General features: G+C 38.6%; 2 protein-coding genes across 3 annotated transcripts; one reads left to right on the top strand and one right to left on the bottom strand.

Moving 5' to 3' along the window:
- Positions 1-24,009: 24,009 nt before the first annotated feature.
- Positions 24,010-24,570, top strand: LOC121856607 (casein kinase 1-like protein 4). Its single transcript, XM_042352242.1, has one exon. The coding sequence runs from the start codon at positions 24,010-24,012 to the stop codon at positions 24,568-24,570; it is 561 nt and encodes a 186-aa protein (XP_042208176.1).
- A 7,863-nt stretch (positions 24,571-32,433) lies between these two features.
- Positions 32,434-107,226, bottom strand: LOC121856387. Of its 2 annotated transcripts, XM_042351948.1 has the most exons (4): positions 107,100-107,226; positions 43,132-43,212; positions 37,088-37,256; positions 32,434-36,786 (listed from the first exon to the last, which is right to left on the bottom strand). In XM_042351948.1, the coding sequence occupies exons 3-4, from the start codon at positions 37,228-37,230 to the stop codon at positions 32,748-32,750; spliced, it is 4,182 nt and encodes a 1,393-aa protein (XP_042207882.1). In that variant the 5' UTR covers positions 37,231-37,256; positions 43,132-43,212; positions 107,100-107,226; the 3' UTR covers positions 32,434-32,747. The 2 variants fall into 2 exon arrangements, with proteins under 2 accessions (XP_042207882.1, XP_042207873.1); XM_042351939.1 differs by lacking the exon at positions 43,132-43,212.
- Positions 107,227-124,016: the final 16,790 nt, after the last annotated feature.

Raw genomic sequence — 124,016 nt, 5'->3', positions numbered from 1 at the left:
AATAAACCCACTGCTGTCTAAATTATTTTTCCTATGGAAAGCGGAAATATTTAATGCTTGATCCAGCTGGCTTTTTTCTTGTGTTATTGCATCCATATACTGAGCAATTGCTCGGCATATCTGCAGCATTGAGGCCAGTTCAATGAAAATGTACCACGTCACAAAATATTATATTGATTGCCTCAGACAGTGGTGAGTACAATGGCCCGGGTCAGACTGGGGTCAACTTGTCATGGACAAAGAGATGCAGGCAAGGTGGATCAGCTGACGTCATCACTACCGCCCGCCTCGTACTTCACCTGCGCGCCTTCCGACCTCTCTACATTGACCTTGACCCTACCGGTCCCATATTGGCCTCTCGAGCTACCACAGAGCTCGCCAACGAACGTAAAATCATTAATAACTTACATCTTTCTGTCATGGCTGGATGATCGTCATACTCGATTCCGAGTGACAGTAAAGTAGTAGTAGTTGTAGTAGTAGTAAATTAGTGAAACACCCTCACTTAACCCAGCAGAAAGATCACTCCTTGCACTACCACCGAGACTGGGAGGAATGGGATTGACCAATCCAGAGGAGATTGCTGCCACCGAACATCAAAACTCAGTTAAGCTCACGGCAGCCCTCATGGACCACATAATAGCTCAGAACGCAACAGGGGAGGTGGATACCAGTGAAGTAAACAAGATTCGAAGATCCATTACGACAGAACGGCCAAAGTGATAAGTTGCAGCAACTGTTGCTGCAAGTACCAGAGAATTTGAAGAAAAAAGTAGCTATAGCGCAGGAGGTGGGTGTCTCGAACTGGTTAACTACGTTACCGATAAGGGCAAATGGGTTCAGTCTCAATAAACAAGAATTTACAGATGCCAATGCTCTAAGGTACGGTAGGCCAGTAGAAGGTTTGCCCTCCCAATGCGTCTGTGGCTCTTCCTATGACGTCGATCACGCCAAAGTGTGCAAGAAAGGGAGCTTCATGTGCATCAGGCATGATGAAGTAAGGGATCTCACAGCAAATATGTTGAAGGAAATCTGACGTGATGTCAGGGTAGAACCGACCCTCCTTCCATTAGACGGTGAGATTTTCCAACATAGGACTTCAAACACATCCAACAAAGACCGTGTTGACGTTAGTGCTCGAGGATTCTGGACGCGGGGACAGCGAACCTTCTTTGACATCAGGATTTTTCGATCCCATGGCCGCATGTCACCGTAAAACCTAACTCTCGACGCTGCACACAGGAGGAACGAGAATGACAAGAACAGGGTATATGGTATATGGGGAGAGAATTCTGAATGTTGATCAGGGAAACTTCACTCCTCTGGTGTTCACAACCTCTGGTGGGATGGGACCAAGTGATGTCGACTGTCCTTCTCTCTGCTTAGGTCCGCATTGATCTGCCTCAGGGGAACGGGATCGTCGGCCCCAAAGCCGACAACGGTCGCAGATATTGACTATGAGGCAACAGACACCGAATGCCGCATAGATATGCGGCTCAACTAACTCAACACAGCTAGGGTAACTACTTTTGTATTAGGATATTTAATTTTAAGGTAATAAAATGGCGGCGAAGGTGTGGCTATTGGGGAAGGCTGGAGGCCACGTAAAAAAAAAGTAGTAGTAGTATGTGTGGGGGTGCTTATGTGTTTGTGTACGAGTATGTATGTATGTATGTATGTATGTATGTATGTATGTATATATGTATGAATGTATATATATATATATGTATGTATGTATGTATGTATGTATGTATGTATGTATGTATGTATCCTGATACGTAAAGCGTGCATGTGAGAATGAATGGCCCTTACATGCCTCTGTGTGTGTTTGTGTATGTATGTTGTTGCTTTTACATGAACATACCAATAAAAGCATGAAGTTAGGATAGATTCTCAAGAAAAATAAGTGAGCCGCTTACACAAACTGCCTCCTCCAATGACTAAGTTAAACCTCCGTGCGGTCCCTAACCCACGTCTAGGTATGAAAAGGTCTGGGAAGTGTCCATTTACCACCGTCTAGCCTTTTGCTTATAGTTCGATTCCATTTATATAAACGATTAACATTTACCAAGAATTAGACTGACCGAGGAATTCTACCCGGCTTAAAGTCACTCGCTTAGTGTTTACATTAGTCGAGTTATTCTGGTTATTTGGACCGTGTAACAATGAATGCTGTGTTACACTCCTTCCACGGACATTAATTCAGCAAAATTATAAATTAGGCAAGTAGTTGATATAAAGAAGTTTTTAGCGCGTGAGGATGGTGACTTTATGGCAACGAGCCACTATAAGATGATGGTTAGAAAGGGGGGAGCGAGTCATGCTCTGGTGGTGAGGGGTAGGAGGAGGAGGAAGGAGGGGTGGTGACTCGATCAGGAATAAGTAAGGAGGGACGACGAGAAAACGAAGAAAATGAGAAAGAGGGGCGGAAAAAGTAAAGAGGAGAATAAGGGGAATGGGGAGAAATGAGTTGTGAGAGAGAGGAGGACTGACATAGAGAGAGGGAGGAATGAGCTGAAGGATAGGCAGCAGTAGGAGGAATAGAGTGTGGAAATAGAGAAAGGAGGGGGGCGGGGGAGGGGATGTGGAAGAGGAAGAGAAGGGTAAAGTGGAGCAAGGGGTTGGGGGAGACGGACCAGAGGGAGGGGAAGAGGATGATGAGGGGGAAGAGAAGAGGAGGAAGGCGTGAAAGGAGGGTAGGAGGAGGGTGAGGAGAAGAGGAGGAAGGTGTGGAAGGAGGGTAGGAGGAGGGTGAGGAGAAGAGGAGGGCGTGGAAGGAGGGTAGAAGGAGGAGGGAGTGGAGGGTTGGGTAGGAGGAGAGGGGAGTGGAGGGACAGATAGGAGAAGAGGAGTGGAGGGACAGATAGGAGAAGAGGAGTGGAGGGAGGGGGAGACAGGTGATATCCCGTGGTGGAAGCTTCACGCCTAACGCGCACAGCCACACACACACACACACACACACACACACACACACACTGAGATCATCAAAATATATAAATAGTTCATACACAAGAATGTTTCCATGATCAAGCGTTGAGCATCGTTTATCTGTCTTTACATGTATATACGTACAGTCGTACAGTCGGGGTAAAAATTTCGCTCCCTCCCAGAATGAAGCAGCATTAACCCCAAATGAGATAAAACAGCACACCCGCACCAAACGACAGTCTACGACTGTACAAACTGACATACAGTATATTATGTATATACGTACTACATACACATGCTCCTATGAGTTCAGAGACGAACGTATACTGTACACACACGCGCACGAGCGAGGGAACAGTCGTAGTTGTATGGATTGCTTCCGTAGCTGTTTGAATGTTTGTTCACGTGATAACAAAATGACCCAATATTAACGACGAGTAATAAATAAATAACAATCGCACCAGCCACCTCTTACGGAAGAAGGGGCCAGATGTCAGGAAGTCAGACGACATGATTAAGTATGAGTTAAGAAAATAAAAGTCCGGGTATATGGGGCTAGTTAATCACCCTTGAAATAATTTCATCCAAAAACGTTTCGCTTATTACTTGATTAATTGATTTGTGTATGTTTTAGATATACTGTATACAAATATTTATGCTCGCTTGGTTTCATTAAAATCGAGCTTTGGAGTCATTTATACCCCTTACATTTCAATGTGAAGAGAAAAAGGCTTTAAGCGAAAGAAACGCCTGACCCTGCCTTTTGATCGATCTTTTATTTTATTTATAGTTTGTTCAAAATTTCACTGTAGGTACTCTAGGTCTTGGACAGGGAATAAGCAATCTGTTGCAGGTTCCGTGTTCAGTGACCGTGACTATAAGTAACTTCATTATCTCATCAGTTTTAAACATGTCATGGTGCTAAGAAAAAGTATTTAAGAAGACTAACACGCCACTAACCCTGTAAAGGACCTATCACACGGGCAAAATTTCCACATATCTCCGGAAAACTCGATCAGATTTTTCGCCGAAAACATAGATCTGAGGAAAACGGAACATATGGGAGGTCATGGACAAGTATTAACTCCATTTCGAGTCCAATTGAGGTTTTGTAATATTTATAATTGAAAAGCATTTATTTTAATTAAACTAAATTATCAGGAAAAAATTAAGTGATCTTAATGCAAACAAATAATCATTAAAATATTTGTATACATATAAATGAAAATTTCAGATATTTCATTTGATTTTTGTTTACATCTACCTAGAAGAAAGCCAACATGAATTCTTAGGCCTCACGAATTATATCGACAAGAGACTGAACTGCCCTTGTTGATAAGGTGTGGGAATGTCTCTCCTTGGTCTGTCTGAAATATAAGGAAAGTTTGAATTATCATCCTTACAGATATGGCGCAAAACTCTTGGACGACCCATCATGAGCGTGTGATCCGAAAAGTCGTTTTTCTGACCGAGTGCCGAGAAATAAGAACCGAGAACGGCGGAAATTTTGCTTAATGTGACACACCCTTAAGGAACAGCAACTGAATAAAATATACCTCATGGTCTAATTTTGTTCTTGATTTCTAATATTTTTCCCTTTTATTTGTTAATGGTTTTGTTTCATAAAGGTCATCTTCACTTACGCCTTTTACTCTCTTGCAGAAGCCCTGCACACTGTTTTCAGTTATATCTGCACACAAGTCTTTAAAAACGTGTGTGCAAACACACAAGAATCAACAATAGCGACACCAGATTTTTTGAAAAAGGCATTACTCAAGACATGGTGAATCTAGGTTGAAGGTCATCGTTTTATACCTAATGATATTCGTCAAGCGGCTGGCAGTGTATTTACTGTCAGTAAGGGTGAGGGGTGCTGCTATCGTTTAAAAGAGTGTCGCATACAACTTCGGGTGAAAGACATGCGTGTGAGGGTGTCTCTCTCATTATTTCCTTAACCCTATTTTGAAACCAAATAGTCAATATCTTCAGAATATGATTTACATCATAATTAACATTTCTCTTTGCCATCACTAAACATCTGTTAAATCTACTCTTTTGTTCGGTTTCATTATACTGTACACACATCAAGACATACAGAAAAAACGGATAACCCGAAGATTACAAGCCTAAGCTCACTTCACCATAAGATTGACCACCCTAACGCTAACTAACCTCTTCAGGTTGCGTTATGGTGTTAAAAGTGAAATAAGCTGGAGTATCTGATCTTCAGGTGATCAAAACAATATTAATAATAAAAACTATAGAAATTTCTCTTGTGTTTATGGGGGAACGAGATGACTCTGATGCTGACAATATAAGATGCGGCAAATATCGTGTCGACGTTTGGGTCATGTGTTATATGCTATAGACCTAGTTATCATGTATGAGTCGACGAGATATCAGCGGTGAGGTTTGTAGAGACACGATAACTGTCAACACGTCGCCACCAGCCTATGGGACCATATCTATTTCTATCTTTTTTCTTTCTTAACTATAAAAATCATCACCATAGAGTAAATGCATAAAGAGATTAACAGTAGATTGTGTGTGAGTGAATGTGCATGTGTTCAGGAGAGAGAAAGAGAGAAAGAGAGAGAGAGAGATAATTGATAGATAATCGTCATTAGCTCCCTGCAACGCAGCATTCCCGCGTGTGTGTGTGTGTGTGTGTGTGTGTGTGTGTCGCACCTACTAAGCTGCAAGTTACTCAGCTAACATAACTATAACCTTATCTCCACTTCAGGTAACCAGGAGGAGCCAGTGGAGGGGGAACCGCATGTGGCAGTCAGCGAGCATCTGCAGACGAATGTGGTAAATAGGATGATCTTCGACAACCCTGACAGTCTGACTCGGGGAGATCCACGATACTTCTCAGGCTTCTCCAAGTCTTGTGTCACAGGGCGGGAAGAGGGGGTGGAGGTGTAGGAGGAGTGGGTGTGGTAACGGTAGTTGGGGGGATGTAGTAATGGGGTGTAGTGAAAAGAAGAGAGAGAGGGTGTGGGCGTGATAAGAGGGTAAAGATGAGGGAGAGGATGTAGGAAAGTGTTGAGGCAGGTGAGATGGAGGAGCACACTGCCAACACCTCGTCAAGTCGCTGGTGCCTGGGAGTGTTGCAGCCTGAGTGGTGGAGTATAGTGTTTTGTTGTATCGAATTACAATATTCCACTTTTAATATCCCACCCGCACAGTTGAATGCAGCATGTACTGTATATCCATTGTGAATGCATTCGTGTGTGTGTGTGTGTGTGCTACTTTATCACGTTATTGTTGGCACCCAAGAGACAATGTCACCAGTAATATACGCATGCATAGGCAAGCACTATCTTCCTCCGGGAGTTTCAAAGGGTTTGGGCGTTTACGTCTTCCCGATTACTGAGTAGTATTATTGTATCTTCGAGACTGATAATCAAAAGACAATCTATTCATAATATTCTATAGTTTCCATAAGTTCTTGTTTTAAACACACACACATTATATATATATATATATATATATATATATATATATATATATATATATATATATATATATATATATATATATATATATATATATATATATATATATATATACAATTTGCCTAGTCTGAACCCGTCAACGTACCGGCCCAATGAATCACATCCGGGACATAAGTCTTTGTATATCATCCGTCTGCCACTTAAAATAATTTATAATGCCGTCAAGAATTTAATTTAAAAAGTGCAGATATCCACATTATATGGCAGTCTATATAACTCCAGGTAGTAAAGGTCTTCAACAAAATGATTCATAAAACATCGTCAAATTAGTGGCTGCCAAAAGCTTTCATTGTTTACATGACGTCATCAGCTGCAGGAGGGCTGACATGACGCAACGCTCTCAAAAGTGACACATGCCCTCAACGAATCCCATATTGTAAATAGCTGCTCAAGTCCCAACAAACAAAATTTACACTATAATGTCGTTAAACAGACTACCTCTTTGTTATGAATATACGAAAAAGACATATTGGAACATTGATCTACCGAGAAATGTTTACATTACTGTAGATACGAAAAATTATTTACCAACCGCACTGAGGACTGAGGATTGCCGGGGCTTCTTTTGTACGTTTTAAAAGGGATACAGAAAACGTGTTACGTTACGAATGGTCGAGTTCGTGCAAGAATGTATTATTATGAATATGTATGTTGTGTTTTATGGATATTTCCACGTGCCTTTGCGTTTTCAATATACAGTACGTGTGCATACATGTGTGTTTATGGATGTGTATGCATGTGTTTTCAATATGTGTACATGCATGTGTGTCGATGGGTGTGTATACATGTGTGGGAGTCAAAAAACAAGCAGGTCCTGGGGAGTAAAATTGGTTACTCAGGACAAGGGGTAAAACAGGACCAGGGAAGGGTAGGTTTAAATGTATACTATACAAACAGTAGGAGCATTGGAAATAAAATAGACTTGCTGAGAGTGGTTGTATGTACCGAGAATGTAGACGTCATAGCAATCACCGAAACTTGGATGAATCTGGCGAGCAAGAACTTTTTATCAGAGTACCATAAAGGAGGGTACAACCTTTTTCACAAGGACAGGGAAGGTAGGAAGGGGGGAGGGGTCGCACTCTTCGTCAGGGATACATTAAAATGTTGTATTAATAATTCAACAAAGGATGAAATAGGAATCGAGTCTGTATGGGTAGAAATTGCTGAAGGAAGAGAAAAAAATAATTATGGGAGTGATTTACGGGCCCCCAAGTCTTGGGAAAGAAGCAGCTCGCCCAAATGGCAGGAAATGAGTAGGGCAGCAAAATACAACAACCTGTGCATTATGGGGGATTTCAACTTCAGAAATATTGACTGGGACAACATTGTCGGTGATTATGAATCTGAAGACTTCCTAGATGCAGTACAGGAAAAATTTTTAAAACAACTAATTACAGAACCTACTAGAGGTGACAATAGACCTAGTATTAATAAGTAAAGCAAATATTATCAGAGATATCACAGTAGGGGAAGAACTAGGGAACAGTGATCACAGAGAAGTCAGGTTCACCCTAAATTGGGACACGAAAAACAATGACAATATGGTCAGTCCCAGACTTTCGATGGGCGGATTATGAGGGGTTAAGAAGGTACCTTGGTGAGGGCGCCTGGGAACAGTCAGGTCAGTCCCCGGTAGGAACGGGTGAGGTCACCGGCGACACAACAAATGATCATGACTTTAATATATTCACTAGTATACTGTATACTACATAAAGCACAAGAACAAAATATACCATACAGAAAAATTAGGTCAAATTAGAATGAGCCAAGGTGGATGACCAAAAACTTAAACATGACATAGGAATATAGAAGGAATTTATAAAAAAAATAAAGGGAAGGGAGGAGCATCACAGAAATAGGTATAATGAACTATCTAGGAATGTTAAGAAAAATGTAAGGAAGGCAAAGAGGGACTACGAAATCATGATAGCAAGAGAATCCAAGGCGAATTCCAAGGGATTTTTCCAGGAATATAGGACAAAGGTCAAGGACAAAGTGGGACCTTTAAAGTCAGAGAGAGGGGAAATGATCGATGATAGTGAAAAAATAAGTAAAGCATTAAACAGCTACTTCTTATCAGTTCTCACAGAAGAAATTCACGAGGAAATGCCAGAGGTGGAACTGATGTTTAGGAGAAATAAAGAAGAGAAATTAAAGAATATCATTCTCAGAAAAGAGGATGTTCTTAAGAAGATAAATAAATCAAAGAAGACAAAATCCCCAGGGCTGGATGAAATTTTCCCTCGAGTTTTGAAAGAGTGTAGGGAACAGATTAGCGGACCCCTCGTAAATTTATTTACAAAATCATAAGACACGGGAGTTCTGCCAGACTTGTGGAAACAGGCAAATGTAGTACCCATATTCAAAAAGGGAGACAGAGCATCAGCGTCAAATTACCGGCCGATTAGTTTGATATCAGTAGTGGGGAAATTTCTTGAATCAATTATAGCAAATAACATCCGATTGCATTTAGAGAAAAACGAAATAATCTGCGACACTCAACATGGGTTTACAAAAGGAAAATCTTGTTTAGCAAATCTACTGACGTTTTTTAGGAAAGTCTTCGAGGTACCGGTAGTAGATAATGACGAAAATTACGATGTTATTTACTTAGACTTTAGCAAAGCGTTTGACAGAGTACTGCATCAGAGGCTTCTGAGAAAAGTTAAGACTCATGGTATCGAGGGGAAAGTTTTAAATTGGATAAAATCATGGCTCACCGATAGAACACAGAGGGTCAGCGTAGATGGTGTTAAATCTGAGTGGGGCTGTGTAACCAGTGGGGTTCCCCAGGGGTCAGTACTAGGCCCACTCTTGTTCTTAATCTACATAAACGATATAGATACTGGAATCAGCAGTGACATAAGCAAGTTTGCGGATGACACCAAAATAGGGCGGCAGATTAATTCAGGGCAGGATGCAAATGTACTATATGAAGATTTAAATAAACTGCAGGAGTGGTCAGAAAAATGGCAAATGAAATTCAATACCAGCAAGTGCAGCGTTCTTAATATGGAAGAACAAATACTGTCAATGTATACAGCCTTAACAACATCAACCTAGAGAAGTCTACTTATGAAAGAGACTTAGAGGTACGTGTAAGCCCTGACCTACGGCCTAGAAAACAGTGCGTTAAAGTTCGAAATAAGGCAAAAAGAGTATTAGGTTTTATATCTAGAAGTGTAAGTAATAAGAGTGCGGAGGTCATATTGCAACTATATCTTGCGCTTGCCAGGCCGCACCTCGATTATGCTGTTCAGTTCTGGTGCCCTTATTATAGAATGGATATCAATTCACTGGAGTCGGTGCAGCGAAGAATGACGAAAATTATTCCCGGACTTAGAAACCTTCCATATCAAGATAGATTAAAGAAACTAAATTTGCATTCCCTAGGAAGACAAAGAGTGCGGGGAGATACGATAGAAGTATTTAAGTGGGTGAAAGGAATCAATAAAGGCGATATAGATAAAGTTCTTATAATATCCGAGCAGGATAGGACTCGTAGCAACGGATTCAAGTTGGATAAGTTTATGTTTAAGAGGGAGATAGGAACGAACTGGTTCACAAATAGGGTGGTGGACGAGTGGAACAAGCTTAGCAACTTTGTAGTAAGTACTGGAACTCTGGAAAGTTTTAAAATGAGGCTAGATAGATTCATGGATGATAGAGAGTGGTTGTAACTCTCGACAGGAGCTGCCATGCACAGGCCAACCGGCCTATTGCAGATTCCTTATTTTCTTATGTTCTAATGTTCTTATGTTTCAATATGTATTCATGCATGTTTATATGGATGTGTATCCATGTTCGTAATTTGCATGTTTGCAAGATGTATGGTATGTGTGCCTGCTCGTTTCTTTACATATATAGTGCCCATGATTGTATCTGAACTTGCATGTGTGCGAAGGACCTTGAACTAACATCTGGGTCAGAGTGAGTTATGACATGAAACTATATGCCAGGTTGCTAAGTGTGAGAGCGATGACTAAATCTTGCTGCAAAGGTTCTTGTTCACGTTTATTTTTTTTTAGTTTAACAAATTTATTGACAAAGCTTGTAGTACAGTTTGCCTATTCTGAGTAATTCAGTCAGGTCTTGACACTGAGGGTGGTATCACTTCTCACTGCTTCGCAGGGCAGAGGTTCATACACAAAGGAATAGATCTTATACATTAACAGTATATATAGGTCAGTCATGTGGGTGATGTCACTGTTCACTGCCATACAGGACAGTGGTTCATATATATTGGACGTCATATTCTAAATGAAGACTAATTAGTGTGGGCTAGCAAATTTTGGATAAACAGCAAGAATGTCCTCAAGTACCCCTGATACAATGTAATAATTACAAAGTTCATGATACAATAAGCCAGGTGGCCTGAATTCTTTGACAGTGTCACATTCAATAATATAGTGCTCAGGTGTATGCATTAAAGGTTTATCACAAAGTTTACATACTGAGTGTTCCTGTATGGGTACAGCGTTACTGATTTGACAGATGTGTCTGTATCCTTGCCTAATTCTGGCCACGACTACATCACATTGTTTAGTTCTGTCCTTATGCTGGCCATACCGGTACCTCTTGTCACAAAATCTGTCATATTTACTAATGATACAACTGCCAGGTCTCTTTGCATTTTTCAGTTCTTCGAGATCAGAGTTCATGATTCTGACTTGAATGTTTTTAAGAAATACTTGATGCATTCCAATATGGGTGACGCAACGCGGGATCTGTTAGTAATTCTCTTGAGGTAAAATCCTATCAACTTTTTTTTTTTGCAAAGTTGCAACACAATTCACAGTAGGTCTTTGAGCCTGACTAAAATACTTGAACCATTGTTTTTGATGTGAGAGGTAGGCGTGGATCTCTGAGGTTCAAAATAACTCCAGTACAATATACTGAAGTCTCTCTAAAGAGCATTGAGTTAATAACATGTGGCTCGTCATGTAACTAACCCCTTCATAACTCTCGTTTCTTTATCCATTTACCCATTCTGGATTTTTATTGTTTCTATTCCTTTGTTTTATTTTATTATATTCAGGTTTATATATTCATATATTTATCAATTTGAAAATAAACACTTCCACTAGTATACTCGACCGTAAGCTTAAAAAAGTGTTAAATGTTGACTGGCTTCTTGACGTAACTGGTTTTGAGCAGGAGGAGGATGAGGAAAAGGAGGAGGAGGTAAATGGGTAGGTAGGTAGGTAGATAAGTAGATAGGTAGGCAGGTCAAAAGGAGAAGGCAGGTAGGTAGGCCAGGGGAAGGAGGAGCGGGGTAAAGTGGGCGAGACAGTTGGTACTGTACTGGGGCAGTAGATATTCTGGACTTTAAAAACTCAGGACAATAAATATTCTGAGGAAGAGGCATGCGGGGCAGCTGGTGAGGGAAACATAAACAGTCAGTTAGAGATTTAATTATCAGTAAAACCCTACTGACAAACCTTGAAAGGGCCTTCACCTTACACACCACTATACACAGATAAAAGACTCCCGCCTTATCTGCCCTTTCACCTTTATGGGGGAATGATATAATGTAGGGATATTGTGTAACACTGTTCACTGATTCTAGCACTCAACAGTTTGTTTTAACCGCGTCATAACTGCAGCCTGTTTACGATTTCTGGATCGTCTAATGATTAAACACCCAAGCATATTTCACCTTACCATTAACCACTCTAACGATAATCTAACTTATCTCATCTAACCTCCAGGTAATGTTAGGGTGTTTAATCATGAGCTGGAATAAGCAGGGGAACAATTTTCTTGTGATCATAATTTTCCTTTAACCTGTTTCACGTCCTCAAGTTATTCAACTGTATTGTATATGTGTATTAATTTTAAGTTACACAATTAAAAAGCTGGGTCTAGAGATACACAAAACCTGGGAGGATTGGTAAAGACGTCTGAGTAAAGGGCCGTGGTCGCCGACCTTCAGACCGAAGTACATGCGAAAATGCAATGTTTGTTCTTAAGTAAACTACGCGACAAAATTAGCAATGAAAGTAACACAACATCATTATTTTCACAGAAGAAACTATTGTAGTAAGTATACCACAGGGGTAAGTAACAAATTCTTATTACGATATATTTCGCTCTAGGTTAGAAAACCAATAATCTGATTAGCAGTTGTGTGCAGAGGATGATGGAGCAGGTGTGTGTGTGTGTGTGTGTGGAAGGGGTGAGGGTGAGAATGCAGGTTGTCGCGGTGATATTGAACCACTGACACAGGCGACAGGAGCGTCGTCAGTCATGTCCATTGTTGGTATTTCGCCTCTCAAATTGCATAAAAAACATTCTGATCTACGTTTGTTGATGTACTAAACACTGTTCTCTCCACGATGAAAAAATATTTGCAGTGACTTATGTTTGAGGTTCAACACATGTTAAATAATCTAATGTCAATCAGATAAATAAATGAAGGGAGAGTGAGCCTGGAATGCTCTGATTGATCCAGTATTTGACGTCGACGAAACTCACGCTCTGATTGGCTGATTATTTTTTTACGTAGGTAACGGGGAGTTTCTCAATAGAAGTGACGTACGGCAGTTTCTGTGTCTAGAAAATTGTACAACAATAAACGGCATTACCGTATCTACTGTCAAAAATATCACTGTATGTACCAATATGAATGAAACTAACCCAGTGCACGTATTTGTGTTTGTTGCGTTGTGTTTGTGGGTTGTGTTTGTGTTGTGAGCGGTATGGCGTGACTGAGTGAAAACTGTTAAATGGTACTGACGGGTCACCTGATCACCTGGTAAATCGCATAATGCCTAATAATTCTCAGGATAATGGCACGTCTTTCTGTAACATAAGGCATTATTTACACAAAATATTAGGTTCCTAACTAATATAGATTTTAGTGTATGAGAATTATTTAGGGTTTTCGAATAAAAAATCACAAGCTGAATTAATTACATAACCCCAGAAAGTTTGGTTTCCAATAATTAAACCTGTTTCTGAACCTCTAGTGCTGGGTAAAATTAATTGTGAAGTTCATTAGCACGTCTAATTATCAAATTCAAATTTTAAAAGCCGGAGTCTTTATCACGTGGTCGAGGAGTCCCTTTTCTGTAGCCTATATATTGAGATTTTGAAAGAAGTCGATTTCTTGGAAGGGAATGAAGAGTTATCGAAGCTATAGTCTAAACTTTCTGGCCCTTGACACTCGATATTTTATTTAAACTTAGATATACGTACTTTTCAAAATACTGATTAATCCCATCTTAGTAAATAGACATATACCAGAGTCAAGAATTAGTTACTCACCACAATAATGAAACACAGAGTAAATATTAATTATGATAACACTGGCTAACATAATATCGTATTACAAAAATCAGTATCCTCTGGAAGGGTCAGACATTCTCGTAATAAGGACGTAATTTTTTTAATTCACGAGGAAATGTGAACGCCCCTCGACATCTACCTAGGCAATTTTCCCATATCGCACTTTAAAATTTATTCTGGCTAGCGCCAGACAATTTCATTCAGCTTAGGGGAAACACTCGAGGAGCCAAACTGATATTATTCCCACTCTTCTCCCTCTAGAAAATAACAATAACTGAACGTCACGCAGTCCGTAAAGCAAAATTTGGCAAAAATCGCCTGGGTTCTCTAATTAGTTTTTGAATGTGCATCATGGATTGCAGGAGCATAACTAAACGGCAATTCACCAGTGTTGGTGAATGGCCATGCCTGATCTTCTAACCCAGTGTTTCTTAAACTTTTTTGAATGCGACCCAATGGACGAGTTGACGGTTCTGGGTAAACCCAAGAAATACACTCTGTCACGTTCGTAGAGTGATACGGCATATATAATTTTTAATAAAAGTTTAAAGCCCTGCTATAATAGTCCAGATAAGTTTATTTCTCTAGAAACAGGGCCGCCATTTGCAATGACGTCACTAGTTTCAAACTCATCGCTGCAGTCGGAGGTAATAGAAAGGTGGCCTCTTCAGACCCCAAATGCCGCGTTCAGGTAAGTTTTAAGGTTGTTTTTTTTTATGCTCTAAGTCATGGACATTTCGTAAGTGAAGAAATGTGGCGTGAAGAGTAGAAGAGTAGCTTCAAACATAGGTTGGATGGATATATGAGCGATAGAGGTTGGGTGTAAATGGGACTGCCCAGTATGGGTAAGTTTTAAGTGTGTTTTTTTCTGGTCTAAGTCATGGACATTTCGTTAATGAAGAAATGTGCCGTAAAGAGCAGCTTCAAACATAGGCTGGATGGAAATATGAGCGATAGGGGTTGGGTGTAAATGGGACAGCCCAGGATGGGCCAATAGACCCGCTGCAGTTTCCTTCTTTCTTATGTTCTTTTGGATATAAAAAAACTCCCATGTTCACACCAGCTCAGCTGTCACGTATTCTTACCTGATAAACCTTTTTTTTAGTGCAGTTACAGAGTATATCAGTACTAGATGGAGATACGAGTAAATTTAGAAGTAATGACATTGTCTGGACTTTGTTTTGAGAATGCCTGATACTTGGTAAACATGAAAACATAGTGCTGTTATTGTTTTGATAATTCATTAATGAACCACTGGGATATATCATCATTTATATTAATTAATGGGCAAAATTTTACTATAACTACCATAAGTATTTTAATGTTTAGATTCGAGATAGGCTATATTGGGTATATTTTAAGTTTAGGTCATCCCTGTACTTAGACATGCAGACTATGTTTTTTATTACTTTACTTTTATCCTCTTCACCACTGATCGGCTCGTTAGCCGCTTGGGCGATCGGTCACGTCTCTGTTACGCACTGCTGGCAAGTACTGGGCATGCACCGGCTCCTGAATGTACCTGAACCTGCTCCAGTGTTGGTCAAGTTTGGTCTTGAAAGAGCTCACACTCGGTGCCGTCACAACACTTTCTGGTAGATTGTTCCAAGAGTTCACAACTCTCACTCCGAAAAAGTTTGCCCTCACAGTTTTCTGGACTTGCGACTTCTTCAATCTTGAGCTGTGACCCCTTGTGGGGCGAGCGTCCGCCAGCTCCAAGTAAGGATACTCGACTGAGTAGTATGATGGTTTGCTGATCTGACTTTCTGCCTCATTTACACACAATTGCAGGGTATCGATTGTTTCTCTTACCATTGACAACACAACATAAATATATTGTTTCTCACTTTTGTTCTTTTTTAATTATTATTATTATTATTATTAGTAGTAGTAGTAGTAGTTGTTATATGTGAATTGTATTCAACAGGTTTTGACCGAATTATACTTATCGCGTCAACGACAAGGGTCTTATTGTCCTGCAGAAACCAAAATCGCTCCTATGAGCGATTAGTGTTATTATTATTATTATTATTATTATTATTATTATTATTATTATTATTATTACATTTTTATCCCCCAGGCCCTGATGTGGGTCGGTGACTTGTGCCCGGGTGGGCTAATCCCCGTAAAGAAAAAAGAAAAAGCGGAAACAATACGTTTCGTGTGCACGGACCCTGGGAAAGACGACAACTCGTGGAAAGAACGACAGAAAACGGAGAGTTGACGCAAAAAGTGCTAGTGACACCGCCTTAACGAAATGGGCGAGTTTGAAAGTTGTAGCACAGAGCTACTGAAAGATATAACACGAACAAAAATGAAAACAGAAAGACAAGATGATAGGTCATAAAATTCTCCGATTAATATGAAAATAAAAAAGAATTTGCCCGTGTTTGTAGATGAAAAATTTCCCCGCACTGGGACACTTTCTCTTACGACGTTATCTACGGAGCGCGATGCAGAGCTCCCAGGGTGCCGGGGTTTGTTGCTGAATGACTGTCGCTTTGGCGCCTCCGCCTGGCCCACTGTCAAGGACTTGACTGGCCAATTGTCAAGGGCGAATATTGTTTCAGTCCCCCTTCCCACCTACCTGACCTACGGTATTATGACCTACGTTCTAAACCCCTGGCGGAGCAAAAATGTCAGGTTGAATAGCGTTGTTATAATTTAACTGCTTCACAATACAACATCGAAGTAGGGAATGTTATCTATACCCAATGACCATCTATTAATCCTTCCTCGTATCCTTGAAAAGTGAGAGAGGGTTACCCCTATACACATGCTCTACTTTTTTTTACGGGATTAGCCCACCAGGGCACATTAATCCTATTTGCACCATGAATGGCAGAAAGATAGTATCTATACATCCCCGTTGTCACTCCACATTACCTCATATTCTCCGTGATGCATTACGTACTAAGGGTCCTTATTAGTGTACTTATTTGCAACCTTATGCTAAAGGATTGTGTAACACGACAGTATTTGCGGCCTCAACTGAGGTAAACTTTGGTTCAATAACACTGCATCCCTACCACAACACTTGCTGCGTTATCTCGGCCTCCCGATAAAAATTTACTCTTAACCGAAAACTACGACAGAAAGATGAAACAAATCGAACTGATGCTTTAATCTCTTATCATCGTTTGGAGTAATAATCGAAATAAGGTTCTTTGATAAACAAGAACACAAATATTTCGGGTGCAACTTTTTTCGTAAATTTATATTATTACAGAAATGATAATCTTGAGATTTCTTAACAAAAGCTGACACAATGATTACGTCAGAGCAAAATACGCGAAACCTACGGCTAGTTTACCTGCAATCCTTAAACATCGAAATGATTAAACATGAAGGTAACTGTAAGTTTATAAGTATTAACAACAGCAGAAATAACGGATTCGTTCTGAAACCATCGCGTACACAGCGAAACTTTATGCTTAGTAACACCAATATCTGTCATTACCATATCTTGTACAAAACAAGCCAAGTGATTTATTGATCTGGATTTCACTAACTATTTCTGTATCAAGGTTTATTACAAAGTTAAGAACATGAAACTATACTATTTACGGGGCTCCCGTAACTTGCACTACCCAGTTGGCATGTCTCAGCGACTTATATCAAGCCAGTGGTGCCAAATCTAATATTATATAAGGTGAACAGATTTCTCACTTTCTACTGGTACTGCTGTATGACTACTACTACTTATAATAAACGTACTGGCTCTAGTAGTAGTAATAGTAAAAATTATAGCGCGAGGAAAGAGAAAATGTTGATACATTATATATTAGTGTACGGTTATATTTGTGGTGTTGTCAATAGTAAGAGAGACAGTTGAGACCCTGCAATTGTGTGTAAATGAGGCAGAAAGATAGATCAGCAACCTGGGACTTGGTCACAATTTTCGTAATGCCATATGGCAGCAGGGTCTACTATTAGACAATACATTATGCTTCCAATATCTTCTCATGCGGTAGCACCTCCCTGTTTGGTAGCTGCCTACTACCTACTACCATGAACAGACAGGAAATTATTACTCTGATAGTTGTTGTCTTGTATATAGATCTATTTAGAATACGTAATCAAAGACCTTAAATTTGGTTGAGACACTTAAACATCATTAGGAACAAAATAAATGAGTCAGTATCAATTGCACGGGAAGGTCACTTAGACTAGCTACTATCCCACGTTCATTCTTCTTACAGGATATTTAGCAAAGTTATTCAACTTCGTGGATACCTTTCTTGAATGACTAACTGAAAATGGATTCCATCCGTCCCTAGTCCAAGTTTTTCAAAGGTCCGTTCGTTGAAGTTTCTTGTCATTAAAGTTGTAAGAGCGCATCTATATGGGTGAGTTAAGCCACAAAACAGAAATAACCTCACATGAAATAAAAATTACACCGAGATTTCACCTCAACTAGATACATCCACTAAGGGTAAAAAAAAAAGAAAAATAAAGAAGAAGCAAGTCTTCAAGAACTAGCCCATGCCTTCCATACTGTCAGCTTCCGTCGTTCCCCTTGCCACTGGCTTTTCACCATCGTGTTTAATGGCCTAATGACCTATGCCTATTTAAGTTTTTATTACGATATTTGTGAAAAAGAATAGAAAATTGTGCTTTGAAATATTACCAGTCGTTTGCTCCAAAGCTGCCCTACATTATAACACACCTGAGCTTGAAATTTATATTCATCTGCATCATAACTTACATGTACCTTTGAATAAATTTTTGTACACGTTTTGTATTTCTATATTGCGTTTCTAATACCTATACATTTGTGATATTGTGGGATCTGTTTTGAAGATGTGCAGTACCAAGTGGTTATTTTAGTTGTCACAAATGTCGGAATTTTACAGAAATCATCCTTTTGAGGAACATGATATTTGGAACACTTGTATACAGTACAAAGGAAAAGTGGCTTCATCCAGTCTCAACTTCATAGGTGTTGAAAATGACCTCCGCCTTGATCGGCGCAGCTTTAAGTGTTAGTTGTGTTCTTACATTTCCACATACTGTCCGAAGAAAATTTAACTAACGGTATCTTCACAGTCTATCTATGTGCCGTAGCTTATAAGAGTTTGTTGGACGCGTCCTTGTAAACGTTTTATTTATTTATTTATTTTTTTTGGGGTATAACGTACTAACCTTCAAAATCCTTTGTGTCGTAGTTTAAGTGAGTATCTTAGGTGCATCCTTACATTTTCGTTTGCGAAAAGAGACAACGCTCGAACTTTTGAGAATCCCAGAGTCGACACGTGAAGGAAACAAGAGAGAGAGAGACGTTAGTTATTTTCGTCTCCTTGCACGTTTTTTTTTGTCTACGAGTCTGGTGCTGCTGAAGGTAGAACTATATATATATATATATATATATATATATATATATATATATATATATATATATATATATATATATATATATATATATATATGCAAGTAAATCACTGTAGGTGCGTGATCTAGGTATATGCTGATAACCACAAGGAAAGAAAACACGAAGTTCCAAGCGCGTGTTTTCTTTCTTTCCATATATATATATATATATATATATATATATATATATATATATATATATATATATATATATATTTCATGTAGATCCACAATGAAAACGTGGATAAGATAAATCTTGATAAAATCACATGGGAAAAGGGAAACAACGGAGTACCTTAGCTTTCGTCTTTATTCAAGACATCTTCAGAGCCTTTCCCCCCGTGTGTTATATATATATATATATATATATATATATATATATATATATATATATATATATATATATATATATATATATATATATATGAGTGAATGTGAAAGTGTGCTTATTTCTGTTGGTGCATGCATATATTCGTTTGAGTGCTCATATGATCATTTGAATGTGAGAATATGCATGTTCGCGTGAGTGTATGATTAAGTTTTTGTTTGTTTGTTTGTGTGGCGCGAATATGTGTAACTGTGTCTGTGTGTGTATGTGCATTACCGAGTGTAAATGCGTATATACTGACTCTGTTACGTCATCTATAAAAGGGCAGGGTAGGAAATAGAAAAGACTAAAAACAGTAAGGACACACCACTGTAACGTCGCGCTAACGACGCACGTTTCATTTTTTGAGAATACTCGTAAGGCTAAGGCTTTTCTGTGGCCAGGTATAACAAAATGAATGTCTTATGTTCTCACAGTCCTCCCAAAAATAAGCGAAAAAAAAGAAAAAAAAAAATATTACGAGCCACCCTGGGGAGGGGGGGGGGGAGGCCGCAGGGCATTTCGCTGATGAATGGACGAAGCAACTAATTTTTTTTAGCTTATTGGCAATGCAAAGATATTTCATTTTGCTAGACATGACAAGGTGAATGTATGAGGGTACTCTGGACAACTGGATATTGCCTTACAATGTATACTTAAGAAAATAGAACAAATTTTTCTAGGCATTAGCATGACGACCGTCGCCGGTGAATTAAATGACGTAACTGGTCTTTCTTTTATTTTGGGCAATATTATTGTTTATTTTTTTGCCAGACGTCACAAGAACAATGTCCCATGGTCTTCTGGATGACCTGATATTGACTGACATTGCAGGATTAAGAAAGTATAAGAAATCTTTCTCACGTCTTGAAACAGGCACGGTGTTGACAGACGAAACCCACGTAACGATGTACTTAACTTTAATTTTTTCAAGATTATTAAATGTGTTCAGAGTTCCTTTTGGCCACATAGAGCAAGAGAAACGTCTCACCTTCCTGCAGACACCTGCATATCGACAGACATTCCAGAATTAAGGAGATACCAAAGAAATATGAACTGATAAAAAATGAAAATTTTATTTATTTTTGCAAAAACCACTAACTTGCACAAGAAATTAAGCTCAGATTTTAGTAAAACACACCGAAAAAAACACACACAAACACACACACACACACACACCAAAAAATCTATTCTCATACCAAAACCTCAGGACAGCCAATGAACGAATATTTACCCATCATATTTCCTGATTTTATATAGCAAGGAATAGAATGCTTGAACATTGATAATACAATACACACCTGCATCTGATTTTGCCGTTGAAAGTTTTAGGATTGGTACAGCCTATGGATACAGTTGTCTACTTTTTCTTGGTGACGCTTTTAACTGCACTTCTTTACTCTGTAACAGTACTCAAATCTATAATCCCTTTCTTTGAAATGGAGAACACACATGGGCAAATTTGGAGTTTATTTTATCAGAGCACTTGCAGGCATTAAAACTATTTATCAAAAGTTATATTATCTTTAGGAAATCTGTAATACTTGATGTACTCTTTGATTGCCATTTGAGCATTGCTGGTGCATCCGTATTTTGCGCAAATAACCATAAATGTTGAAACACGCGGGCACACACCTAGGTCACCAGATCACGCATGTTTACAACAGTGACGTCACCGAGCTGTGCATGGTGAGTAAAACAAATGCTTGGTAAACTATCCTTACTAGTGTTAATACTCGTATTTTATCCTTGGGGAATAGGGTCCGTGATAATGAACAAATTAAGGAATAGTAACTGAATGAATAGAATAGGATATACAAGCTCGGAGGCTGAATTTAATAGGGAATAAAACTTATAAACGTTTAGAACATCAATAGAATATAGATTATAAGCCGAGAATTAATGCAATTGAGAAGACGAGAGTTATTCTAACAAACAAATATCATACGGGTTACACATTACGATTATAGAAAACGAAAAGAATGAGGTAACTAATATATTACTTCCTATTTGACATTCTATTTTATAATGTATTATATATTTAATACTGTACACTTACACGTCATGCTTGGCAGTGAATCATGATTTTAAGTTATATCATGCGTATCTCTCCTAAAGTCTTCAAATATCTGGTAAATGTGTACGCAGACAAGATGTGTGGCATTTCGTGTTTTAAAGGGAATAAATAATTATTTAATCTGGATCAATTCTGCAAGTGCGTCTCTCCGTCAAGGCTGGTATTACGGTACGGTACGGTTGATATTTAGTCAGAATGTACGGTACGGAATTACGGTACGATATTTTCCTTGAAGTACGGTACGGTACGATTTAGGTACGAAAAAATGAGCAAAATTCCGTACCGTACCGTACCGTACCCCAGGCTTAAAAACATGATCAAGCAATTATTAACCCCTTGAGGATTGTGACGCATTTTGACAGTTTATTCTGGCTATCATTAGACACTTTTATGCAGCTTAGGAAGGATTTATGGGAATAAACAGTATAGACTAGCTGAATTAGCCATCTGTCTATTGTCTTTCATATACCCTTCCTAAATTGAATAAAATCATCTAATAATAGTCAGAAAAGAGAAAAGAAATGTGTCATTGATCTTCAAAGGGTTAATGCGTTGGTGGCTTCAGTGAGTGCACTTAGGTGATCAGTACCGTCCGCCAGCTGGTGGTCTGGTACTGTCAGTACTGATCACGTTGCGTCACGCGAACTATTCATGTATAACTTGAGAGTTGAGAGTAGTGTCTGTGTCTCCAACTCTCCACAGTCACTCCTTCCATTGTCGTTGTCGCCGTCGGGAGCAGTCATCCGAGGCAGGCAGGGGCACTTTATCTAATATTGCACATTATTGATAAGATGACACATATTTTTGCTTCATTGTAAATTAGGTAGACTAAGAAATACAATTCCGTAATAAGGCAACAATATTATGTGGGCACATTTACATCTATAGTCACTTCGTATATGTTCCTTTTCAAATCCACACATGTACTCTAATAAATTGTTCACAAATAGAGAATTATTTTGATATAAGTATATTTTGCTGATGGTACGATATAAGTACGGAATTACGGTACGGTATTTTTCCGTACTGTACGGTACGGAAAAATAATTTGGGGTACGGTACGAAATTACGGTACGGTATTTTAGCCAGGTGCGGAGTACGGAAAAATATTCCGTACCGTACCGTACTACCAGCCTTGCTCTCCGTATTGTTTGCGAAGAGTTATCGCATTAATTGTTATGGTTATGGTGCAATTGTCAAACAAAATTCTAATTACGTATTTCCGTAATTTAATACTTTATCGGAAAGAGGGTGTTCCCATAACAAAATAATTAATAATTTTCACTCAAAGTAGTTTATTATACATGAGCTCTATGCACAGTACAGTATTCAGGAAAATGCGTATTTTTTCGGGCACTGAGCCCAGCTGCGGTGAAGATTTGCAAATGTTTGTACGATGAATATTCCTCATTACTGAAAGCTCAAGAATTTTATATGCTGTACTTAACAGTCTAGAAAATGATATAAAAATTGCACTAAGATTACATTTGGAAAGATTCTCTACATTAATTTTGTCCTCATACTGACGATGCAAAGTGACTTATGTTTCCAGTTAATGTACAATGTCTGTAATTTTGATGTTAGCTTTATATGCTATTTTTGTGAAATATCTTAAATTAACCAGTGAGGTCCACTCTTGCTTCCACAGTTACGAGGAATATTCATTGTACGAACTACTAAGAATCTAGACCCAGAATTTCTCTCCTGCACGCCGGAAATACCACGTTGTCCTTGTAATATTATAAATCACACCCGAGTCATCACAAACACAGGCCCCCCCACCTACTACCTTCTGCAACATTCACACCGCGATAGTCCAATAGCAGCCGAATGATTTATCAGATATGGATGTTATAAATTTATTACAATGTTTTATTATCAGAAAAGGATGCTGCAAAGGCGTTATATTGTTTCGTAATGCAAGATAACTGTCGACATGAAATTTTCGTCTAACAGTTACGAATATAGCTTGTCAAGGAAGGTTACGTGGGGCCCACACACCACCTGATCTTAACTACTGTGGGGTTGTAGTGGAATTCTCTCCTACAAACGCTGTTTGTCGCTGCCCAGCCAGCAACACCTCCTCCTCCGCCGCTGCCTGGCGGCCTTCCCTCGCTCCTCCGCCTGCCTGGCGGTCTTCTCTCCCGCTGGCGAGCATGGCGACCCACAAGCTGTCATCCTGTGAGCATCCTCACCAACCAGCTCTCTCTACATCACGCTTGTAACCATGCTGCCTTCCCAGCACCAAGCTGCATTATACATCCAATACAACATGTATACAGAGAGCACATTGAGAGTTTCCTTTCTCCATTCCATCCTGAGTGAACACCATGTTATGTTCAATATTCCAACCTCATTATGTATCTTACTCCTCAAATTCAGAGTTTACCTTAAGATTCGATTTGAAATCATATAAATAATTGTTCGAGAAGGACAAAAACCATCACAGGACCAAGATGACTTCTCTTGTTCAACTCAATAATATTTGCCACAACTCCTCCAGCTCCACCACCTCCACCAGTGGAGGAACTGATCTACCTCAGCTCACCTGGGACAGCCTTCGTCTTGTACGAAATGTTGGCGCCGGTTCGTTCGGGGTGAGCCACTATGGTCAGCTCACCCTAGGCAATGGGGACGTGACGGAGGTGGTAGTGAAGATCCTCCATTCCGGCGAGGCCAACACCAAGGAGGCCCGCGTCCTACACGAGCTGGCCGGGGCTGGGGGCGCGCCTCTCTTGTACGGCGTCACAACCGAGCCCAACGCCATCGTCATGCAGTACTGCCGGGGCGTGCTCTTAGATTCGATTCTAACGAGTTTTAAGTTTGACGTCCACCATGGCCAGAAGGCCTGCGACGCAACCCGCGTTGCCCTCGCTGAGTTTCACGCTGCTGGTTACGCCCACATGGACCTCCACGAAGGCAACGTCATCATCGACACCTCCACTTCACCTTACACCTGTCACCTCATTGACGTGGGACTCAGTGAACGCATATTGCCCAACGATGATTCGTACTAGCTTGGCGACCGGATGGACCTACAACACATCCAGTATAGCCTCCGCATTAAAACACCAATTGTTAAAAAAATTTTGCGTTTTCTGTGGAGCTCTTGTTTTTCTTCCGTTTGAGAAAGTAGCCTAGGATTTTCAACACTCCCCATAGGCACTTGAATAAAAAACTATACAGTGTAAACAATAAAATATAGGTAGTGTTTTTGTTATCTTATATATTTTTTTTCCCAGGGTGCAAGGTTAATGATTTTTTGAGAGTTTTTTATATTGTTTTGTTTTACTATAAATACATTGGTAAGGTATCTTAATTATTATATTCCGGTTGCGTTTTTCAACAAGAATATATACAGATTACGGTATCATTATGTTGAACAGACAAACTAAGACTAAACAAATAACCGAACAATCAGTTAGTAACTCGGTCGGTGAAATAGAGGCTCATTATCCTCATCAATATCAACAACCGGTGAAACACAAACATAAATGTTTTTTGCATAACTCTTCGCTAATTCCAGTTACTAAAAGACAACAACAATTCTTTTCCCAACAACTTTTATACCGCCCACCGTCACCACGATCATCGCATTCGTCATCATCGACAGCAGCCACCATCAACCTTACATCATCTCAAACAAGAAATACATCGGTATATTATGACAATGTTGAAGTGATTCCGAGTCCCTCAATTTATTTTAGTACAGTGGAATTAAATAATAAACGAGAAGTAATGAGCATGATAGAGGCCGTCCTGGCAGACGTTACCTCCGACAATAATTCGTATAGTGTTTTACCCGTCGAAGCCCAACACCTAAATTCTATGGTGACAGCTCGAGAAAACCAGTTGAAAAATAATGTATATATGGACACTATATTATCTCAATTCACTAATAGGATAATTCATAGTGAACCAAATAATTTTGAACCCTCTTTGAAACTTAGGATTCCACAAATGTGATCTGTAAACAAGATGAAAATATATATTATTGTGGATAGTTCTCTTAGAGAATTAGACATTCATCTATTGGAAGTAAAGTGTCGTCTTTTTTCGGGAGGTGGGAATTATCAAGAAGTAGTTAATAAAGTTTCTATTATAGAATTCGATGATGACATACATAAAATGAGACAGATAAAGTTAATTACAGAATTAAACGACTTCCACGTTGAAAATTTAATATAGCCCACCAAGTGGAGCGTTTTGATGTACGTAGACCCCCATAGAAAAAAGAAATATCCTCTCCCATGTAAGGATATCCTCTCTAACAGAGACCCACAATATAAAGACGAATGTCTAGTGAGTCGCATTAATTTGGGAGTACTGTACACTATTTTACTTTTATGAAAACCACCACCACCACCACCACTAAAAGTAATATCGATGTGTAAATGGAATTGAAAATTATCTATAATACTCCACTGAGCGGTATAGTAGTCAAACCCAATGGAAAATCCATATATTTGGTAAATTTCGAATCAGAAACATTTGTAAATACTCAAAGACAAAATAATTGTCCTGTGAAAGCATTAATTTCATTTAGTTTAAATCATGGGTTCTTAACCTGAGGTCCATGGACCCCCAAGTGGTCCATGGATGGGCTTCAGGGGGTCTGTGAAGGTCAAATAAAATTTAACATTTATCTTCAATCCAAAAAACAACAACCTTCACATTGAAATGAACTTTTGAGCAGAATTAAAGTTTTGTTTTGTTTATTTGCACAAAATGATTGTATTTCATTTTTGTATGGAGTGGCCATTAATTTTTGCATAAAAAAGTGTGAAACATAATTCTTTGTTAAGATTGTTTACTTTATTCACACTTTGTGTATGTCATACACTGTATGAGGCATTGAATTTTCAATAAAATAAAGTATATTCATTGCATGCAAAGTTGTGTTTATGTGCTTATGTTAATTTTTCTAGGGAGGGGGTCCATAGCTTTCACCAGATTCTCAAAGGGGTCCGTGACTCAAAAAAGGTTAACAACCACTGGTTTAAATTGTATTGGAGTTCATGAGTGCAATTTAATATTATATTTGTCCTATTTAAATAGTGTATATTATTCAGATGTGTCTATGGATAATATTTCTTCAGTACCACAGCAAATAAGACAAATACTTTAAAAAATCTAAAGACATCAGGAGCGCTATAAGTAAGAAGTATGCTGTAACTATAGGTAAAATTCTTAGAGAATACAAAGAGGAAAATAATGATTGTTTTTATAAAGGGTTTAAAAGGGAAACTGCTGACCTATGGAAAAACGAAACGGGTGTAGGAATGGATTGTGAATTTGAAGAAGAAGGATTGGATACAAATAATGAAAGGATAGAGAGAAATGATTATGAAGAGGATGATGAGGATGAGGAAATAACATAGAATAAGGGTAAGATAACATAGAAGAATAAAAAAGGTATAAAATGGAAAGGTGTGGAGGAGAATTAATCTATATAGTATATAAAACAAAGAAGTATGTCTGTGTGTGTGTGTGTGTCCGCACGAGAATCTCGGAAACTACTTTACCGATCTGTAGGGATGATGGATGGTGTTATATGTAGTGATGATGGACGATTTTATATGTAGTGATGATGGATGGTGTTATGTATAGTGATGATGGATGGTGTTAAGTATAGTGATGATGAATGGTGTTAAGTATAGTGATGATAGATGTTCTTATCTGTAGTGATGATGGAAGGTGTTATAATTATGTAGTGTTGATGGATATCGTTATATGTAGTGATGATGGATAGTGTTAAGTATAGTGGTGATGGGTGGTGTTATTTGTAGTGATGTAGATATAGATCTCACTACTGTTATGTTAGGGTGTGTCAATTTTGTCAACATGTTAAAAATCAAATTTGGTAGTCAAAATATTGTGCCTCTTTATGTCTAAACTTGAGATTAGCAAACAAAAATGAATTGAAATAACCCTCACCTACATCAATTATACCTTAAAGTTTCAAATATCAGTATTTCAACAAATTAATGAGACTTGATTAGAATTATTCACTTGATATTAACTAATCTCATGTAAGCATATGGATTATGGAGTATTTTATGGTTCTATAGCTTGTGTACAATATGCATGTCAGAACATGAACAGGCTCTCCGTGTGGGACAGTTTAATTCTTGTTTTGACTTGTACCAAGCGTGAGGATAAGGCGCCCGGCTCACTCTCCTTCTAGATATCATAGACGGTGGTTTGCTCTCATTGCACTTGCACCTACTCTACCAGACGAATTCTACATTTTAATTATTGTAAGTAGGGCATATTGATTGTCGCAGTTACTTATATCATTGTATAAAACATTATGTTCTAAGAAATTATTATGTTATTTCTGTTACAGCATTTTTGATAAACAAATTGATATTTTTTGAAACAACAATTGAATTATGAAACATTGAAATATTTTTCTATTTGTCAGATAGTGTGAAGATGTCAAAATTGAAGACAAGAAGTCAGTTGTCAACCCACTTGAGCCTGCTAGTTGGTAAAGGGAAGGAGCTTCCTGTATCAGAACTTCCAACAGTGAGAGACATGCTAAGATTAGGGTTACTCCTTCGAGAAAAAAATGCAAAGGACAGAAGGAACTATACAGATAAAGAACTCATAAATGACATGATAGTCCCTCTTCTGCATCAATGGACAAAAGCTAATGCACTATTCAAACCACCTGTGATTAATCAGTGTCGAACTATTGAGCTAAAACTAACGAAATTATGGCACAAAGCAGTTGAAACATCACTTGGTAAAGGAAACTTGGCCAGGAAAAATGAATTTCTGCACACACTTGATACTCTGTTTGACATTTTGACCTGCAAGTGCTCCATACAATTATGTTCTGAATCCAACTGTTCTCACTCAGGTAAGAGAGAAAATAATTCCCACATTGATTGTGGTTGTCCTCGTGAAAAGAAGATCCCTGTTTTAGAGCTTGAATTTATAAAGGCACAGAGGACAAAGGCAGAAGGCCAAGGAAGTATGCAAATGGGTTCAATAGATTATTCAGAAACAAAGAAGCAGATTGCTAATGCCAAGAAGAGAGAACAAATCCGAGAGAGGGAACAAAAGAAGAAAATGAAGAGTGAAGAAGCCATCCAAAGAGAGGAAGAGCTGTGTCAAGATGTTTATCACTTCTTTGATAGTTCTTCTGATGAACAGGAAGCAACATCAGATGATAGTTCCAAAGAGCCATCTGAACCTTTACCAAAGAAAATGAAATACAACACAAGAAATATTTCAAACATTGCTTTAGCTAGTATTCGCCACCATGCTGGACTTCGTGAGGCTGCAGAAATTGCAACTGCCGCTTGGATAGATGCAGGCCTCATCAGCCGAGAGGATGTATCTTTGGTGATAGATCATAATAAAATTAGAAGAGCACAAGAAAAAATAATGAAGGAAATATCTGATCAGCATGAAAAAGATTTAAGCGAGGGAGGGCTCTCCTGTCTTTTGTTTGATGGAAGAATAGATGACACAAAAGTTTTGCTAGAAGTAGAGGGAGTGAACAGAAAGTTTCCAGGTCTCATCAAAGAAGAACACTACTCTGTCTGTTCTGAGCCTGGTGGTCGGTTTTTGTTTCACTTTGCTCCCGAAACTGAAGTAGAAGGGAAGAAACATGCAGAGGTCATTGCTGATCATATTTTATGTTGGGTTCAGGAGAGAGGACTTGGCAGTTCACTGCAGGCTGTTGGTGGAGATTCAACTGCAGTGAACACCGGATGGCAGGGGGGTGTAATGACGCATTTAGAGAAAAAACTAGGAAGAAGACTTGTTTGGATTGTATGTGATTTACATACAGGCGAGCTACCTCTTCGTCATCTCATCCAGGAACTTGATGGTCCTACAAAGAGCAACAACAAGTGGTCAGGTCCCCTTGGCATCATGCTGGATGAAGCAACACAACTAGAAATAAATACAACCTTTCCAAAGGTCGAAGTTGGCCCTCCCCTTCCGGCGTTGTCTGAAGGAGTCATCAAAGATCTCAGCACAGATCAATCCTATGCTTATCGTATTGCCCAAGCAATAAGATCAGGAGAAGTGCCTCAGTCATTGGCTCTCTTGGAGATTGGACCTGTCAGTCACAGCCGTTGGTTAACTACAGCTCTTCGTTTCTGCAGGATTTGGATTTCCAAACACGAATTGAAGGGCAAAGTGCTGAAGAATTTGAGGTTAATTGTTGAATTTATTATTGGAGTTTATCTTCCCCAGTGGTTTAGTGTGAAACTTAATCCTATGTGGGTGGATGGGCCCAATCACCTTTTGTTTCAATTGCAGCTAGTAAGAACACAGAGGAAGGTAGTGAGGGACATCGTGTTACCTGTGGCAAGAAGGTCCGCTTGGTATGCTCGATCAGAAGCAGTTTTGCAAGCAATGCTTTGCAGTCAATGTACCAATCTCCGAACCGAGGCTGTAGAAGTCATTCTAAAGATTAGAGGAACGCTAATAGATGACGACCAGTTGGGAGACTGTTCGTTTCATTCAAGAAAAGTTCCCCCAATAAATGTCAATGCCACCAAATTGTCAGAATTGGTTGACTTGAGTTTGGAAGTCTTAGAGCCACCATTGACAACAAGTCTAACTAGCCAAGAATTGAGAAACCTTAAAGAGACTCCAATGCAGGTGCCGAAGTGGCCTTCCCACACTCAAAGTGTGGAGAGATGTGTGAAAATGGTCACAGAAGCAGCGGGCCATGTTTACAGCCACGAGAGGCGAGAAGGTTACATCAAAGCACAAATAGCAAGCAGACTACTGATGACAAGAAACCAAAGCAAAGAGAGTATGAAGGCATTGGTTACTTTCAAATAGACTACGGATAATAAAATATAATAATTTGAAACTTGAAACAGTAACATGTGTGCAAACGCTGGTTATGTTATAAATTCACAAATATGTACATTTAAAAATCCATTTGATGTAGGTAGGACTTATTATAAAAAAAAATTTATGCCAGAATATTGTTTTGCATGCTTAAAGACTACAATAAATTGCTACCAAATTACTCGATTTTCAATTTAGCCAGTTCACCCCCTAAATTGACACACCCTACCAAACAATCTCATACCCCACAAATGGTGACTCCCGGAGATTCGCACTCACACAGGATGGAGGAGAAACTGATCAAGCTCCCAGTCTTCAAGCAACATGGAAGACTGGCTTATCCACACAGAGGCAGCTCTCATCGACTCTACAACTACTGTTTCTACACCGCAGGTTAGACACCCTAGAGCAGCTCTGCTACTCTAAGCAGACACCAGCTCCTCTTCCGACCCCAGCTACCCGTCCTGCCTCAGACGCCGACCCCGGCCCAGCAGTAACCCCTGCCGCCCCTGACGCGGCCTCTGTTCCTAAGTGCGGACCCACACACCCCTCTTTTCTCCCTCAGGTACTCCCTGCTAATGTCCTGCACCCTGCTGCTGTCGTGGACCCAGCTGCTGTCACGAGCCCTCATCCGCTTCTGCTGACGCAGCCCCTGCTCCTGACCCAGGCCCACACACCCCAGCAGGCGCGTCTTCCATGTTGCTTGAGGACTGGGAGCGTGATCAGTTTCTCCTCCATCCTGTGTGAGTGCGAATCTCCGGGAGTCACCATTTGTGGGGTATGAGATATTTGGTTCACACTCAGGATGGAATGGAGAAAGGAAACTCACAATGTGCTCTCTATATACATGTTGTATTGGATGTACAATGCAGCTTGGTGCTGGGAAGGCAGCATGGTTACAAGCGTGATGTAGAGAGAGCTGGTTGGTGAGGACGCTCTGAGGAGGACAGCTTGTGGGTCGCCATGCTCGCCGGCGGGAGCGAGGACCGCCAGGCAGGCGGAGGAGGAGCGAGGGCCGCCAGGCAGCAGCGGAGGAGGAGGTGTTGCTGGCTGCGGCTGTAGGTAGTAAGAGAGAGATCACCACGAGGTCAGGTCTTAAATAGCGGGGGTAGGCGTGGCTTAGTAGTTGACCCCCGCTCCGTGATGTATGGCGGCGCTGGTTGACCTAGACCACGAGGCATACACTGGGGAATTGGTGGGGTCGGCTAGGCAGCGACAAACAGCGTTTGTAGGGAGGAATTCCACTACACTACACAACATTAGTGGAATTGGGAAAGATTTTATACTGTGGGCAATATCACAAAACAAAACCACAAAATACAATTAATACGCACTTTTCCGTTATACCTCGCCAATTCCTTTAAGATCGTAAGTTGTTTTTTCCAACTAACCTGGTTTGGTTACATATACAGTATTAAGAGACAGCATAGATGTACTGTACAGTACTGTAATATTTTGTAATCGCATGCCTACATGTTAGTCTAGCATTTTGAAGATCTTAAAACATTTCAGATTTTGATTGATAATCTGTATTTTGAAGCATATTTCTATTACCGATAGATATTAAAATGATTCACAGTGTTTCGTTTTGCAGTTTGTTTTCATCTAGTGCACTACTACCACCAGTGGTGCATAATAACAGCAAACACATAAAACATTACTGTATGTAACATTGCATTGCCAAGCTCTATTTTTTATTATTGAGCAAAATTTCTGGAGTTAGTTATCACTTTAAGTATCAATATAGTTGTATTAAGGAGCGAAACTAAAAATGATTGATATTTGAACATTCATTTTATTCAATGAAGATACAACACTTCTGATTCCTTACTAGTCTCACAATTATTGCACTTTTCACATCCCTACCATCAACTGTCTTGCTCTGAGTATTATCCAGTCGTGTCGACCTCCTGTGTTATGTTTGATACTCACTTACACGTCTAAAAAGAGCTCCATTTCGCTCACTGCTTAATTTTGACATCTCTGACGATGGGTTAACACATTCTACATGAACAGGAACATACATTCACAAGAAGAAAAATAAAACAACAGAATATTTTAAGAAAGTAGTTTACTTCAAATATGTACAAACAATTTTGTAATACTTTATCCATGTCGCTAAGTTACAATTCCTGAACAATACAGGATGACCTTAAACTTATATTTACACATGTATTTTTGTAATGTTAGCTTACTTTATCCTACAATTAAGCTGTTTACAAAAAAATCCACAGGTACTGAGAAGTGCATTGCAATCCAATTGTGAAAAAAAAACTGCATAGAAAATAACTGGAAAAATACATAAAATTCCCAGAAATATACAATATTTGTTTTAATATGTTTTATTACAAAATGAAAACAGTATGTTTTATTCTGACACAAGGGAAAGGAACACTTGTCTGTGGGTCATGAATTTTCTGTTGAGAGTCTGTACTGCTCGTTGTGCTTCCTGTGCGCTGGGAAACGCTACACGAGCATCAGCAGTGGGCTGGTTAAATTCATTGTATCGTCTGATAATATTCTCAGGACGTAATCCTGGGAACTCGTGGAAAAATTCAAGGATATCGTCAGTGGTAGCACGATATGGCACATTGCCTAGTGCAACAACACACCCCGGTTTACCAAAATTTTCTGGTGGAATGGCAGTGCCCATAGTCTCTTCACCAGCAGGTTTCTCGACAGGATCCCTCAACAATGGTACAGAGCCCCGCATTCTCGTAAAGGATCCATCACTTGGTCCCCGAGGTCCTGACATTCCAACGGGCATCCTATTCATTCCTCGCATATCTCCTCTGGGTCTGAATCCTCGTGATCCACCAGGTACATATCCAGCCATGCCACCTCCTCTATAAAGACCTTGAACCGTTACTCCTGAACTAGAGAAGGAATTTGAATTTTGCTGCTCTATGTTATGAGAATGTTCTTGTCCTGGATCCCCAGGTTGCTGGTCAACTGATGATTGTGATGCTTGATTTTGGTTACCATGTTCCTGTTTTTCTTTTGATGTTGAGGCACTTGTTGCTTTCGTCTGTGTAGAAGGCTTCTTATCATCACTTGCATGTTCTGCATTCTTCTCCGATTTTCCAGGGACTGCAGTTGTACCAGTTTTTTGTCCTTTTCTTATAAGTTCAAGAGGATCAAATGGAAGACCCATAGCACTCATGACAACAGGTTTTGCTACCATGTCTATTTCGACCTTAACTTTACAGAGTTGCTGTTGGCTTTTTCCAACAGCACGCCTAGCATCTTCAATCAAAGGAAACATAATATATACTTCATGTAACCCTTTAGAGTTTGCATCACAGAAGTGTACACGTTCTGGCACAAGCCCCTCATCACTAAAGAAATCTCGAATATTTGCTTCTGTTGCATCTTTTGGTACCCCTTTCATCACTACAGAGTCAGTAAGTAAATCAGCACCAACTGGAAGGTGCTTAGCTGGGGGTTCTTCACCATTTTGATTTTCACTTTTCTTTTCTTCTGTCTTTTTTTCCTGTTGAGTGGAATTACCCTTCTGGGTTGATGCTGGGTTTTGTTGGGACTTCCCTGACTGTTGGGAGCTTTGCATCAAGTCTCTATCCCTGGCAGCATGTGTGATAGCATCAGGTGGACAGACTTCTACAGTAAGGGGGTTACCATCAATAGAAGCATTGAGGAGATTTACCAAAGATTGATGCACCTCTTCAGGGGAGTTCAGCCGCACAAAGCATCGCCCAGATGGCTGTCGAGTTCCCTTTTCTCTCTCCAAGACAATATCTTGAATCTTAAACTGACTAAACATCTGAGCAACATCATGTTCTGCACATTCTAATGGGAGGCCTGACACACACACACACGTGCTATCTGGCCATGGAATTTCTTCAGCTAGGACTGGAGCTCTACTACCAGGATACCCCTTCATCATACCCATTTTGTTAACATCCACTGCAGCTTCATATTTGGCTTCACTAATAAGAGTTACCTCAACTTTATTATCAAATATGTAATTACCAGAGCACCTGATTGCCTTGTGTGCATCCCGGGGTGAGGAAAACTGCAAGAGTGCAATATCTATCCGATTTCCATGATCATCAGCTAGAAGCTTGATGCTGGTCTTAGGAACATAAATGCCACGGAAAAGTTCTCTTATAGCACGATAAGATGTGCCAGGAGGTATATTACGAATTTCTACACTGCATGTACTGTCCTCTCCCCATTCTGAACTGCCTTCTCTGTAATTATAGGAACCACCTCTACCACGATAACTCCCACGTCCCCTGTATCCTCCACGATAGCCATAGCCGTCCTCGTGGTTTTCATCTTTGTATCCTTCATGGTATCCACTAAAGCGAGGGTTGTAGCCACGTCCACCTCGGCTGATACGGCCTCTGTCCATGCCACGTCCTCCTCTACTTCGATAACCTCTGTAACTGTACCCATCACCATACCTGTCATGATCATCACCATGCCTGTCTTGATCCCTGTGGTAATATGAATCCTCTTCCCAGCTATGAGAATCATGTTTCCAACTATCTTTGTCACTCCAGCTTTCTCGTTTATCTCCACTGCTTCTACTCCAGCTTCCTTCATCACGGCCTTTCCAGCCTTCCCTTCTACTGCGACTACTCCAACTGGAAGATTCATCCCCATCCTCACGACGATCTGCAGCCTCCCAGCGAGTTCCACGTTCACTGTGAGAATCTCGTTTACCTCGAGATTCCCAGCCAGATCGATCTGGGTCATCACGAGAATCTCTGTCTTCATGGGTGTCTTTGCCATCTTTTGACTGTCGATCATCTCGGCTACTCCTTCCCTCTCTCATGTCTATTTCATTTCTGAAGCTTTTATCTCTGGGGTCCCTGTCTTCTTTGAACTCTCTTTGTTTGCTACTGCTCACTGGTTCTTTCCCATCTTTTGATTCCCAACCCATTTGGGAAGACTCGTTTCGGAGTCTTGGATCAAACTGATCATTAAATTCATTACTACCTGGTTCTTTAAGAAGTGGGCGACTCCTTGGGTGACCAAATGCAAGGCCCTCATTGTTTCTCATGGGCATTCCTCTACCAAAAAAGTTACCAAATCCTGCTTCAGAAGGGCCATCACCTAACAGACCTTTATTTTCAGTCCTCTGTGGTCCATCGCCCGGACCTCTGACCTGACCACTATGTTCATTCCTCTGGTTGTTGGGTTTCCCAGACATCTGATTGTCCATAAATTCTCCAGGTCCTTCCAAAATGATTGGATGATCATCTCCAGGTTCTGTTTCCATAGGCTCATTAAATGTACGTACCATAGGTATAGCTGGAGGAGGGACACTCATGTTTCCAAAATTTAAGGGTGGTCCAGATGTGAATGGTGGTGCCGTGTGGTATGACGACCCAGAATTATATGGCTGTGCCGAGCTGTATGCTTGATTTGGGCCAGGTGATGGGGTTTGAATTGGAGAGTTTTTGATAGGCTCTGAAAGACTTGGTAGAGGTCCCCTCATGCTGGCACTTGGAATGTCACCAAGACCTGGAATTCCTTCAGCACCACTGGCACTCTCCTTAGCAGGAGGGTCAAGGGTAACTGTTACCGTTTCATTATTTTCTTGGCTGATACGGTCATTACGTTCACGACCAGCATGGTTACTACGATCCTTATCCCGGTCACGGTCACGGTCACGGTCACGATTCCTATCCCTTCCACGGTCACGTTCCCGACTCCTGGTGCGCCTGCGACTACGACTGCTGCGATCACGACTACGAGACCTTGATCTGGTTCTGTGACGTCGACGACGATCTCTATCACGGGACCTGGAGCGAGATCTGCTGCGTGTCTTAGACCTACGCCTCCTACTGTCACGTCCTTTGTTATCTCTCTTTGATGAGGAGGAAGTGGAGGTTGCTGATGACTTCTTTTCTTCCTTTTTTTCAGAGTTACTAGTTGAAGAACTTAAATGAGTAACAGTCTGCAAATCATTAGTAGAACTAGAATTAGGAGGACCATGAGATGCAGCTTGGCCTGAACTGTGAGGTGTTTGGGAGGGATGTACTGAAGGAGGCATCGGTATAGATGGGGGCTGTTGCATGTTTGGTTGGTTTGGTGGAGAGCTGATATGTGCTACCATACGAGGCTGCATCTGTTGCTGAGCTTCAAGAACAACAGCGTGTGGATGGGCTTGGTATGGTACATGTGGAGGAAGCTGCTGGTGTTGCATGGTGGATGGTGGGGGCTGCTGTAACTGAGGGACTGGGGGTACAGGAGGCTGCTGGGGCTGTGTAGGAATCACCGTGGGGGCCATGTAGCCCTGGAGTGCCATTGCCTGCTGGCGGGCTGCTTCAATTACTTTCTGCATCTCTGATCGTGATGACAATAGTAAAGTGACCTGAATCCCCTTCAAGCTGGATCCTGTTTTCTGCATGGCCAGCCTTGCATCCTCATCCGTGCTGTTGAAGAATCAAAGAGAATTAAAGCTGAACTGTTCTGGGAAAGTTTTCTAAAAAATAAAGTACAGTACATGTAAAAAAAAATAATTAAAACCAAATATTGCGAGGCAAAGGGAGAACGTTATCTTTATTTTATAATGACTAAATTTTAAAGTATAACTCCAAATCCAGAAAAAATGACCAACATACATCCAAACACACACATATCCTGCTGTAATTCGATCATATCACAGTATCAATGAGGGCCAATATTTTTTTCCCATCACTCATGATAAAAAACAAACAAAAATAAAACACTTACCTAAACGCAATGAAAGCATCACCCAGCTCTCCACCGACAATATGGACACCACCCTCAGGGATGGACAGGCCCTTGAAGAACTCCCGAATGTCAAGGGCATTGGCTGACCACGGGAGGTTCTGCAGCCTGATGATGACACTCATGGTGGCACTGCTCCCGGCTGTTATGCCTACAACAAACATGTTCATCTTTATTCCATGAGAACTAAAAACTTGGGCTAGAATGAAGATAACCTTTTTTCCATAATTAACATGAGGTGTTTAGTAAAATTCTAATACAGTATTTGTGTAATGAAGTTGCTGCTTATGTCATGTGTATAGTCGTGACTGTTGAAATTCAAGCTTATTTGGTAGCTGCATTGAAAGCATGTCTCATTATCTTAAACTTCTTGAGTATACAATGAATTGGCCCAAGCCATAAAATATCTTAACTTTGAGTACAATGAACTAGCCCAGTGTGTAAGGTATCTATATTTGGGTGAAATGACCAAATCTCTAGAGTATATTAATAGCAAAGAATACAGCGACATATTTCACTTAAAAATACTGAATTCCGATTTTTCTTTAATTTACCATTATATCTTTAATATTTCCATTCTTATGCACAGTTGTCATCACAAGAAGTGTGAGAAGTTTTGGCTGATAGAGCTACTGTAGCTCACCCTGATTCGCCATGATTCATTCATGAAAAAAAAAAATGCTACCTACTACATGAAGGATATGCCAGATGTCTCTCCACTGGCCTCAAATTTTCTCACTATGATGCCAACTGTACCTATGATACTTAATAATTAAAAATTAAAAAGACACGTAATATCGGGATTTTGATGCTAACAAATAAGTTACTCTGTTTTTCATATTTACAATATTGTATTATGTAATTGAATCATAAACGCCCGTCCCGAATGCCATTTATTTAATAATTTCTGAATTTTCTGTGGAGTACCTGTAATTTGTCCCTGTACTTGTACAGTACAATACTGTACTACTGTTTGAATTTGATGTTTGTGTTCATAAAACATAATGTAATCTGATTATACTAAATCGTCAGTACTGAATTCTGTGTTATAATTTTAACTGCGTTCGATTTCGTTATAGCTAGACATAATCCTGAAAGCTCTGTCCTCTTGTTCAACCTTATTACTGTACAGCCCAGGTTGTACTGCTCCCCCATTATACTTATGTTTTTAAATTCCACTCTAATTTATTTATATATATATATATATATATATATATATATATATATATATATATATATATATCAACCCTCGATCTACTGGGTGGGACTAGGGAACGCCACCCACCACAAGTGTCCTTGTGGGTTGGTCGGTAGCGTTCCCTAGTCCCACCCAGTAGGTCGAGGGTTCGATTCCTGGCTGGTGAGGTCGTTGATTATATGTTCAAAGTCCGCGTGTTATATGGACTAAAAATGAAGTAAGTATATAAGTATATATATATATATATATATATATATATATATATATACACGTGTGTGTGTGTGTGTGTGTGTGTGTATGTATGTATAAATAAATAAACAAAATAATAATAATAATAAAATATAAACAATAAAATAAATAAATATTGAAGTGATAACCGTGGTAACACTATGAGATGCACTTATTACTACCATGCTATTGTACTATTCCAATGATACTAAATGTTACATAATACTTCCTTGAGATAAATGAATACTGTAGTATATATCAGGTGCCTCAAAGAGAGCTCAGGTTCTCAACTGGCTCAGCCATGTTAATATTGTTATTATTATCCACTCTGTATCTGTGTTTTTCTGGCTAAATAAACTGTTTCAATTCAATTCAACTGTTACCGAGAATGCATAACCTGCTGAATCATGATTATTCGTCATATACTGAGCAAACTTTACATAACGTAAACTGAACAATCATAACGTGAATGAACAAACATTTACATGGACTGAATAAACATAGTATAAAGTGGACTAAAATATTATATAACGTAGACTGCAAACATTACATAGCGTGGACTGGATAGACAATAGACATACTCGTCGTAACAGAGCTCAGACAACATGCACTTAAAAATAATTAACCTTTAATCTAATCGAGATAACATAAAACAACTGAGGTTTACAAGCATACGTTTCCCTCAAGTATGGTACACGACAACGTTCTAACACGGTGGCAAGACTTGGAGGGTAATTGTGCTTACAGACACTAGCGTAGCTGGGGGGGGGGGCGGTCCGCCCGGGCGGCACTTTTGGGTCTGCTCATCACCCATATCTGCAGCTACTGGAGACGTTAATCCATCCCTTTGTATCGGCGGCAAGTTAATCCTTGTCGTGTCTGACCTAACACCTGACCCACATCATCACGGCCACGTCATGAGCTACACCCTTGCTATGCGCCCCCCCCCCGCCACACATACAACCTATAACCTGTTGAGAGAAAAAGACTTCAGCATTTTGTTGCTGTTGCTGCTATAACTATTAAAGACAGAATACAGACGTGGAAAAAAGGCCCCCTTGAACTTTTGCAGTTTATTCAAAAGTATAACCTTGGGAACTCGGTTCCAAATATAGTAATAATGCTGAGGATTTTCCTCACAATTGCTGTTAGTGTTGCTACCTGTGAGAGGAGTTTTCGAAACTAAAACTGATCAAGAATTACTTAAGATCTACTATGAGCACCTTGCGGTTGAGAAATCTTGCCATACTGTCTATAGAGCGACAATTGACAGATGAAATAGTTTTTGACAATGTCATTGAAGAATTTGCCAACAAAAAAACAAGAAAAGTTACTTTGTAGAAAGTTGTAGTTTTCATTTCAGAAATAAAGATGGTCCTAATTTTTTACACTTTTTTACTTTTTTCCCTATCCTATATGTCGTTTTTGCTTTTTGTTTAACTGTTACTTATAAAGTTTAAGTATGTTTGGGGTGTATTTAAAGCATACTATATTTGAGTATGTGAAAGTAAAGTTGTAGTTTTAATTTCAGAAATAAAGATGGTCCTAATTTTTTACACTTTTTTTTACTTTTTTCCCTATCCTATATGTCGTTTTTGCTTTTTGTTTAACTGTTACTTATAAAGTTTAAGTATGTTTGGTGTGTATTTAAAGCATACTATATTTGAGTATGTGAAAGTACAGTAATATTATAATGGTACACAAACTATTTAATATATATATATATATATATATATATATATATATATATATATATATATATATATATATATATATATATATAAGAGTGAGTCACTGTGCAATATGTATTTTTTGTGGGGGCAAACGAAAGGGCCGCCCCGGGCGGCACACACTCTAGCTACGCCACTGCTTACAGAACTAAGATGGGGATTTCGGGCTGTGGGTGACGAACTGGAAGGTTCAATATACCAACTCATCTGTACACTTTATCCAGAGAGTGACTGTTGGACCTCACCTGCCTTAATATTTACAAACTCCTCCCGACACACTCACCTTTGCAATAAAAGTTGATCCCATACCGTACACTGACTAACAAGTTTCCTGTCAGGTGAATGCCATAAGTGATTTGCAAGTGCGTAAAAAAAAAGCCGTTTCAAGCTGTCACCTGGCATTTTTTTTATTGAATGATACCCTAATAGGGATGCCATATCTGAACATTCAAAAAAGAGGACGCTCCAGAAGACATCCCCCCGGCACACACTTTGGCGCTATGTAACCTTGAAGCAGCCGTGACAATTAATTTTGCTATTTGCATAACATTAATAATATATATATACCAGTATCGGTGTACTGTATTGCATTGTGTTTTTAATGTAGGCTAATATACAACATTCATGGGAAAGAAATCTTAAAAATACTAAAAAAATTACCTTTGCTTAAGGCTGAATATCTTCATTCCCTTAGCTGCAGTCTTCTTCCCCCACTGTGTGTGTGTGACTTGATGTGCCTATGCACATCAAGATTATGGTTGAAAATTGCTAAAATGCCTTAAATGCAGGACAAGAAAAACAAAGGCTACAGTGTAAAAAAGCCATAAGAAAAATATGGTATACTTTCAACATTTCATTTATGGCTAATAGCGCTAAATACAAAAACAAATTTAATAATGCGCGTGGCTGAAGAACAAGGAAAAGCAGTACATGGCACTACATGCTACCCAAAATTTGCTAGCAGCTAAGTTGACAACACCGTACAGGCGTACACGTGACTTATCAGCTGACGAAAACTGAACGAGATCTCTACGGTTTCCACCTCCCCTCTCTCTCTCTCTCGTCATTACAGTTTCATGTTTTTTTTTTCCGTGGAGAAAATGATGGAAGCTGAAATTCCGGACTTTTAAAGAATGTTAAAAATTACTTCCGGACGAAGATTTCGAGACCTAAATGGAGGACATGTCCGGGAAAATATGGACGTATGGCAACCCTATACCCTAATCTACATATCATCGAAAGTCTGATTTTGTTGTGTGATTATTGCAGTCACACAAACACTGTAGACACTTATTCGCGTAAAATGTCTAAAACTTCAACACTGAATTACAAATTAATGCAGTTGACAATTGCAATTAAAAATAAATAAATATATGCAGATGGAAATGTTAATATCTAAAAGTACCTGATGTTTGTTATTATTGTCGAGTAAACTACAGTGCCCTGGCAAATATACACAACGTCGACAACAGGGTGTCTAATGTAAGTACTAATTATACGCTTACAGATATTAGTTTTTGAAGCACAGTAATACGTTACTTTATAGCATCAGTAGGCATTGCGACCCCGCGATCGAATCAGGGATCAAATATTACTTCAGGTGGATATTATTGGTTGCATTAGTGTTATTATAATTATGAGAATTTGTCCATCGAAGAATGACGAAAATGATTCCGGGACTTAGAAACCTTCCATATCAGGATAGGTTAAAGAAACTTAACTTGCATTCCCTAGAAAGACGAAGAGTGCGGAGAGATATGATAGAAGTATTTAAGTGGGTGAAAGGAATCAATAAAGGGGATATAGATAAAGTTCTTATAATATCCGAGCAGGATAGGACTCGGAGCAACGGATTTAAGTTGGATAAGTTTAGGTTTAAGAGGGAGATAGGAAGAAACTGGTTCACAAATACTGTAGGGTGGTGGAAGAGTGGAACAAGCTTAGCAACTTTGTAGTAAGTGCTGGAACTCTGGAAAGTTTCAAAAGGAGGCTAGATAGATTCTTGGATGATAGAGAGTGGTAGGAACTCACGACAGGAGCTGCCATGCACAGGCCAACCGGCCCAGTGCAGACTCCTTATTTTCTTATCGTCTCCAGCAAGCACTGGCCTAGACTGAGCAAAGGGTACCGCGGTGTTCTTTCCGGTTATGGGCAGAGCTTTAACAATAAATAATGATACAAATAACTTTAATAGTTATAATCATACGCCATAAATTGCATAAAAAACGAGGTTATAAGGACGGTATATACGCTACAGCCAATCTTTCAAATATGTAATGTTTCGGTTAGGATATGTTAGATTAGGTCCAGGTGAAGTTTAATTAAATTTTAACAAATAAGCTGAATAATCTTATCTACACACGACATGAAACAGAACATTTCCCAGAAATTTGAAACGATTCTCTGTAACATAACAATCTTTCGAGTTACTCCCTTATTGTAATCTCTGTAAACTGTTCGGCGGTTAGATGCGTGTCCTATTTTTGTGTTCCTTTACCCCTTTTCAAACATTGAACAGAATCATGTCACTTTATGACTGGACAACATATGATTTTTAACAATATACTTCCAACCATCGTTTCCCCTAATTCCTATTAATTACTGCCTAGTTTTAATATGCCTCCTGTATCTGGCAATTACAGCACGATAATGTCTACTAATGACAAAATGGAAGTCAAATGTAGGGCACTACCAACATCCAAGGTCAGTTACGCAGTCACACTTAATTGCTACAAGTTGAGTGTGGATTTTATTATTTTTTTAGCTGGACAGCTGAGGTTGGGATGTCATGCTAGCCTGCGGGAAGTCATTGTAGGATACTGTAGCTATATTACTTTAACGTCGCCAAATAAATAAAAACTCGTACATACTGTATGGTCTTATTCATGACAGCATTCGTCTTCCAAGATTAAGCACTCGTTCATCAACGTTTACGTGCATCTGGCGTTCAGCTAAAAAAGAATATTATCAACATTTACTTCATTCATCATGCAAGAATCAGAATTTATATAGTTTAGTGTTAAGTCACCAACAGTTCATTACATGTAACATCCCACGTGAACTAGTTTTTCCACTTAAGATATACATCAAGGAAGTGCTTCTGATTTTGCAGCAATTAGATTAAATTTACATATATATTTTTTTAAGAATTGTCAACTTGTATTGATGAGTTTGTACTAATAATTAGAATTAAAGAAAAACACTAATTGATAAAAAAACTAACAGTAAAATATTCTTACTGTTTCACAATAAAGGTTTCAAATTTCAGCTGCAGTAAGGAAATCGTTATACTTGTACGGTCGTTTCGGAATAATTCTTCTTAGCCTAAATATTTGTGTAACTTGATTTGTTACATAACGTAAAGTGGTTCCATAACGGGACAAGAGTCAGCAGCACTTTATACAACTCACACCTCCCTTCAGCCAAGTTCCCGCAACCACCTAGGATGTCTCCGCTATAAATACCGCTCACACTGTTGTCTCCCGTTGCTCAGCTACTAAGGCACGCCATGTGGCACCCCGCAACTATATTAGTGTGGTGCAGGATGGTGGTATTCAAGTGTAGACTGGTTATTGTAGTGCAGGATGGTGCTTAGGAGGGTAGTATGGAGATGACGGTAATGGAGGCTGGAAGGTGGGCATTGGTGAGGGCTGGGTGGTGGTGGTAATAGGTGCTGCATTAATGTGGTCATGGTGGGGAGATGTGATGCCAGTGGCCAGGTTTCATACCGAAGTATTAAGATTACCCTTCGTCCATCCTTACTTTCTGTGTAAACGAGATGTTCATCAGATTTAGCGGATCTCATAACTAATTAGGAAATGGAACAAGTTACCAAACATCACTATTAACTGGAACACGCTGGGTAGCTTCAAATATACAGTAGGTTGGGCGGATATACAGTATGAGCGAAAGGGGTCGGGTGTAAACGGGACTGCCTAGTATGGCCAATAGGCCCGCTGCAGTTTCCTCTATTCTTATGTTGTTCTTACTGCACTCTATATTCCCAATTTTCTATTAAAAATAATAAAGCAAATAGTGTTTGATATTTTGCGTATAAACTCCATTATTTTTATAATATCGACAGAAAACGGAGACATGGTTGAGCCACGAAAACCTTAGCTCAGCCCCCAAACCCCCCACAGATAACCTCCTTGCCATGTGTACGAATGAGCTCTAACTAATGTCAAAAAATATAATCAAACTTATAATTGAACTTTAGTTTAACTAGACACAGTAGCACCAGTTAGGGTAAAAAAAAAATTTCTTTGGGAAAGGATCTTTAATTTGGTCTCCCATTTTTTTTAGCGAATACTTATAGTTAAGGTAGTGTCCGTAAAATTATACAGTAATGCTATTATTGTGCTTTACCCTAAGTCAAAGTTAACTGTACCCCTGTATTTTCACACGTGCCCATTTCGACACATACAAATATAACAAAGATAATTTTCTGTATTAAGTTACATTTATGCGCAAAGTGAAAATGGATGCATCACACTGAATGCATGGAGGCAGTTTGGTAGGCGCTGTACTTCCCAACTATAAAATTAGGTACTCAAGTTACAGCTAGGTGAACTAGTGGTATGTCCCCGGTGGGAATCAGTGACTACGACAGGAAGCAAGCACTGTACCTACTCGATCACAGAAACGGTGACATTTCCTAATTAATACATCCATGGAGTGAAGAGTAACGGTTGGGCGGATATAAAGTCTACAGGAAAAAAAAGTCAAATGACTTGTACACATTGACAACACAATATAAATAAATAAATAAATAAATAAATAAATAAATTATATATATATATATATATATATATATATATATATATATATATATATATATATATATATATATATATATATATATATATATATATATATATATATATATATATATATATATGATGGCATTGCACGTAGGTTAGGTTTGTTCGGGTGCCTTTTTTTCCTGGATTCAGAATAACATGAGTGGCAACAAAAACATGTTCTTACTGCCGGTGCTGTGACTACCCGCTCTCAGCAACATGACGTACAGTATAATTTTTACAGTAGTAATCTCTCTTACATTGTTTATCCCTTTGTTGTGAAGTCTCATTCTTTTACATTACTTCTCACCTTAAGAACGGGATTATCGTCCGTGACCTAATTCCTGGTGCACCGTCACACACTAACAACCTGTCTTTAATCCCACTCCTAGTCATTCGCAGTCCTCAGTAACATTTAATTTAAAAAACCCTAGTGCAATACCAACCCCCTGAATACAATGAGCTGGTGCACTACAGAAAAAGGGGGGACAAGAAAATTTCGGTGGGGGAACATGGCGAGCACACCCAGTGACCCGGGTGGGGGGGGGCCTGTAAGTCCCACACAGAAAAGTTTTTGAAATCTGACCAATATCATGGACATTTTGAAGCCATGTGCACTTCATATTAGGGGATATTTTCTGGTCAATAGTAATTACTGTTTACTATACAAGAATGCCTGAGTACCCCCCCTTAGCACTCTTAACACCACTTGAATATGACAACCTACTGAGGATAGTAAACCTTTGTGTAAAATAACCTCATAGGGTTAACAAGTCATCTATAATGCCGAGTTACAATTCGTGCAACTTGTCATATTTTGATATAACATCTTTCACTTCGAACAGTAATTTTTTTTCACACTTCTGTTGACGTAGGTTTTATTCCGTCAGTCCAAGGTCATATGACGCGTATATCTGTGATCCTGGCATTTATGAGCATGGGACAGTGTGCTTTACTGCTCTACTGGACTGTGATAAGTGAGAGCTGGCTATGGTTGCTGTTACAGTATTAAAGGGTGTCGCAACAATGGCAGTTGATCATGTGCTAGCCCGTAGTAGAAATTCATATAATTATACTGTACAGTGTCTACACACACACATATATATATATATATATATATATTTCTAGTCGAGTTAAACCTGCTACACGCACTCAACTTTTGCTCACGCGTCACAAACCTGAATTGTACGGTTTTTACTCCACTATACAGTTTCATGTACGCAAACAGCTGTTTGCTCTCATATTTCAGTAGAGCATGGTTACCGCAGAAAAGTGTCACAGTATATTTGTCTCTGGCATGTCCAGCTAAATAAAAGAAGACTCGACAAAACTAGTTGAAAAGAAACACTGGCTTGTGCAGAACAAATAAAACTACTATATCTTCGAGTAGATAAAAAAGATATCACCATTTCAGTCATATGACGATGATGCTACTGCTGAAAAACTTATCTCAACTAGCCTACACACACCCCATTTAGTCTGCACAAGTTTGTGTAGGCAACAGTCAAACAAAGCTTGATTTTGCAAAAAAGTAGCAGTTTGGCAAACGGTCTGCACAACTCACAATATTGGTGATATGACACAACAGCATGCATCGCCCTCTCTCTCTGCACTTCAAAATGGAAGAATACTTTCTTAACACAGATGCATTTTGAAAAATCAGGAGACAGGAACACTTCTATCTGTATATTCGCCATCATCTTATGAGAAAGACGGTAAGCTCGGCTGGGGTTTGGAGATAGGTCAGTTGGAGTTCCACATTTGCTCACAAGACAAGAATATAAGAATGGAGGAAACTGCAGCGGGCCTATTGGCCCATACTGGGCAGTCCCATTTATACCCAACCCTTATTGCTCATATATCCATCCAACCTATGTTTGAAGACATTCAGCATATTCGAGTTAATGATGATATTTGGTAACTTGTTCCACTCGTCCACTACTCTATTTCCAAACCAATGTTTACCTATTTTGCACCTAAATCTAAATTAGTCTAATTCAAAACCATTGTTATGAGTGCCTTTGTAATGTCCCCTTTATTCAGCCCTGACTTCCATTTATACACCTCTATCATATCGCTCTACGTTTCTCGAGGGAGTGCAAATTAAGATGCTTTAACCTGTCTCTGTACTCAAGGTCCCTTATGCCCGGGATTAGTCTTGTCATTCTCCTCTGAATTCTTTCCAAGGATTCTATATCCATTCTGTAAAATGGTGATCAGAATTGAACTGCGTAACCCAAGTGAGGTCTCAAGAGCGCAAGATATAGTTTTAGGATGACCTCGCTAGTCTTGTAACCAACACTCCTTTGTATGAACCCAAGTACTTTATTAGCCTTGTTTCGAGCAAATACACATTGTTTACCTGGCTTAAGATTCCTACTTATCATTACTCCTAAATCTTTCTCAGTCGGATTTCTCAATAACACAGTTGTTCATCTGGTATCTGGTTTCCGTTTACATCTCCTATACCGAGTACTTTACATTTGTCCACATTGAATTTCATCTGCCACTTTTCAGACCACTCGAAAAATTTGTTTAGATCTTCCTGTAGTTTTGCGGAGTCCTCGTCAGATTTAATTACACGCCCTATTTTAGTGTCATCAGCAAATTTACTTATGCTGCTGTCTATGCCGATATCTATATCGTTTATGTATATAATAATGGTCCAAAGTACTGAGCCTTGGGGGAACTCCACTAGTGACGTTGCTCCAATCGGATTTAGTGCCATTAATGCTCACTCGCCGTTTCCTGTCCTATAACCACGCCCTAATCCATTTTAGAATATCTCCTTTAATACCATGAGCCTCCACTTTTCTTATTAGTCTTTCGTGGGGGACTCTGTCAAAGGCTTGGCTAAGTCGAGATATACCACATCATAATTGTGCCCCCTCGTCCACTGATTCGAAAACAGATGAAAAGAATGTAAATAGATTAGTTAAACAGAACGGCCTCTTGTGAAGCCACGTTGGGAATCATTGTTCAACTTGTGCTTCTCCAGGTGATTTCGAATAGTTTTAAATGATTGCTTCCAGTAATTTGCCTACAATTGATGTTAGGCTGATTGGATGGTAGTTAGAAGACACAAGACAAATGCTCACAAGGCATATACTCACAAGACAAACCTAACCTACCTAACTTAACCTTTCCATTAATGTTGTATTTGTCTTGTGAGTACAGTATATGCCTTGTGAGCAAATGCCGGCATACCTAGATGCAGTTATGTTATGTGCATCTTCCCTTGGAACTTTTTAAGACGGGGTAAAAAATAGGTCTATAGTAATGGACCACTTGTGGACTACTATAAATATGAGATATTGTATCAAAATTTGGTACAGAAGCTCTTTTGTATGTGCTGAACACAAAAGCATTGGGGTGTTTGGTCATATAAACTTCCACATTAACTCTGTCTCAGGGCATCAGGGGCACAATAATAATTTCAACGATGGCAGTTATACAATGTTCTACTGGACTTTAATGTTCATATAGGAACAAATGGAATCTTATGATGGTCATAGCATACTGGTAATCATGTTGTATGTACAAAAGATTCAGTACTGTATTTTCATAATTTATATGGTACGTTTAACATTTAGACTTGGCTACTGACTACCTTGGGAAAAAAAAAAATACAGTAATAATATATAAAGTTGAAGTAGTCTCTCATACACCTATAATTACCTACTGTATAATAAAGTAAATAATATATCCCTTACTCCTTTCAACCAAAATAAAATTATGATTCTTTCTCATTAACAAATAAACAATTACAGTATAGTACAGGACAGGTTATGAATAATGCAAATGCAACTGAAGTATGTATGGTTTGTAAGCCTGTATGGTATGTGTGTCACTAATAGTAGTATGCAAGCAGTAAGCTCACTCTGTAGTCAAGTAATCAGCTTTTATGACCAAAATTGTTGACGACTTCATCAGCATTCAATTCCCCCTCCTCGTGGACAAACAGTATGCTAATCCATTCAACCTTGTTTTGACATTGTGGAGCAGATATGATTTCATGTACTTTAAGCAACTGAATGAACATTCACTTGTAGCAGTTAAGTAGGGAAGTGCAATAAAGTTTGTATGTTTGGCAAGACCACAGTTCTGGGTCTTTCTTTTTCTTTTCCATGAATTCTGCCCTGTTGCAAACTCTGCTTGCACCTCCACACTACCACCAAGGAAATTACCTGTACTGTAAACTGCAAATAGAGTACTCTGTACTTCCTTTATATCCGAGAAATTCTGCTTACAGAGAAAAGGTAACAAGCAACATAACTTGTCATGAGATTTACTTAATTATGATACAGCTTGAGTGCTTCACATTTGTGTAAATGAAAAGTAAAATAATTGTGTGCCTGTAGTACGAGTACGCATTGTCAGCAATTTTTCTGTCTTCCAATAATTCTTGGGATTTTAATTTTGCTTTTTTCCAGAAACAGCCCTTTAGATGTCTCATCATCTCTGTACAATTGCAAAACATCCATACAGTCCTTCACTGTCAAAAGCTTGTACAAGAACCATCTCAGTGCCTTGCAACTTTCTTGATACTGTACTGGTCTTGTAACATTCAGAATTGCTGAGAGGACCTCAATGCTCACGAAAAGAACCAATGTTATAGTACAGGGTACTTTTTAATGCTGAATGCTTGTTTTAATCCACAAAAATTTAATTATTTCGTAAATGATAGTGATTGTTACTTGAATGTTTTTACAATTGCTATTTTCTCTAAGCAAAGGTTTAGGCAATGGGCCATACAATGTACATAGGTAGCAGTGGTACGCTTATCCATTTTGTGTTTCTGTACACCACTGAACTCGCCAGACATTTATAGCCTTGCCCTACCATGATGTGCAAGTTATGAAGAATATTAAGCACAAGACAAGCCAGAACCTGTCATACCTGACACCACAGAAAAGCACAGTAACCTTTTTTGGACTGTGCATGATGGAGTAACAAATCTCACACAAACATTAAACTGTTCTTTTCCACTAATGTTTGTAGTTTCATCAGCCAGAAGAATAAAGAATTTAGTAGAGTCTAGTTCTGCAACAATATCCCTTGTCATCAGTGGTCATAAGTAAGCAATCAGATAATTTTGGGTGAGGTGATATAGTACAGAGTATATGTGCCTTATTTTTTCTGCCAGTGGTTTGTTGGGATAACAGCATCAGAAGAGGCCATTAGTGGCACTAAACGTCCCTTGGGGGAAACTAAATATCACATGCATCTGTGACCTTGTAATAATAATCCTAAGCTTTCAGGGTACTCTATGGCTCTTATTTTTCTTATAACCGGTACAGGGAGTCCCCGACGTACGAACGCTCGCCGATACAAATGGGGTTAAACTTGAAATGTACAGTATTTTATTTACCCGATGACTTATTTATTTACTTTCATATACTGTATTTTGTCACCCTATTTCTTCTTTTGTGTTAAATTAAGTGATTTTAGGTGTATAAGGACTTAGACAATGATGTAGTGGAATTTTAAATACGGTTCTGTAAGTATGGTATGCACATAGCATGTGTTATGACTTACGAATGTCCTCAGGAACGGAACCCGTTTGTAACCTGGGGGACCCTATTCTTTTTAGGGTTTCGTGGTTCTTATTTTCATTTTATCTCTCTCTGATTGGAGTTTACTCGCAACACAACTAACAGATCCCATTACCTCTCTGAAATTATCTTTATGGTACCTTTTCTTTCTCACTTTATTGCCATGGAAAGGTGTCAAGAAGCTGCCAGTGATAGCAAATGTAAGTGATTATCCTCATTAATTCTGATTGTCTTTTTAAAGCTTAGCCAATATCATCACAAAAAGAAAAGCTGATGAAATCAATAGGTTGACAGTTTCTCTTTTCTGTGGTAATAGCAGTCGCAAAGGTTTCATTTTTTTCTCTGGATCTCCCTTATCAACATGCCCAGCTTCCTGATATTTAAAGATAAACTTAATGGTGACTGACAGGTACTGATAGTAATAAATTAAGTGCAATTATCTTACATAAACATTGGATGTGGTTGACACATAGTTGGTTACTTCAATGAATCAGAGGATGCCACTTTTTTGGCAGTGGAAAAGTAGGAATCTTATGTTGGCAATGGCGCTTCATGGTCGTAAAATAGCCTCAACAGTTTCACTTGTCCCAGGTGTAGTGGTGTCATGGTCACAATTGCACGGTTCGTATAATCAACACTAAATTATTCATATTAAGCTCAAACGGCCACAAAATATGTGTGAAACTAATGAGTTGCCCCTTGAGAGAGACGTGTTTTCTCTAATGAAAGATACCGTCCATTTTCTCTCTCACTGTCCGAAGTGACCTTCTGTAATGTAACTTTAAAGTTATAACCTGTATGAGTAGCCATAAGTTGGATATACCTACCATGAGCTGAAGCATTCAAGGTGTAATGAGTACGTATACTGTATGTTGAAAGCTTCATCTATCTTTGTGTGTAGTGTACATAGTGTTAAGACTATGTGTTTTCAGTATCATGCGACCAGCTGTAATACAATGAGTGTATTGAAATTATTAAAATTCGCATTAGGTAATCTGGAGGGAATAAGCTGTCAACAGACAAAAACTTGAAGTGTCATATTAAACTCATGGGTAGACCAGATGCAGTGGTTTGTGAGTCAACCCACAATGTATTGCCAGTCTATGTACTGGACATCAATTTAATTATTGCATTGTAAAACTCAAACACCGAGTAGATCATAAAAGTTAATATTAGAAAATTAATATAATCTCATTAGCTATTTTTCACAGCCCATGGGAACAATGAATACGTATGTAAAGTATCTGAGGTAACCCAGAATGTTTAAAAAGGAGCACACGTTTTGAATTGGCCATTCTGAATGCCCTTCCCCTCGCCAACCAGGTACGTTATTCCGCGTCTTACCGTCATATCAAGTGAATTTTACTTAGTTGAATTGTGCTGAATATGTCAGTGTTCCTGTTAATGTAATTGAAGTCTTGTGTGTTAACATTATTCTGTTCACACGCTATCTGTTTCCTTGCACAAGACGTGTTTTGTGTCATTTGTATTTTGATTTCAATTCATTCTGAATGCCCTTCCCCTCGCCAACCAGGCACTGTGTGGGTTGCTGGAGCTGCCAGGAGGCGGTGGCCGGTAGCAGATAGGATGTTTGATGCAGGATGTCTTTAATTCATCGGGATCAAGATCTCAAGTTGATGGTGCCTGACAAGAGTGCAATTATCTTACATAAACATTGGATGTGTTTGACGCATAGTCGGTTACTTCCAATGAATCGGAGGATGCCGCTTTCTTAGCAGCGGAAAAGTAGGAATCTAGTGTTGGCAATGGCGCTTCATGGTCTATAAAATAGCCTCAATATTTTCACTTGTCCCAGGTACTGTATAGTGGTAAGTACTATTAAAAGTTAAAAACAATGATTTAGGTAATGGAAGAAAAGATTCAAAAGTAATAATCCATTATCTGTTTCCTAAAGGCTAGTTTCAAAACCAATCCCCCTAACCTGACCTTGGGGCAAGAACAAAGAATATTTTCTATCAGCTAATAATTAGGCCAACTTTTGTTCTAACCCCATTACCCAAGGTTTGGTTTGAGTTCGAAATTATCCTAAGGGGCAGGTAGTGGAAGAGTACAGGTACTGATAAAAATTCTCATTACAGTATTTAGTTCAGTTTCAGACATGTTTTCACACACAATCAATCATGACTATCATTGCATCACATATCAAAACCTTTGCACCTGCAGACTAAGCTACATTAAAAATATCTACTACTGTACTATAACTAGTTCTAGTACCATCAGCAAATCTATTGGTTGCTTGACTAAATGTAAGCCTAGTCCTAATTTTTATATATACTAACAGAACTCAAGAGAAAAATGTTGAAGGTAAGACAGCCATCTTTTTATTTCCTATCTCAACTACGATATTTTGTTATTTATTGCGTCTAGTGCTCTGCTGATATAATTCAGGATTTCTGCACTTATAAAATATTCCCTCCCTAGCCTCGCACAACAATGTTGTGCTTCTCTGGCCACAAGTACGGTAATTGTTCCCTAGACATTTGTGGACTTTAAAATGTTGAGGTACAGTACAGTCATTTCCAATAATCACCAAGATGAATACAGTACTGTTAATGCAAGACATTTAAATTCCACCCAAACACTCCTTCCGCATGAACAGTACTGGGCCTGGTTCAGGATTGTCTGTACCAGCACATGCTAACTGTTCTCTCTGTAATGCTGCACACACCAGATGAGGGGAAACTTATGTATGTATAAGTTACTGTTAGTCACACTGAATACTGACTGAGAGAAAATAGAATTGTGCAGAACTTAAAGTAGAGTAAATTTTACTCTGGTGCAACCCATTGATCTATTGCAGACTTCCCCCTGCCTATTAATTTCTATCTAATTATGCTCTTGCAAACTAGTTTTGGGTCAAATAATTTGAAAGCAGTAGCAAATGGGGAGGCCATGGTTGAATGGTGAATACCTTCCCCCTATACAGAACATGCCACTGATCATAAATTTTGAACAGGTATTTGTTTGCGCTGGACATCATGTGCTGTGAATACTGTATTAAAATAAAATGAATCTAGATGCATTTTCTTAAAATCTTTACATACCCTGTAAGTATTTTAATTAAATTTCTACACAACTGTATTACAATTTTTTATCCACATTCACTGAGGACAACTCAGTAAAGTGAACACTTAGTCCAAGTCCTGTATGCATTGCTCAATGACATTAAGAGCCATAATACCAGTAAATACAGTTGGTATATGTCAATAACAGAAAAATGCATGTGTACAGTACTAAGATTCAAAACATTATTATGCACCATAAAAATTTGGCATTTACAGTACTACAGTAACTACACCCATATTTGAGTGCTGGTAAAGGTTAAAAATATAAAAACAGAAGTGTCATTCTATTAGAAATTGTTGTTGGTAGATATTAGTGCTGACTTTAGTACAGTACTGTATTTGCATGGAAGTCATCTGTCCTCTACCAGCAGGGAACAGAAGTAAAAACACCTCTTAATACCCCAGCAATTGGATCATTAGTGAAAGACCTTCTGCCACTTCACCTCTAGATGACTCTAATGGGTAACAAAAATTCTTAATAAAAGAACTCAAATTTGAATGTACTATATACATGTATGGATGAGTGATCATGAAATCCTACTTTATTTATTTATAGTGATTCATATAATATCCTGCCAAGTCAACTGGAAACTTCTCAACAACCAATGATTACTTATTATGTACTGTACTGTGCACCTATCAAAAAAAAAATATATCACAACCCTTGCTAAACTATACTTTACTTTCTGAAACACAGGATGAAATGTTTTGATATACACCCTGGTTAGGAGGATGATGCGTTGGTATGCATGCTCTCCTTACCAGCTACGGTACAGGACTTCCATGTATTAGAGATGCAAGTAATTTTGTGCTTATATCTTTAAGAGCAATATTGATGCCTCATGTTTCCTTGGATGTTTAACTTTTGAACCTGCCTTCTATTTTATTTGGGTGATTGTTGGAGAATGAACTGGTTGCAATATTTATATACCACTTAAATTTCAATTGCATAATAAGAGAGCTGAATCCATAATGAATCCCATGAACCAAACCATCATTTAAGCTTCAAGAACCTCAAAACTAAAAAGGATATCCATAAAGATAAGGCATTGAATTAAATTGACTTGACTAAAGGGAAGAGGAGAAAAATCACATACTCTCTTAATTATTTCAGTCAGCCCCTTTGCTACATGTTGGTTTTCCCCCATAAATACATACTACTGCACTGTATACAGTACAAGGTATATTTGGGAAATGGCAACTCTTCTCACAAGTCTTAAACAATTCTTTCTTACTTTATATCACAAAGACATCCCTAATCATTCATTAAAGGTACTAACAGGGCACTTGACCATTGCTTTTAATGCAAATATTAGACAGTATCATTTTAATGCCTAAATCCAAAAACACTGCACGATACTGGACATTAGGCCTACAAAGTTAGAGATACCAACCCAACAGATATAACCTGTGTTTTTTGTATGTACAGGTACTTGCCCATTCAGATTTCCATTGGACCTCAGGGTTGGGATACTCTTAAAAAGAAGGGGGGCAATACTTGCAGAAGTTGGTACTTCAGGCTAGATTGACGAGTTGTAATATCAAATATTAATAAAGTATACACACACACAGTTTGCCACTTAAAACTCGACCATAAGTTGCATTCAATAAAACAAAATAAAATTATATAATACAATATTGGCAGCAATGTTGGTAAGTATTTTCTTTTGAACTGCAGGTGATTAGAATGTAGTAAATATTACAGCTGTGCATATCTTATGGGGCTAATGCTTTAGCATTAAAGTTGTTTCCATATACAACAGTGCTGTACTGTAAAGTATTGCAATTGACATGGCCGACCATCAATTTGCTTCATTTACATGGAAATTGTGCAGTACTTAACAGCACTCATAGAGATTTAATAAATTTAGTACACTACTGTATAGGTTGTTTCTTTTACAAGAACACTAAAACAAAAAACTTGAAGTTTTGGATAATGCCAAATATTTTCTGTGAAACATCTGGAATAAGAGTAACTGCATATTTATGTATCAACTGTTGTACACGCATTCTTGTTTGGATATACAGTACCCAAACATACAATGTACAGTTGCCTCAAAGAGTTCCTTTACCACCTATGGTGATGTTTGCTTACATGTAGCAGCGTCACAATACTGTACCGTACTAAAGTTACAATATGAATGGAATGCCCCAGAGGTTATGTGAGCACTTTCACACTCGCCCTCCATCATCTGGTTACTGAAGTAACCTGGAAGCTTCTGTGCCTCAGAAGAGTGTAGAAGAGTTAAGTGTATGTGAAAGTTACCGAATGGATGGGCACTGAAGTCTCAGCAATAATGAATTGCTCATAACCTTCATTGTCAATACGGTATACTGTATAAATATTACCACCAAATTATAAAAGATTATGACTACGATAGTCGATGACAGAGTAAGACACCTGCCTCACTGATCCGCAGGTCACATCTGGCCTGGAGTGTGTTGGTGAGCGACGTTTGGCTGTGATACCAGGGCATCTTGTGTGTATCCCTCTCCGGGATCACTTCTTCACAAAATATGGCATGATAACACTTGTGTTGTCATATCATAGTGGAGTGGTATGGGCCGGTGTGTGTTGTTACCAATAAAGTAACTTCCTCTTTGAGATGTCCTGTTTTGAGTTTACAATTCTTAACATCCCCTGCCTGTGTAAAACCCAGTGAGCAGTCCAACGCACACTCACAAACGCTTTTTTTTTTTTTTTTTTTTTTTATAGGTAATTATCATTTTCGTCAACAACCAGAAGTCCAAGTTTATGTTTTTCATAATTATAGTTTTGATCAAAATGTGTCTTAACATCCAACTTGTGGTTGTGAATAACGACTACCACTTTACCAGGTCTTGTTGACTAAACTACCAACTAAGTTTTTGCTTATATCCCCTGTTTTCTACTGTATTCCAACCTGTAGCATGTCTAAGGATAATTAATTCAGGTAGTTAAGAGGGAAATAGAACAGAAGAAAAAAAGAAGAGAATAACAACAGGACAAGCAGGAATAAATCCAATATTTCATGTATGGTCATTTTGAAGTGAGATATATGAATTCGTCATCTTCTCCTCTTTACATCATTCATTTCAGGGGTTCCCATGAGGATAATATAAACAATTTTAGAGATAAAGAAGTAATACAGACTAAACACAATAATGCAGGGGAGGGGGGAGGGAGGGGGGGGGGAAATCATTTATTTATTTTACCTGTATGTGTATGTGTGTGTGTGTGTGTGTAGACACACACAAAAACATACAAATAAATTACAGTCAACCCTCGCTTTACGCGGTCCCACTTTACGCCTTTCCACGTTTACGCCGTACCCTGCCGAAACCGGAATGCTCACTTTCCGCGGTGTGTGTACCCTTTTACGCGGAGAGCGGTGCGAGCAGGGTGCGCACAAGGTCGCCCAGTCATCAAAACATTACCAAGTTCTTCACCAGCCACCCACCACAGCCGGCCCAAGTCAGAGATAATGATAGTGAGGATATGGACTTATATGGACTTTGAGGGGTTTGACAAAGAGGCCCTGCAAGCCTCTGTGGTGGATAGTGATACAATTGGTACAAGTGATACAGGTGAGGGCCAATAATCTGCCCTCTGCCTCGGAACCAAACCCCCATCCCCGTGTGCCCAGTCATCTTTTCTACTAATGTAAGTGTTAAAAAACCTAATATTATTGATATTTCTCTTAATTATTAATTGTGTGTGCATACCATCATAAAATTAAGAAGTTATTTTTACTACAACGTAGGTATTGTGTCTGAAAAAGTGGAGTTTGGGGGTCGGCCCGGTCTCTATTTCAATTAATCCCATATGTTATGTTGTTCACTTTACGCGTTTCTCACTTTACGCGGGCCGCCGTGGGTTGAATTAACCGCGTAATAGACACTGTCTCCCTTCTGTAGGCTAGGCAAAGTCAATGTCATTTTGTTGTTTTACGTTTAAGCAAAAGTAAAGTCCACAATATCTTGCTGCTGTCTGTCTAAGCAAGATCAATGTCAACATCATCTCCCTGCACCTATGAATGTCAACAGCACCATGCTGCTTTACCATCCAAGCACAAACACCAACAGTATCCGGCTTCTTTATGCCAAGGAAAAATCAACAACAACCATATCTTGCTGCTGCAAATCATTGTCAGCAGTCTTGTTACTTTAAAATAATTGTCCCTTTGGTACTTTCCAGGGTAAGAAAATAAGAGATCTGTTACTATAAAATTCCTTCATCTTTTTTTAACTTGAATAATCAGAGTGAAATCCACTAATTCATCTCATAATCTGCAGAGGATTCATCTAAAACATGTTTCAAGATGACTTTACCCAAATACAAAGCTTCATATTAAGAATCTATACAGCTTTTCCCTTGAATATTCCCTTTGTTATCTTTATGGACTGCTCTGAATACTGTAATACTCCATGCGTTTCAAGTACACTGTACGGTATTATACCGAGGGTTGGGGCTCTATTCTGGCAGAAAAATTAGACCTCCCCAAATGTTCATGTATGATGGTCACAATGCTTTGATGTGAAAGGCCAACCTCATTATAGTACTTATTTCATAACTTTAATACACTAGTGCCTTGTCAATAGCATCTGAAGGTTGGCCTAGTGCCCAAGCTTATACACCTTAGGCTACCTTGTTATGGTGGCACATGTGCCTTACACTCCCACCAAATGTTGATGCATTTCCTTTACTATGGAACCTCCTTTTGTTAAAAAACAAATAACGTGCTCAGTTTTGCCAAAATTTATACTTTCCTCAAACATCATACTTTAAACTCCCACTCTAACACAATAGTCAACTTAGCTGAAACAAATGACAAAGCATTCAACTTTAAGTTACCCGATACCAAGAAACTAGAACTCTGACATACTATTGTACCAAAGGAATATAAAGGAAGGAACTATTACTCCTGCATATCAGTGTAGACACCTTAGAGTACAGGACATGTTGCATTAAATGTAGATGGCGCTGGTCCGACCGAGTCTTTTGCTACGTGTCGGCTATTTGTTTACATTTGAAAGAAGACTGCAGTACAGTAGACCCTTACCATTCAGGAGTTTGCAATTCGCGATTTTGACGATTCGTGGTATGCAAATGGTGGCTAGCTTGCGAACCTTTTCCTGCAGTGCAACGAGCCACCCCACGCACCCACAGTGTCGCCACTCCCTCTGTTCACACTTAACAATTGCCTGTGACACAGCATCTCATGTTGTACCCACAAAACTTTATTGTTAGTGCAAAATGGCCTCTAAAAGACTGCCTAGTGAAAGTGATGCCAGTGGAGTAAAACGTAAAAGGCAGATAAGTTAAAAGAAGGGATGAGTGCTGCCACGGCTGGTCAGTTGTTTGGTATAGGTATACAGTAGTGCATTAAGGTAGTATAAGTTACTATTTGCGCCATTCCTTGTAACCTAACCCCCTCGAATAACAAGGGTTTATTGTACGTTCAACCTGTCAAATGTGTAGAGTATAGGTAAATGGTTCCGAAGACACGTACCCATGACTGTGTCATGTGTTGAAAAGACAAGAAGAATTACAACCATCTGAAATTCCATTTTTTTCCACAAGATAAAACACCTGCAAAACTGTTTATTCTTTCTGTAGAGCCTATCAAGGATGACTGTGGTAATTACCATGCACAGGCATGTGTAAAAAGTAGTACAGGTTGACAATCCCTTATCCGAAATCCTCGGGGCCAGAGGCATTTCGGAATTTTTCGGTTTTCAGAATGGTTAGTTTTTTTTTTTTTTTTTTAGCCCACCCGGGCACAAGTCACTGATCCACATTGGGGCCTAGGGGGCGAAAATATTATTATTATTATTATTATTATTATTATTATTATTATTATTATTATTATAATAAAAATAATAATAATAATAATTCATAGGTCTAGGTCGTGTTTCTCACTTTTTATCTTTTTTCATTCTTGTATTTCTTTATTATTTTATTAATACAGTATTATTGTTATTATTATTATTATTGTTATCATTATTATTTTATTTTGGTGTATTTTTTAATTAAAAATGATTTACTATGAATAATTATTATTATAATGAGTATTACCATTACATTTTCGCCCCCCAGGCCCCGATGTGGGTCAGTGATCTATGCCTGGGTGCGCTAATCCCTGTTTAAACAAAAAAAAAAAAAAAAGCTCCACAAAAAAGTTTTGGTTTTCAGAGCTTTTCGGTTTTCGGATAATGGGTTGTCAACCTGTACAGTATGTTAGGAATTCATTATTGATACGAGTAAAACAACGATAACAAGCCAAGGTAAAGGTGAAGAATGCTGTACGATAACCACTTGAAAGACTCAATTGATTTTGTTAATTTAATGCAGGAATGTTTTAATAATGATAACGTACTGATTACTAATTTTGATATCAGAAATGTTTACCTAACTTAATTATGATTTACCTAATCAGCCTACCGTATTCTGTCTTAGTTTTATTTCCTCTTTCCAAACATGCAATTAACAAAGGTCTGAAACCAATAAGAAAAAATTTATGAGTTGAACTCTGTTTAAAGTAAGCGCTGGGTTTGTTTTCCTATATAGGGGGGGGGGGGGTTATGTATACGAAATGGTAGTGTGGTCTGTGTGTTGCCTACCATACTTAGAGAAAAATTAGGAAAAATATTTTCAATGTTATGCTTGGATTATTTATAATGAAATCTTGTCTTGCTACGGTGGTCATTATTAGTGGTTTCGCACCTAAGTAGTCAAATAATTGTGGCACTATACGTAAAAAGTCCCGGAGTTCAGAGGATTCCAAGGTTGAAATCAGTCGATCATTCTGAGCATAAGCGGTTACAATTCCCACCCGCCTCCCATTCCTTTAAAGTTTATCCTTCTTTCCCGCGCTATGTATGCTCAAAACCAGTCGCCTGTGTTCACAGGCAATATTTTGAAGTGCTCCAAGAACTATAATTATCAATTTTGTTGTGCCTTTGCCGACATTGGTTCCAACCCAAAGCAAGGTAGTGTAGTGGCTAAAAGGAAACATAGTAGCTATGGGATGGACATGAAATCAGAAGTTAAATGTGGTAAGAACAGTGGTGAGCATGTCTCAATGTTTCACTTTTACTGAAATGAGTGAACAAGTGAGTGGTTAGGCAGTTTGCATTGCATCAACACACCGACCCCAAATGACTCTTTAAGAACCTTAAATAAGTTAAAAATTAAATAATTTCATAAAATAATGTGTAATCAAATGTTTCTAAGGTATAGACAGTATGAATGTTAAAAGATATAAAATTAAACTTTTGAGTGTCACTTATAATGTGATGGTCCCGATTAGATTGTACAGGGTATTCCTATTAATTCGTATGGGAATGAATTCCCTTTTGTAAGTGGTTTCATTATCAGTGGCTTTTTTCAGGTCTTTATTAACCAATTATAACAAGAAGAGAATGCAGTGGAGTATGGATCCCACTTTCAAGACCATAAGGGAAAATGCCATGAAGCTTGAGTAGTGAATGACACTGCAGAAACGGGCATTGCCCATTGTTACGCTTTGTCCATGAACATCGTAAAACATATCCTGAGCCTACAAAAAGAGCTTTGATGAAGTGATCAATTATTGTATTCAGTTCTGATTTCACACATATTACATAATTTTGTTTTCTATAATATTACAGTAGCTTTCAGTTACAGGACAATGTTTCCAGTTGTGGATTATAAGTAATACACCATATGTCTTGTTTTATTACTAATTATTTTGGAAAATATAAGAAACTAGAATTTCAGTACGCTACGCGCCCTTCTTTCTAGCTCGTGCGGAGGGCTCTTTATTCACTAAGTGGTTAGGTTGTACCGCAAAACATATTTGCACGGTGGTACAGTCTAACTTTCTACCAAAAACGAGATGCACGGAATCTAGCTTTTTATATATAGATAGATGGCGCCGACTCTACTAAATAAATATGACCTGAAAATAATAATTGGGCCAATATTTTACTTGTGTAATCAGGTCTCCATGTTGAGCAATGTAATTAGATTTTGTTTTGTTTTATACAATATTATGAATTCTGTTATGAAATTTTCAGTTATGGATTAAATAGTTAACTTAATTTAGCTTGATTTCTTACTGTTCTCTCCGGATAACAAAGAAAATGGTGCAGACAAATTAAAAAGCAAAAATTAAAGCGAATCCTAAATATTGTTTGCTCGAGCCAAAATTTTACATGTTGAACCAGTTATCCATATGGAACAAGGGCAGGCTTGTGGAACAATACATATACAGTGATCCCTCGGTTAACTAACACAATTCGTTCCAGAGTCGTTCGTTAACCGAATCCATTGTTTCAATGGGCTATTGGGTAATTGGTTCCAGCTCACAGAAAAGTACATACAAAGTACTGTACAGGTTGACAATCCCTTATCCGAAATCCTTGGGGCCAGAGGCATTTCGGATTTCGGAATTTTTTGGTTTTCAGAATGGTTAGTTTTTTTTTTTTTAGCCCACCCGGGTACAAGTCACTGACCCCCATTGGGGCCTGGGAGGCGAAATATAATAATAATTATAAAAATAATAATAATAATAATTCATAGATCTAGGTCGTGTTTCTCACTTTTATCTTTTTTCATTCTTGTATTTCTTTATTATTATTATTTTATTAATACAGTATTATTGTTATTATTATAAATTTTATTATACAGTGGTCCCTCGGTTAACGATTTACCTTCCATAAGATTCTTAACTTCGGTTAACGAGCAATCCCTCGATTAACGAGTTATTTACGAGCCGACTTCAACATGTTTTCGCTTGCATTTGGCGGTCCACCAGCAGTAGTATTAGTCCACCAATACAGTAATCGGTTTTAGGGCTTAAATTCCTTACTATTTTAGTAAATATCAAGTAGTTTATACTATTCAATAATTTTAAAAGTTTAATATTAAAATTTTTAGTCATTTTAACAATTATTAAACATAATTGAAGGTAAAGAAACTAGTTTCTGGCGTTCCATCCAGCCTGTTAACACACCAAACAGGCGTTAGTCTCTCTCTGTTTTCAGTGGAGGTAACATCTTGCTTGAGACTCTCTTCAACTAAACGCTTTTTTCTGTGTTTCCAAGCAAATTATTGGTCATTTTGAAATATGTTTTACATACTGATAATATATAATGCAGTGCAGTGTTGATTTAAAGAAAATAATCTTGAAATACACCAAGAGAACTAAAATTTTATGGGAGAAATGGTGCCATGGGGTGACTTCTCTTCTACCCCAATGCCTTCTCTTCTTCCTTCTCCTCCACCCCCATTCTAATTCCTATCATCATCATCTACCTTTTTTGTTGAATTTAGGCAATTTTCGGTGAGCTGGAACCAATTACCCAAAAACCCATTGAAACAATAGTTTCGGTTAACGAGCAACCTGCTGGAACGGATTGTGCTCGTTAACCGAGGGACCACTGTATTTTATTATTATTATTATTGTTATCATTATTATTTTATTTTGGTGTATTTTTTAATTAAAAATTTTATTTACTATGAATAATTATTATTACTATTACATTTTCGCCCCCCAGGCCCCGATGTGGGTCAGTGATCTATGCCTGGGTGGGCTAATCCCGGTTTAAAAAAAAAAATAAATAAATAAATAAAAAAAGAATTGCTCCAAAAAAATTTCTGTTTTCAGAGCTTTTCGGTTTTCGGAATTTCGGATAAAGGGTTGTCAACCTGTATAAACAAAATGCAGTAAAGTACACTTTGAGGTGTGTATGTAGAATGTTGCTGGTTGATGATGATGATGGGAATTGGAAGTGGGGGGTGGAGGAGAAGAGAAGGAAGTGGTGATGGAGGAGAAATCACCTTTCTTTGGACCCATGCTTGATGCAGTAATTTCACCAATAATATTTTAAGTTCACTAGCTGTAATTAAAGATTATTTTATTTAAATCAACACTGCACTGCGCTATATTTGATCAATATGTTGACTAAATTTCAGAATGACCAATAATGTTAATGTAAAAACATAAAAATACTCTGTATTCAAGAGAGCGACAAACACGATGTTTCCTCCACTGTAAACAAGGTTAAATTGATGCTTTAGTGGGTGAGTCAAGCAGCTGATGGGTGCACAAAAAACTAGTTCCCTGTACTGCATATATTACCAATATGTTAACTAAATTTTAAAATGACTAATAATTTTAATATAAAAAATGCAAAATTTTTCAAGAGCACAACTTTCTTGATATTTACTCCAGTGGAAACAAATGTAAATATAGAACCGATTACTGTATTGGAGAACTAGCCTATCAGCTGATACTCACAACAAAACATGTTTGTCGTAAGGATTTCGTTTATCAAAGTTTTGTTTGTTAACCAAAATTTTGTTAATTGAACCGGTTGTTAACCGAGGGACCACTGCACAGTACAGTCTGGACTTACGCGGTCAATTGAACCCGTGGAGGTCCGCGTAAAATGAGAAACGCGTAAATGAAATAACAGAACATATGGGATTAATTGAAATAGACTGGGCCGACCCCCCAAACTCCACTTTTTCAGACACAATACGTACGTTGTAGTAAAAATAACATCTTAATTTTATGATGGTATGCACACACAATTAATATTTAAGAGAAATATAGTCGCCGGTTAATGTCCCTTCAAATAATGGACTCAACTCACCCCCTGCTTCTTCCCACGCTCACTGGCTCCTCCCTCTCTGAGAAATGTTTGGGGAAAAACAGTATCCTTACATTTTTAGTAATAAATAATACCTCAGACTAAAGTTAGGATAATATAATTGACATTGCTGGATTCCTTGCAAGACATGGAATATTTTGAATACAAACGTCATATATTTTGCACAAAAGATAAAATTTTTGCTCTTTCTAATAAAATTCTTAAATAAGATCTAAAATTTGTATGTCTCATGAAAATTTTATGATGTTTATATTTAAATTAATCACAATCATATAAGAATTCCAGCAATGTAAATTATATTCTGGCCAGGTATTTTGTATGAATTTTATGAGCTAAAACAAATATCTTCAGTAAATAAAGAAATTGTACTTCACCCAGACACTATCTGTCAATCAAATTACCCCACCTCCCACTCCCCCCCTCTTTCCACCTTGCTGGGTCCCTCCCTCCCTCCCTACCCCCCACCTTCCCTCCCTACCAGAGAAATGTTTGGGGAAAAACAGTACCCTTACATTTTTAGTAATAAATAATACCTCAGACTAAAGTTAGGATAATATAATTGACATTGCTGGATTCCTTGCAAGACATGAAATATTTTCAGTATCAACGTCATATATTTTGCACAAAAGATAAAATTTTGCTCTTTCTAATACAATTCTTAAATTAGATCTAAAATTTGTATGTGTAATGCAAATTTTATGATGTTTTTATTTAAATAATCACAATCTTATAAGAATTCCAGCAATATAAATTATATTCTGGCTGGGTAATTTGTATGAATTTTATGAGCTAAAACAAATATCCTCAGTAAATAAACAAATTATACTTCACCCGCGTAAATGATGAAATTTACAGCGTAATTAAAACATTTCATTCTGGCAAAGTGCCGCGTAAATGACCAAACGAGTAAACAAAAACCTCGTAAACCTAGACTATACTGTGTGTGTGTGTGTATATATATATGCTGATAACCACAAGGAAAGAAGAAAACACGAAGTTCCCAAGCGCTTTCGTGTAATTCACATCTTCAGGGGTGAGTACAGACTAAAGAGAAATACAAACCAAGGTGTATATATACAGAGGAGGATGAGACCAGGTCCACAATGGTCAGGTATTAGGTAATGACCCTACTAATCTTTAAATAGCACACAACGGTTGGTGGTCAGGTCAGATGGTAAGGTGACCGACCTTCTCACCTGGTTACAAATCTTCTTAATTACAAAATTGTCCAGTTTGTACATGCCATTACTCAAATTCATGTTGAATGCTTCGGTATGTTTAATAACATACATGAATTTCATCTCACCACTTACCACAATCTCCCCCTGCACTACCAGCTCTATATCACCACCACCTCTTTTATCACCACCTAAATCATAATTTCAGTGATGCAGAAATGGATTTACTTTAGCCAGAGCAGATCAGCGCAACATCCACTGCCTCCCTCCCACTTTCCACCTTCCTCCCCACTGCATCTCACTGATATTCTGCTTCTCTCCCTCATTCTACTACAGTAGACTATCATTCATGATATAATATTGTCCAACAAAAATACTGTATTGCAAAACCAGTAAAAAAAAAAGCCAAATGAAAGTTTAACACCATAGTGACAGAGACCAACTGGGAGCTACATACCTTCGCTGTCTCCTTAGCAACGCAGCCACCCCCCCCCCAGTGTTACACTCTGCACCCTCCTCCCCCCCTTCACTGAGCCAGCTAACAAGTGTGCAAAGAAATGTATACATGTACTGTATTCCCTCTATGTGTTTGCCCTTCGGACAATTATTTCTTTTACCTTTTTCACAATATGTATGTAGAATGGTGTGTGCATGAAACCGAATAAAATAAATGAATAAAGTTACGTATATCTACTCAAAAATACGAGTTGAAAAACAACCATAAGACCTCACTGCTTGGCCTGGTAGCCTGGTGGTTACAGTGAGGAGTCTAACCTGGCTACAATGCCATGATTAATCACTATTCTATCAGCAAACACTAATAATAATATTAGTACATCCAGTGAAATATGGTAAGGAGTGAGGAGAGTTACAACTGCAGACAATGCACTAACTAGCGGTCACGCACACCCCTTACCCACTCCCATTTCCAGGCATACGTATGGGAGAAATATCTAGAAGTCTAATTTGAAAACGGTGATAAACAAATTATATAAACCATGCATTTTCCTATGATAAAATAATAAGAAACATTGTATCATTAGTACGTACAGTGGTATGAACGAATTAATTTTCTCACAAACAACACTTGACAACTCTGTTTATGTACCATTATGTTTTACATGTTTTATTGTTTTATCTACATTATTTTGTCACACAGCTTAGTACAGGAACATCCCCCCCCCCTTAATTTATATTTGAAAAATGGTTTTGATGAACGTAATCCACCTATTGAAAAAAAAATTGTTCAACAGGGACTTGCTGTACCATAATACAGTACCAAAACGCTCTTTATCACGTATCAGCCTTCAGAGATGGCGTGTCAATTGGGGGCCACAAAGAAAATAGTTGTAATAGATTTTAAGAGTACTGTAGTTTAATTTCCTTCCTCTATATTCTTTGGTTGCACCCCTGAACTGCTAAGACTTCTGACAACCTGATGTATCAGAAGTAGCTACTTTTGACCTTACTGCCCTTCTCTTTCATTTTTTCTTTAAAGAATTAACCTTCCAGTTGTATAAATCCTCAATGAAATGCCTCCCAGGGTATTTCTTCCCCTTGCTTCATCCTTTACTCATTACAATATACTGTAAGAACTATTTACAGCGTGCATAAGAAATAACAGATACATTCACAAGACTGTGTCAAGACCCACCCGTGTCATCTATTTTTTTTTGCTCACCTTATATAAAGTACAGCACAGGAAATCAATAAAAATTTTAATTTGTTTTTTCTTCTCAGAATTCCCTCTGGTTTGACTCCCATTATTTTTAAGAATTTACCTAAATCACCATGTACATACGATTGGGTGAAGTTATAAAATGGTTAGAAATACTGTAGCCATGGAAATATTAGTGATAGAAATACTGAATGTGTACGTAGCCTACAGTACATGCAGAGTATGCAAAATGTCATAATGGGTTTTAAACTAATGGGATAACTTGGCCTCAAGGCTCCAATTGCAGTGGGTGGGGTATTAAATTTTTTTTTTAAAAAGGTTATAATTTTTAACTGAATATTGTACCAGATTCCATTACGACACTCACTGGCTTGAAGCTAAAAAAGCTGAAGAGCTTTTGCTATTAAGCATAAACTCATGTACTGTATACTTATAATCTGCTGTTCTTTAAAATCAATTACAGGTATCCTTCGTTTAGCATTAATTTGGTTTAGTGATAATTTTCTTTTTACATTCTTTCTCACTTAACGTTAGGTCAAAATTCGGTCCAGCGATAGCTTGACTTGCTGGGAAGGGGACAAAACTGGGGATGAGGTGGCCATTGTTACATGTAATGAAAATACTGTATAAAAGTTGTGGGAAAATCATTACACTACTCTAATGTGGCTACAAACCACGGGCAAAAACAACCCACTAAGACAGAAAATCGAAATCAAACCGGAGAACGCCAAAGTAATCAATTTCCAGCCTGTTGACGCTTCCAATTTGTTTGATAAAGTTACGCTAATGGCTTTATTATCCAGAAAGCCATTAATGATCAGATAGGGGATATGGAGAATGTCCGAAAAATGAGAAATGGCCAACTTCAAGTCACAGTTGCAAATGAAAAGCAAATGGAGGATGCTTTGAATCTGAAAACATTCCATACAACCAAAGTGGAACTGTACATCACACCGTTTCCCAATGCTACCACTGTTCAGGTCTCTATGATGCCTCAGATAGGAAGTGCCCTTCCTACCTGAAGGAGTATGAGATTTGCAGGGTGAGAGCAGAGACAAATTTGGAGTACAACGATGCTAGAAAGAGGGTGAAGCCATCCTAACAGACACCAACACCTGGAATGTCCTTCACATCTGCTGTATCCAAAACTACCTCATCTCCAATCATGTGCAGTGCTGGGATAGAGACAGAGACCAGGTCAACTAAAACACAAACAGACTCTACGATCACCGGCTATCCAAACAAAGAAAACTATGAATAACAACCAAACTGAACACAAAACAGGACAACGTAGACTGAGCAACACAAACAGTCTGACGACAGTTTTACCTTACCAGACTCCTTTGAGCTTAAGGTGAGGAGACAGTTGTAATCTGTTGATTGCATGCAAAAGGACCTTAAAGGACACCCAGTGTTTCACCTTGGTGTGGGAACACTGGGGGCTGGGAACCCCCACCGAGCAGAAAGCTGGCTCAAACGAGTCAAGGGACTGCTCAAGTAATAGGAGGGGTTGTTCGCCAACAGCCACCCCCCCCCCCCATGAAAAAAATAAATAAAGATATAAATAAAAAATAAATGAACACCCAAAATGCTGACCATATTAACTCCCAGACCTAAAATTCAATATCATCCAGTGGAACTGCAGAAGTGCTAGGAAGAAGAATGCTCAATGCCACTTACTAAAGTCATTATTTCGGCCAGACTTTTTTGCCTACAAGAGACGCTACTTGAGGGTCGTGATGACCTGCATGTATTCGACAACTACAGTAATATCTCCGTTAACCAGAATCCCTCAAACCCGAAACTCTCTGATAGCAGGAATTGAAATTTTCTCGGAAAATCTTTCCCAAAGCTGGAATTTTCCGGAAAATTTTGAGAAAATTTTCCCAATACGTGGAAAATTCCGGGGATAGGGGAGTTTTTCGGGTTTGAGAACAAAATCGGGCGCATTTTCTGGAATTTTTTTCCGTTACCTGGAAAATTCCGGGGATGAGGGATATTTTTCCGGGTTTGAGAGCTGTACTGTAATGAGCAATTTCTGGAACTTCTGAGAAAATTTTTCCGCTACCCTGAAAATTCCGGGGACGAGGGATTTTTTTCCGGCTTTGAGAGAGTCGTTTCATTACCCGGAAATCTCTCATTCCCGGAAGCGCTCTGCACCAATTGTTCCAGCTAACTGAGATATCACTGTAAATGCCGTACAGGAGAGATAACCTAAGGAGGTAGCCCTATATATTAGGAGCAAATTCGCCCAACAAATAGTAGACTTAAATGTGAATCTGCAGGTCGTAGCGTGCAGAGTCAAGTTTCAGTCTGCTTAGGTAACCATCTGCTCACTATACTGTCTGCCTGGTGGGCTCATTGCTGGCGGTGAGCTTGAGGAGATACTTAAGCAACTTCCAGGAAAAAGAATGATCCTTGGAGACCTCAACACTCACCATCGACAGTAAGGCAGCATCAAAAAATGACAGGAGGAGGGGTGTGGAAGGGGGGTGGGGCAGGTGATTCCAACTTGTCTCTCCTGATTGACGATGGTGCAACTCATGTAGACGAGCAATTTGGTTCAGCGTCAGCTACAGATCTCTCTATAATTGATGTTTCCTTGTTATTAGATTGTAAATTTTCTACATACAATGACTCCCTGGGAAGCGACCATTTTCCGATCTGAATTTCTTATGAGTGTGACATCCCAGCGGCTACTCCTAAGTGTGTTACAACCTTAAGAAGCAGACTGGGGGCCTACTCAAGAGCCGTTCGCATTGACACCTTTGGAGAAGACATTAACACAAAAATCACGCACATAGAACAAACTATAATACACACAGCAAATTTAACAATTCCTAAGGTTTCTGCAACTCCCCACAAGCCTGGAGTTCCATGGTAGACACCAAATTGCCGCCGAGTGATTTGTGGGCGCAATAAGCGGTGCCGTGTTTTCAACAGAGCTCCACCTATGGAATACCTCACAGAATATAAGAAAGCAAGAGCTATAGCTTGGAAAGTTATCAAAGAGTGCAAGAGAGGGCCTTGACAGGTGTTCGTCTCCACTATTAACAAGGATACACCTTCTTCTGAGGTATGGTCAGACATAAACCGGATCAGATCAAACAGAAGGCCCTTTATCCCACAGGTGAGTAGTGGAGGACATACTCTCGATGATCCCCACGTCAATGCCAACGCCCCAGGTCAGAAATTCGCAGATGCCAGTAGCTCCACAAGCTTCGGAGTGATCCGTGATCGTGCCAAGCTTGGGCATCTTGACTTCGAGAACATGGACGAACAAGACTACAATGAGCGTTTTCACCAGATGAACTTTCCTAAGCTTTGAAAAAAGGGGAAGGACCCGACGGTATTCGATACGAGATGATTAAACACCTTGGCTAGGGAAACCTGGACAAGGTGCTAGAAGTGTACAATGAGATCTGGACGTCCAGAACGTTTCTAAACCCATGGCACTTTGCCAACATTGTAATGATCCCCAAGAGGGATAGATGCCCTACGAACACCAACTCGTTCCGTCTGATTGCACTCACAAATTGTCTGTGTAAGGTCATGGAACGTATGATAAAACATAGGCTAATGTAATTTTGGAAAATAACAACTTATTGAATGACCGACAGTGTGGTTTCCGCCAAGGTAGAAGCACACTAGATAATTAAAGAAGTCTTGAAACACACATCTCAAAGGCCGTCTGCAGTAAATAAACATTAATTGCAGTACTGTACTCTTAGACATCTAAAAAGCCTACGGCATGACCTGACCGCAGGTTGAAGCTCCAAGCCTAAGGTCTGAGAGGTAATTTACCCATTTTCATCAGAAATTTTTTGCAAGACAACTTTTTCTGTCATATTAAAAAATAAAGTAATGTCGGACACATTTGTCCAAGAAAATGGAGTCCCACAAGGCAGCGTCTTGGGTCCTGCACTATTTCTCATAATGATTAATGAGTTCCTATCACCAGCACCCAGCCTAAGTGACCTCAAATTCTCATTGTTTGCCGACGCTTGCGCAATTTGGTGCTCCTCTTGGGTCGAGAGATGGTCTGCACAAGGGTCCAGGTTGGCCTAAAAGCCGACAAAACAATGGGGATTTAGGATCTCAGTTGAGAATACTGTAGGAGTGGTCTTCACCAAAACACGTAACGTAAATAACCCAGTGTTGAAATTAAATGATACTCCGATTAAAATTCAGACTTCAATAAAATTTCTCGGTATTCATTTTGAACGAAAATTAACATGGAAAAACCACATTAACGACCTAGAAAGTAGTTGCCTAAAAATCACAAACATTCTGAAAGTTTTATCAGGTAATACATAGGGAGTTGATAAGCAATCTTAATTAATGGCGTATAAGACACTGATCAGATCGAAATGGATGTCAGCTGTATGCATCGGCTTGTGACACCACACTCACAAAGCTAACCAGAATACAGAACCGATGCCTTCCTCTATGTCTGGGTGCCTACAGGTGTACACGTATAGAAGGACTGGAGGTAGAGACTCATGTCCCCCCACTCCACAACAGGAGGGATATGCTGACATTAAGGTGCACGCTGACTGTTCTAGGAGCGACACAGGGCACCCAGGTTGGTGTGCTGTCGCTAACCCCCGCTACCTGCAGCTACATAGGTCCCACATCTCGGCCGTCCACCTCCAGACCTTGTGCCAGGGCGCTGTTATCTATTTAGAAGACGTTGATAGATATGTTCCACCATTGTGTCTGCCATGGGAGAACCCCAACTTTCATGTGGAAACATCGTGGCTTCCAGGAGAGGAAGAGGGACCTAAATCCTGAGCTCCTAAAACAACTTTTCTATCATTTTCTAGAGATACAGCACCTATGCTCACATGTACACAATGTTGGGGCCAGTATCTGGAGCAGACAGGGAGTGGCATTTCCACTTGCCGCGGCATACAACCATATTCACTGCAGAGTTGTTTGCAATAAATAGCCATTGACATTGCAATAAAAAGAGATGTCATTGATATTGCTGTCATTTCAGACTCTATGTCAGCTCTTAAAGCAATTCAAATATGTAACACTACCAGCAATGAGGTACAGGGCAACATTATTAATAAAACTACATGCGTGTGCCAAGAACATTGTGTAGATATGGGTGCCCGGGCATTGCAACTTCTAGGCAATGAACAGGCAGACAAACTAGCAAAAGCGACAGGCAGTCGTGTCTCTCCATGGGGAAGATATATGCAACAACCAAGTGGCAGATGGAATGGACCAGGTTAAATCTTTGCAACAACTGCAAGATTAACATCAGAAACTGGCCCTCAGCATACAGAAAGAACAGAAAAGAAGAGGTGGTTCTCGCCTGATTAAGGTTAAATTGCACCTATCTGACCCACCTAAAACCTCACATAGATAACTCCTATTGCAAGATGATGTCACCATAAGTGACGCTGTAATATTCTTCCTCAAGGAGACCCGTCTTATTGGCATGCTGTAAATAGTACACGCAACATGTGCTTTTTATAATATGTATGTAAACATGCCCCAAATAAAAATAAATAAATAAAGAAATGGAAACATACAACACAAGAGACATATCACATAAAACACTCACATATGCAGAGTAAAACTGACAGCTAACAACACCATACAAACAAACAGACATGGGCTACACCATCACTTAAAAAAAAAGTCACCTGACTGGCCATTTCATCTGGACTGTCATGGATTCACCATCATATCACCCATTCAAATCATAACTCATCCAAAAACCAAAACAACACCAAAGAAAAAGAAAAAAAAAAGACCACCAGAATCCCAAGAAAAAACAAGACCATTAGTGTACAGTAATATAGTGCAAGAATGACGACCAAGAATGAAAAAAAAAAAAAAAAAAAAAAAAATTCAAGAACGATCCAGAAGAAAGAAGGCAACAGCTCCGCAGAAATATCCAAAAGGCAAGGTGACCAGTAATCCCAAACGAGAGAAAAATAAACAAAACAAAATAAAAATAAAATAAACAAATAAAATTACACAGTACACACACACACACACACATATATATATATATATATATATATATATATATATATATATATATATATATATATATATATATATATATATATATATATATATATATATATATATATATACAGGGTATCTCAAATTTCTGCTATTCTGTACCATTTGGGCAAGTGAAAAGTTTTCAGACCAACTAGCTGCAATTGAAAGCACAAGTGACCTCATGTTGCACACATCAATCACAAGTTAAGTCATTGTAAACTGAATTTGCCCTTTAAAGTAATCAAATGTTGAAATCTCTTTAACTTCTGGAAAACAGAGCAAGTACAAGAGCCTTAAGATTAAAGATACACTAGCAATTCTTGAGCGTCTGGATGTTGGTGAGAAGCTGCTGCAGATAGAGTAATGGCTGAATTGGCTGCAGAAGGACCACAAAGCATGGCATCAAGATATAAGCTGTAGACATAGAGTATGAAGAAGGATATTGGTGTACCATAGTCGAGTGTACTACTGTAAACTACGACTGCACCTGTATTTGCACTAATGAATTAAATGTATGTCACAAAGGTCTTTATTTTCTGTTTGAAGCACCGTACTGTATCTTATGGGTGACTAAAAAATTTGTGTTATGCTACATTTTCCCTTCCAATAATACAATATTAGCCAATGGGTATTTTCTCATACCACTTCTACCAGTTTGAATCAACTATCAAGTAAGCATTGCAAGTGTGAATCTGGGCCCAACTAGGTAGCAACTCCGTACAATTCCCTAAAGGCAGTTGATAACTTGGAACCAGATGCATGTAGAAACACTACTGAGAGATCTTTTATTTCAATTTGTTTTCACTTACCACAATTGTCTTTATAGATTCTGCTAAGTAGAGTAAATGATGTTTCCATTTTCCTTTTTGACAATACCTATACAACAACAAATCCTGCAAAGCTTTTACACACCAATTACTGTAGTCATTAAATTTTTTTCTCCACAACCTATTTCCTCAATTTCTGTTTCTACTCTCATCTGGCGACTTATTCGGCAGAGGTTTATAATTGTTACTATTTCATGTGCTTTAATTCTCGTTGTTCAAGAAAACTGAATGCCATTACTTGTGTGTGCTAACCATAACCATACCAATTTATATTTACCAAAAGTGTCATGAACCTACAACTGAATCTTCATTGGAGTGTATAAAAAAAAAGCAGCTACAACAAGTTTGTATTTTCCAAAAGTTAAATGTTCTTCTGGGTGCCAATATTAAAGCAGGTAAGGAAAAAATACGCCTTGCAATGTGTAGTTTAGGTAAAAATATCACCCAATAGACCTTGGCATAGCTAGTTGTTTGTACAGCTCGTTCAAGATTCTTCGAACACTGCTGGAGACAGCTTGCAACTCAAGGCCGTTTGTTTACTATAGTAAGTAGTATAATATAATCCGAAACAACAAAGCCCAACCAGTAAATTAAGCAACGGGGAACTAAGTAACCAATCACCGATCACTTTTACATTTATTCATAATTTTTACGACCTACTATAGTAAATAAACAGCCTTGAGTTGTCAGCTGTCTCCAGCAGTGTTCGAAGAATCTTGAACGAGACTGTACCTTGGTGTTAAGCTAGTGAAGTATACCTTGGCATACAATACAGGTAGCTTTATTTGGGGTACATAATTTGGGGTGGATTATGACTGGCATTTCTTCATTAAGATTCCACTTTGGTTGAGAATATATCCTGTCTTGCAAATTTATTCTGTTCCAAATGGTAAAAAGATTTCAAATGCAAGTAAAGAAATTTGTTGAACCTGTAACAGTTACAAAGATATCCAAAACAAACAAATGTTCACAACAGAAAATGTGACTACTATAATGTACTGTATTCCTTCTACTTCAACCTGTTATAAATACACTACAGAATAAGTTAACAGAACAGTATTTCCCACGATATAAAAACAAAATATTTGACTGGAAGATATTGTCTGTTTTGGGGTACAGTACAGAACTATTATTAGGCGAGACGAACTTAATGCATGTAATAAAACAGTACCAGGTGCTGAATTTTCATGCAGTACAGTAATGCCATTCGGTGTATTGATGACGATTAGATATGGAGAATTTCAGGTATGTCTAAAACAAAGACTTGTAAGAGACTGATTTTTCCAAAGTAAAAATTTAATTCACTTGTAGGCACACAAACAAAAGGGACATACCGTACATTTACAGCATCACAAAAAAATCAGCACTGTAACCAACAGTGACTGCAATACTGTACAGTACAGTACATTACATTGTATAAAAAACACTACAGTAGGTTAAAGTCAATAGAGATGTTATAATTTTGCATAAGACAGTCAGACTACTTTACTTCAAGGTGTACAGATACTGTACCAATTTTATAAACAAATATCTAAGGTCCAGTATTTGATAATCAAAATGAAACTGTGAATGAATTGCTGTCTTTGGGTTTCTTTTCTCATGAATAGCAGATGTGTGAGCACAAGAATTCTTAATTTTAATTATAATAATGGTTTTACATTATACAATATGTATAAAAGAGGTGTAAAGCACATTAAAACCATTCTCAAATTGGCTTTAACCACATTCTTAACAAATTATCTCGAACTTTGACACAGTAACCATTAAAATGAATTTGAAATGCATGAGTTGGAATGACAATTTCCCAAAGTTTCCAAACAACCCATTCAAAACCCAAACACTGGATGTGCAGTCTCGTTCAAGATTCTTGGAACACTGCTGGAGACACATGGCAACCGAGTCAAGGCCAATTGTTTACGAAAGTACGTAGTATAATATAATACAAAACAACAAAGCCCAACCATTAATTAAGCAAAGGGGAACTAAGTAACCAATCACTGACAACCTTTTATATTTATTCATAATTTTTACTACGTACTACAGTATAGTAAACAAACGGCCTTGAGTTGCCAGCTGTCTCCAGCAGTGTTCGAAGAATCTTGAACGAGACTGTACCAAGTTATGGAGTTAACACATTCATAATGTGGCATAGAAAATAGCAATACCAAATGGCTATAACCAACTGATGGAAAATATAGTACAGTACAGTATTCATAAAAAAGGGGTATAGATCCCATTGTTTTGCAAGAGCTTCAAAGAAAAACTTATTAAAATATAAAACTTGCCCCGATTCAAATTTAACATGACCAAAAGAGATGTACCGTATTTATGGGTTCTTTTGTTTTACCTGCAATCTAAGAGTTGGGGAAATTACAATACAGTACTGGACCATACAGTACTGTACTTGACTAAATTACTTTTACACAAACTTGGGGCACCTGAACCTACTGTATTCTTGGCATAACAGTCTCATACTGTAATCAAAATGCACTAAAATAACAGGTCTAACACTTTTGTCTGGGAAATGGACAGGTATGTAAAGTTTAACAGGATTTTTTCAAGTGCCATATACTGTGGATGTCACAGTATTGAATCAAGTCCCACGATCATATGAACATTGTTTTAACTGAAAATCCTGACTGAGTGAATGGATTAACAGACATAGGGACAAGCAGTGCCAATGTTGTGTTTATTCCCAACTTTGTTGGATGTACTGGACAAAATAATCAACAGTACAGTATGCACAAAATTTCAAGTACAATACTGCACAGCAGTCATAAATAGGTAGTAAAGATTAATGGTAGGTGTGGTACATTGGATGTGAAATATGTGTAATATTACAGTATAACACTATGCACACAATAGATAGATATAGGACAAAAAATGGTTAGTCATCAACATGAGTTTGAAAGATATATGCAAGTTTGAAGTGCTATTATTTGAATTTCTACAGGTGAATGATAACACTACATATTTGAACACTGATGAAAGTAAAAGGAATACAGTATTATGACCAACAAGATGTGGAAAGTTAGCAGTACAGGTAGTTACAAATGAAAGGGAGAAGCATAGTGGAAAAAATTAATAAAAGAGGCAGTGGCAAAGAAGAGTGAACCACTGAGATATACCCTGCACAAAATTATACTGGTAGAAAACCAGGTGAAGAAGAAATGGGAAAAGGGAGAATACCGGTACAGTAGATGGGAGAAGTAGTGGTGTGACCTCAAGAAAGGAAGAAACAGTACTTAAATGCTTGGGAATACAAATAATATAATAAAGAAGGGTGTAAACTGTGCAGTGTTTATACATCTAGCAAAGGCATATGACAAGATTGGAACACGAGGCACTGCAGGAGGTAATGAGTACAGTATTTATAGAGGAGGAGGATCCAGTGAAGGTGTTTATAATAAGACTGTAGAAAACATGTGTGAGAGTTAACAGAGAACTAAGTGAGAGCTTTGAGGTGAAAATAGTAATGAGGTAGGGATGTGTAATAAATACTTTATCCCCAAATTTGCTCAATACAGAACATGTATATGGGTGGAATGGAGAGGGAAATGATAGCACGAGGGATTGTGTTAGGAGCAAAGCTGGAACTGGAGAGGGGATGTGGTCACACCGTCACTGGTAATATGTTTCGATGTGGATGATGTACAGAAGCTAAAACAACAGTATCTGTGCATACTTTGTGGGAAACAATATGAGACCATGAACAATAAATTTTTATATATAAAATTTTGGAGAATATCGACCCCCACCTGCACAGATAGTTGTCTTAGCTACTGTAAATGTACAGTCAGTCCTCGATTTATGATGGGGTTAGAGACCGACGACCAGGTCGGAAGTCGAATTGGTCGTAAGTCGAAAACGCGAAAATAATACAAAGAAAATCTAAAATGGGTCTCTTTTTTCTTCTCAGCACCACTTTTACGTTTGCCAGCCATTTTAAAGGGAATTACCTGTACAAAAATTTTTTTTGTCAGTATACAGTGCGATCACTAATGTCAGGACTCGAAAATATGTAATTTGAAAAATATTTTATACGACTGCAGCGGATGTATATCTGGGTGGTCGTAAGTCGAGTAGGTCGTAAATCAAGGAGTACCTGTAATCCATTTAGAATAACAGGCACGGTTAAGTGGTGAATAACCTTGAAAGGTAATTGAAGGTAAATCCTATGAGCAAGATAATGGGTGTAAAGACAAGAGTGAGATAGTGAATACTGGTAAACCATACTGAATATCTAGCAATATATATATATATATATATATAATATATATATATATATATATATATATATATATATATATAATATATATATATATATATATATGATACTTTTGGCTTTAAGCCATTACAGTGGAACAGAATGTCCTAAATTTCAAGCTACCCCTGTCCATAAACAAGTTATCTGAGATCAACATTTTGGATTACCAGCATGGAAGGGGTTAAAAAATAGTGCAGTGTATGGGGTATATGGTATGGCAGAGGACATAAATTGTAGAGTGGAAGATTGGATGAAGAAAAGTTGCGAAAATGATATGGACATGTGAGAAGGATGCTGGAAAGGACGGTAAATAAAGAGTGCATGGGCACTGGGTAGAGGAAAATTTTCTATATCATAGGATGGAAAAATGGAACATTATATTCATGAGTGAACTGGAGAGGCAATAAGGGTAATAGGGAGGGCAAAGGAGGTACGTTTGTAGTGATTTGACAACTTGGAGGTTCTCCTGTCATGTCCAACATCTTAGATGGGAGCTTGTTAGTAGAGTGGTGTGTTGTAGAAAAGACCAAGTTACTGAATTACTAATACTGTATACTGTATTTGAAGTGAAAATCTTTTAATTATACAGTATTTCAATATTCAATATGAAAATATTGGATAAATTTTTAGTCAAATTCAATATACAGTAGCTGACACCCTCCAAATTTTTCTTTTAAACAGAAGAAAAACATTACATTGTAGATGATTTGCTATCAAATGTTACATCTGCTCTCTTCACACCATCAAATTGCTACAGTACTGTACAATATTTATCAATAGGCCTAACAACAAATAACCTGTAGTTCTCTCGGGCCGCTGTTATCTGTAGTCTCTACAAACATTCACTCCACAAATTAAAACACACAAACTTTTCATTACAGCAAGCCATTTTCTGTACTTCTCAAACTTTGAGAAAATTTTCCTTGTTATAATAAACTAGTACTGTATGCAGTACATATACTGTATCCATATAGTATACAGTAATACCATTCTTTCAGTAGTTTTACATGCAAGTTAAAAAACACAAACTAAATAAAATTTACACATCAAATATGCTACAACATCCATAAGTACTACTATGCTTAATATATCTTGAAAAAGGCATGTGCTGTACAGTACACCCTTACTTGGGTTGATATGGGTATTATGTAAAAACAATCACTTCCTTCTTGCAAGTGTCAACAAGGATGGAAGTGTGCACTTTTCTCTTTAAATACTACAGTATTTCCACGGTATAGGAGCCAAGTGAATACAGAGCTCACCTCTTGTAACAGTTGCTGGTTTGCACCTGGAGCACCTCTAGTCCACCCAGCTATGAATGGATATCTAACTAACAGTTAGGGAAGCAAAGGTGGTCAAGTGCAGTGCCAGTCACAATGTCTACTTGTGTACCAAAGTCTTAAGAGATCAATATGGTGTCCATATGTGCTGTTCCTAATGGACAGCCTTCAGGCCTAAGGGACCAATCTTTGTTCAAATAATTTCCAAGATTTCCAGTGCCCCCACCAACAAGAACTTGCCAATGACTCAATTTTTTGGTCACTACTTATTAGACTCCAAGGACAGTATTACTGCTTAAATATATTCTTGCACCTATTACTCTTCAATTAAAACCTTCAGACAACTTGTTGATTTTATGATTAAATTTGAAATTCAAGATGATCCAACAAATGGGAAGTGTCTCATAGTCGTAAGTCATCACTGCTTTAATGAATACAGGTACTTAAAGAAGAAATATTTTCTATTACCAAGGCAGAGTTTTGCTCATCAACTCGTTTTATATAGCCGCACTGATGCAATTTCTTTTCATTTTGTTCCGTTGATTATTGCAGATGGATACTGTATATTTAGACACTTCAAGGGACACACCTTTCAAAAGGATAAAATTTTCAGATCCAATATTGTATTCTATGTTCTTGTGTCATTAAGCAGTAACTAAAGCATGACTGAAAGGTGTGTGAATATGTCATCATGCTGCTTCTTTGCTGGTATAATTAATGCATCTGGGGTTTGCTTGTGGTAAGCAGTCAGCACAGTAATGTACATACATCAATATTAAGGCTACTTCCATACATAATCATGCCTTCACACAATGATATGAATAATTAATGGTACAATATTGCTTATCAACAACATCTCAACCCAGGGTTGGAAAACTGCAAGTCATACATTATTTATTTATGACAAGACACCGATTTAAATTATGTCAAATGGCATAATGAAATCACAAGTGTACAGAAATCAAATAATGTACATGTGGGAAAAAAATGCCAATGAATAAAACTGTTTCAAGTTAAGGTCATATGCAGCATTGTATTTAGGTTAGATATAGAGAAATAAAACTGAAATAAAGCTACTGTATGTAATGTACTAATTTGCTTTAATAAGACCAAAGTTTGTGTTGGCAGGAATTCCTCTGTTCATGTACTTTGAAGCAGGCTCTTAGAGATAAATGATATTAATGGCCGATACAGCTATATACCCCTGGACTTCCGATAATTTTATAAAACAGGAAATGATCAAATCACTTCACTGTCAAATTGGTTTTTGAGTCACAAGTACCATTTTTAGTTATTGGTTTGTTATTATGAAGGTTGAAGTGGAGTTAAAAATGCATGTACTGTACTGTAATATGAAAATACTCATGTATGACATTTATGACACTTTAACGTGTCAAAAATGCTATTTCATTCACCGTTTCAAATCAATATTTAAATCATGCATCATACAAATAAATAAAAAAAAATTCAGTATAAGGATCTCTACATTGTTGGTGATGAATCAGTATTCGTAAAATAACTTTCAGCAGTTAATTACCCTGTATAGTGCTGTATTCATAATTAGTTTCTTCTTACATCGTCATGCATGTCCTGTGTCCACATGAAGAATCAAAACCAACTCATTCTGGGTGTGACATGAAGGGTGGTTATTGGGCAATGTTTGGAATGGAAAGCTTAAACTTAATACCATATAGTTCTCTCTTGTACTACTGACCACTAAATTCCATGAGAAAAGCTGGAGTATTCCTTATGATGTTTTCATTCTTGTTTTCCAATAATGTAATTATACTTTCAGATAAACAATAATTGTATGCTTTCTGGGAGTAAAATATACTGTACTGTATGTTTAAACAATAATTATGGATTCCAATAGTTAACATTTGTTATGAAGGAATAAGGCTCTCTCACCCATTTTCCGTCAGAAAGGTCGGAGCCTGCACAGCCACAATAAACTGCTCGAGATAGGTTTTCCACAACAATTGCTGAAATGTACTGTATATGCAGATAGCAAATGTGAATTCACTTTTGTTAATAAAAATCTGTGCATTAAATTATTTTCACATGAAATTTGGCTAAGCTTGATTTGAACTCCAAATGTAGTACCACTGGCATTAAAATTTCCCATTTTATCTACCCGTATAAACTTTTGTCCAAATAATAGTACAGGTACAGCATCCCTTTTTCTTGTCTGTTAATGTCAATACAGCAACTTTCCTGGTTAAGAGTACTAATATTTTTAATGTACCAGTTTAAATACTGTACCATATACAGTACGGTATCGTATCTCTGAAGTTATATTTGGTCATTCTATTGACGACTAAGAAAAAATAGCATAAATATACAAACTATACTTCCTTCCGGAACAATGCACAATTAAATTACATAATTATTTACCATTATGGATTTTTACCCATAGGCTACTAGTGTATCAAGAATCTACAGTAGAATCACTTTAGCACTATAGCCGATGAACTTACATCACAAGGAAGAATTGCCCCTCATTTCTACTGCTTCCTCACTAAACATCACTAGTGCAATCCTGAATATGGTCAGAAATTACAAAATGCATTATCCATAAAATCTCTCAACTACTGGAAGTTCGTTCCTTTCTGTTTTTCACCATCTCTCCTGTAATCCCCATTTCCAAATCTTGTATGTAGTTTGCAGGTTTTAATCCATTTTTTCAAGCTGATCTTTAATACTGTAGTCTACACAACATTCATCTTTTTAAAGTACAGCACTGTACAGTAAGTACAGTACTGTACTAATTAGTATTAAAGCTAGGATTCCAATCATGCGTCAGCGCCAAAAATAGATCATTCATATACTGTACTGTATACGTACATGGTTTTTTCCATTTGCACGGTTGCGCTATACATTTGCAGTACATGCCAATCGCTCCCTGTAGCAATTTAAAACGCAACCTCATGGAAACGGACGAGGGAATCCCACACTGTGATGTCACTACCCGTGTTTGCTCTCATCACCCAGCAAAATGCCGAGGGAAAAAAAACTGTTTTGTCAAGGAGACAGAGAAGTTGATTTCACTCAGAATATATCCAAACCTATTTTTGTAATGTATTTATATAATACATTTAAAAACCTTTATATATCATTTTATGAGAGCCATACATTTTTGACACAACTGTTCTAAAATGAACGTTCATGGTCTCAATAAAAGGTTCACTGGAATACTATTTTCTTTTTTTTGTCACTTAATATTTATCTACGGGTCCTATTATTTCCTATATATAAGCATGACTCACCTTATACATACTGCAAGTCGCAGCCTTGGGCAAATGACTTCTCTGTTCCTGCAGTGTTTCACCAAATCCTCCTCAACCAGGGAAAGAACATGTGTAAACTGTTGTCTGCTCAGACAAAAATATTCTTTGAATTTTCTCCATCCAAGCATAGGTCTTTTGCCAGAGTACGGCTGGCTACATATTTAGTCCGATTCAGCAGCAATCTATGAACATCTATGTTTCCTTGTCCGCTTTTCCTTTGATTTATGCATGATCTTATACAAACCCATGATATTTAATAGCAAATCATCCTGTTCATATAAATAGCGTCGATACACTAGGCGCCATCTTTTCTGTCCTGTTCCCGTTAGAAAGCTGCATGCATATGGAAACAGGTGTCAGTTTTTCTGGGCAATTTACACAAATGCATACTGCAAACATATACCGCAAATGCATACTGTATATGGAATCCCAGCTAAAGTCTTTTTTCACCTACAGTATAAGTAATGTACAGATTACATATGGGCTATCCCCTCATACTAGCAGGGGACCATGTTGCTCTGCAGGTAGGGTTAGAGGGCTGAAGGTGAGGGGGCAGTATCCCCACCCCTGAAGCTCTTGGTGAAAAATCTAGTGCCAGAACTTTAGTTTAAGATGGTGAAGAAGCAAATTCTCTTTGACTATTCCCTATTATTTTAGTCAAAATGAACATTAGCTATGACTTAGGTAGGTGGTGCCCATTCCAAAGGCTGTGGCATTTTGAGAATCTTGTATCCTTATTAATTAGAATTACCTGTACTGTATATCACCCCCAATAATTTCACCCTTCCCAATCCAAATCTTTCCGTAATCTGAGATTTTACGTTCATCCGCACAATAAACTACTACTGTATTCCTGAAAGATTTTCAATGATAAAATTTGTGAATTGTTGAAATTCTTTCTCTTTTACAGTACAGTACTGTACGTACTTTGTAATTTAGTGATGCAGATTAAAGAAAAGGCAAATACTACACTGTCCAATTTCAAGTATGTGTACAGTACTGTACTATAGTATAGTACCCTGTATTTACTAATTCTTTTAATCACCTATACACTGTACCTGTATTATACACCCCACTTTCATAGTAATATTTGTATAACAAGAGTACAGTATGGTTACAGTACTTCCACTACTCCAATCAAGTTTGACATTGACTGATTATTTTAGATTATTGAGATTGTAGTATCAAATAAAGTACTGTACAATATCTTTAAACCGGAAAAGCATTCACAAGATAGAAGTACTTTTAATCAGCAATCTGAATTGTCCCCCCCCTTTTACCACTAATGAGTTAGGTGAGGTCATAAGACAATGTGCTTTTTGAAGGGTAATAAAGTATAATTATTACACGATGATATTCAAGATACAGTAATATGTCTGTTAGCCAGAATTTAAATTTGCTTGAAAATTGTCCGCAAAATTCCAGGTTTGGGAAAAATTTTCCGAGGTTGAAAATAAGGTAAATTTGATGGAAAATTCCAACCCCTCCCCTCCCAAAAAGAAAATTCCGAGAATGACTATCGGGCATTTTCTGAAAATTCCGAGAAAAGTTCGAGAAAATATCTTCTTTTTTTTTGTTCTGGGAGTAAATTCCAAGGATGAAATAATGCGTCATTCTGGAAACTAGCCAATCTTTATTCCAGGGGCTGGGAGCAAATTTCGAGGATGAAATAATGCACAATTTCCGGAAAATCCAGAGAAACTTTTCCAGGCACCTGGAAAAATTCCTGGGATGGGGGATTTTGTTCTGGAGATAGCCGTCTCATTACCGTAAGAGCTCTGCACTAATTGTTCCAGCTAATGGAGCTACAGGTATCACTAATCAATATGCATTCATGGATATTAAAGATGAAAATGGATTTTTAAATGTGTAGTGACAGGTGAATGAATGCCTTACATATAAAGGTTTATGGGATGTACAAAGATGAAGAGAAGTAAAAGAGCAGGGAGTTCCATAGAGGAGTACAAGAGCAGAGAGGAGTAATTTACTGTCCACTATTGTATTGATTTTGCAGAATAAGGGTGGCACAGTAGGAATGTGTTTCATCTGGGATTGTCGATTGGATATACTGTACTGTATTGTAATGCATGATGAAGTGGGAGTGAGTGGCAGCAAAGGTTGCCATAGTTTGTTGAAGGGTAAGGGACAAGGTAGTTAATGTGAACCTAGCTTCTGTAATCAGTGAACAGTTATGAAGTATGAATGAACATCAACCCAAGACAGAATACTGTACAGTGGTCCCTCGGTTAACGAACGGTTCGATTAACGAAATTTCGGTTAACAAATTACCTCCCATAAGGATCTTCAATTCGGTTAATGAAATCCTTAAGAACATCACGTTTTGTTGTGAGCATCAGCTGATGGGCTAGTCTGCCAATTCAGTAATATGTTCTATGTTTACATTTGTTTCCAGTGGAGTTAATATCAAGAAAGTTGTGCTCTTTAATATTTTTTCATTTTATATATTGTTAATACTAGTCATTTTAATATTTATTTAACATATTGATAATATATGCAGTACAGGGAACTAGTTTTTTGTGCGCCCATCAGATGCTTGACTCATCCAATACAGGATGTCCTTTTTTCTGGTATAATTAGACTCAACAGGTAAGATTTGATCACAGGAATATCATCTGCTTTTGACTTGGTGTACTGCCCTGCAAATGTCTCAAAACAAACACCAAAGTAATGATACTGAAGGCAGTAGTGCAAGAAAGAAAAACATAAAATGCTTATTATCAAAGAAAAAGTGGAAATTCTCGAAAAACTTAATACAGCTAAATGATGATCAAGCATTTCATATTCCTGATACAGGTACTGTATTGATGCAGCATAAAGATGTGCATTTTGATGGTTGGAAATAATGTCTGAAAATTTAATTGTACAGCACATTATTATTTTATGTACTATACGTACACTGGAAAAATAAATCCTCCCATTAAAGGAATCCTTCCAATAAGGGACAGGACTTGAATGAATAAGGGGAGGCTTTACTGTGTGTGGCAATCTGTGGTGTAATGGTCAGCATGCTCACCTTGCAAGTGAGTGGACCCAGGTTCAATCTCAAAACAAGGCAAGTTTGCCCGTCTACCCAGCAGTAATCGGGAAACCGGATGTCAATCAACTTGCCGATTGTTTTCTGGGGTAATGGTTAGCCTGTGCAGTTGACGAGTTGTCTGGTCTTCTCACAACATTCCTTGACACAGGGTCCTACAGCTCATTAACTTTGGGTGAAGCTTTTGTGTTGGCAACATTTTCACACCAAGGTGACCCTTAGGCTTACCATCCTTGAATATAAGGGGCATTGACCTTAAACTGACTGGATGCATAAAATTTGCTAAAGAGCAAGATCAGAAGTTCCGTAGTCTTTAAGCAATTGGTCAATAAATTATCGATTCTTCGTAGCATGGTTACCTCCATAAATGATCCGACAGAAACCTTTGTTGACAAATATCAAAATTTATCTGCATTTCTGTGTTTGAAATATTTTTGTAAAATTTGAAGAGACTTGATCGAAGTGCCAGTGAACAGAAATTAATATAACCAACAGGTTTCATAACTCCACAAAATGACCATCTACCTTGTATGGTCAAAGATTGCATACAGAAATGGGCAATGAGACACAGGAGGGATAATCTGAAAAAGTAGACAGGAGAGCAAAGTGTGTATGTAGATGCAAGTTAAATTGATACATTTGGTGCTAAAACAGGTGACAGTTTGGGTCATCCTATTGGTTGGCAGAAGACAATACTGTACAGGTATCTATAAAATATCCCAAGTTTATACTGTGCATTCTTATTGTCAATAAATGACAATATAATTCTCAAGTTAGATACAATAATCAGTTTTACTTACAGTGTACAGTATGCAAACTTTTCCAATATTAAAGGCAACATTTAGTTTTTCCATCATAACCGAAAAATCATACCTGCAGTGCACAAATCTGTTCGGAAGTTGAATGTCTTTAGATAAAATCCGGCTTCTTGTAACCAAATGAAATAAAGGACATTGTCTAATACAGTACTGTACTGTATAGGAATAATTGAGCATCAAAATTATAGTTCTTTACTGTTTTCCATACTGGGAAGATGAATTTGATCAAGTGCAGGTCCTTCAGTTAATGTTTAGTGATAATGTTATCCAACAATATTATCCCATCAATTTACCTAAGTAATGTAAGTGAAATGTTAAGTTCCATAGAGATTGCATTATGAGTAGTAGTGAACATTATGCACTACACTGGATCTGTAAGCATGGCCACATACTGTAGTTCTCCCTGCCTGGGGTTGTGGTTCACATGTGTTGCCGGCAAGGATGACATCTGAAGATTGTGGAAAACTCTTGTGGTCAATGGAGACTTCACGCATGCAGGTAGAGGAAAGCTCTCTCTTAATGGCAATGGTATACTGCTGAACAGGCAGGCACTATGTTTAACTTGGGGAAGGCACATGCAGCTGCAGAGAGAAGGCCTCCTAAGTTGGCAGCCATAAGAGTGTGCCCTTCCTTCCCAACTCTTCTCTCCCTAGTCTGACTGGCAAATTTATTGTTCCCTTTAATCTTAATTTTTTTCTTTGAGACTAGATTTTTTTTCTCATGCTGCATAAGCTGCTTTTATGGTGTACAGTATAGCATTTTCACTTTTCATGTCTGGCTTTTATTTAACTATAATAATGCTGCTACTTGAAACTTGTTTTTTCTTTCAAGTGGTTTCCAGACTTTACAAAATGCCTTCAACAGTCAGTGCTCATAGCATAATAAACAAAATATTACGTGTTAAAAGACATATCCAGTTCCTTTCATTTGTATTAAGTGTAATAGACAAATCCAAAGTCCTTTTCATATGTATTAAGTATCAATTATGCACCATGAAAGAGAGGTCTATGTCTTTCTGTAGATGACGTATATCATACTTTAAAATATGCTAATTAACAATGCACAAGTGGATCTATCTGAGCAACACCATATCAGCAGCTGGATGTTGATTGTAGACTGTCACTGGAACTAGGCATTGGCTGTGCAGATGATGATCTTGGACCTGGTTGGGGATCTTTGGTCCAAGCAAAGTCAAGATTTACCGAACGTTTAATGATAAATATCAATGTCACTTCCTCCTGTGATCTAATGCCAGTGCTCAGCTAGTTTTCTGCTGCCATGACTTGCCAGAACTAAGATTTTCCTTACATTCAATATGGGTGCCTGGATTCATAAAACAAATACATGACCCAGAGAACTCATATGATAATCAAATTACTATACACTTTTCTTCAGTGATTTCACACAAACTGTTTTCAGATTAATGAGGACTAATAGTATACTAGCAAGGAATTCAGACAATGAGACCTTAAGACAACAAAGTCCCAAAGTATTGTAATAGAACAAAAAAAAAAAAAAATATATTACACAAAAGTGTCACAACATTTTCATGTGATTAAGTGGGAGATTGACTGCTTCACAGGTGCACACAATTTACTACGGGGATGCCAATTGTAATATTCTATTTGGCTAATGCCAGATATTATTCAGCAGACCCCTGTACACATGGGGTTAATAAATCATCTCCACTAACCCCTCTACTGCGGGGATGCCACTTTTAATATTCCACAATATTTAGCTCATGCCAGACGATTTTATTCAGCACAGAGAGACCCTCGTACACAAGTGGTTCATGGTTCAATGGAGGTTAGAATATGCTGTGTTCTAACCAAAGTTTTTCAATGTCCCAGGAAATGCTTAGCTTTGACCTCAGCTGTGTATCATGCTGAAAAAGTGTCACATTAGGATCAATCTTGTCGAGACCTTTTTAGACGTGGTAAGTAAATACGGTAATCTCAGTGGGATACAAAAGCTGTAGCAGCCACAATGAAAAGGCCATTAACTGCTACATTTTTGGGGGGTGGGGGTAGTGTTGGCAAATCACACTCATGCTTCCTCTTAATTGATTGATGTTGAAGCTCTTAAAACACAACAGTAGTAGTATTTTAATTATAAATAGCAACTTGCTCTTCACCAAAAGTACATCCTTCATCAGTCAGAAAATTATGACAAGATGCCAAACTACCTGCAGATATCAGGAGTACTGTCTTGACACATACCAGCTTGTGTTTGTAACTTTGTATTGTAGAATTTTATATCTAATGAAACTGGTGAAGTTATATACTGTATACCTACTGGTAATTATGGAACAGAAAAATTGTTGTCTGAAGACCTTCAGCTTACGGACTACAACCGAAGTGTTTTGTGTGACAGCAACAAAAGTGCCAAATTCAAGTAAAAAAAAAAAAGTAAGTTTTAAAAATGTTAGCCATAAAATCTTCAGATATCTACATATTTTGATGAATGTAGTCTCATTTTGAAGGTACAGTAGAGTATTGTACTATAGAATATAAGCATGATTAAAAGGACATATAAATGGTCAAAATTGCATAAATAATAATAGCAATAAACAAACTGATCCATTATACAACAAAACACCATTATCATCACTTTTTTCCCTTCAGTTACACATTTCTGTTTCTTAAGAGCCTGACACACCAGGCTGCATATCACTATCAGAAGAACTCATAATAATGCAAGCAATGCAAACAGGGACAAAAAAGTGCAACAGCATCATTACTTACCCATGTAAACACAGATCGAGTAAGAATGCAACTAGAACTTGATGCTTATTGGCTGACGGACCCACAAAATGCAACCCGAAGACACTGATTGATTGTTGGCCGAGGTGTGCTCATCTTTGCAGCACAGAACTTTCAAGATCACATGATTCACAGCCCTCTCTAAAATACTGGAAAATTACCAGCAATTAAGATGAAACAAACCATTTATTACAATTGAACATGGACAGCCTTTTTGTGTAGTACCATGTTTTCTTCACTGTCACACACAATGCCTCAATTGTTCAATAAACATGAATGTAAACTATTATAGGAAGGAAACTGTCCCCCCCCCCCTTTTTTTTTAAATGTCTACAATGGTAGGGTTTTATCCAAATGGTGGCTTAAATTCTACTCAGGGTGCATTACAGGAGGCTTTTCTCCACAATTTATGCTTTCCATTCCAGTAAATATGGTGAGTATCAAGTATGGAATTCTTTAACAATAGTTTCAACACCATCAACAATGATGCCAGCATTTACATTTATAACATGCAGTTTTGATCAGTCTTTATTTTTGGGGGTTGGGAGTACATACAGTAAATACTATATACTGTACAGTACCTCTTAAATTTTCAGGACCCATAAATGAGTAACTGGGTAAATATTTTCTTTACATCTTATTTCTTTAACACTATATATAGAGCAAATAGAAGCAGCCCCAAGTCCTTGAAAGGCTGGAGCGGATATTCTTCACACCTAAAAAAAAAGCAAACGATCTGTAACGTGAGCTGACAATTCTAGTTTTCACAGAAGCCCAAAACATGTAAGTGCAAATGCAAAGGCAAGTGCAAATAGTTAATTAAATGCAAACCACTGCAGCTGTTCCCATTCTTAAGAATAAAGGATAAAACAAGCATTTCACATTCCAAAATCAGTTATTGGGATGTTTATAAAATGCAAGAAACTCCATTTTTTTTTGCAAGATAAAATCTGCTTCTGTTAACTCAAATGGGCCGAGAAAGAAATCCTGGGAGAAAAGTCCACCTCCATTTATCACCTCAGCTAGTACAGTAAAGTATACAGTACTGTACTGTTAATACTATATAATTTTTCTAAAATAATTTAATGTGTTATTAATGAGTGACTGCCAAGATCTCTACCATTAACCCTTAACAGGCGGCGGACATCAAACAGTATGTTTGAGAGGAAAAATTGCAAGGGGCAGCGGACATCATATGATATTTAGGTTTTTTGCACCATTGTTTGGGTGTGCTCGTGGCTGTGTTGTTGTCTGGTTACTGGTACTGTGACGACACCGGCAGATCGCTCCAAAGCCAGAAAAACATGTACTCCCAGTTCAACTTGTGATTTGTCAAAGAAATTAGTATTTCTTATGTTTGACTAAATATGTGCTGTATTTGTTGAATAAAGATTAAGCTCAATTAGGGCACATTCTACAAGTATTTGAACACTATCTTACGCGATTTGCTGTTTTCTGTGTAGCAATATATACCCCGTTCTGGGGTATATTTGTTTCTTGCTAGATAGTCTTGACAAGTTTAAAGGTAGGTTACATTATGCTGTACAGAGGGAAAAGGTGTATGTTGATGTCTTTACTGCAAGCAGCACTTTCCACCCAGATGTAGATTCAAACTTGTTTTGATCCAGTTGTTAACTTAAGGTCCTGTGAGGACTCAAGTTATTAAGTCAAAACCAAGAGTGCACACAATTCAAAGCCTTCAAATGTAAAAATTTGCATTTCTAACTTCTCAGTACCCAGAGTCATCAAATTGACAAATACAGTACAGTACTCCTAATCTTAGTTAGGTAGTACTTCTGCCTGTGGCTGAAGTGGATACATCAACAAAATAGTAGCCATATTTGGCAAAAACTTTACATTACGTTTTAAGGCTTAATTAGCTGGTTAAACCTTTTTAGTGAGAAATACACACACACACACAATATTCAACTCAATGTGTAAAGGAAACTATATAATACCTAGGGAAAGCACACACACACATCTGAATACCTGATGTGTAGCACGTGATTAGTACCGATACCATAAATAAAATCCTCATTACTGTACACTAACCCATAACCCTTATTATATCATGTACTGTACACTCGCACCAAAATGTATCGGTGCAGGGTGTGATCGACGACTTCCGAAACGATACGCATACACTGTGATATGTCGGGAAGGTTGGTAAGTGTATCCTTATAACCCCCCCCCCCCCCACTAGGTGTTGCCATATGACTGACAATCAAGTGTGTTTGTTTCCTCTTTGAGGATTGTTGCTTTGTGTCGACTGAATGATGAGCTAGGGTTCGGTCTCGGTGAATGTGGGGATAAAACAGAGGCAATATGAAGCAGTAGAGATCTACACATGTCAGACGACATGGAAACCTCAGAGGGAACACGAGAGGCTATTATTGCCCTTCATAACGAAGGGTTCGGCGTCACAGATATTAGTCGGCGGGTTGGTGTCCACAGGAACACCGCTGCACGATGGATTCGGCGATACCTCGAAACTGGTGCTACAGACGACAGGTCTCGGAGCGGCCGTCCACGCTGCACCACCCCTCAGGATGACCAGGTTGAGTGGTTTATTTGGTTAAATTAATGTGGCAATATTCACAAGTATCACAAATAATTTTGTTAACAGGGAGCTCCTCATATTTCATACTGTCTATTTATCACTTCCCGACCCTATTTTTAACGGTTTGTTTCACTTGACCAGGCCATAGTAGCTGCTCAGCAGGATTACAGGGCTGCCAACACACGACTGGAACAACTCGCCTTTCCCAATACCTATCGTCACTGGTCTCAAATTGTTCACACTACAGTATGCACTGATACTTTTTATTGCGAGTGTACAGTACTGTACAGTATATTGTATATGTTTCTGTGTATTTATACTGTACAAAGGTTATGCTCCTGGAAACACTGCAGATCATAAAGCAACGGGCTTATGGGAAAAAGTACCTTATTTTACGGTATATAAGATGCACCTTTTTGTCCGAAAAAATAAAGAACAAAATAAAATAAAATATCAGCCTGCGTCCTATATGTGAAATTGCAGTCTCCCGCAAGCTAATGAATCAGCCCAGTTGTTGTCTCCAGTAGGCTAAGTTCTACCTAACCCAACTCCAGAATTAAAAGTACAGTAAGTTATTGCTTACTTAAACACATTATTATTTTTAGTTAATTAAAAAATATTACGAGTAATTAAGAAATATTTATTGTAAATATAAAAGGTCAATCTATAACTACTCTGTATTGTACTGAAGACGATTAACATCCGTACGGCAGACACCCAACTCTTCAAAGGTACTGTAGTAAAGCAGTAACCATTTCTGAACTCTTACAAGCATTAGCCAATCTATTAATGCCATACCTGCAACATTTATTTTTCAATCTACATATACCTGATGCAAATGAATATTTACAGATAAATTCTTTACACATTTACATCTGTGAACATCGCTGGCAGCATTGTAGCCAGGTTACTCGTCTTTGTAACCAGGGTACTGGGCTAAGCTGTTGTTTTTCAACTTGTATTTTCGGGTAGATATAAGTAACTTTCTTCGTTTATTTTTACTGATATATTGTACACACCATCCTACATACATATTGTGAAATTAAAATAAATAATTGTCCTAAAGGCAAACACATAAAAGGAATATACCTGTACATTTCTTTGCACACAAGTTAGCCGACTTAGCGGGGGAGCAGGAGGATGACTGGTGGTGGTGGTGGTGGTGGTGGTGGTGGGGGTTACGTTGCTATGGAATTGGCGGAGGTAGTGTCACCGTTACTATGGTAAACAGGGGTACAGCTGTACAGTACAGTACAGGTAGTCCCCGACTTACGACTGCTTGGACTTACGACCGCCGCAGTTGTGAATTTTTTTTTTCAAATGACGCACGCTTTTCCTATACCGAAACGTTTCCAGTTAATGTAGTCTCCATGTATAATTAGAAAATTATGGGGGGCCCATGTGCATTCAGCTGACTACATTAAAGGTAAGTGCTCAGTCACACTGTATCCATTCTTCATTATTCATTACTTTTACTGTACTGTATTTCATTGTAGACTTTTTATTTAAAAAAAAAAATTGATTTTTTTTTGTCGGACTTACAGCCATTCGGACTTATGACCTGGATTTGGGTCCCTAACCCCGTCGTAAGTCGGGGAGCACCTGTATATGCAAATGACAACTGTGTTAAGCTTTCATTTGCTGGTTTGGCAATAGAATTTTTTTTTGTAACTTATTTACTGGTACAGTATTTTTATTTATTCCTCACATTTACTGGTACAGAGTAGGGTATGCTATAACGAACGGATCCTACTACGAATATTCCTATAACGAACGAAACTCCTACAACGAACATTTAAAAAAAAAAAAATTTTTTTTTACTAATTTGTTTTTTTATTACAAGTATTAATGATATTCTTTATTTCAGGGGTTTAGATGCAGTGTATGCACTTTTTTTACAATTTTTACAATTTTATATATTTTTCAGTGTTAAGTGGTTGTATTTGGGGGCCTGGAACGGATTAATCCTATAACGAACAAGGTTCTAGAACCAATTAGATTCGTTATAGCATACCCCACTGTACTATATTTATTGTTTAAAGAAAACTAATGGATATAGGAGGAACATTCACAAACAAGTTTTTTCCTAAATACTCCCTGCTAAAATGGGGGTGCATCTTATATGGCCGTGCTTCTATTACTGTATGCTGAAAATACGGTAAATTAGGTTTCCGGCTGACAAAGTGATCCCTAAACTTATCCTATTATGTAATATATATTTTAAACTAAAGAAAACTTGAGAATTGTTTCAATGCGGGGGACGGTTCTCGATGGACAAGAACAAATACACAGCAGTTGAACCTCTAGAATCTGTTTCGGGTGAAGCATCAAGTTAGACAATCACTAATACCTTAGGTTTCATTAATGTTTTGTTTCACCAATAAATGTGGCACTGTAAAAATAAATCTCAAAGTATATTTAAGCAATAGCATTCTCTTGTACTTGTTGACACCACTGCATCTCACCACTTACTGTTGTTGCTATTTTAGTTGTGATTTTTAGGAGACATTTTAGAGTATAGTACACACAATTTTGCTTGAATATTCTTCCATATTGCAGGTGTAAAAGAACTTCTAGTGATTAGTGTAAAGCAATTGGGTTACATGTATACTACAGTATGCATGTGTTCCCAATTAGATGCATAGAGATATCTGTACCTACAGCCAGGCCACCTACATGGATGCCCAACCAGATGCCCTCCAGACTCGACTCTTTTTTTACTTTTAGCTAATGTATCACACTGAAGCTGTTAAGCATGTCCTTATTATAACCAAGTTTATTGTGGTATATTAGAATATTAGTGTAAAGAATTAAGAGCAGCTGAGAATAAGAAAACTTGTGGTTCAGTCAGATCTGAATACCTTTATGCTTGTTAATTTTGAGCTATTAATGATAAAAGGGGGATAGGAGAAAACTGACGTTTACTTCCCATACCATCTAAGTTGGTTAAAAGAGTAAGGGGATTATGCAGTGCTTTATGTTAATTGCATTTAAAATGAGTGTGTTGGATATACAAGTACTGTACAGTATGTTTGTTTGTTTGTTTGTTTGTATGTATGTATGTAAATGGTCTGGTAACATTGGAACTGCACAACCAGACACGATGAAACTCAGCTCAGTTTGAAGGTTCAAAGCATTTGATGAATCACGAAACACTGTGAGACTCTTAGGGTCATCGCTATATCCAGCCACAATTCATAAAAAAAAGTTTGAGTCATCCAATGCCAAATGGGAATGTTCAATCAATTGAAACAATAAATATGTTGGGAGTGGGTGGGGATGGGTGTGGAGGATAGGGAGTGGCAGGTTGGGAAGGGAGTGAGACGTGACATGGGGAGGTTTAGTTAGCTGTCACGCATTACCTATAATAAACAATTAAGGTGACAACGTACTGACAGACTTATTTGTGATGGGTTAATTGTTCAAATGCATTATGATAAGACTACTGCAGTTCCTCAACGGAGGTATGAAAAAGGAAGAAGAATGTGGGAAAAGGGGAGGTGGAGGTTGGGAAAAGGGGAGGTTGAGAGGTGGATAAGAGAAGGGAGGGAGTAGCAAGACAACTGCAATCCCATTGGGCAACAAGCTTAACATAATTGGATATAATATAAACACAAGACACTACTAAAACACACACAAAAACAAAAAATTAACAAACACACACACATACCTGTATACTGTACAGTACACAGCCCAGTCCCAACCATTGTAAAAATTTATCAACAACTTGTAATCAACCAGTGTATTCACTCCCAGACAATCTTACCTTTTTGCACTGTTACTATGTTGAAATGCCCTGTAGTATGACCTTCTCCCCACCTTGTTATTATACAGTACATCATATATGTTACTTGCATTTTATTTGTCAATCAAGTGATCCGATCCATTCCCCACTTATGTAACTGTATATTTTCAGCCTTCTGGCTGCCAAGTGCTTTCAATAAACCGTATATTAATAATTATTTTTATACGTACAGTATACTGTATATATAAAACATAAATTACTGGTCATTATTTAATTTTATGAGTTCTGTTCAGGATAGTGTTTCCAGACACTGTACTTTGTTCCACACACAAACCATAGGTGTATACTGTAATTATTGACACACACACACAGAGAGAGAGAGAGACAGAGACAGAGACAGAGACAGAGACAGAGAGAGAGAGAGAGAGAGAGAGAGAGAGAGAGAGAGAGAGAGAGAGAGAGAGAGAGAGAGAGAGAGAGAGAGAGAGAGAGAGAGAGAGAGAGAGAGAGAGAGAGAGAGAGAGAGAGAGAGAGAGAGAGAGAGAGAGAGAGAGAGAGAGAGAGAGAGAGAGAGAGAGAGAGAGAGAGAGAGAGAGAGAGAGAGAGAGAGAGAGAGAGAGAGAGAGAGAGAGAGAGAGAGAGAGAGAGAGAGAGAGAGAGAGAGAGAGAGAGAGAGAGAGAGAGAGAGAGAGAGAGAGAGAGAGAGAGAGAGAGAGAGAGAGAGAGAGAGAGAGAGAGAGAGAGAGAGAGAGAGAGAGAGAGAGAGAGAGAGAGAGAGAGAGAGAGAGAGAGAGAGAGAGAGAGAGAGAGAGAGAGAGAGAGAGAGAGAGAGAGAGAGAGAGAGAGAGAGAGAGAGAGAGAGAGAGAGAGAGAGAGAGAGAGAGAGAGAGAGAGAGAGAGAGAGAGAGAGAGAGAGAGAGAGAGAGAGAGAGAGAGAGAGAGAGAGAGAGAGAGAGAGAGAGAGAGAGAGAGAGAGAGAGAGAGAGAGAGAGAGAGAGAGAGAGAGAGAGAGAGAGAGAGAGAGAGAGAGAGAGAGAGAGAGAGGGAGAGAGGAGAGAGAGAGAGAGAGAGAGAGAGAGAGAGAGAGAGAGAGAGAGAGAGAGAGAGAGAGAGAGAGAGAGAGAGAGAGAGAGAGAGAGAGAGAGAGAGAGAGAGAGAGAGAGAGAGAGAGAGAGAGAGAGAGAGAGAGAGAGAGAGAGAGAGAGAGAGAGAGAGAGAGAGAGAGAGAGAGAGAGAGAGAGAGAGAGAGAGAGAGAGAGAGAGAGAGAGAGAGAGAGAGAGAGAGAGAGAGAGAGAGAGAGAGAGAGAGAGAGAGAGAGAGAGAGAGAGAGAGAGAGAGAGAGAGAGAGAGAGAGAGAGAGAGAGAGAGAGAGAGAGAGAGACTCAGAAAACCAAAGGCTAGTTGTTTTGTCACTAGACCTCTTCTAACCAGTACAATTAGAAGGGAGTGTCAAACACGCATGTATGTTTCACTAGCATATTTTTGCTTCTTCTGGAAATTGTCAGAGATTAGCACACAAAGTTGTTATCCCATGAAATATCAAAATATAAATATAACATTAAATAATGTACTAGAGAACTGTAGTGCCACTCTTGTGTGTATGTCAGCCAGCCAATCAGCTGCCTTGCTACAAACTAACCCAAGGCTTCAGTTGCAAAGTTTAAGGGAACAGACCATAGGAGTGAAGAAGTTATCAGGCAACCTCTTAAACATGCATTCAAAAGTTGACAGAGTCAATGAGAACCCTATTTAGTTGTATACAGTATTGTCACCCTTCCTTCACTGGTTTCACAAAGTATTTTTAAGTAAAATTAAAATGTTCATCTAATTAGTTAAGACATTTAGCTGTAATCACACTTATTCATTAATAACATGGCAATTGTAGATATTAACTTTCAATTGTAAAGCACATGATGTACAGAATACATTAAAGAGATGAAACATAAAAAAGTCTTTCATATATAATATACTGTACTGTACTGTACTGCACACACACACACACACACACATAGTTCCTCCCAAACTTACGACTACTCGCACTTACGACCTGCCTCAGTCGTACCAAAATTTTGCCAAATTACGTATTTTCGAGTCCCAACGTCAGTACACAGACAAAATTTTCGTTTGTAATTCACTTTAAAATGGCTGGCAAGCTTAAAAGTGAGAGTTTTGTGTTGCCGTGAAGAAAAAGACACCCATTTCAGATTTCTATGTATTATTTAAGCATTTTCGACTTACGACCTGGATTTGGTTCCCTAACCCCGTCGTAAGTCGGGGAGGAGCTGTATAGCCCAACTTTGAATGTAAATGAAAGTGTTTATTGTATTCCATGTAACAACTATAATGGAAATTATGTAGGACAGACTGGGAAAGCATTGCAACTCAGAATCAAACAGCACAAGTACAATATCAGAACAGCATCTGAAAGCAGTGCACCGTTCGTTCATGTTAGGAATAATAATCATCCCATTGATTGGGAAAACAGCTTAGAAGTGTACAAATCATCATGTGTCACAGAAAGACTTCTGGTTGAAGCTAGTGTGATTAGGGAATTAAATTCTATAAACCTTAGTGATGGTCAGTACAAAACTGATAATATGTTACATAAATTTATTTGTCAGTGGCCCAAGGTTAAAAAGGCTTTGAAAACCTTGGAGTTAGATGTAGAATAGATGATTAGTGGGTCCCATATTTTTGACCTGACTTAACTTGACTAGTCACGTCGCCCTTTCTCCTAAGCTCCTCTGCGTGTGTGTTGGTGTGCGGGTTAGTGGATGTCATGATTATGACCTGACCTCATGTTTAGTAAGGTCACCATATGTACTTAAGCCTCTCTTGGTCCATGTAATTCAGTTGCCTCTGAAGATGTCTTGAATAAAGACGAAAGCTAAGTAAGGCTTGGGAAAAAGCTTAGAAGTATTCAAATCATCTTGTGTCACAGAAAGACTTCTTGTTGAAGCTAGTTTGATTAAGGAATTAAAATCAATAAACCTTAGTGATGGTCAGTTCAAAACTGATAATATGTTACATAAATTTATTTGTCAGTGGCCCAAGGTTAAAAATGCTTTGAAAACCTTTGATCTAGATGTATGATAGTTATTTTGTGGGCCCCCTTTTTTCTGACCTGACTTGTCTAGTCACGTCACCTCCCTTCTCTTAAGCTCCTCTACGTGTGTGTTGGTGTGTGGATTAGTGGATGTCATCATTTTGACCTGACCTCATGTTTTTAGGTCACCCTGTATATTTAAGCCTCTCTCTGTCCATGTAATCCAGTTGCCTCTGAAGATGTCTTGAATAAAGACGAAAGCTAAGGTACTCCGTTGTTTCCATCTTCCCGTGTGATTTTATCAAGATAACATATATATATATATATATATATATATATATATATATATATATATATATATATATATATATATATATATATATATATATATATATATATATATATATATATATATATATATATATCACTAGCACACCAAAAAGCAGACACCAGACCTATGCATGTGCCACGTGTGTTCATGTATCATTCACTTTTATTTTGAACAGAAGTTATTATAGATGATCCATTGTGATTCCCTTCAGAGTCAGAGCTGCCCAATACTAAAGAAACATGCCCAATAAACATTATCTTGTTTATTATCTTTTTAAATTATGTGGGGAAAATTTACATGCAAAGAATGCGGAGATTCCAGAAACAAGGAAAAAGGAGGAAGATGAGAAAAGGTTAGGCAATCAGTGGCAGTGTTTACTTTCGCAGTACAGTCAATTGCAGTGTCGCCGTTCACCCAGCTTGTCTCCACCCTTCTCCAGTCTAGTCGCTAATGAAGAATTTGCTGTGAATTGTACTGTTTCATCAAAGTTTAGTAATTTTCTATGAATTTTCAAATTTCCAGTGTGATGATATTAAAAAAAAAATCTTATTGGTTTTCAGAATGTAAACTTACAAGTAGGTGTTGAGTTATTGTGTAATATTTAGCATCTTCAGAATTTTTTTAGCAAAATTTGTCATGACCCATTACACTTTCTTCTTATTTAAATGAATAAATCTTTTATTATTTAATATATTTCACCCTCTGAGGACAACTTCTTTTAAAAACATAGGGCATTACATAGCTACAGTGCATTTCTAGTACATTTCTAAAACCACCAGGACTCGTAACCAGACTCAAATTAGAGTATCACAATTCCCATATACCTTCACAACAAAACTAAAATCAATCCATGGAAATCTTCGTAAAGTTACTGAGCAGAAACCAAATATGTCACATATGGATGATGGGACAGGTAAACATACATACAGTACAGTGACATTGCTACATGCACCCAAACTTTTAGTTGATCAGTATTCCAGATTTGTTGGCAAAACACTAAAAGTGAAATGATTTAACACCATCGTCTCCCTGGTTATTAGAGAAACACTGGGAAACCAAATTATTAAGTGTAATTTACAATCTCACACTATTTGCAGTTGGTATAAACACACGCAAGAGGTGTAAAAAAAGAGTATAACTCAAAGTTGGATGGCAGGATATGGAAGGATAAGTTGAAGGATGCACTAAAATTTAGTGGGATGAATAAAAGCAGGCAGTGATGTGCATGAATGAACCAAGTACAGTACAGTAGAACCTTGATAAATCGGACTAATTGGGGCATATCTGTCCCCAAAAAGCAAATATGGGGGAATAACACGGCTTATCTAAACTCTTTAAAGAGAATCTGTTATATTATTACTGCACTTCAACAACTAAGGTCTTTAAATGTATAACAAGGTTATTAAAAGAATATTACACCAAGAAAAAAAATTATTTAACAGAAATCTGGGTTGAAAATCAGACATACAAGTCTGGTTGTCACCTAGATGATTGTTATTACCGGTAACGGTAGTGTTATGTGCAAGTAACCACATAATTTGTCTTATGAAAAAAAGAGAAAACTGTATACTGTACAGTACTATAAAGATAAAACTAAGAACAAATAGTGTAGGAGTACAGCTGTGTTTTGTATGTGGAAGACGAGTGTTTATCCAGGATTAGCTGGCAGAGGGGAGGGGGGGTATCACGGGTGGGTTGCCTCCTCCCCCTTACTCCCACAAGATTCCGTTAACACTTCTTCATGCAATTCCACCACAGTACTCATAATTTAGAATCATTCGGTGCCAGTGATAAACTATTATCCTAAAATAATCAGCTTTCCTGAAAAAAAAAAAAAAAAGAATCCCACACTGAAAACCATGAGTCATTGTTTACAAAGAGCAAATAGCTGATCGGCTTACCACAATGTCTGTCTTCAACACTTAGTAAATTAATACAGTACAGTCGTGTATTTATCATCACTTAATTTATACTATTGCAGTGTATTTATCACCACTTAATAAAATACTATTGTAGTATACTTAGCATCAATAAGTAATATTGTAGTGTAAAGTATTATGCATCTGCATATACCTTGGTTTAATCATTAATCATTTGTCTAAGTGTACAAGTAGCCAAACTGAGTCACCATATAACACTCAAAGGTAGTAAATAATGTTTTTAAGAAGGTATCTTCATATCAAATACTATACAGTGTGTTATAGTGACCCCTGTTGTAAGCTGGTTTGATGAAAGCTCTCACATGAATGCATCTTGAGTAAATAACCTTCTGATACAGCTGATCCTTTTATTTTCAAGTCATATTACAAATTACATACAGTATTGTCTTTTTTCTCTATTACTGAAGATGTTATATTAATCATGATGAACCATAAACCATAAGAGGCCAATCATATGAGAATATAATACTGAATCAATAAATAAACCTGACGAATGCAGCAACACCTGACCAGCCCCAGCCTGCTTACATACTCAAGTGTCTTAGTTCTCAGTAGGCCTATAGCAAATCTGATTAACCACTGTACAATATTCAGCAAGTGTGGTTCATTTCATAAGATTTTTTTTATTAATCTTCCCCATTTCGTTTTTTTTCTTTTAGTATTTCAGTCTGAAAAAAGCAAATTCCTATAGGAGTACCTATATTGAAGTCCAATTTATCGAGGTTTTACTGTATAGCATCTAATGGTTTTTAAGGTTAAACGTTTTGGTAGTGGGAGATACTAGATTATGTGACTTAGGAAGGGAAATGCCATAGCCAAACATAGCTGTTACAGCAGTAGGGGTGATTGAACAACAAATGATGGGAATAGTCCATTTTCCCACTTGATTCCAATAATCCAGTATCATTAGTTATTACTACAGGAACAGACTTGAAAGGAAGTCAGTGTCATCATCTCCACCAAACATGAATTACAGTAGGAAATATTAGTGGCAGGGCACGGGAGTTACGCTAAGTGATGCACAATGAGTGTTAGGCAGGCTGTTCCACTTGTTTACCACTCTGTCGTAAAGCTTCACATTTTATACTCGGCTTATGTCGACCTCTGGTTTTGGAGAGGTTTTTTCAAGCTTAAAATGTCGACTTATACACTGCACTTTACTGTAGTTTACAAAATTATGCCTCGGCATAACAATACAGGTACTCCCCGACTTACGACGGGGTTAGGGATCGACATCCAGGTCGTAAGTTGAAATGGTCATAAGTCGGAAATGCTTAAATCACACACAAAATCGAAAATTTGGATCTCTTTTTCTTCTCAGCACCACAAAACACTCACTTTTAAGCTTGCCAGCCATTTTAAAGTGAATTATAGATGAAAATTTTGTCTGTGTACTGACTTTGGGACTCAAAAATACATTGTTAATCCATAAATCTACTCCACCTTTGTCCATCCACCCCTTCTCATGGATATGGATATAAACACCCAAAGGGAACTTTATAACTGGCATTGTTTTTCTTTTAAATATAACCATTGGTTTTAGTTTAGTTCCCTCTGCAAGGCATGTTAATACGACAGTGAACTTCATCTTTTCGTGACCCGTACTTTTTATCAGAATTGTTTTTTTGCCTTTGGAGTCAACAGTTTTATTGCTAAGCATATTGAAAAACAAGGTGTTTCACCCATATTACCAATCTGACACTTGTGTTCCTTCCTCAGTCCAATGACATATCAAAGGAAATTTGTAATTTTGTCTTCAAGGTCTGCTGAGAGTTTCTGTGCAATTTTAGTTTTCTGCCGGAAACAAAATTTTCCTCTTCGTGAAGCGACTACACCAGTTCGCAGTTGCTTTAAAATTTTAGCTTTCATCTGGGTGTGTTTTGGCCCACTTAACCCTTACACCCCATGTTAAGGTGCTGCTGGCAGTACACCCCCCCCCCCCTGGATAAATCAAGGAAAAAAAAACTTTTAAAAAATAATAATAAAAAAGCCTACATTCTGGAGCATCACCTGGGGCACGCTGGTCGGACGTTCTGGAACGTCGCATGGGTGCGTATGTCAGTTCGGGTAACTGTATAGCCATCTTGATGGATTTCGTTGATCCAACCTTCTAAGCAATTAGTGACAAATGCCGGTCCTTACAGCACATTTTTTCTTAGGTATCTTCTTCAGGGAGGCTTCACCTTTCTTCCAATCACGCACCACCTTTTCATTTACTCCATAATTCCTCGCTGCAGCACTGTTGTTTGAAAAGTTTGCAAACGCAACAACTTTCAGCTTGAAACTCGAGTCATATTTCATCCTTTTTGCTGGGGGAGCCATAGGGATAAGATATTTTCAGCCGTTTAAAAATTGAATACCGTGAGTGTTAAACAGCTACAACTAGACAAGAAGACATCTACAGTGTTGTCAGGTTGGTGTGTGGATAATAAGTGGATGTCAGCAAGAGCATAAAGCCACGATGGTTTAGTAAATTGCCATGTAGGCTTGTTCAGTGTATGGGGGGGGGGGCCAATAAGCAGATGACAGTCTAAGTCTCTAAACTGTTTGCTTGGTGTTTACCAGAGTTCTTACGGAGATAATTTACTGAAGATTTTTAGTGGTTGCTTGCTGTCTTACGTAGACCCTGTTGCCCACTTCCCTTTTTGTATGAATATATATATATATATATATATATATATATATATATCAAATTAAGAAAGGTATTATGGCAAGTGTCTTGAAGAAAGTGGCAAGGCCTTATTACACACTTTTGCCATAGGCTATATCCACATTTCAGTTCTAGCCTAGCCTATGTCTGGGCCTTGGGGGGGGGTCGACTTACACAGCGAGTATAGGCCTAAACCTGAATTTTGAACTAAAAATCTTGGTCGACTTTTACGCCGCAACTTACGGTAGTTATTTTATGTATATATTGAAATACTGTATTAATTATGCAAAAATTTTCTGAAATGTATTGCCCATGAAATGGTGATGGGAATGAACGCGGTGACAAAACGGGTAAAAGCAGTGGTGACAAAACGGGTGAAAACAGTGGTGACGAAATGGGCACACCCCGTACGTACGTATGTATGTATATGTATATGTATATGTGTATATATATATATATATATATATATATATATATATATATATATATATATATATATATATATATATATATATATATATATATATATATATATATATATATATATATACATACATATACATATACACATAGACCCCGACTTACGACGGGGTTAGGGACCCAAATCCAGGTCGTAAGTCCGACATAGATAAAAAAAAAAATTAATAAAAAATCTACAATGAAATACAGTACAGTAAAAGTAATGAATAATGATGAATGGATACAGTACAGTGAAAGTAATAAATAATAAGGAATGGATACAGTGTGACTGAGCACTTAACCTTTAATGTAGTCAGCTGAATGCACATGGGGCCCCCATAATTTTCTAATTATACATGGAGACTACATTAACTGGAAACGTTTCGGTATAGAAAATGCGTGTCATTTTTTTTATCTATATCTGAGGCGGTCGTAAGTCCCGACGGTCGTAAGTCCACGTAGTCGTAAGTCGGGGTCTAGTGTGTGTATATATATATATATATATATATATATATATATATATATATATATATATATATATATATATATATATATATATATATATATATATATATATCGTAAAGGTTTTTTTGCTCTTATCTCCCTATATACAAAATTAATGTAGAGTTCCGTGCATGGGTCACAACTGAACATGAAAACTTTTACTTTAAGTTAGATAGATTCATTTTATGAAAAATATCCTCAGAACTTGGTGACTGAGTCCACCAGTTTCTCCTGGCAACTGCTGGTTCAACTTTAACACACCAATATTGTACACAAAAAAGACACCCTTGTGTACAAACAAAAAATGAACGTGGGTCCCATAGTCATGACTGTCCATTAGGGAGAGCATGATACAGCAAACTGTATACTAAGCCTTCAGTACACAAGCAGGCAGTATGGTTGGTACGACACTTGACCGCATTCACTTCCCAAAGTTGCAAACTTAGGTACAATACCCACTTATAGCTGGGTGAGTTGGGAGCGCCCGGGGAATCGAACTGATGACCCCTGGAACAGGAGGCAAGCACTGTATCCACTTGACTTTCCCACTCCACAAAACCTAACCTTACGTAATAAATCTATAGATACAAACTATTCTATGAAACTAACTGACAAAATATTCCAGACACGCTGGTTGTAAATGGCGGCATCAGAGCTCCAAAACCCATATAAATATTATACTGTATACCAAGCAAATTTCCTTCATCTACTTTTAGTCCTCCTCATGAGGTAACAGGCACTTATCTTCTATGGAGAAATGTCTTCAAGTTGCTGGTTCTGATATAAAACAGATTGTAATAATCACTATAAATATAAAACAAATCTTAACCAAGGTCAGATTAGGCTCAGTTTGGTTAATTCATTTTGCCTATTTTATAAGTTCACTGTAGTGCAGTTGTCAAGATGGAAAAGGACTGGGATACTATTCTGTATACATAATTACTTTATCACAATATACATATATGTACACAAATACAAGCAGTTAATCATTGTTGTATTTCTTTTTCATATCGGTGAAACTACAGCATTATATAATCAGTAATCCTGGAGTAGATGACTGACACCAGAACGTGTTGTTTGATTTCATAAATTTTTTCCCACAGATGTTCTTTGGATGATTGCGAGTAATGAAAATGATACGGCAATGCACAAAACCTAATAGAACTTGACCTAACCAACCAAAGAAACCTACCTAACTTCTCCTGCCATATTAAACGGAAAGTAGTTACAGTACTTTGATATCTAGTACCAATGACAGCAACTTTCTTGAAGCAGCATGGTGTAATTTTATCAATTTTTGAGGACATAAGAGTACACCGGGAGTTAACAAGCTGCTTAAACAAAGCGTGGAGGACAACACACGTCGACATAGCACATTTTTCGTAGGAATATCTGGTCAATTTATAGTAGTGCACTGTTCTTTCTTTTGGGTATTAGAAATGTGTAAAAAAAAACCAGAAAAATCACCCCAAAGCAAACCTAATCAAGGGGGGGGGAGGTTAAGAGGGACAGCCCCCCCAGATTAGTTTAGGATAGAACAGTGCACTAATATAGAAAGACCGAATATTTATGGTAAATAATTAATTTCTTTACGTACAAAGCACGTTGAGACATTATGTATAGTGTCATAAATTTTCACCGGGTTTTTGTCTGCAATATCCCACATCCTTCAGAGCCTGCCCACTACAGATGAATTATGATTTTAGTAAAAAACTAAAAAATTAATACTTATAATTAAAATAAAACGTATCGTTTTTATTACTATCAACTGAAGAATATGTGGAAAAAATGAACCAAATCAAAAAATTTCTGGTATTAGTCATCTGCTCCAGTACAATATTACCATATAATCTGATACACAAAACAAGCAAATAAAAAAAAACTGATTAATCTTTTGGTACGTGTCATCCATCACACTGTACATTAGTCTCACATCAGAGAAAACCCAATGTTTGTGTTCACCCCAATCAACATCAGAATGCATAAACACTGTAGTGGCAGAGTTTAGTTTATTATAACATTCAGCAGTAGTATATAACTCTGTACCATTATTATTCCAAGGCATTTATTGCGTATTTTCACTAACTGGCAATAGCAAAAATACCTTAAGTAATCATACATCTCGGTCAGTAACTCGCCCGATGGTAATTTCCAAATCCATCTCAGTCAGTTATAATATTCGAAAGATGAATAAATCGCATTTAATTTTCAAAGATCACAACTACAGGAGAGACAAGAGCCGACGCGCCATGATGCTCACTCCTAGATCCCGCGAGTACTGGTCTTCTGCCGCATCTCTTTAGGCCTACAACTTTCATGACTTCACTAGTGCTTACCAGTACCACTGCTTCACAAGCTATCTGTTGGTTTCACTCCTCTCAGCTAAAGATTGTTGTATTTGGTATATTTCACTATATTCTCCTAGCGCGAGGTAACCGCTCCTGGATGACCATTCTCTCGCTGCTAACTCTACCTACATGGTGTTGTAAAAACTCATAACCTATGACTATATATCCAATCTGTTATAATTAATGGCGAATATAATATTTAGTATTGAAAATTAATGCATCAAATTGATTTAAACAGAAAATAAACTGCAGGTAATCTATGCACGGGAAATTTATATTCGAATGTATTTCACAAACAAAAGAATTATTGGAACACCTGGCTCAACGACGCCCGGGTACCAATTGAATATTGTATTATAGTCTCTCACTGAGTATCAGGGAACAGGAAAATTAATCTAAACTATGAGAACATAATATTAATAATACTAATAATAATATTAGTCATAATAGTACTAAGAAATAATAATAATAACCGATGTTTAATAAATTTGACCAAGGACAGCCGACGACAATATTATTAGTGTTGTTTTTGTTAGAACATGCGTGTCTCTTATGATATGTCAGGGGTTCGAGTCCTGCTTGGCCCGAACAGGTTTCCTCCTGTACTAACACTAAGGAAGCAGCTGATTATGTAAATTATAGTCCTTGTTGTATGATGGAAACAAATCGATGCTTAGACTGAACAGGACATTCAAATATTGAGTTAATATTACTGAACGTGTGTGGGCCGCTTAAAGTTTTGTGATCCGTGTCCGTCCGTGGCCGTGTCGGGAATACGTGTCAGTGAAAAATCGAGTATTTGGGAAAAGGTTGAGAAGCATCAGTTCCGTGTCCGTATCCGCGAGGAATCGCGCAGTGTGCGATTTTCACGGACATGGACGGCCACCGAAGCTGTTGTGGGGGCAACATGACCTTATACTACAGGCGGGCAAGGGGTGACCAAATTGAGATGTATAAGCATCTCAAGGGGCACTTCTCAGTCGAGTGTCCTTACTTGGAGCTGGCGGACGCTCGCCCCACAAGGGGTCACAGCTCAAGATTGAAGAAGACGCAAGTCCAGAAAACTGTGATGGCAAACTTTTTCGGAGTGAGAGTTGTGAACTCTTGGAACAATCTACCAGAAAGTGTTGTGAAGGCACCGAGTGTGAGCTCTTTCAAGACAAGACTTGACCAACACTGGAGCGGGTTCAGGTACATTCAGGAGCCGGTGCATGCCCAGTACTTGCCAACAGTGCGTAACAGAGACGTGACCGATCGCCCAAGCGGGTAACGATCCGATGAGTGGTGAGGAGGATAAAAGTATGACCTACAGAAACTCAGAGTAAATTCTCAAACTATATTATTTTACCTATTTCATAGATGTTTTTCCACAGCATAGACCATGTCCGAACGTAAGGACTCCAGCAGACTGACCAGCCAAGAAGTTTGTGAGGCCTTGGTGGAACTGGTCAGACAAAACCCAGCCATTTATTATGTCAGGTCACCTCAACATAGGGACTCCATAGTCGTTGCCAACATATGGAGGTCTATCACCATGGCGCAGTCGTGGCGTGACCACCCAAGGGGACAGACGTGCCCATAGGTGCTCTCGACTTCCCGATCGTCCCACCAAGGTCCCCTCAGACGGCAAGTTTTGCCAGCATGGGGGGTCGACATAAACGTCCCAGAAGAGGCTCTCTCATGGACGCAGACGCAGACATCTCTGATACTGATGCCATTACCAACTCGCCTGGTCATACTGAATCCAACACCCTTCAAGAGTCAGATCCCAGTGATTATGACAGTGACGGTAATGTTTCTATGGGAAACGCAAGCCACAGTGGAAACACCAATGCCATGGACCCTATCACCCTGCCCTCTGCCAAACAAACAAGTAAGCTGAATCTCCACTTCCCCAAGGACCCTCTGAAAACTGTAGAGGAACGCTTTAATTGGATGATGGAGTACTGCAGACAGCACGGTTTCAGCACTGAATTCCGACAAGGTAAGAACCGGAACTTTATCAAGTGTCAGACTCCTGAGGCCTATGAAACACTTAGTACTGTTGGCTTTGACGGGGTCGTCCTGGTGCCCCCTCCTCCCCCCCCTCCCAGTAGACGCTGATGAATGTTGTCACATCCTAGTGAAACGTTTCCCCTTATACGCTGACATCGAAGATGCGCGTGACTTTAACTCTAGTATACTGAGTATACGTCGCCATTACCGGGGGAGAGTTCCACAACCCGCTGTCATTGTCAAGTGGAAGGGTAGGGAGTGCCCAACCACTGTGGATGCCCACCCACTCTTACCCCCCACTGTATGCAGAAGCCTATCATCCTGAACCTGCATTTTGTGCTGTCTGTTCTCATTGGGGTCACAACTTCACTGCCTGCTGTCGACGTGATCGTCCTAGATGTCGCTTCTGTTCGCGTAACCATAACTCCGCCGCCTGTGCCCAGAAAATCAAAGACCACCTTAATAGTGGTGGGGTGGGCTATGTAATTAATCCCAGATGTTGTAACTGTGGCGGCCGGCACAATGCTGACTCATGGCAATGCCCCAATCGCCCGTCTGTCCCAGGGGAAAAGCCTCCCCGAAGGCCAAGTCTACCACAACGCCCCCCCCCCCAGTCTTCCGGGCCACACCCCCCTGTGTACCCTCTGTCTCTCTGTCTCCAGCAACGCCTTCTACAACAACACCTGCCTCTGCCTGGCCTCACCTGGCTACAACACAGCAGTCCCGGCCGTCTCCTAACTCAACTACTACTGGGCCTCCTCCCTGTCTCTACTCTGAGGCTGTCAGGCCTTGTGCTCCCACCGGTGCCCCCCCACAGTGACATGACACAGATCATATCCCTCTTCCAAGAATTTACCAACCGTATTGAACAACTCTTCGCTACACTCTGTACCACCATCTCCCACCTACTCCTGCCCTCTGTTGCCACCCAGTCACTCCTCTCTTCTGGTTTGACACAAGCTGGTAGTCTCCCTGTGAGCCCCCCCTGCTCACGGCCTACTCCACCGCCGGCGGCCTTCACTACTGGTGTAGCGCCTACCGGGCCTGCCCTGGTGTGTCCTGCTGCCCCCGAGCGAAGTCCTGCCCCATCCTCACAACACTTGGTGCCTCAACCTGTCCACCACCCACCGCAAGCCGCGCCCGCTCCCGTGTCTGAGCTGTCTCCACCAGGGCTACCTGGACCTGAGGACACCACCCCCGGCTACCTGTACCCCACCGACATGTCGACGAACACACCATCACAATAACACTAAAAGGTGTGTCCCTCAATGTTGTCAATGCCTATGTGCCTCCCCCACCCCTGCTGTACCTGCCCCACCACCCCCACTGTACTTCGCCACGCCTAGTACATTGGCAACCCTGAGCCTGGCCACACTGTTTGTAAACTTTGTGGTCAACAGACTCTCACACCCTCTTTCACCACATCCTCATTTGCCCTATAACCTCCCCCTACAGGGTTGGCACCTCTTCCCTCCCTGACCAGACATCCCTCCTTCTAGTGACATGCCTGGCACTTGACATTATTAGGGACCTGCCACACTTTGCCATAAACAGATAAATTGTACCGGGAATTTTCCCCCCCCCACACACATCATTGTCACTTTATGTAACTTGCTGACAAAACCCATGACCCTTCAGGCCTTTTACGCCCTTAATGCATGAGTCATAAAGGCAAGCATGAACTCCGCATGCTTCCCAGTTGGGCGCTGTAAACACTTCTGCGCTTCACCTTGCACAGGATGTAAGGGGGTGCCCAGTAAACTAGCCCCCTCGTGGGCAATCTGTAAAAAAAATCTGTATCACCATGGCGCTGAAAATTGCTGGTATAACTGGTATGTATGTATGTATGTATGTATGTATGTATGCATCGTAGTAAATCAGTAAATCATATCGCACAGAGTGTTATGTAACTGGAAAGTTTTGCTCTTCCTCCATCCCACTTGGTGGACCCATTATCATTATTATTTGTTTGTTACTGGGTATATATATTACGCACAATTATATCAGTCAGTGTGTGCATACATACCTCAAGCATATGGCTAGCCGTTGCCTCGGGCATATTGCCTCTCTTGTCTTGCTCACTTTCACCACAGATTCTTCCACCAGGTTGAGTACTTGCTTAAGCTGCTCTCTGGTCAGTCTGCAGTAACGTTGGAATTGTTCTTCATCCAGTTCCAATTCCTTCACTAAGTGGTAGTATACACCATGCTTACGACGCTTCTAAGGGATTTCATGGACCCACCACCTATGTTTTCTTTTGTCATTTTGATATCTTCTGTGGAGGATGATACCAGCCATGAAAAGGAAGTGGCTATACTCATGTAATTTTTGACGCAGATGTCGGGACATCTTAAGGTGAGGTGACTTTCTGGGGGAAACGCGGACCTCACACTACATAGTTTTCATTGATATATGGATGTTCACCTCATGGAGTCACGGACACACTGATGCGGATACAGACGCGGACACGGACCACGGATCACGTACGAATGGATGCCCGACCGTATCGCGCCAATTGACGAGTTGACGGTTCTGGGTAAGCACAAGAAATACACTCTGCCACGTTCGTATAGTGATACGGTATATATAATTTGTAGGGTGACGACGGATGTAGATGGTACAAACCTAACCAATACAGAGTTTAGGACGATACAAGTTGCCGTAAAGCATGAAGGTTGTTGCTGGGATTGCCCTGACTGCATAGTCAAGGTGAAAGAGGCGATTGCAAGCCATACTTCTTACTTTTACTTTTATCCTCTTCACCACTGATCGGCTCGTTAGCCGCTTGGGCGATCGGTCACGTTTCTGTTACGCACTGTTGGCAAGTACTGGCCATGCACCGGCTCCTGAATGTACTTGAACCCGCTCCCTAGGGACAAAAATGGATGAAGCTGGATCCTTGTGTCATGGTCATAATGACATGGCTAGTCTGTTAAAACCTAATAATTCATATTACGCTCCACGCTCACAAAACCTGTAAACCTTTTGAGTCTCCCAGTTAAAACATTCGTTCTCTAACCACTTCAGGAGATCTGAGTCCTCCGTTTTCTATGTCACATTATCTGAGAAACTCAAATATACCTAAATTCCGCACAGGGTGTTCTTGCATTTGAATTTGGTAAGAGAACACCCTTGCTTTGCGTTAACTTAGAGATGTCTGATTGCAGATGAAGCCTTCAGGGTAGAGTCGGCAGTGAGAGTGAGGTGTCATTGACGTCGGCCCTAGAGATGCCAGTGATTGTTGACCGAGGCTGAAGTCACCTCTTTTTCACATGTGGACATCAGAGAATCTGATGTTTATGGTGAAATTGTTGTAAGGATGTTAATTGCGAAAGTAATTAATTAACCTGAATGGAACTGTCAGACCAGGTATCTTTGAGAATCTAACGGGTGTAATCAGATACTACCTGTCTTAGGCTCCGCCCACCAGGGACTGCCATCCTGAACCTTGAAATCAATTTAATTCTTGTCTTCGACAGCTGAGTCAGAGCATAAATTGAAAAGGGAATCTTAGGAAATAGAAATGAGTTCGTAGTCTCAGTTTCAAATGTCAAAGTGTACAGTAACGTAGTACATTGAAATAGTTGGGTGAGTGGAACTCGAAGCTGTGCGAAGGAGTAGTAGTGCGGGGCACCGAAGCTCCCGGGCGTCAGTCCAGCGTCTGAAACTCCTCCACTCACAGGTTCATCTCGGCCAAGAGCCTTGTAGATTGGGACGACCTCCACACTAGTTTGGGAGATGGGTGAAGGCCAGTAAACTCAGGTAAATTCGTAAACACGAGCGTCAGAAACTAACCACCTTCTCTGGGGTCCTGTCAACTGGCCAGCCGTTCACCTGACGCGTTCACTGTCCAGCTTGTTGGTATCACAGGCCGAGCAAACACTGCCAGCCCCATCATATAGCCCCACTGTTTTCTATTGTTTGTTTTCCCTTTTGTGTTAAAAAGGTTATAAGTCTTGAATTTAATTTATTTACAGTAGTTTCCAAGTAATTTCTAAGTAATATTCACTGTAGGGAGCTGGTTCTGGTAGGTCTGCTGTGTAGATATTGTACAGCGTGAGTGAAAGGACACTACCTTGGGGTACTCCACTTTTCAGTTCTATGGGTGGTCCTATATAGCTGCCAATTTGTATTTGTGCGGTGCGATCGTCTAGGAAGTCACAGAAGATTTTTTCTAGTGGGTCTGGAAGATTTAATTGGAGCAGTTTAAATTTTATTCCAAAGTGCCACACTTTATCGAACGCTTTCTTAACGTCTCTTAATACAATGTTGACTTGGTTTCTTTCTGCTTTCTTGTTGGCTAACGTTTCCGTGATTATGGCTAGTGCAGTATGTGTTCCCTTTTTTTCAGTGAATCCATGTTGTCTGGGGTTTAGTAGTCCGTTTTCGCTCCTGTGTTTTCCGGTCTGTAGTTAATTACTTGAGTGTGATCTTTGGCTGGTTTCGGTATGAATATGAGTTTTGCGTTTTTGAATGCATCAATGAAGTATCCACTTGCCAAAGCTGAGTTTAATATTTCAAGGATGCCTTGTGTGCAATTGTTGGGTAGGTATAGGATCATATTTCTTGTGATTTTTGTAAATCCTGGTGCTTTTTCTTTAGTGTGTCTGATGTAGAGTAGCAGTTCTCCTTCTGTAATTGGTTCTATCGTGTTGAGCCTGGTTTTGTCCACCACATGGTATGGGGTTATCCTATGTATCATTTCAGCCATTAACCTGCAGATGTGATTTTCGTGTTCCTCATCAAATTGCTCATTTTCTTCTTCTGATATTTGAAATACTTTTTTTCCATTCTCTCCTGTATGCAGATTCTATCTCTTTTTCTTCAAAGAGTTTTTTCCCGTTTTGGTCTTTTATGTACTTTTGTTGGGGTTTGTCGTTTCATAGAAGTTTGTTTACGTTCTGCCAGAAGTTCTTGTCATTTCTTGTGGTATCCAGGTTGTTTATTAGTTCGTTCCATATCTGTTGTACTTGGAGCATTCGTAATTCATGAGATGTCCTGATGTGTGGTAGCGTTCGATATGTTGTGATTGGTATGTTGTTCTCTATTGCCTTTTTGATGTTAAGTATTAGGGTATCTGCTTCGTTGTCTATATCTTCTAGTATTTTGCCTTGGAGATCTGGGATCTTAACTTGTTCTAGTTGCTTCCTGTAGCCTTCCCAGTCTGCTTTTTGCATTTGGAAACGTGGGGTTGTTGGTACTTGGATTGGGCTTGTGGATAGTTTTATTATCATTGGAATGTGGTCACTGGTAGTTAGTGGTCCTTGTTTTATATGGTAATTCAGGAATGCCTTGTTATTGGTGAAGACTTTGTCTGGGGTTGTTGTTTTGTTATTGCCAATGAATGTGGTGAAGTGTGGTCCTAGGTGGATCAGCTTCCCTGTGTTCATTATGGTATGCAGTGCTGGGCCCACCCTGTTCCTGTTTCCGTGGCCAAATATTGGATGTCTTGGGTTCAGGTCTCCTATTATATATGTTGTGCAGTTGTAGTTCAATAGTTTTATCATGTCTGGGGCCGGCAGGTAGTTCCTTCTTGGCGGTAGATATGCTGTGGCTATTGCTATTTCTCCAAGTGTGGTAGTTATTTTGATTTCCAGGAATTCATCCTGGAAATCGTCGATGATTTGATGTTAGAGTCTGTGTTTTACAGCAATGGCCACGCCATCATTTAATTCTTCTGTTTTATTTCTTTGGTAGGTTGTATATCCAAATATTTTTATTTTCTTGGAATTTGAATTGCTGTGACTATTAAAATTATGTCCGGATCAATGCTGAGGTATGTGTTTGCAAGGTTGTTTTTATTTGTTTCGCAGTTGCGGACGTTGTGTTGTATGATGGTAAGTCTTCTGGGTTTGTTGTTATTCATTGTGTTTTGATTTTTTGTTTCTTGTTTGTTGAGCGGGTGGCGATCTCTTGTCCGGAACCAGTTCGTTACGAATTCTTTGGAATTTCCATTGTTCTTCTTTTTTGAAGTTGTGTCTCCTTATTTTAATTCTTTGGTTTATCAGGTTAGCTTCCACTAGTGCTTCAGAGTATTTTTCGTTAGAGTAGGACCATTTTAGTTCTTGTTTCGTTATGGCTTGTATAATGTCTGGCATCGTTTTGCATTCCCTAGGGATAAATATTTTGTCACACCAGTGAATCTGTAGTTCACAGTCGTCTGCAGATTCTAAAGTCAGGAGCGTTTCCTCGCCCTGGATATCCATGGTTGCTGTTGTGACTTTTTTCCTTACGGCTCCTGTCTCTCTTTGGATGTTATTTTGAAGGTCCTGCCTCTCTGCTGTACCTTGGGTGGATGTTTCAATCATTTGTGACTTTGCCTTGTCAGCTTCGTTTGTTTCATGTACTGTTGCGGCTGGTGTTTGCTCTGCTGCTCCTTTTTCTTCTGCGTTGTCTGTCTCCTGTGGTGCATCTGGGTTGGTTAAGCAGGATGCTTGTAGCACAGATCCAGAAGCTGGGTTGGCTGGGAAACTCATTGTTGGGAGATTGTTTCTTCCAAGCATTTTGTTCATTTCGGCGAGGCAGGGGTGGGTGTCTGTGTCTGTGGGTGCGCGTGATCCAGGTATGTGCTGATAACCACAAGGAAAGAAGAAAACACGAAGTTCCCAAGCGCTTTCATGTAATTCACATCTTCAGGGGTGAGTACAGACTAAGGAGACCCCTCGTTTAACGAACGTCTCGGTTAACGAAATTTCGGTTAACGAACTGCCTTCCATAAGGATCTTCAATTCGGTTAACGAACAAAAATTCGGTTAACGAAGTTCTTACGAACCGACCTCAACATGTTTTCGCTTGCAGTGACCGGGCAACCAGCTTTAGTATCAGTCCGCCAATACATTAATCGGTTCTAGGGCTTAAATTCCTTACTATTTTAGTAAATATCAAGAAGTTTATACTATTCAATAATTTTAAAAGTTTAATATTCAATTTTTTAGTCATTTTAACAATTATTGAACATAATTGAAGGTAAAGTGACTAGTTTAATGCGCGGCATCCAGCCTCTTAACACAGCAAACAGGCGTTAGTCTCTCTCTGTTTTCACTGGAGGTAACATCTTGCTTGAGACTCTCTTCAACTAAACGCTTTTTTCTGTGTTTCCAAGCAAATTATTGGTCATTTTTCTTTCTCCTTGATTAACCACAACATCAGCAGTATTCCCCTTCATCTAGATCCCTTTTTAGATCACTGTTTATCTCCTATTGCCCACAAATTTGATGTATTTGGGTTCTGTGAGACCAAACTCACTAACGATATTGACCATTTGTATAACATTCCTAATTATAATAGACACTGCGTCAACACGTCACGACACGGTGGTGGTGTCGCCCTATATGTTGATATCAAGTATAATACTTCTGTAAGAGATGATTTAAAGGTTCAGGAGGAGTACATGGAGAGTGTTTTCATTGAATTACGTAACGACGCACGAAATATCCTAGTAGGAGTAATCTACAGAAGACCCCACACTAATGTAAGGAATTTTCTTGATAAATTTTCGGAGTTTATCACTATCATAAGTTCAGAGAGGAAACATTGCTACATTACAGAAGATTTCAACCTTGATCTATTAAAATCAGAAACCGACACCTCAGTATTAGACCTTCTTGCTACCTGTCATTCTAAACTCTTCTTCAACACTATAACCAAACCCACTAGAGTAACTGCCACCTCTGCCACTGTGATAGATCATATCTGGACTAACAACACTCCTAACAACCTTGCAAGTGGAATTATTTATAACAATATCTCAGATCACATCCCAGTTTTTGCCATGTATAAAACAGCCACAAGACCTGAAAGGTCTAGTAGAGTCTCAATACAATACAGAGACTACTAGAACGACAACATGCTCCTTTTTGAAAACAACCTAATGAATGTGAACTGGGATCTTGTCTATGCCTACGACAACCCTAGAGTGAACAGCTGCAACTTCTCTTGCATCTTCAATGCTTGCTTTGATAAATACATCCCGCTCAAGACTAAGTCAGTGAAAACTGTATCCATTTCCAAACCCTATATCACAAGCGAAATTAAGATAATGATAAAAGAAAAACACAAACTCCAAAGGAAATTTGCAAAAAGACCCATAACTTTCGGTGATGCTTACCGAAGTATCAGAAATAGAGTAACTCAGGCAGTTAGAAATGCCAGACGTAACTGTTATACAAATAAGCTCCAGTCAGCATCAGGCGACAGTAAGAAAACCTGGAATGTCATAAATTCTATTCAGAACAGGAACACTCAGCCTTCGGCCCCCCACTCAGCTTTTATGATAAATGATTCAGTTATAACGGAACCCTCCCCCATTGCCAACCACTTCAATGAATATTTTATTAATGTTGGCAAAAATCTTGCAGAGAGCATCCCTGATCACCATGAGGAATTTAGAGCCTACCTGCAAAACAGACAGCAAAATGAACTATTCTTATCCCCTGTCACAGCAGATGAATTACTGGCCATCATAAAAGTGTCCAAAGATGCAGCAGCAGGCGAAGACAATATACCAATGAGCATCATTAAGAAAGTGGCCCACTTATTACTACCTTTTCTCCACATTTGTAACTCCTCCTTCACTAGTGGTGTCTTTCCTGATAAACTGAAAATTGCTAAAGTTCACCCAGCATATAAAAAATCTGGGGACAAAGGTCTCTTCAAGAATTACCTCCCCATATCAGTCCTCCCAGCCTGGAGTAAGATACTGGAAAAGCTAGCATGAAGTAGACTAAATTCCTTCTGCAATGCCAATATCATCTTTACAGATTCCCAGTTTGGATTTAGAGCTAGAAGGTCGACTGAGAGTGCTCTGATATCCTTTACTAATGACATCTTAAATTCCTTTGATGACAGTCAGTTCACAGTCGGTATATTCTTGAACCTCTCTAAAGCCTTCGATACTGTCGACCGTACCATCCTCCTTTCAAAGCTTGAACATTACGCCGTTAGGGGCCTATCCCACAATTGGTTTACCTCATATCTGCCCAACAGGATGCAGTATGTCTGCTATACTAATCACCAATCTGACTCCTCGCCAATCTTGTATGGCGTCCCCCAAGGTTCCATTCTCGGTCCAGTACTGTTTTTGTTGTACATAAACGACATAGTCCACGCCAGCACACTCATAAAATACAACTTATTTGCAGACGATAGTAATCTCTATGCCAGCAACTCAGACCTCCATTCCTTGATGAGAACTATGAACACTGAATTGACTAAAGTCAGGACCTGGGTAATACGTAATAAACTGACCTTAAACCTCGAGAAAACCCACTACACGATCTTTCACAGAAGGAAAAACTTACCCCCAGACTTGGACCCCCTGTACCTTGGTAATATACAGTGGTCCTCAAACGTGAACAAAATAGTAAATTCCTCGAAGTTATTGTTGATGAAAAACTTAACTGGAGAAACCACATACAAGCCATTCACAGTAAAGTCAATAAACAGTGCAGTATCATGTATCACACTCGACAGTCACTCACTCTCACAGCAATGAAAGAAATCTATCATGATCTTGTTTACCAACACCTGATACACTGTCACACACTATGGGGGGCCTCTGGCTCTTGAAAAACACAATCTCTGGTTACTTCATAAAAGAGAGTTGTACGGACAATGACCTACTTGAAAAAACAGATCACACAAACGAAAAATTTGCTATATTGAAAATGTTAAAATTCGAAGATATTAACACCTACTGCTGTGCCCTCTTTGTTTATAAATCTATCAATCACTTGCTTGACAATAATTATTTCCAGTTTTGGAATAATCAGAGATACACCTTAAGGCACCCAGAGCTACTAAGACCACCCCCCCATGCGCTCCTTTCAGTCCCACACCTCCATAAAATATCACGGTGTGAAGGTGTGGAACAACTTACCCCCACACATCAGAGCAAAGACTACTCTTCCTTCCTTTAAATCACCCTTTAAAAAATATCTATTTTCTAAGTATTAATATTTCTTGTAACACCTACTATATTTACAGTATCTGCTTTTATTGTACCATAAAAACCGTTTTATCGGAAATTATCGTGTAAATATATAAGTTAATTACCATTGCAATAGACATAATTGCCAACTAGTCATAATCCTGACAGCTCTGTCCTCTTGTTCAACCTTATTACTGTACAACCCATGTTGTACTGCTCCCCCATTATACTTATGTTTTTCAATTCCACTGTAATTTATGTATATGCAGTATAAGAATAAATAAATAAAAATATAAATAAATAAAATTAATATATATCGAAGTGATAACCGTGGTAACATTATGAGATGTTCTTATTACCACCATGCTATTGTACTATTCTAGATGATACTGAATGTTACATAATACTTCCTTGAGATAAATGTATAGTATACATCAGGTGCCTAAAAGAGAGCTCAGATTCTCAACTGGCTCAGCCATGTTAATATTGTTATTATTATCCACTCTGTATCTATGTTTTTCTGGCTAAGTAAACTGTTTCAATTCAATTCAATAATATTGAATGGTTTGTGACAGGTCTCAATTATATTGCTCAACAGTTCGTCAGTCGGGATGTCAACAGGTAAACAGGTCGGGTTCCACAAAAATGGACAGGAGGTTCATTTTGGAATGTATGCAGCTGTATCGTGAACTCCCTGCGCTGTGGAAGATGTCATTATTATCAATGCCCATTGTTATACTAAACAATATTATTGAACGTGTGTTAGCCGCTTAAAGTTTTGAACAAGTATCGCGCCAACCTTGAAACCAAAAGCAATCCCCACAAGGTGGAGAGCCCACCTACTATCAAATCTCCTACTTTATTTCCCACTTCCTAACTTTACCTTCCTCTTACACCGTTTTCCATCTTCAGAGCAAACGGCTTTCTTCTCTCTATCTCATCATCATTACCACAAGCATTTCACGACTTTGCCACAGCTGATTCTCTGATCGCTGACCTTGGGATGTGTACATTGGGTACAAGTCCAACAGTAAAGTACGTGAGATGCAATACCTGGAGAATGCATGTAAAGGACGTTTAAGACCTTAGGTTATGTTAGGTCAGGTTAAGAGCTTTAGCATGGAAGGGAAATGGAGCAGATATTCCACTTTTTAAGGATGTTTTACATCAGTACTATACGTTCAGTTATTGACTATGCAGCTTTCTTCCTTATAATGTGAAGTAGGAAAGTTATTCAGAAGCTTGAAGTGATGCAAAATGAGGCCATGGGAATCGTTTTAGGTTGTCAACGGAACACTAGAACTGAAATAGTGAGAATGGAGTTAGAACTACTAAGTAAAGAACTCAGAGTAAAGGCGCTTGCTGTAGCCGCCACTCTGAGGACCATGCAAGGCTACTGTATAATATTATGATGGAGTATGGAGAAGAAAATATTGCATTTCATTGCAAATTTACATAAGGCTTATCCCATACACGAAGGATGCATTACAGTAGATATTTTACAGCTTAAGAGGAAAAAGAAGATTGGCATCCTAGTTATTTAGGAAATGTTTTGTTTAGAGAAAAAAAATCCAGGCGAAACACTGTACACAAATCTTGTGATGGCTCTGTATTAAGTAACGGTCAAGCGAATTGTGGGGTTTTCATATGGGAATATCTTGTTATGAGTGTTATGCAGATGAAACGGTTTGTAAAAGAATTGTTAACAACACCTCATCCACGCTGGCTGAACTGCATGCAATTTATGAAGGACTTCAGGTTTTTATAGAGAAATGTAAAGAAACATTTTTTGTTGATAGTAGAAGCGCATTGGAAGCCTTGCAGAGGAAAAATCCATGTAACTTTCATATTGTTATTATCTGTAAGCGACTTGTCATAGCAATGCAAGAAATGGAATGCACTGTGCAGTTTGTATGGATTCCATCGCATGTGGGGACTCATTTAAATGAAATGTCTGACAAATTGGCTCCAAAAACTGCAGAAAAGATGTCTATTGATATTGTTAGCAATGCAAGTATTAGAATGATAATGAGGGAAATAAAAAGAAAAAGAGAGGAATGGGAAAATGCAAGAAGAGAAGTGATTGCCATATGTAGCGAGAGTTTTCAGCATTATTTGCATGTTTTACAGAACACCAGTATAACAATGGGACTAACTTACCATCTGTTGATACTGTTATAATGAAACTAAGATTGTTGGATGATTAATAATGGAGAGATTAAAATAATTCTGCCAATGCATAAAAATTTTTGCTCCGAGGTTTATGACCTTTAAGTTTGTGTAAGATTACATTATCTGTTCTTTTGATGTCGTACAATGTTCTTGTCAAAATGTACGATTTCATTGGTGTAAAGATAGTTCTTGTATTGTTATAACATTTATAACTTTTTGTAAACCCCAGAAGGGGATGACAAAGGTGAGGGTGGGAGTAGTATACTTCCCTGTCCTTTTGATGTAATAGTTTTATGGTCAATAAAGAATTTCAATTTCAATTTTTCGCCACAGCATTTTTTTCGAACTGGAACACACACATATAATGGTTATCTATCAGACCAAAGCATCCAGACCGGTAGAATAACATAGACATATCAGTAATCAGGGGAGCAGGTGTTCATCCACGTAAGCTGACCCACCCTACAGTGTCTAAGGTGAAATTAAGATTTAACCCAACAGAGTCACGGTCACCGCCGCGTGATTAGTAACCTTGTTAATTCAAGGAACTGCTATCCAGCCAGTACTTCTGTTACTTGACCAAACAGCCGTCTAGACTCAGCCAGTTTAGTGTTAATTAAGAAAGGACATCTGCTTGCCTGAGACCTCCAATATATGGGGCCTTCAGCTTCTTCCACGCATCATTATAACCGTGAAGGGGCCAGCAACCCTCGCTCCCCAGTCCCGCTCGTCGTCTCACCAGCTACATCGAAGAAGTCCGTCAATAAGGGCAACGAGGTCTCAGCCCAGTCCATCGACGATGTGCTATCTACTCATTGTGTCAAAGTAAGTGCTGGCTGTGTAGACGGTAGTAGTGCGGTGATCCTGAACCATCCCAATGACCGACATAGTGGAAGTGCCCATTTTACTTGTTAGGTAATAGGAATATACCATAATCTACTATATATTGTGTACGAACCCCCATTAATCCCTCGCCCCCATTGAACTAGTAAAATAAAGCTGTAACACGCATTGGTGTTTTATATACTACACTTGTACTGAGCCTGTGTTAATGTATAATATTATCTTTACATCTTACAGATTAGGACCCAAATTCGCCGCAAACAGAGAGAAGCTCGGGAAGCAGCCATCCCCCTGGACTCCCCGCCCACCTGGTACGATGTCCTCCGTAAACTTCCTGACCTCCACGTACGTCTACGGGAAAGGGTCGCGGAAAGGGGACGTGATTGCTGCCCGTATCATCATTGGGTATGAGTTTGCTTGGGAGATTGGTATCCCCGTATCCCCTGAGCAACGCTCTTGTGCATTATGCAGAAGACCCAACAGCAGCACCCTTTTCCACTACCTCCTAAGATGTCCCCACACACAACGCTTCCGTGACGCCTGCTGGACCACCACTCCACGACCCCCTGACGGAGACACGATGATCCTCCCCATACTGGCCAGATATTTTGTAAATAATATTGATTATGTGTTAAAGGAATATCCTTCCTTCCTTAGGCTTTAGTAAGCCCCTTTATAATATTTATTCTGTATATACTTGTCACACTTTCCAGATGCTTCTGGTGTCATTGTACAGGGGTACCTAGTGACAGCACTAGGATCCCGCTTCCTCTATCAAGGAATAAACAATTGAAATTGAAATTGAAAATTGAATTATCTTTACACCCTCGAGTCAAGTTACAAACTTTCCTCACTCTACAACCCTACTACAATAAATTCTTACCTTACCTCTTCATATGAGATTTAACCCCATTACACACACACACACACACACACACGCACACACACTGAAAGTTTGAATCACGTGAAGATTAGACACTCAAACCTATTCACCTGATGATTAAAGACTCCAAATCTACCTGGAGGTTCGGTTAGGTTAGATTAGGTTAGCGTTAGGATGTTTAATCACCAGGTGAAATAAGTTAAGGTGTCTCTTCTTCACGTGATCCAAACTTTCAGTGTATGTGTGTGTGTGTGTGTATTCCAGTTCGAACCTTTAACATAAAAGCTTGGCCTTGTTTCCCCAAATCTTCCTGGTGGACCCAGAGGCCTCACGTGGTAAATACTCCTTTAAGAGGTGTTGGAATATGAATCTCAAGAGTTCTCGAGAGCCTCGCCAGGTTCTCATATTTTATGAAATGTGGCACCACTGTACCAGCCTCAGAGGGGAGAAGTTTTAAAATAAAATATTATTGGAAACATTTACCTGATTATGCTTGTACTAATGACGTAATAATATACATGACTGGTTGAATTAAGGTAAACCACAAAGTAGTATCCAGAAACAACGTTAATATTAACCCGAGACGCTACTTTAATTAGGGAACAAAGTTAAGGTATAGGATATTGTTCAGAAGAATCACCTGAAGATTAGCCACCCAGCTGTATTTCCCTTGATAATTAAACACTATTGCTACCCAGAGGTTTAGGTTGGAATAGGTTAGATTAGATTTGATTAGGTTAGGTTAGGTTTAACTTAGGCTAGGGTAAGTTAGGTCAGGGTGGACTAGGTTAAGTTAGGTTAGTTAATGTGGTTAATCTTAAGGGGAAACAAGCAGAGGGGGGGGGGGGGAGTTAATCATCAGGTGAGCCGCTCAGAGCCTTCTATATTTTAATTTTTGTCGTAAAGTAACTTAATGAAAGCCCAACATTTTGCCTCAGAGATAAGAAGTAAACAGTAATGACTTGCATGTGTGGACAGATAAAGAGCAGTGAGGCTAAGTCGATGAAGTAGTATCTCTTACTTTATCTCACGGGACCTGCACCAGCGTGTTTTATCGGCCATTAATGGTGTGGAAGGGATGGCT

The sequence above is a fragment of the Homarus americanus genome, unplaced genomic scaffold (genome assembly GCF_018991925.1).
Source record: "Homarus americanus isolate GMGI-L3 unplaced genomic scaffold, GMGI_Hamer_2.0 scaffold1024, whole genome shotgun sequence".
Lineage (NCBI taxonomy): Eukaryota > Metazoa > Arthropoda > Malacostraca > Decapoda > Nephropidae > Homarus > Homarus americanus.
The sequence above is the reverse complement of the archived record's forward strand: the minus strand, read 5'-3'. Positions and strand labels throughout refer to the sequence as shown.

Bases quoted from the DNA above. Each gene is read 5' to 3' on its own strand.
- LOC121856607 (XM_042352242.1), top strand. From the start codon at position 24,010: ATGACTTCTCTTGTTCAACTCAATAATATTTGCCACAACTCCTCCAGC.
- LOC121856387 (XM_042351948.1), bottom strand. From the start codon at position 37,230: ATGAGTGTCATCATCAGGCTGCAGAACCTCCCGTGGTCAGCCAATGCC. The intron at 36,787-37,087 runs GTAAGTGTTTTA...ATTCTTCAACAG, and splicing joins GATGCTTTCATTGCGTTTAG to CACGGATGAGGATGCAAGGC.